The sequence below is a fragment of the Eublepharis macularius genome, chromosome 2 (assembly GCF_028583425.1).
Source record: "Eublepharis macularius isolate TG4126 chromosome 2, MPM_Emac_v1.0, whole genome shotgun sequence".
Lineage (NCBI taxonomy): Eukaryota > Metazoa > Chordata > Lepidosauria > Squamata > Eublepharidae > Eublepharis > Eublepharis macularius.
The window spans coordinates 151,220,557-151,363,114 of NC_072791.1; the positions used below are offsets into that span (position 1 = coordinate 151,220,557).

Below are 142,558 nucleotides of genomic sequence, written 5' to 3' on the forward strand. Positions count from 1 at the left end.
ATGGCCACACCTGACTGAATAAACTACCAAGCCCTCCCATAAAATAGCCCTTGCTGCCTGAAGGCCTTAGGCTAAGCTATTGCTACTGGAAATACTCCCTCCCAAGTAAGTGTAAACGGGGAGTGGGGGGGGGGGGAGGAAAAGCCTAGATGGGGCCAGGGGGCTATCAGCATCCATCCTGCTTGGCCTGTAACAACAGTGTATGAAGCAATCCTCCCCTCAGATGGCTGTGATTCACCCCTGCAGCCTACAGCAAAGCCCTTGCCAGTGTTGCTGGAAAACGGGGGAGGGGGGAGCCTAGGTAGGTCAGAGGCCTACAGGGGCTGGGCCTCACTCTGCTTTAGCCCTCCAGACTTATAGACAACAGGCCCCAAATGTAAATAAGAAAAAGTCTTTGTCAAACCAGTGAGCCTGGTGCTGGGCCCTGGCTCTCATCCTGGAGTTTGAAGGTAGCAAGCGGGGAAATAGCACATTTTCTCCAAGGCAGTAGGCCTTCAGTAAGGCCAGCCTCGGACGAGCTCAGCTGAGAGAGCTTGAAGGGTGCTCCACTCAGGCTGAGCACAAGGCATGAATGAGACACTGAGGGGTGGAGCAGCCCTATAAGGCCTCTTGCTTCACTCCGTCCAGCATTCCCATATGGCTAGGAAAGCATAGCTGCCGCCTCCTCCCTCATGGAGGCAAATTGCAGCCCCCAGCCAAAGTATCTGTTGCTGCTGGCTGGGAGTACCGTATAAGCTCCGCCCTACAGCAGAACAGCAGTAGTCTGCAATACGATTATCATTCCTCTTGAAGAATTCACTGTTGAATAATTACCTGGAATAAGAAGGAACTACTATCATAATAATGAAGAACAGAATGAATACCACTTACCTCAGTGATTATCTACGCCAGTTTGGTGTAGTGGTTAAGAGCGTGGGACTCTAATCTGGAGAGCCGAGTTTGATACCCCACTCCTCCACTTGAAGCCAGCTGGGTGATCTTGGGCTAGTTACAGCTCTCTGGAGTTCTCTCAGCCCCACAGGGGCTCACAGGGTGTTTGTTGTAGGGATAATAATGACATACTTTGTAAACCGCTCTGAGTGGACATTAAGTTGTCCTGAAGGACGGTATATAAATCGAATGTATCATCATCATCATCATCATTATTATTTTATCTTTAAGGACATTTTTTACCAATTGGATCTTTGGACTTTGTGCAAAATAGGAATAGCCCTTGCTTCTCCCCTTGGTTTCTCTTGTTTACAGCTATTGGCTGGTCTTCTCTGATGTCACAGTGGGCCTCTGGCTATCAGCAACTTAGCTGCTGTAGGCCCTCAGAAGAGCTGGTTAACCTTGTGATGTGTGTGGTGTGTGTCCCCGCTAGGGATCTTAAAAGCTAAATTCTAACGTCTGGTAGTATTCTATATAATGTTTAACTTCATCTCTGGCATGATGTTATGGTTTTTGAACTGTACTTTGAAGGTAAAGAATTCTTGAAACAGGCTTTTCTGAGCAAAGGACATAGAAGACTATCTGTTTCTATAGTAGAATATGATGAATTATTACATTCAGACCTATAGGGTTTTCTGTACCCCTGGCTATGAAAGGTATTATGGGCAAAACCACATGGTTTCCTGTTTGTGATGGAAGGGAAGATACGAATTCTCACTTGAAGAGTGACCAGCTCTTACACATTTGGTAACAGCTAAGAACCATTTGAGAACATGATCTCTCTTTCCAATGAGAGATCAGAAGTGACAAGATAAGAAGCAAACAAACAGTTTAAAAACAGTTCAAAGTGCTTTGGAAGCTACAGTTACCAGTTCTGGGAATAGGCCATTAAAACTAACTCCAGCTTTCTGAGCTATTTCCTGGTACAACATTTCACTTTTTGACAATACTTTTTCCATTATAAAGATAACAGCAAGGAGTTTGGTTCTTTTTCTTGACGAAGTACTGAATGGCAGCATGTTTTGGCAAGCCAGAATTTCTAACCCTCAAGTGCCAGGTGGTTCTGGTTTTCAAAAGCTCATGCAGTAAAATTAGTTAGCCTTCAGGGTTCTACAGGACTCTGCTGCCTTTGCTATTTTTTTCCATTTGAAACTGTGTCCACATTTTCTTTCATTTCTGCAATCTAAAAACATAGATTGTTTTGGAACCTTTCACATTTTTCCACGTGGTTTCTGATAATCCAGCATCTCTGTGATTATTGCTGATCTGTTCTCATACATACACCCATTGGGAAAAGTTACATTGGTATTAGTTATTCAGCTTATTCTTTCCAGATTTTGAGAGGCTTTTGCAGTTCAGTAATTGAAATGATTGCCCCTTCTGTTGCTTCTCTGTTTCTCACCAACTGTGTCTACCTAGGCAAGTACAGATCAAAAAGAATGGTTTTAAACTGGGACAGTAAAACTTGAAAATAAATCTTTCAATTTCAGTGAACATTTCATCAGTGAAAGAATACTCATATGAATGGGTGCAGGAGTATTATATATGACCTACTAGAAGGGACTAGAAAGTAATTGAAGTCCACTGTACCACTTCAGAATATAGATGCCACTTTTTAATGTCCCCTCTTGTAAATATTATCTGAAAATAAAAGGTCCTAACACACCATGGAGAAAGATTGTGTTTCAGTCTGCTTCCTGCTTTGCTAGTTTCCTACTTGCGTGGATATTTCTTCTTAGAGGAAAATTCCAAACTACATTTTCTTAGTGGCAATAAGAAGTGATAGAGTCCATTTTTTGACATTTTGCTGCATATGCAGATCAGACCTCCACTAATACCAAGCATGGGTTAGGTCCATTTGGCATTTTTACTGAACTGCTGGAACTCAGGTATACTCAAAACACCCCAACACATCCCTTCTTCTCTTGTGTATTGCAGAAAAAAGATAATTGGGAGTGGATTAGGTGCCTTTTAGAAAAGCTTGTCTACTAGTACTAATTTTCTCTTGAAGGTACTAGCTGCTAACTAGAAGTTAACCCAGCACATGATTATGGAAAGCAGGAATCAACATTTCCAACCCAATCAGTATGTGCCCTGGTTCCTCAGTGTCATGAACTGAAAAGAATAACATTACACAACCAGAGAGACACTACACACTTTGATCCTGTGGTAGCTCTGTGAAAGAACTGTGACATCAGAGAAGATCAGCCAATAGCTGTAAACAAGAAAGGAAAACCAAGAGGAGAAGCAAGGGTGAAAGAAAAAGGAGAGCATACAAGACCATCAGGAACCAAGGCTGCTTGGTGCTCCCAAGTGATGAGGCTTATATGATCCTAGGAGCAGATGGTGAGGAGAAACATTTTAGACCTCAGCATGAAAAAAGCCTTTCCCCCCTGAATCCAGCAATGGGGAGAGAGTATGTGCTTATGACTAACAATAAAGTACTACTCTTAAATATTTGTGCAAAGCAAAATTGCTATCAAAATCATGAATTCCTGTAGTGTGCGTCATCCTGTTAGACATAAGGAATGATTATTTGAGGCAAAATGAGAAGTCAACAGTTTAAAATCACAGTTCAGCTTTTTTCACAGTCCAAGGTGTGGGAACATGCGTGTGAAATTAAGGGAGGAGGCACACAAAGCAGAGAGGGAAAGTGCTTGCAGTAACAGGACAGAAGTGGTCTGTTAAACAGTAGTTGCCGGTCCCTGCTGCAAATAATGGCAGCTCTGTATTTAAAAAACAGCTCCTGTACTGGTTCCATGGATGTGTAAGACTGCAAAAATGAGCAGCCATTATGTTTTATGGCACTTGGGTTTGAGAATGAAGATCTTACTACAGTTTAAAAGACACAGTTCTTTGTGAAAGAGGCTTCTGGGGAAGAAAATGCTTAGACACCAACCTGAGACCATGGCTTAGAGATAGTTTGCTTTGCATGTAGAATGTCTCAGGTTCAGTCCCTGACATCTCCAGGTTGAAAGGGTAGTATGTAACATGACCATGAAGAGCCACTGCCAGTCAGAATAAAACTTGATAGACCAGTGATCATGTGTTTAACCTGGAAGTATGGTTGGGTTGTGAATCAGAACTCTGTTGGTTCAAATCCCACTACAGCCATGAGCTTAGCAGGTGGCCCTGGGTAAGCCACTCCTGTCAGCCTCAGCTGTATTGTGGGGATAATAATATTGACTTTGTTCACCACTCTCAGTGGGCACTAATCTGTCCAGAAGAATGGCATATAAGCACACTATTATTAGTTGTAGTAGTAGTAGAAGTAATAGTAGTGTCCTGACCTGGACAGCCTAGTTGAGCCTGATCTGGTCAGATCTCAGCTGCTAAGCAGGGTTGGCCTTGGTTAGTAATTGGATGGGAAACTGCCAATGAAGACCAGGATTGCAGAAGCAGGCAATGCCAAATCACCTCTGATAGTCTTTCGCCATGAAAACCCCACTAGGGGGTTGCCATAAGCAGGGCCGGCGCCTGTTTCTGGCACCTGAGGCAGCTTCAGGGGTGTTGATGGCATGCGCTTTGTGCACGTGCGCACCCCAGCACACAGGTGGTCTCCCAGCCCTCCCGTTCAGTTGCCCAACACTGCCCTTGCCACCTGCTGTGCCTGGCCCGCAGCTGTGTGGTGGTGGTGGTGGTGGTGGCGGCGGCGGCAGCAGCACAGAACAACCGCGGGAGGGCTGGGAGGCTGCCCCACGCTGCTGCCGCCAACACACGCTCCTGGCTGGGTGCAGCAGCTGCGGTCCAGGCGCGGTAGGCGGCCAGGGTGGCACACGTGCATCCTCTCTCCAGCTCAGTTGCTCCGCGCGCCGCCCCGGCCGCCTGCTGCGCCTGGACCGCAGCTGTGTGCTGGCAGCAGTGGCAGCAGCAGCACAGAGCTCCTGGCTGGGCGCAGCAGCACAGGCCAATTGAGGTCTGTGCCCCCCCCCCAGCACCTTAGCGCTCAAGGCGGCTGCCAGCCCGGCTTCAATGGGTGCGCCGGCCCTGGCCATAAGTCAGCTATAACTTGATGGGCACCACACACAGAGTAGTAGCAGTATTAAAAGATAGCAATTACAGCTCCCTTCCCATCTGGATTGCACTGTTAGTAATTTTTTGCCTTAGACACCCCTATAGCCAGTGGACAATTTTGGTGCTCAAGGCCATCTTGGATAACAATTATGAGGTCACTATATAACAAGCATTGTGATGGAGTCTCAAGAATTTAGTGAATGTGAGCCCAGAGCAAAAGTTCAGGGTGAGGTCCAAAATCACTGCTTCTCCCTCCTGGGGCCAAGTAAGGGATGGCTGTTGCCCTGAATAAGGCCCATGGGAGCTGCTACTGCCACTGGAAGCTGGCTGCCCAAGCTGCAGATGAAGTGGATGCAAGTGGCAGCAGCTATAGAAGTTTGCTGTTTTTTCAGGCTATGGCTTGTTGAGGGCCCCCTCAGTGTAGGGCTTGGGGCAGCTGCCCTGGTTATTCATTGGTTAAGAGCACACCTAACTCTGGCCATTTTACTTCTAGCATGTCGTTCCGGCCTTGAAGCAATTTATATAAGAAAAGTCATTTTACCTCATATTCATCTCCAGGTAAGTAAAGTTATCTATCTGTAGCAATATATAGTCAGTTCTAGGGAGTACAGATTCCTGATTTTGTAGCCATATAATTCTTTGCCTGCCTTGAGGCAATAACATATATATTCCTAAAAGAGGGCCAAGATTTAGTTTGACACATCCAAAGAAGCTAATTCCTCAGCCTCTTTGGTATCTTGGATCTGTGGAGGATCACTCTTAACATTACTGTGCTGTCCTTTATGTTTAACCTAGGGCCACATCCTTGAATTGGGTCTTGCTTCTCAGGGCTTTGAGTGCTTGACTAAAGGGTACATATGACAAACTATGCAAAACCAGTTTACTGACCTTTTTTCAAATATTTATTTAAAGACTTTCCTGCAGAAAAACCAAGCTATGCTAATTCAATTAGTTTTGGGTTTCCCATTGACCAAAGTCCAGGGGTGGAAATGTTAATGCTAATTACAACCAAAAGTAAAGCTTTGAGTCAGCTAGGGCTGATTGTGATGACTGAACAGCAAGTGTTAGCACCCCATGTGTGAACAGGGCTGCACCTGCACAGATCTTTCACTACCACTGGAACTTTCATGTCCCTCCATCAGCTGAACTTCAACGGTAAATTGAGTCAATTCATACATTTAGGAGCAAGCCATGTTAACAGAAATGAAATTATGCGCTTGTAATTCAAGTCTACCTTGTACTCTCCACACGTACTGTTTAGGGTCCCTAGACCATCTGGAAAGATGCTGATCAAGTTTTACTATGTAAACTATTAACTCATACTATGTCCATATTGAAAAGGTAACTGTAGTATTTTCTACTGGCTGAAATTTCTGTAGGTTCCACTATCTCTTGTTATCTTTTGGTTTGCATGCCTGAGTAACTATGCATCTAGACATACATACTTATGGAAGTGAGAAGTATGCCTCTCTGTAAGATACAAAGGCTTTTATTTAAATGTGCATTAGTAATCTAATTTCTTGCATCTGACAAAGTGGGCTCTTATTCACAGAAGTTTGTGAGAGTAAAAACCTGTTCATATTTGATGTGCCACAAAACACTTGGGTTTTTTTTCTGCAATAGGTTAACATAGCTATCCCTCCGGTATTGATGTTCTCCCTGAAGATTTTAGCCTTCACTTATCTACACAGGGCAATTATTAGTGACAATACAATTTGTATTTACATTCCTACATGTGCAAATGTAGGTCATTTTTCCTGAATAAACTTTTAATTTAACAATATTTCCATAATATATCTTGGAGATTGAGAAACTACAGGCGAAACCGTTATAAATACCATACATTATGGTTCTGAGTTACTTGGGAATGCATTACATGGCTTTTTAAAAAAAGGAAAGTAAACATTCAGACTGGAAAATCCCAGGACACGAGACTATCTAATTAGTGCTAACCACATATTTTTAGTTAAAAGTTAGAAACTAGCTCTCTGCACATGCATCTGATATGTAGATATACAAAAGTACAAAAAAAACCACACACCTTAATTCACATAGGAAAACATTTAAGAGGGTAGGAAGAAGGAGCTGTCCAATTCATGAGTCTGAGCCTGGCTACATCCTGTACTTGGCACAAATATAAATGCCAACCATACTTACTGTGTGAGCAGAAACTTGCCTAATATTGTAGCACTAGCATTCCAAATGCCTCAATCAGTTGATTAAAATATAGTCTATCTTGAGAAAAAGATTTCATAAATTTGCAACTGAACTACATAATAGTATTTGAAAAGTCAAATACCCGTAGGCCGACCTTTAGAGTATCTGAATGCTACATCATTTTTGGATTATAAGGAAATGTCTCTTTTTTGTTAACTGAAGCATTGTTTAGCAGATTACACTGACGGCTTGGATCCCCAATCCCCACCACCGTGGAAGCGGCCCATATGGTTTATCTTTCCCATTAGATATCCTTTAGTTACTCAAGCTGTACATTCAAGAGATATTTTCCTCTGTGACACCTGATGGACAGAATGCATGATCTTCATTTCATATTTAACGTAATAGGGGAAGGCGCCCTCTCTGCGGCGGTGCTGTCCCTAAACCAGCGGCCAGTTAGGCCTCCAAGCGGTCCTCGATTTGAGCGCCTACGGCAGTGTGTCGCCTCGGGCGGCACTTGAAGCCGAGCGATCTAAACTCGGCCTAGGCCAAGCGAGGTGCAAGTCCGCCCGCAGTCTCCAGGGGGCAGTATCGGGCGCAGAACTTGAGTGCATCGCAGGCTTCCGAACCCCCCCTTCCCCGCTTTTTTTTTTTTTTTTTTTGTTGCCCGGGCGCTGTTGCTTTAAGCTAGAGTCGGAGCGGGGAGAGGTGCGGTGCACCGTGGAGCTCTCGCGCGTGCAAAAGGGGAAAAACAAAGCGCAAGGGCAGGAGGAGGAGAAGGAAGGAAGGAAGTGTGAGCGCCTGGGATCCGCTCGCCGTGGCTTAGCATTGAATCGGTGCCTTGATATTGTCCCTCTTTGCCCGGGCTTCCTCCCACTTTTGCGGCATTGCTGTGGCTTTATCCCTTCCGAGCGTGGATCGCTCCCCCATAAGAAAGAACAGTACTGACAGATAAGGCAGCGATCGCGCTCAAGCTCCCTCCCCCCACTCGGATCTGCGTTGACAGGCAGCGAGCGCAACAGCCGCAACCCCCTCCGTCCCTCCCTGCACACACAGCCCCGGAGGAAGGGAAGCCAATCGCAGAGAGCAGGGGGGCGAAGCAGCAGCAGCCCAGAAATAAGGAAGGCTCGCTGCTTCTCTGCACAGGCATCATGTGGGTCTGTTTGTAAGCGGGGTGGGGGGGCCAGATCCCCTCTCCTTCCCTCCCCCACCCCATTCCCCCTTCAGCGTACTCGCACACACGCAAACCCCAACGAGGAAGAGGAGGCGAGGTAGCCGCGGAGGCCGCGGGAATAATAAGAGAATTGATTGTGAAAAAGGAAAGCAGAAGAAATATTTCCTGGCAAGATGGCCGACTTGGAGGCTGTGCTCGCTGATGTGAGCTACTTGATGGCTATGGAGAAAAGTAAATCAACTCCAGCAGCCAGAGCCAGCAAGAAGATCGTACTACCTGAGCCGAGGTGAGGCGGGGGGCAGGTGCGGGGCGCGGCGGGAGAGGCGACTGGGTTGGGTGAATGCGTGTGCCTGTGTTGAAAGAGATCCAGCTCCCCTCAGCTCCTACAGAAGGCATCTCGAGCCCCCAGAGGCACATGGGTGGGGGTCCCCTCAAGCAGCATCTTTGCGTGTGTGCGGTTGTGTTATCACAGTGGGCACGAGGATGGCTGGTTATCAGGGCGCCCCGACTCTGCTTCCTGACTCCTCACTCGGCCCGGATCGCTGGCTATTATTTCCTTCACTCCTTGCAGCAGCACCCTGGTGCTTCCAGTCATAGAGGAGCACCCCCTCCCGCTCAGTTCCCTCAGCTTGACGTCACAGCCCCCCCCCTCTCTCTATGTGCGATTGTTAACCTCCCGCAGAGAGAGAAACCAGGGTATCAGTCTCTATGGGCCTAGAGCATGCTCCCCCCCCCAACCATCCTGCATCTGTGCTACTGTATGCTATGAAGAGCCACCATGGCATAGATCCCTGTTCTGGTAGTGCCCTGGAGTCATTCTCGTGATGCCCTAATCACTGTCTCGATACAGTCTCCCTCTTTCAGTATTCCCTGCGCAGAGTATGGCCCATTCACAAGCACATAGAACAATCTTGCATAGCACTTAAGGTACAAAGCAAGGAGGGGGGAAGAGGAGACATCTATCAGTATCCGGTGATGCAGATTGGCATTTCAACTGCAAGTAGCACTAAGGCCCTCATTCACCTTGTGGCTGCTGTGAACTCTAATGAGCACAGGAGCTGCACACCCAACAGTGCAAGTCATTGTAAATGCAATGTGTGGCCATTGAAGCACAGCTTTTCGTAAGGTAAAGAAGGGAAAATGCATTTAGGCAGGGGCCCTGTTTAAGGAAAGGATCTTTACTACTCCAGAGACACAGAAGAGTGTCAGGCCGCTATCAGATCTCTCCCCTGCTCATCCAATTGGGACAGATGGCCACACTTTAATTAACTCTGCTTCCTAGTAAGCATGCAATAGTTACCAAGGGCAACAGGGTTGGACCTAACAGGTATCATACACTGTCAACAAGTGGGCAAAAGCAGGCCTCTTCTCCCTTTCCATGTGGCCTGTCATACTTTTCCCCCTTCCAGCCTTAGATCCTACCAGTTGAAGAAGTCTGGTCCGGCAGACTCTCCCATTACACCACCCCATAGAAGGGAGGCTGAGGGAGATCAAAAGGACCTGTGGGGCAAGCCCTGAAAGCTGCCAATTCACAGCCTGAAGCAAATTTGTCACCATGATAGAAGCTGAAAATCCCAGCAGTCTTTGTGCTCTTCACATGAATGTTGTTTGAATATGCAAGTACCCAGGTGAGGACTTTGCACAAAGTCCCATGGCCTTTGGAGAGATGGAGGTAGCAGAATGGGTTAGCTACATAACCAATTTGCTTCACTTGCTCTTTATTTCAAGGGCAGCCCCCATTGTCTAAGTCACTGTTTTAGGACTGCAGTATAATCATATTTGTCCTTCCTCATTGTGGTTCTAGTTTGCTTTCCCCCATCTCTTACGCGATGCCTAAACCTGACAGAGTTGCTGCTGTGTATTGTCGAAGGCTTTCACGGCCGGAGAACAATGGTTGTTGTGGATTTTCCGGACTGTATAGCCGTGGTCTTGGCGTTGTAGTTCTTGTAGTTCCTAGGAACTACAACGCCAAGACCATGGCTATACAGCCCGGAAAATCCACAACAACCATTGCTGCTGTGTGTTTGTTTGGCTTGATCTTGCCCATAGCCCAAAAGGATGTCTTTGAGATTTGCTTGTGAAAGATGGATCACTGACAGCAACTGCTTTACTTTCCAGGGGTCATATGGTCAGCAGGGGAAGCAAGGCTAGAAGATTACTAGCAGTAGTTCTAAACTGGTGGTACAGATACCACTAGTAGGCTGCAGGGTTTTCATAACAATTGCTAAAGTTCACTCTCCCTCAATCCCCATGTCCACCTGAAAGAATGATGTGCTATCTCCTGCTACCTTCCATGGATTATGCCTTTTGGTATGCTAGTTGTAACCCTGGACACTTAACCTTTCTCATAGTGCCACATTCCCCCTGCCATCCATAAGTGTCTTTTGTGTGCCATGTTCTGCCAGCCTTACCTGCCAGGGATTAACTATTGTGCTTCTGCAATGTTTTATATCTTTAAAGCTTACTATAAATGATAAATCCAACAACAGGAGGCCTGTACTTTTTGTTTCTATCCGTTTCTTTGATAAGAGTGATTGGTGGGATGTAAGAGATGACAAACTGAGAAGTACTGGACTAAGGAATAAGAGGTCTGCAGTGAGGTCTTGTCCCAGTAGAGGGCTTTCTGAGGAGCAGAAATAGACACATCAGCTTGAATGGCGAGGATACCACATGGGTGTCAGGGATGACTGTGGGAGTGGGTTGGTTTGGGTCCAGATTCAGAATATCTGAAGCAGATACTGCAGGCAAATTCTTCCTATTTGTTATGGGGAATTTAGACATGCTGATTCTGCCCATCTTCCCCTGGGAACCATTGTGGTTTTAACGCCAGCCAGCAGAAAAAGAGAAAATGGTCAAAATTGGTATGACTTGAGGGGGGCTATGATGGCTGAAGGAAATTTGAGTTCCCTTAATAAGAGCACATAAAACTGCCAGACTAATAAGCAAAGACCATCCCATATCTCATGAGCAACGAAAATACATTGGAGGAGACCAGTAATGAGCAGAACTGTATGCACAAAAATACAAATAGGCAAAGTAAGTATGTTTGCATATATTTTGGGTTTTGCATAGTTTGTTCTGCCTCTCATCATGGGAAGAGCAATGCAATACATCAGCCTCACCAGCCAGTAGTCCTCCATCCATATCCTTACACCCCCCCCCCTCAAAATTGCACGTTTTTACATATATGCACAGTTTTTATTGTTTAATGGAAAGACAGCTTTGTGAGGATGCTGGTTTTGTTTGCTCATACTAATTTCTATGCTCTCATGGTGGATCTTGCCACAGACAAAGCCTTGCTCATGAGGCTACAGCATAGCTGTTCTTGAAGACAAGACTGCTTACTCTCAGGCACATCGGCAAGTAGATAGGCTTATGGAAATGACATGCTGCATGGCCCCAGCACTCACTGTCTTTCATGAGCATTGCTTCATGGGCAGTTCCTGTTTTTCACCTGTATCTCAGAATTTAGGGGAATTTGCCAAAAGAGCTTTCCTGAAGCCAGGGTGAGGACTGCAGATTTGCTAGGTGATCTGGTGAAAATGCACATGCAAGGCCATCTCTAGGACTGGGACTAATGAAAGAACCATGTTTTTGAACAGAAGGAACATCATCACAAAAGCTGCATGGGGGAGGGGACGCTAAACTGAGTAACAGCGATCTTCCTTTATTTCTGTTACATTTGTTACTCTTAAGGAATTCAAAGGCAGCATTTTAACTTCGTAGTCAGGCAAGGATTTGAATTGGGGCCTCTGCATCCGGCTTAATGTTCTAGTCCATGCACCACATTGATGCTGTGTATTAAAGATTGGGATTTGGAGGCTCTGTCGATGTAGGCATTGCAGGAGGCAAGAGGGAGAACAGAACTCAAAACTGATGCTCATCAGAACCACATACCCTGCCCTCTGCCAAAAGATCCAAGATTTGTGCAGAACAGAAACATGGGTCAGGAAAGGAAGCTCTCCATAATTCCTATTATGGAGCTCTCTCTGAATGTGCTTCCTGCCCTTGCAGCGTTCTGACTGGCTCCTTTATGTGGTGCAGCAGTGGTTTTTCTCCTTGTCCCTCCCACCCAGACAGAGTGCGGCATCAAAGAGCCGTGTGCATGTGTGTGTCTGTTACTGTCAGGAAATGGTGTCACCTGTGGGGGATAGACCAGTTAGATGCGCCTTAACATAAGCAACTGCAGCACAGAACATGAGAAAAAACAACCCACGTCTCGACTTCAGTAGTTCCGGCTGCAGTCCCGGTCCTTTGTTTACAGGCTCTTTCTAACCTCCCTCTGTGTATATCAGAGCCAAAGTTGCCTGACATTTATGACAGGGCAGAATCCGTTGGGGAAGGGAAGAGAGACTTATAAACTGGTCAGTGTACTACAAATGGTTGTTGGTTGTCCTGGTAAGGAATTGAGCTGTTTTCTCTGTGTTTGTTTCCTTTTTCTTTGCTTGCCTATGAAGCCAGACAGCCAGTGTCCCCCAAAGTACTAGAGCCAAGCTCTCTAGGCTTCCAGTTCACAAGAGCTTTTTTTTTAAAAAAAGAAGAACAGAAGGGCCATCCAACTCTGTGCTCTCTCCTCTGATGCCCAAGGATGCTTGCAAGCAACTTCCACTTCCTGCCCAATGGCCTTCCAGCAAACAAGAACATTGTCAACAGCTGGCTGATTATTTTTAGTAGTAACTGCCTTTCATTAAGTATCTGTGCTAGAAGAGCTTGAGAGTGCCAGCATCCTAGATTGCCCTCCTCTGTATGTAGTACTGTACTTTACCAAGCAGAAAACTGAGGCAAGAATTAAGGAGCTACAATTTCCTTAAACTTTCAGAATCTAATCCCCCCCCACACACACACACAATCAAGCCGCACTTACCCTTCTAACTTCTGCAATCAGAAGGACATGCACAGTTGTTAAGAGCTAATAAGACAACCAAACTAGCCCATGCGATTTTTTTTACTATTGTGCTTGAGCCTATCTGCATCTTATGACTACTAACCTTTTAAATATATAGAATAGATTCTTGCTTACCACCGATGACCAAATAAGCTTTTCCCATTTGTGCTTCTTTGACATGGATGAATTCTCTTGACATTAGAAGACCTATCTGGATCAGGCCTTTGCCCTGCTGTTACTGCTTGTGACTTGCCTACCTGACCAGGATACTGTGAGGATTCCCACAGCATGATTATTAAGACCTTTTGTACGCAAGATGCTTTATATAATAATATTAATACTGGACGCCCCCCAAAGATGGTTGTCATGGATACATTGGAGATATATATTATCCCAGTCCCATAACAGCACCAGAAATGCAGCCAGCCATCCTTCCTCCATCGAATAATCCTGTCTTTTCCTTCTATAAGAGAAATAACTGGTTTTTTTACTACCCCCCCCCCCCCCGGCAGAAAACTACTCAGACCTTATTAGTAGATTGCAGAACTGAAATTGTTGTCACTTTCACCCCCATTTTACAGCCTAGACTAAGCAGTGAAGTATGGAACACTTGCCCCCTAGCTTTCTAGTGAGAATGCAATTGCCTTTGTAGGCCAAGGCTACAGCCTTCTTTGTATTTCAGCCTGTATTTAAAGCAGAACAAGGGCCTGTCTGAACATTCAGGAAAAAGTGGTGAAGCTCTTTTTGTCTGTTCCTCTTCAGGCTGCAAGTGAGAGATGTTGCAGGTTTGAATGCCCCCTTGCATATAGAAAACTAGCATGTTATATCAAGGTAAAGAGCTGCCTCTCGAACATGCTCATTTTGTATGTGAAGGGATTTCCTCCCCCAAAGCCAAACAATTAAAAAAAAGCTTTGCCACTCAATTCTGACAGTTGTATAACTGGCCCCAAGGGGTTTTTCGCATGGCTGTTTCTATCACTAACAGTAGGGAAAGCACATAATATCAGAGAGACCAGCTAGCACAATAGGTTGCTGCACCAGCTACGGCTTATGTGCCACATTTACTGCATCATCCGCACTGATCCCTATGGCTGTTCCAACTAGCAAGAATCAGCATGAGGAGCTGCAGGGTGTGAAGTGTGCATGTCAGAAATGCTGACTCCACACAGTTGCACAGATCTGGAGGGCACCCTGATTACCATCAATCACGCTTGCATGGAGGGAAGCCCTTTTAAGTAAATATGGCTCAAGTCAAGCTGCTGGAAAGTCCAAAAATAATCCATTGCATTTAGTGTGATTTCCAAGTTAATATGGTTAGAATTCAGGCAAGTGAATGCTAAGACATTTTGGAGAAGCTTTTCAGAAGCAAAATACACTCTGAAAAGCCCGGTTGCCTTTGGGGAGAACACTAAAACGTTTCTCCATAGAGGCTGTGTAATGTGCACGCATTGCTTCTTATGTTAATGTCTGTTAGGAAAGTCCAGTGATAGTCCATCTTAGAAAGAGGGCAGATGCTTTCAAGACGGAGCCCCCCAATCCTTTGTAATACATTAACCCAGCATGAAACTTTTAACTGTTAGCACATCTACTGCATTTTATAAGCAACCAACTTGAAATGCTGTCAACTCATCTCTCAGATTGATTGATGTACTTTTGGATCCCTGAAAAGGCAAATTTATTCCCTACCAAGAGTACTCTTGCCTATCTTTTTGCTTAGCATGTTGGGTCTTTCATTATCATTTTCCATCCTCAGATAAACAAATATTACATTTACCAGAACGGATGGATTCAAGACAGCAGCCCTAAGACTCCACATACTAGTCCCCTTACCTCTCAAGCCTAGGAGAGTACCCATTTACCCTTAACCAGCCACACACTTTTGTGCTGAAGAAGAAAGGCCAGTATTGTTCATAGACTTTTTCATGGGCTTCTATTGCAAACCTCCCAGACAGATTAAATTCTAGCTGACCTCTCCCTTCTATAAGGGTAACAAGCCACCGTTCACACCCCTACTGGGCTGAGAGGCTGCCTTTCTTCCTGCTCCTGGGTCCAAATAGATTCTTCTCTAAAGGGCTAGTTGCTCATAAACCATGAATTAAACTGATGGTACCCAGTGCTGGAGCCCACTCGTCTATCTCTAGGATAAGAAGTCTCATTATCATGCCTTCCACTGAGATATTGTTTATGTTGATTCTCTAAGGGAATAATCTGCAGAGCCAAAGAAGTGCTTCCTTGCTAACCCACTTATATGCCTTCTCTCTTGGCAGCATCCGCAGTGTTATGCAGAAATACTTGGAAGACCGGGGTGAGGTGACCTTTGACAAGATATTTTCTCAGAAGATTGGTGAGTAAGGGAACCTTTCACACAGACCATCAGTGAATAAGCTTTCTTTTGGGTGGCCAATGCAAGAGGCAAGAGTTCCTTTGCCTTTAATAGGAGAGGGATTTCTGCAAGGTGCAGCTTGTCCTGTTGTAGTACTGCAGCAAAAAGAAAAGATATGCCAGCTAAACATTTCTAAAAAGAAAAGGAAAAAAGGGAGTCCTCTCTGCCTTTGCATCCCAGGCTGGTGGTGTAATGTTCCCAAGGAGATAACAGAGAACTGTGCAAATGAATTAGGGAAGGGGAAAATTGCTGAAGTTCATGCAGACACTCTACTTCCTCTTTGTGTGTGCTGCAGTGGTTCCTGTTCGATCTTCCATTGTTAGTTCGGGGGATTAGGATACGTGTCTCACTTGAGGGATATTGGAAGCAGGGGTGGTGGTGCTGAAGAGCCTGGTTTGATTGTGGGTTGTATGTATTCTCCCTCTAGAGCTTCCATTTCCACAGACCCTTAGTGGGCTCCTATGCACCAAAAGTAAGATGTTCCTGGGTGGATTTTCCCCCATTGCTGTAGTCATGGTAGTCTAGCAGCTGCACTTGTTAGAATTTCCCCTTCTATCTAATTGCTTGATTGAAAAGCATTTTTACTCTGCCTCCCCGTATTAATGTCTCCAAGATGGTTTTATGTAACTCTTGGAGATGCAGAGGCCTGTCCAACGTTTCCTCTATAAGTTGGGGATGTCAGCAATTTTTTTTGGTAGAGTTCCTGTACATGAGGGGGGAAAGAATTGAGCAAGTGAAGCTTTTTCTCATGTATCAAATCAAGGGGAGGCTGTCTACTGAATTGTTAAAGGCAGCAGAGCCTGGCCAGGGGAGGACCTGTCTCTAGTAGACAGTGGAACAATGTTGGGTATTTGTTATGATGGCTACTGGGATCACATATCTTGAGTGGAGTTCACGTTAGGGAGGGAGTAATGGCTAAGGGCTGATTAGGTGACATTGGACTGTTGTCCGCACAGAGCCTATAATTTGCTTGCAGTGCTGTTTCCCCCTTTCTGTTACTATATCCCGCCCCAACAGGAAATGCTGTTGCTTCCTTCTACACCCACAGCCTGTTGTGGTTTCCGCATGAGATACCCCGCTTTCATGCCCCCCCCCCTCCCCGTATGTTCCCTTCTGTCTTCCTGGTTGCTTTCCCAGCTGCCTCTGTGCCTCTGCCTCTCTCACCTGGGAATGGTGCATACCTAGCCTGGGAAAAGACTTTAAGATCAGGAACCATTTAGCCACAAGCTGGAGTGGGTGTTGATCAGCACTTATTTCAGGCAAGGAGGGAGGGCAGAAGCTGGTATATGCATGAGAAGTCAGTGTATGCTCCCCAGGTGTGGGAAGCAGAACCCTTTCCACTGCCCCTTTATGATTGCGATAACTGGTATTGGTGAGACTCATATCTGCATTGTACACATTTGTTTTACATTGCGTACATTTTAAAATCACTGGAGGCAGCCTCACCCATTTTGAAATTTGCAGTAAAGTTGCATTTACTTCTGTATACTTTTATGTATGTGATAGGGAACTGTTATCAGTTCTGTGTTAAGGTCTAGAAGTAGGGTTCCTTAGGTTTTTCCATAGAAGTGCCTTTAACAGAATTTTGTAATATGACCCTTTGATGAGTCATGATTGGCTTTTAAGACTAACCAATTTTATTATAGCATAAGCTTTCGAGAATCAAGTTCTCTTCGTCAGATGCCTGATCAAAACATCAGGCATCTGACGAAGAGAACTTGATTCTCGAAAGCTTATGCTATAATAAAATTGGTTAGTCTTAAAGGTGCTACTGGACTCTTTTTGATTTTGCTACTACAGACTAACACGGCTAACTCCTCTGGATGATTGGCTTTAACAGGGAACCTAATAACTTAGGCCACTGGGTGCAATATGGCTGCCTCCATGTTTTTACCAGCCCTGTTGCTATGCTTTTTTAACAGCAGAAATGCAGGAGGTGAAGCTTCACCTGGCATAGAGGCCAAATGGTGGGAAATGTTTCTCCATCGTAATTCCTGCATATTGGGTATCAGGAGAAAAAAAATGAAACAAACTTAGTGAGGAATTTATGGAGGAATCTTCAGCAGACTCTTTTGTGCAGCTTACAAAACTAAAATTGCCCTTGTAGGATTAAAACAGATTTTACAGGTGCCTGTTAGGAATCTCAGTTTTCTTTGTCTAACTTTCACGGCTACACAGTTAAATTAGATTACAACAGTTGCTAATTTGTATACGCACCAGAGCTCTTTGCCTTTAATAGTGGTGTAATAGTGTAATAAGTGATGCTTTCATCAACACATGCATGATGTTTAAAAAAGCTTTGCGCTGGTTGATTTCTTTATCTTATGCTGCTGTTAAAGATATAGAGCTTATGCCTATAAATATAAAATGTGTTAATGTCCACTGGTTCAGATGATATTTTCAAAAAGATTTGACACATTGATGGAAGATGAATGCCAGCTATTTCTGGTAATAGAATACTTCTGGATATCAGATTCTGAAGCACCTGAGTACCAAATATGTATATGTGGGTAGACATCATCATTATATTCTTCTTTTAGGGTTGTCAGGGTGCAATGTAAAGAAGTTGCATATGCCTTTAAAGACATAACAAATGAACTGGGAGACAGTGCAGTTGCAGTTTTTCCTGTCTTGTTTTTCCATTGGTCCCTTTCTTTACCTCCCTGCTCTGGCTGTTTGAAATCAAAACTAGAGCCGTGTTTACTGAGACAGAAAAAGGGACCAGGAGAGGAACAGAGTGGAAGAAACTGTAGCTGCATAGTCTTCTTCTTCAGTACTTATAAAGGTATATGTGTGCAGCACATCAAGGATATGGCTTGGCAACCCTATTGTCTAGTGTCCCTGATAGGGACAAGGCAACTGATTGGTCAGTCTTGGACACCAAGTGGTAGAACTGGACTAGAAAGACAAGTCTTCTGTTCTGATGACGGTGACAACACAATAGATTACCAGTGTTTTTAGCATGATCTCCTGTATCAGAAAAACTGCCTTTGCAGATTTTAAGGAATGACATATAATATCAGGACTTTCCAGGAACTGCTGGTTTCTGATTAGGACAGTTGGCTGATTTGGAGGAGGGTGCATCAGTCCCTAACTGATGTCAATTGTATGTATTTTTAGGGTACCTGCTATTCCGAGACTTCTGCCTAAATCAGGTGGAGGAAGCCAAGCCACTGGTGGAATTCTATGAAGAGGTGAGGATATGTGTGTGTGTGTGTGTGTGTGTGTGAGAGAGAGAGAGAGAGAGAGCATAAGAGTACATGCGTGAGTGCCATCCATCTATCCCAAGTCCTCCATTGTAGTCATACCAGGATTGCCTTCTTTGCGCTGGAACTGAGAAGGCTGAATTCCCTCATATCCTGTGGGTAAAAGGCATTTAAGGATGAGGAGATGATCTTTGAGAATCCCTTTCCAATAGAGAGGAGGCCTGTTCTAGAAGGGGTGATAATAGACCTGGCTTACAACTGCCTTGCACAGTGGGTACATCTTGCTTATTAGGATTGCTAGACTGCAATTTAGTGGTTCCAACTGTACCTTTAAATTCTTGACAGCACTGGAAGATGAGGTAATTGTGAGCCCTCCTTTCCAGTTTTCCTCCTGGTGTTTTTGTCCCTTAAGTCCTGCATATTACAGTAGTTGAGGGAGAAGCCAACTAACAGGACTGAGGGTGAGAGAAGATTCAGTTACCCTTTTTCCCAGTTCGAGGGGGATGGTAAAAATACAGGGAGAATTTCTGGATTTTGACCTAATAACTCAAGTTACTATGTAGAGTGTGGTTGCCTGTCAGAATCCTGGAAGACCTTGCCTTTTAGAGACAGGATGTGTAGAAAAAATAATAATTGGGCAAAATTCTATACGGAAACAACCAGAGGCCTGAAAAGTTTGCAATGTTCTATTTTCCTTACTTTGTAACACTCTACATATATTGTTCATTTTTGTCTGAATTCTAAAATAAAAACAGATTTAAAGCAAGAAAAAATAAGCTCTTGCTTTGTAGCTTCTGTGCATTGCACTCTGTAATCTCTTGTTCCAGTCCCTTTGACTTTGCTTTCACATTGTCCCCACACATGCCTTTTCCACATGGCAACGCATTCCTGTGGAAGCCCTAGTGTTGATGCAGCTGCCGATGCAGCACAGTGGCAACAGGGCTTCCAGATGGCAGCTTTCCCTGCATTTCCCCTACTCCAGTCCCCATGGCACCCCCGCATGCTGTAGGGATTGATGCAGAGACTGATGTAGGGAAAATGATTGTGGACTGGAAAACATCCAGACTTTCCTATCCACATGGCAACCAGCCCAGCTTTGCTAAGATTTCCCCCAAAACATCACAACAAAGCAGATTTGGGAAAGATTGCAGACAAGTAGAAGAAAATCCAGGTGGTGCATGGAAGCACCACAATGCTATGGGCAGATGCAGGGGGACACTTCCCAGCAGCATCAAACCTGGAGCAAATCACCCCTGTGGAAATGAGTACAGTCCATGCTGGAATCTGCTTCTCCTCCCACCCCTGGCAAAAAAGTTTGCAAACAAAACATGATTTTAAAAACTTACTCCAAATACTGCCTTTCAGTTATTTGGTTCACGTCATGGTTGTAAGAAGATGCAGGTTACTGAAACCTGTTGCCTCGCATCTCTGATGTGGCTTTGCCTATTCCTTCCAGATCAAGAAGTATGAGAAGATGGATTCTGAGGAGGATCGTGCAATTAAGAGCCGCCAGATCTTTGACATGTATATCATGAAGGAGCTGCTGTCCTGCTCTCATGTGAGTGTCCCAAATACTTTGCTGTCCCCAGGAGAGTCTGAAAAGCCCTTAGGACTTGCATAACAAGGGTGCTCCATAATTAACTTGAATACGATCCCTGATACTACAAGGTTTTCCAAGCTGATGAAGAGGAATTGGTCGACTATGGAAGAGTCTGTGGCTCCATGGCAGAGTACATACTTTGTATGCAAGAAGCCCCTGACTCGGTCCCTGGCACCTTCCACTTAAAATAACTCAGGTAGCTGATGTTGAAAACATCTTTCTCTATCTAGACCCTGAAGAGCTGCTGCCAGTCCAAATAGACAGCTGTTCTAGATGAACTAAAATTCTGATTCACTCTCAGACCGCCTCCTACGTTCATACCATATATGTGGTATTGTATGTTCTTACATGGGTTAAGTATTTTCTGTGGTCCACTATATGTCACAGTGTTTAGGAATGCTAAACCTTTCATGTCCACTCATTCCCCTACCATTAAGAGCTAATGGGTTTGTTTCCTGTTTGGGCCTTACTTTTGAGCAATTGTAGGCAGCCACCTAGAGTATCATCTCGGGGGAAGCCGTGAGTTTCCACTGGTGAAAAATGTGGAGGGAGGTCCCATTTGACTATCCAAAAAGGCTGTGCTGGGGATTATGGGCCCGGCATGGACATAAGCCATCTGGTACAGGAGCAGTAATAAGGAGGAAAATTGGGTGGAAACGCTGACTGGATACAACCTAGTATTTTCCTCAGTAGTAGATAGAAAGTTCTTTTCTCCAGCCTTTTGGGTGCAGAAAAGAATAATATACTATTCAATATTTGCCTGTGGTCAGCCGCTTCCTACCCTTCCAGCTTTTAAGCCAGATTCAGATTTGTGACTCGGCTTTGATTTCTGTGGGTGGATTGGCTTTTAATACCCCTAGCAAAACCCCAGTCATAGCAAAATTGGATCTGGATATCACCCCCACGGTATCTCCCCAGCTCAATGCTGTTATCATAAATAAATACAGTGATTTTTCCCCCACATGGAAGGCAGGAAACACCCAGATTAAAGGGGAACCATCCACATGAAGTCGTACTCAGTCCAAGGCATGACTTATTACATTCCTGCTGCTTTCTGCCTTAAATGGGAGGAAAAATGAGCCTGCTTTTCTCCAGTTTAAAGGGGGAATCTGGCAAGTGGCTGCAAATGAAGTGTCTGCATGGACACTCCCTCATTTGCCACTGTTAGGAGGGTGTGGAGCTAGGTTCCCTTTTCAGAATGGCAGCACTAAACTCCATGCCCTCTCAGTCCATTGCAGGGAGCTTTTCCCCTTTCCTTACTGAGCTGTCTTGTAGAACTGCAGTGTGGCTCAATAGGGGAAGTGAGAGGAAAGGGGCGGTAGTTTAGGGCTGGGGGGTGGCATGTCTCTACATGATCACTCTTACTCACATAGGGCCACAGGAGATGGGTGGGTGCATGGACAGCCAGATGGATTCACCAAAGAGCGCACTGGATTTGGGGGTGGGGGGACACATACAAGCTTGTTTGTATGTCTCTTGCTGCTGTTGCTGCCACCATGTGGAAGCCAACTGTGAGAAGAGTCAGAGAGCTTTGCATCCAGGTTCTTTAACTTCTGTGTCCCCTCATAGCCATTCTCCAAGACTGCCACAGAGTATGTGCAGAGCCGCCTCAGCAAGAAGCAAGTACCACCTGATCTGTTCCAGGTATGTCCCCCTTAATAGATTGGGACTGAATTCAAACATGCTGCTCGAAAGCATGTTTTGGCCCTTCTGCCACTTTCGGGATGAATATGTGAAAAACAGAAAAGCTGTTCTAAAAGTATTTACAATCTCATTTCAGCTTCCCTGGGCTTTATCAATGCACATATAATTTTGGTCTAGATAATTGTAAACATGTAAGAGCCCCATGGTGCAGAGTGATAAGCTGCAGTACTGCAGCCCAAGCTCTGCTCATGACCTAAGTTCAATCCTGGCGGAAGCCAGGTTCAAGTAGCCGACTCAAGGTTGACTCAGCCTTCCATCCTTCCGAAGTCGGTAAAATGAGTACCCAGTTTCCTGGGGGTAAAGTGTAGATGACTGGGGAAGGCAATGGCAAACCACCCTGTAAGAAGTCTTCCAAGAAAGCATCGTGATGTGGCATCCCCCCATGGGTCAGTGATGACTCGGTGCTTGCACAGGGGACTACCCTTACCTTTTTTTAATTGTGTGCATGCAGTCCAGAATCTCATTTGGCCTAGTGCCAACAAGACTAGCATGTGTGGGACAAACCATTACTTGGGTCAGAGATAAGCATGGTATGACAGAGATAAACATTTCACTGCAACGTGTGCAGTGCCAGGGGGCTTGCTAAGTATTCTCAGGTTTGCAGAGGTCATGCTGGTGGGAAACAGAACCAGTGAATGGAAGGATGAATGGAATATGTTCTTGGCGTACATCTCTTGCTTGTTCACTCCTCTGACAGCCATACATTGAAGAGATTTGTCAATGCCTCCGTGGAGATATTTTCCAGAGATACTTTGAGAGGTGAGTGGACTTTATGTGGTGTGTGTTTATGATTTCATGACAAAATCTTTGGCAAAGGATATCCAGTGGGAGAAATTGCTGGAGTAATTCTTAATGTGTTTATCTGGAGGAATAACTGAAAAAAGGAATGATGCATCTAAGAGTGATATGAAGGGTAAACTTTACTTCATTGTGGAATAACTGTGAATGGGAGACTTCTCTAAAGGGAGGAGAATGGGCCATTACCTTTAAAGCTGCAAAATTATTTAGGAGTAAGCCCCATTGAATGCAATGGGATTTACTCCTGGGTAAATATCCATAGGCTCACTCTGTAAGGCAGCAGTGCTGTGTACCCTTACTTAGATTCAAGTCCTGTTGAACTCAGTGGGACTTGTGTTGGGATGAAACTAGGTGTAACATGGGAAACTGCTGATCAGGATCTCCCAGGGAATTTATTTTTTAAAAAATTAAACTTGATTGGGGCCAGAGCACCAGAACAGTTTAACTCTTTTCTTCCTGTACCATTCCCCCCATCTAAGTCTCCTCCCCCTGCCCCAGCTGCTGTCAGTTCCATGGGGGTGGGGGGTAAACAGGTACAGCTGATGGGAGAATTGCATTTGGGGGGGGTGGCGTATCTCTGTATGTCCCCTTCCATAAGCATCATTCCATTCAGGAATATTTGTGGAGTCTCCGTAATAGAGGTTACTAGGCTTGAGGAGTCTCGATAAAGGAATTGGAGTGAAAGGGTGTGTGTGTGTCTTTTAGAGGAATGATGTGCTCATTGGCGATAATTGTCACTGAGTCTTTATTTGTTCTCTTCTTTTCCTTTTCCCCATTCTCTTCTAGTGACAAGTTCACACGGTTCTGTCAGTGGAAGAATGTAGAGCTGAATATCCATGTGAGTGCCTAGGGGGTGGGAGAGCATTCCTGAGAGTTGCAGTGATAAAGCAAGAGCTGTCAAAGGACACTAAGCATAGAACTGCCTCCGGCCATGTTGTTGTTGTTGTATGCCAGAGTGTTATAGGATCTACAGAGTACTAGTCGTGCAGGGGGAAACTACTCCTTGTATCAGCAAGCTTTCACAGTTGTTGTAGCCACAAGGAGGAGGGATGATTATTGTTTTAAACTTGTAGAGCAATGTGTTTTTAGGATTGCACTAGTGTAAACGAAATAGGGTATTTGAAAGTTCCGTATTGATCTGAGAAGTAAAGCAAACCAAGTCCAGTGCCCAGTACCCTAGAACAAACATTTCCAATCCACACATAACATAAGATGCTCTTGAGTCAGGATCTAAAATCAGACTGAAATAACCTCCCAAACAGCCATCCTAGGGGGTGAAGGAAGAATATGTGGAAAGCCATTCAGATCTGTGAGTAGTGTGTCCCTGAAAGCTTAAGAATATCATGTGTGTTGCTGCTGCGATGTTACAGGGGCAATATGGCACTCAAAGCATGCTAACATTCTTGTTTCTCCCTTCTGTCCCCTCCCTTCTGTCCCCTCCCGCCTTCTCAATGAACCCAGCTGACCATGAATGACTTCAGTGTCCATCGCATCATTGGGCGTGGCGGCTTTGGCGAGGTCTATGGCTGCCGGAAAGCAGACACAGGAAAAATGTAATGTTTGGCATTGCTTTGAGGGTGCTATGAGAGCAAACTTTAGGCTATTAATTTTAATACTTAGTTTCTGCTGTTTAGGTTACAATTAAGTTTGAACATCTGAGTTCAAACCACAGTTGCCCTCCTCACTGATGATAGTGGTGATTCTGTGGTCTTGGTTAGAGCAGTGGCACAGTAGAAGACAGTGGCCATTTTCACACGTCTTTAAAATAGAAGGCTGCTGGCTTCCTTGTGCGATTTTTGACGCCATCTGATTACAAAACGCCACGAAAGCGCCATCATCACTGCCTGCCTCCATACGGATGGTGTAAAAAATCACGTAAGGAAGCCACAGCCTTCTGTGTGTATTGCGACATACGAAAACGGCCAGTGTCTTGTTTGGGGACCTCAGAGCTCCCTCTGCCATGCCTCTTTTCTTACAGATAGCTGGCATGACAGCAGTAAAAAAGTCAATAGGAGGGGGCTTGATGGAACTGCCCTCCTCCCTCAACTGTGGCTGGGCTACTCTGTGTTGGTCTGGCTTTGCTAACAGTGTTTTCCTGCTAATGGGCTCACTGGCACATGCCACAAGAGGAATCAGTGGAGCTGCATCTAAATGAACATTATTATTTTTTACCCATATATAGGGAGGAGGTCTGAGAGAGTGTACTGAGTACATACTTTTAATTGTTTCTTAGCTTTACATCCCCAGAATTGTTGAGAAGATGAGATAATTGTGCACTGAAAAGTAATGTAATGTAGAAATGAAAATATCCTGAGAAGTTTGCAGTGGCCATGATGGCAGTGGGAAACTGTGATGTGCCGCTCTGCCCCTCGCCTCAACTCCATGGCCAGTCTTGTTGCTCCTCAGTAGGGTGAATGGAAGCTCGCAGCAGTCTGGTCCCAACTGGTTCAAGCTGCACCCAAGCATCCCAAAGTCGTTTCTCAACTTGCCCCCAATTCCAGGGAAACCCATAGCAGTGTCTACACTGAAATCAGAGTCCTCCAAGCAGTGTATGAAGAGCTCAGGGGAGCAGTCACTATTTTTTGTAGAATCACAGTCTAATCCTATGCAGTTATTCCCTTCTAAGCACATAGCACTCTGCATAAGACTGAATGGTGGTCAGTAATCTCAGAATTGACTTCAGTTTCCAACCTTTAGCCAGAAAAAAGTCTTCTCTAATTGTGGTAAACCAAAAAAGACTTTACTGAGGCTAAGAAAGAGAATTGGACAGGTTATGAGGGAGATAATAACATAGCTGCATGAAAGGCAAAATATAAACATAGTTTGAGCCTACAAGGTACAATAAGTACCTTCTGGTATCTCAGCCCTGAAAGCAGCCCGAGGCCTCTCTTTTATGGTAAAGATGCCACCTGTGCCAGTTGAGAGGACCCCAGTTTTCTATTATAAAACCTCTCTACAGTTTCTCCTCTGTGGGTGTCAATATAGTTCTTTGCTCTGCTTTAGGGGGGGGGAACCTCCCCCCCCTTCCAGCTTCTGTACTGCCTGGGCCAATAAAATGCAACATGAACCTCTGGCAGTTTTTTCTTCCTTTAACACGCTGAGTGTTAATTGGAAGAGGAGTTTATGAGATAAGAGAGTCTGGTTTAATCTAATCCTTGGCAAGCTTAGCCATTATTGTTTGAGGTGCTATGGACATGTATGGGAAGGCATCCCAGGAACAGCCCCCCTCAAAAAAACCCATTGAAGTGTTTGTAGAAATGTGGCATGGTTTAAAATTCTAATAGCATGCTTGAAAATTATGATCAGAAAGTGCAAGGCCAAAGGATATCTATATGGGGTTCCTTGGGAGCCACATTCTGGAAAAGTGCATAGAGGGGTATCAGTAGGGATTATTCCCTTGGTACTGGCAAGGACATTACAACAGGCTTGTTTCCTTTTCTTGTTCCTGCCAGGTATGCTATGAAGTGTCTGGATAAGAAGAGAATAAAGATGAAACAAGGGGAGACACTGGCCCTAAATGAGCGCATTATGCTGTCTCTTGTCAGCACCGGGGTGAGCTCGCCTATCCTAGCAGTATAGTGCACGAGCCCTAAATCTTCCAAGTAGCATACCCTTCTGCTGGGGAGGAGGAGGCTTGTGGCCTGTGTACGGAGGGAAATGCTTGACGGCATGTGGCGTGCTTTAGCTAAGGCTGTCATGTGGTGGTGTAAACACAGCAGGTATTCTGATGAGCATGCTGCTCATTATCAGAGGGATATAACATTTACAGGAGATGGTGTAGAGCATGTGGCTGGGAGTGTGATGTCTGCAGTAAACTAGCAGCAGGGCTGGGATATGTGTAGGCTGCGCAGTGTGTATTGTGCACGTGAAAGGGGAAGAGAGACATGGCAATGTGTGCTGTAGCAGAAGGAGAGCATGAGACAGAAATGGATTGCACAGAGGAAAGAGGGGGAGGAGAGGGGAGGAGAGTGGCTTTGTGTACCAGATGCATAAAGGGAGTCTGGAAGCCCACTGCTGGTCTTCATGTGTGTGTCCAGGAGGCAGAAAGGCTGTGTGATGGCTGTGTAGGAGCTGGATCAAAACCCACTATAGAAGGCAGTGAAGGGTAGATGGAAGACTCAGCAGCGAGGCAGCAGACAGGGTCCCACAGGATTACCAGTTCCATGTATATATGCTTGAAGGAGAGCATGGTGGCTGGCAAGCATGTGCAAGGGATGACTCTGAAAGTTCAGGATGTGCAGCAGGGAAGCAAGAATGCAAGTATCTTAAGGACATGAGCAGTGATGTGTGTGACATAGAAGAGAAAAATAATTCACATTAATGTTCTTGCATACTTAGTGGATTTTTTTTTTTGCCTTTTCCTGTTGTGACTTTGTCCCTCGTGTCTCTGCCAGGATTGCCCCTTCATCGTGTGCATGTCGTATGCCTTCCAAACACCTGACAAGCTCAGCTTCATCCTGGACCTCATGAATGGTGAGAGCCAGAACCCTGCCTGCCTGTAGGAGCCCTTTCTCCACCTCCTCCCCCTTGTGTACCTTTCCAAAGAATCCCCTGGCTGCTGCAGGACCCTGCCTCTCTGCTCCATAACTGATAGTGGCCAGGATGTATGCATCATATGGTGTTCTGCTTTGTTCCCTGCAGGGGGCGACCTACATTATCACCTTTCCCAGCATGGAGTCTTCTCTGAGACTGAGATGCGTTTCTATGCAGCAGAGATAATTCTGGGGCTGGAACACATGCACAATCGCTTTGTGGTGTATCGTGACCTCAAGGTAAGCATATGTACCTTCTCCAACCCACCCCAACAGCTGCATTGTGCTCCATCCCCATAATCCCAGGCCTGCCTTTCCACAAAGGGAAGCATTGGTGTCTTCTGCATTGGGGTGTTCAATTCTACCCTTCTACCCACTTCTACACCATATGTTTATGAGTTGCTCTGAGTTCAGTGTGAGTGCCTCTATATACAGCTGCACCACTCACAGTTTAGAAGCTGGAATTATGCTGTCCTCCATGACTCATTTAGGGAGCAGTATGCATCTTCAGGAGACCAATTATGTCTTCTGCTTCAGAAAACAGCAGTTTCAGGTTTGAAGAACCAAGCTCTCACTATTTTACTGAGGAAACAGAACCTATACTTACTTTCTCCTTTAAAGAAAAAAGGTGTCCTGGATTATTTAACCATTCGTTACCTGCTTTTTGTTGTTGCTCGATATCATGTGGGAAGGGACATCCCTTGGTGGCTTATTTTGTTTATCATTACCTCAGTATATCCTCTCTACAACTGAGTCCACTCACTGCAGGAACTAAACTCTCAATTTTGGAACTACTCCCTCAGTTTCTTCACAGAAGCCTACCCTTGTTTTCCATGCAACATAGTCTGCCTGCAGAAAGCCAAAGTATTTTGCTGCAATGCAAAATCCTATGATAGAGAAGGCTTGGGGTAGGCTGTAAAGCAGGTCCTCTTCTTCCCCACTCTGTGTGTGTGTTACCTATCACAACGTTCTCCCCTCCCTATAACTTTTGTTCATTGTCCCCCCCGTCTATGTAGCCAGCCAATATCTTGCTGGATGAGTTTGGGCATGTTCGTATCTCAGACCTGGGTCTTGCCTGTGATTTCTCCAAGAAGAAACCTCATGCCAGTGTGTGAGTATCCAAACGGAATCCATTCCTCCAGCCAGCAAATCAGTTCTTTACTGACCCACCCAGACCTATCAGTGCTCCCCAGCCTTGACAGATAGAGCTTACTGAATGCAGGGAGAATCTTCCCCTCAAATCTTCAGCTGTAATATGGGCTAGTGGAAGTTCACTGAGTACCAGATTCTCTAGCATATGTTTGTTTCCATACACAGTTAGGAATGAGATTGATTCAGCTAGGCCATGTCCAGGTTCAGGCCTCCATATGTTGAATATTCCATACATAGCTCCTATGCAAATGTGACATCCCAAAGCCCAGGTGTGGAGCACACTAAGCCACTGTGATGCACACCAACTCCTACTGTAAATAGAACTGAATTCTATGTATAGGGTGTCTGAGTTTTTTTCTCAATGAAGAGTGAGCATTTGTAGTGGTGACTACTCCATTGGGAGATAATGGAATTGCAGAGAGTAGCGCCCCCCACCCCCCAGTTTCCAGTTGATATCACTTCCATTAAAACTTCATAGGGTGGAAGTTTCTATAGGTCCTTCTTGTAATTAAAATTGGAAGAATTAATTAGATTCCAGTTCTAGTTAAAAGCCACATGTGCTCCCAAATTCTCAAGTGCAAATCCATTCCATGTTAATTTTTTGTCACATTTCTATGATTTTTTAAAAATCTCATTTATTTACAAGATTGTTACCCCACCTTTCTGCCTTCATAGGGCCACCCAGGTGGATAACAAATTAACATCTCATCTTAAAAACCATTAAAACCAGTACACAAATACATCAATTTAAAGCCAGAGCTTAAAATGAATGCAAAAAATAAAAAAACAGTTAAAAATGGGGAAGGAGGTTGTGTTGATGCTTTATGCTGGTAATGTGTGATGCTTCCAGGTAATGTGTTTTCCCTGCCAATTTGTTTATACTGCGTCTTTACAGGGGCACGCATGGGTACATGGCACCAGAGGTTCTGCAGAAAGGTGTGGCCTATGATAGCAGTGCTGACTGGTTCTCTCTAGGCTGCATGCTCTTCAAACTACTGAGAGGGTAAGTGGATATGATGGGAATGGGGAAGCGCCTGAAACAGAGCAAGGGTCATAGATGGTAGTGGGGAAGAGGTATGACTGGCAGTTGAAGAGGATGTGGGTGGGGCACAATGGAGTGGTTGGCATTTCTGGAACAAGGATGTAAGAAGAAAAAGAGGAAGATGGATTTTAAGATGGGGTGAGGTTAGAGGGAGTGTGCTTTGACACTTTCTTCTTACCTCAGACATAGTCCCTTTCGGCAACACAAGACTAAAGACAAACATGAGATCGACCGTATGACACTCACCATGGTAAGTGGTCTTTATATCTTAACCTCAGTTGGTGGTTCTGAATCTACCCAGTGTGGAACTTGCCCCCTCCCATTTATTTGGGTCTCAAAAACCTCGGATTTTTTCTGCCCCTCCCCATCCTCACTTGGACGCTTTTCTCTTTAGTTCACAGATGTTTCCATGCTGCTGTTACATACATACACATACATACTTGACAACTCTTTGTAGACTCATTTTGATAAGTTGTTGTTTCTCACCACCAACCCACTTCTGAAGCATTTTGACATAATATTACCTTCCACTGAATCTCTATCATTCTACTTCCACAGTCTCAGGATATTTGATCTGGGTCATCCCTAGTTCTGTGCATTTCAGTGCTCTCTACCATTAGATTCTCTTGAATGGTATGGAGTGTGCATGCATATATGAAAAGAGACACATGTTTCCAGTGGTCTGATAGAAGTGATGCTATAAAGTTGCCTTAAGAGCATGAATAGAGCGAGGAATCTTCTATTTTTAGTGCTGTATACAGAACAACAAAGGAATTCCCTTCCCCAGAGAATTTATGGAGACAGTAAACAGAAGCAGTTCAACCCAGCGATGAGTAGTTGGCAGGGAAAGTTATTCAAGTGCTGCCAAGGTGTCCAAGACTCTCAGGACAGATGTGCATTCCAAAGGATGTGGTTGGAGTCTGTTGTTTGGCATGTGATCATTTCTGTCCATTTGTGTTCTCTGCTCCTTAATACAACTAGTTTCTTCTCATGGCTTATTGATGAATGTCACACAATTTGTTAGTCTGTCTTTCAGATATACCTTTAATATTTTCTCTCTAGCCCAGTTTACAGAAGTGACCTCAAGAGGCCAATCTTGTGGACAGAAGCCGCATGTTTTACTGTAGCAGCTGAAGATTCTAACAGGTGCCATAGGCAACCAGAGAGGCCAATAGTATCCCTTTGTCAGCACTGTCACCTGTCCACCTGCTCATCCTCTGATAGCTCAGTCCATTCTTAAAACAGCAGAGAAAAATATTTACTGGGATGCAATAACTTTTCTTGTGCCTCTTCACTGCTGCAAAAATCAATGTGCAGTGAGATAGTGAGTAGGTAAGAGGCAGCAGTTTGGAAATGTTATTGCTGCATTGGAAAACTCCCAGTTTATTTCTTCCCGTTCAAGGATTTGTACTACTATATATTTTTCTGGATTGGGTTTTTTAGCTTTAGATGGTCATTGTGGTGGGCAGGTGAAAGTTCTGACCACCATAGTTCAGGCTGGCCACACAAGACTGTTCTGTCTTGTGTGAGGCATTCTACCTGGAGCTGGGTGCTGCCTGAGATTATTGAATGAGGAACTGACTCCAACGAAGAGGGCTGCAGAGAATTTTATCAGATATTTGTCCCACTCCTTCAGTCTCTTCCACTAGCAGTTACCTTGGAGTTATGATTTGCAGGTTTTCCCTGGTAGCAACTATTCAATGTGATTCCTGGAATTCTGAAAGGAGTAGTCTTCTTGTCACCATGGCCAAACCATTTTTGGGTGTACAGAAACCAGCTCTTTCCCACTGCTGCCATGTATGCAGTGGCAGTATGACATGATCTTCTTTCTCCCTAAGTAAAGGTTCCATTACAGTGTACATCTGCTAAATTGTTTTTTGCAAGTGGGAAATAGTTTTAAATGTGACAGTGTCTCTCACAGGACAGAGATTTAACTTTGACATGGGAAACTTGGGTTCAAATTCGGTTGCAGCCTCAACTAGGCTTACTATCCTTGGGCAAGTTCCATATTCCCAGGTTCCTCTGTCTATCCAGTGGTATAGCAAATGTGGCTCTTCTTTTAAAAAAAAAAGAAAATCAAACCAATAAGTTATGTTGGAGGGATAGCTGGGATGCCAGGTTAACCAGTATGTGAAGGGAATGGCAAGCAAAGATTTCTATGGGACTAAAGGGCTTCTTAGAGATATTTTTACAGAAAGAGAAATGATAGGGGTGAACAGTTGCCAGTAATCCAAATGTAAAAGATGCGAACTTAATGCCAGTGTGCTAAAACAATCATGCAGGGTGAACTTGGTTATATTTATTACTTATTGTGAAATCTTGTCTGTGCCACTTCCTACTGAAGAACTTGGAACAAGTAGTATTTGGGCTCCAGAAATTTTATGTATTGTTGTGTCAATTATCAGCAGGGCTCATTTCGAGGGGGAACATACAGGAACACAGTTCCAGTAGTTCCCCAAAGAGGTCACATGTCATGTGGCCCCGCCCGGATTGGGGCTGAAATGGCCTCAATCAGGCCTCTGACAGATGGTGGATCACTCTCCCACTCAGCAGCGTCCCGATCCTGACTATTTTGGGCCCCTTTTCAGCCATTTTCAGCCCCTTTTGCCATTTTGGGCCCAATTTCGGCCCTGAATGGCCAGGATTGGGTCCAAAACAGCCAGGATAGGTGATGTCAGGGGGTGTGGCATATGCAAATCAGTTATACCAATGACACACTTCTGGTGATGGCAAGGGGTGTGGCATATGCTAATGAGCTGTGCTAATGAGTTCCTCCAGCTCTTTTTCTACGAAATGACCCATGATTATCAGTAATGCTAAGTTGTATAAAGATCCAGAGGAGTTAGCCGTGTTAGTCTGTAGTAGCAAAATCAAAAAGAGTCCAGTAGCACCTTTAAGACTAACCAATTTTATTGCAGCATAAGCTTGATTCTCGAAAGCTTATGCTGCAATAAAATTGGTTAGTCTTAAAGGTGTTACTGGATTCTTTTTGATTTTGCTAAGTTGTATAGTTTCTGTTAGCTGTTATGATCTATACTTAATGGATTTGTCTAACAGTCTTTTTAAAAGTTTGGCCACTGTTATATCCTGTATCAGAATTTATACTTTCATAAATTAGCTGCAGTGTATGTAAAACGCTTTTGCTTGTGTCCAGCCTATTACCAATCACTTCCTTTTGGTGACCCTGACATCAGAGACAGAGAAAAGCCTCTCTTTATCCACTCTCTCCTAACCGCCAAAACATCTTTCTTAGATTAGTTTATGCCGTTTGGGTGGTTTTTGAGGACTGCTTCTTCTAGAAAGCCATGGCTTTCATTTTTCTTCCAGGCTAATCAGTAGAGCTCCTGTATTACACTAGATTTCTTGAGGGTATAAGTTCCCTCCTACAGTCCTTTCCTTGTACTCAGTACAGCTGGATAATTCAGGCAGCAAAAGGGAAGAGTGAGACAATTCCCTTTATCATGATAGGCTCCAGTTGTGCATCAGCTGCCATACTGTTTTGAGAGGCTTTTAGAGAAATCATGATGAAGCAGAGGAAAGTGGGAGGGAGGGATGGTGTAGAGGAGGGCAGCTTTGGATGTTTGCAACAAACTGCTGCCACTGTGATGCAAGTTATAGAGAAAATGTAACCATGCTTGTACACTGTCTGTTGGAGATAAGGGGTGTTGGCTGACCTCTCCACAGTAAGTGTGCACTTGTGGATGTTTGTTGGCTGGGCATGATAGCAATTAAAAAAACCACTTTCCCCTGCTGACAATGATTGAGGATGCTTTTAGTCCTGTGCCTCTCATCTACCTCTTCCTGGGATTGTTATTGCATGGCTATCATACACAAGTATTCTGCAACCTTTTCTGTGGAACCTCCTTTGAGCTCGAGGAACAGGGATTCTTGTCCCTTCTGGCAGCCTGAATGAATAAATGCTCTCATTTGCTCAGCACAGCCTATACCCAGAAGACAGAATTGCTGGAATAAAGCTCCTAGGCTCAAGGAATTCTCCATATAGCCTCCTGACAGGATCTCTGTAGTTTCCTAGAACATCCTGCACTTGTTTTTAGGTGGTGTTGCCTGTTCTCCCTTCTTCCACCTTTCCCAGTTCTCTTCTTCTAACCCTCCTCTGTTAATTCCCACAGGCTGTGGAGCTGCCGGATTCCTTTACACCCGAGCTACGCTCCCTGTTGGAAGGGTTGCTTCAAAGAGATGTCAATCGTCGCCTGGGTTGTATGGGCCGTGGGTGAGTGCCACTATAGGGGAGCTAGCTGGCTGGGTTGTAGGAGAGAGTGCCTGAATGGGCTATGGTTTTACAGTAATCCCATACAAGAAACGGCTGAATACATGGGAGGTGGTTTAGATTTGAGCTGTTTTGGCCACTCCTCATTTTAGAAAAAAGATCTGGAAAAATTACTGTAGTTACCACAACAAAAGGCAGCTTTAAAACATGTCTGCACTCGATTTCTTGCTGATATTGTACACTAATATAATGGGATCTATTCAGATTCTGCCATTTTTCTGTGCGGAAGGGACTTCTGAAAAACACATCCTCCAGAGTTCTGCTGTTAGTTTAGCTTTCCCTGGCTTCACACTTGCCCTATTCCTCAGATTCAAAATTGAGCCACAATCTGATGACCTTGGATCAGAGATTTGAGAGAAAAAGACTGTGTACGTGTACTTCAGCAACATATGCTTCCTTATGGCTGTGTGTTTTCCATGTATTGTCTACTCATCATAGAACCTTAGATAGGATGTGGAATGTAGAGAATTGTAGTTTTCATTTGTTTAAAATAAATCAGCTTTTGGTCATTAATACTTGCAGGGGATCTCCTTAAGCAACGTGCAGTCATAAAAGCCAGAGAGGGACTGTATGGTATTTCCAGGGCCTGTTAAGGGCATGAAAATCTCCCTCATGCCTCCCTGACCCAGCTCCCCTCTATCTTTACCCATCACTGTTTCATTTTTTGTTAGAAAATTCAAAAATTGGTTTGAATAAAGAAGACAACTTCAAATTAGAAATTAACTATTCATACATGCCAGTTGCCATTACTTTCTGAAACACCCTAGTACTTTTTTTTAATGAGGGGTGGCCAAAATAGTCCAAATCCAAGTACTAGGGAGGGGCTGTGGCTCAGTGGCAGAGCCTCTGCTTTGCATGCAGAAGGTCTGAGGTTGAACCTTCAGCATCTCCAATTAAAAAGGACTAGGCTCTGGGATCTGAAAGGCTTCTGCCTGAGACCTTGGAGAGCTGCTGACAGTCTGAGCAGACAATAGTGACCTTGATGGACCCCAAGTGGGAATCCAAAGTGGCTTACATAATTCTCCATGTTATCTTTACAGCAATCATGTGAGGTAGGTTAGGCTGATTGTGAATGAGTGACCCATGGTCACCCAGCAAACTTCCATGGCAGAGTCAGGATTTGAACCTGGGTCTCTCAGATTCTAATATGACACTGAATCTCTCTCTCAGTAGGAACAAGCCTTCTTTGTTCAATTTATGTGTCAGATGAAGGAGTTCCTTTGCCTAAGCAAGTTCATGCTATGCTGAGGCACTTAGCTTTTCAGAAATGCTGCACTGATTTTGCAGTGACACAATTCCATGCTGAGACAAAGTTCTGTGCTAAGAAAAGTTCTTGTCTGTAACTCGCATAAATTATGCAAATTGAGCAGATTTTTCATAATCTTCTTTTGTTCTTCAGGGTTTTGTAAAACTATTTTTGCATCATTTCGTTTGGTTTTAGAAGTCCATGAGGAAAGAAAAGGAGCTATTTACTTGAAACTCCACCCCACGCTCTGGAAATTTTAGTCACTTCTCTGGTTTGCTTTATTTTAAATGATAGCTGGGTTTCTCAGCTGAGTTTTGCACCCAGTACCACATATTCTGCACTTTTTCTGCATCTCTGGGATCATTGCACACAAATGGTTGTACATTTAGGATGCTACAAATATTTGTTAGCTGCAACAAAATAAAGCTGCTATTCTTCCAGAGGTGTACCAAGCTAAGTTAATACAGAAGGAAGAGTCTGGTAGGTTCAACAGTGATTTCTTCAAGCTAAATCTCAATGTGTTTTGAACTTTAAAAAGTAGTTGCACAACAGAAAGCACAGGCAGGCATTCTAGTTGTGTTTGCTATTCACGATGGAGCAGTTACTTCCAAGCTTGTCATCCCCTAGATAATTCAGTGATGAAAGGAGAGTTCCTTATTGTCTGTTACTACCTTTTCAACAGGGCGGCTGAGGTAAAGGAGAGTTCTTTCTTCAAGGGCCTAGACTGGCAGATGGTTTTCCTACAGAAAGTGAGTATGGATCTCTAGATTGCATGGAAAATGTGGGACTCTGTTTTATTGCAAAATATGCCAATAGACAGGTTGGTGAAAAAAACAGTGACAATCTAGTAACAGCTTTATATGGCAAAAGAAAAAAAAAACAAGAATTAAAGTTTGAAAAGAGCAGAAGAGATGCATGTCCTGAGTGCTTAATTAGATTTGGGGGGATTTAAAAAAAATTAATTAACAAAAAAGTCATAGCAGATTATATAGATTTTTGTGCTAATTGTTTGAGGTACTGTAAAGGTTTTCCTGTAAATATATTACTGTGGGTCAAAGGCAGGGAAGTAATTTTTCGAGTTCCATCCTAATTGTTTTACTTTCACCATGCGGTAGATGTCACTGGACTCTTTGCCCAGATCATTCACCAACACCATCAGTAGAGTCTGATATCAAATGAGCAAGAATGATCATCTTAGTTCTTTTCAAAGTTGGAAAATGTGTGTAGTTAACAAGTTTAAATCTTAGTTAGAAAATAATGTTATAATTCATATAATTCAAGAAAAGACGGGTGACCTTAAACCACCTTTTTAATATTTGCAAATCTAGCATTTCCTATTAATATGGTTTAAAATGGGGGAGTGGAAGTAATGTATATTTTAAAGCAGTGACATACTGTGTCTAAAATTAATCAAGTTTTGTGAAGATTGTATTCATTGTTTGGGGACATGCCCAAGAGCAACATCTTTTTGGTTGGAAACTATGAATTCAGTTTGGGTGAATCTACATTTGGACCACAGATTCTTTTTATTGACTTCCATAAAAGGCAAAGAGTCTAGGGGCAAAGAACAACTTTTATTCTGCAAGATAGTAGCTGCCAGAGTAGTGTATACTGAGTTCTGGAGATGTAACAAAATTCCCAGTATGATTAAGTAGCATTTGAAATTGTGGGATTTAGCCAAAATAAACTACATCTCCTGGTATATATGGGTTTAGGAGGGAAACAACTCCCTCCAAACATCCAAATCTGAAGAAAACTGGAAATGGTTTAGAGATTTTTAGAGTGCTAAAAAAGCAGCCCATTTACCCTTATATAAATTTATTGGTTATAGTTCAAGGTATTAGCGATTAATTGGCAATAGAGCTAATAATCTTTTTTACACTTCTTATGTATATGTTAAATGCTACAGTGTCTTTTTGTTTTTCTAATGTATCTCAGGGGTATTTAAATTTTTAATCTTCACTGAACTATTTTGCTTATTTTCTCAAATATTTTTGCATATCTTGTTATCTTTGTCATTTTTGTATTAACCTTACTAGTGTTACCATTTACTATTAATATTTCTTTGTGTTTCTCTTTTTATTAATATCTAAGGCATACCTATGGAGCTATTTTTCTTTTTTGTATTTTGATCAACAAGATTTTTTTAAAATACTGAGAGCCGGTGTGTTGTGGGTAGTGGTTAGAGTATTGGACTAGGATCTGGGAGACCCAGTTTTGAATCCCCGTTCTGCCATGGAAGTTTACTGAGTGATGTTGGGCCAGTCACACTTTCTCAGCATAACCTACCTCACAGGGTTGTTGTGAGGGTAAAAAGAAGGAAAGGAGAATTATGTAAACCACCTTGGGTCCCCATTGCAGAGAAATGCTAGGTATAAATGAAGTAAATAAATAAATTACGCAGTGGGAGGAAGGAGGAAACTGGAGGGGAGAATAATAATAATAATAATAATAATAGATTTATATACTGCCTTTCAGGACAACTTAATACCATATTCAGAGTGGTTTAAAAAGTCAATGTCATTATTATCCCCACAAACAGACACCCTGTAAGGTAGGTGAGGCTGAGAGAACTCTGAGAGAGCTGTGACTGATCCAAGGTCACCCACCTGGCTTCAAGCGGAGGAGTGGGGGATCAAATCCAGTTATCCAGATTAGAGTCCTACCACTCCTAACCACTACACCAAACTGGGTGGGACAGCTCTCTTCTGTCCTTCTGAACTGCAACTTTTCCTCCCAATCTATCTTCACAGTACCCACCACCCTTGATCCCACCCCGCGGGGAAGTGAATGCAGCTGATGCTTTTGACATTGGTTCCTTTGATGAAGAGGATACAAAAGGAATCAAGGTATGGAGGGGATGACCCCACTGGGTCAAGCTAAGATGCCTCTAATCTAGCATTTTGCTAACCAGCCAGATACCCCTGAGAAGCATGCAAGGAAGACATGATGATCTATTTAGTGTGATAAACAGCCATTCTTTCTTATTTGCTTCTAGCAAATGCTACTTAGCAATATATTGCCTCTGAACACAGAGGTTCAGTTTATTACAGTTAATAGCAACTGATAGACCTATCCCTTCAAGGATTTGTTTAATTATTAGAACTAGTTAAGATAGTAGCCATCATCACATTTCATTGCAATGTAGTTCATAATAAATATGTATTGAACAAAGATTTAGGCTTTGGCTAAAGCTGTCCTTATTTGTGGGAAGAACATAGCTGTATGATTACTATGACCCTTTGATCTTCTGCCTCCTGTTAGGACCTTCCACACACAAGCCAGGAACCTTGACTATCACTATCTGTTCCCTGTTATAGAATCAAGATGAGGGGTTTCAGGAAGTAATCCTCAGTTCTAGAAACCTGCTTGCATATAATGAGTGCCTGGGGATTGCTGTGCTAGCTCAGATCCAAAGCCCCTTCTGGCCCAGCTTTGACTCTGGGCCACCAGGTGCCTCAAAGAAAATCAAAAGTAAGACATAGTAGCAGCAACCACCTCATTTGCTAGCTGCAGTTGAAGAGAGCCTAACGTAAGAAAATGGTGGTGTGTTTGTGTTAGCTAAATTTCATGTGAAGGACATAATGGGTAACACAGATGAACTTGAGGAATGGGGAAAGGGAGATGGTAATTGGATGTGAGGTGCTCAAGAGTAAGTATGAGAATATATATGTAGAAGACATGAGGTAGGCAGTTGTGGGGAAACCATGAGGGTTGGGGTTTAGAGTGTCTAAAAGAGGTTGTGTAGGCTTCGTGAATGATGGAATGTAGAAGAAAGAGGGGCAGAGCTGGTGCAAACGACTTGATAGTACTGTATTTAAAATGGAGGTGAGAAGTGGTAGGACTGTCCCCAACACTCCACAGTAACTTCACTTGCCTCTCTTCTCAGCTACTGGATAGTGACCAGGAGCTCTATCGTAACTTTCCGCTCACCATCTCAGAGCGTTGGCAACAGGAGGTGACAGAGACTGTTTTTGACACAGTCAATGCAGAGACTGACAAACTGGAGGCCCGCAAAAGAGCAAAGAACAAGCAGCTGGGCCACGAGGAAGGTGAGCCCCACTCTTGAGAGGCTAAATTTCCCTTGGAACCTTTACTCAGGATAACTGTGCTCCCTTGCTCAGAGCATCTTCTCTCATCGCTCAGTTCTGCCTCTTACAACTCTCACTATCTATGGGGCAGTAGAAAAGAGCAAGAGTCAAGTAGCACCTATAAGACTAACCAGATTTGTGGTACGGTATGAGCTTTCGTGAATCACAGCTCACTTCTTCAGATACAGCTAGAATGTGAGTCCATCTGTCCTTATATCTTGGAGAGTGGAATGATTACAGAAACCGAATAATAGCCAGTGAATGGCAATAGCAGGTGTGATTGGATAGGGTGGGGTATGTCGAGGGGTAGTGAGTGTGGAGAAATCAGCACTAGTAATGAAACAGGAAACCTAGGTCTCGATTCAGTCCAGGTGGATGCATTGTTTTGAGCTTTGTTATCAGTTGCAGTTCAGCAGTCCAATCACGTCTGCCATTGTCATTTACAATCACTCCTGCTATTGTCATACACAAGCCATATGATAATAGCCGGTGAATGGCAATAGCAGGCGTGATTGGATGGGTTGGGGTATGCAGAGGGGTAGTGGGTGTGGAGAAATCAGCATTGGTAATGAGACAGGAATTCTAGGTCTCGATTCAGTCCAGGTGGATGCAGTTTTAGCTTCACTATGAGGTGCAGTTCAGCAGTCCAATCATGCCTGTTATTGTCATTCACCAGCTATTATCATTTGGCTTCTGTAATCACTCCACTCTCCAAGATATAAGGAAAGATATATCACATTCTAGCTGTATCTGAAGAAATGAGCTGTGATTCATGAAAGCTCATACCCTACCACAAATTTGGTTAGTCTTATTCTCTGTTTGTTGTACACTGTCCATAACACTGTATTTCTGCTATTCTGTACAGATTATGCCCTAGGCAAAGACTGCATCATGCATGGCTATATGTCAAAACTGGGGAACCCTTTCCTTACTCAGTGGCAGAGGAGATACTTCTACCTCTTCCCAAACCGGTTGGAGTGGCGTGGAGAAGGAGAATCCCCGGTAAGAGAAGAATTTTATGTTAGTATGAGGGAAGGGAGAATGGGCATGTTGAGCATAAAGAGAGGGCTTGCCCTGCATGTGCCCAGTTTGGCATGTGGGTGAATTCTCCATCCTTGGAAGATGGGCAGAGGATGCAGAATGAATATTTTAACTGCATGTTGGAAATGGGGTATGCTCTCTTTCTGTCACTCCACTGGTTCTTTGCATCCATCCTATAACAGCAATCTTTGCTCACCATGGAAGAGATCCAGTCAGTGGAGGAGACGCAGATAAAGGATCGAAAGTGTATTCTACTGAAGATCCGGGGAGGCAAGCAATTTGTCCTGCAGTGTGATGTGAGTTTTTCTTCCAGTCTGAAGAGTCCAGAGATAATCAAAACCTTATCTGACCCAGTAAAAAACCTCATGGTGTTCCTATAGGCAAAGGAACTAGGGGATCTTCCTTAATCTATTGAAAAAGTGATTTATTCAGTTAAGGTCAGTTCACAGTTTAGTGGATTACCTTTGCCTCGAAATGATAAATTCTTTTACCAAAGTTTTTTTTTTTTGCTCTATAGTCAGGTAGGAAGGCAGTATTGTAGGGAGGGGGTCTCAGATGCTTCGCTAATGAGTTAGGGACCATAGACTTCACCACTATGTTTCCTTACATATTATCTGTTGCTTTGAATATGTACTTCTATATACTACCTGTGCTTCATGTTGTCTAATGTCAGTCCTAGAACTGATTATGTTCTGTTTCAGCAATTCTTCAACTCCGTATTGGATCCTTGCTAATACTATTACTTTGTAAACTTGTTTTTATTTATCCCATGACATTGTTTATGGAAATGTCCTTGACACCGTATGGAAATGTCCTTGTTACTGATTGTACTAATCTCACACTATGTAATCCGCCTTGAGTCGCAGTGAGAAAGGTGGCCCATCAATAACATAAACAAATAAAATAAATAAATACTCAGAATAACCTGCATATTGGGAAGCAAGGAGCTGTGAGGATACAATAACAGGTTTCTGCTGATCACTTAAAAGTTTTGTCAGAATTTCCTCTGGCTTCTGAGAATTTGGCTTTCAGCTGCATGTTTTCAAGCTTCACTACAAACTAAGGACAAGGGCAAGATACTACTAAGGGAAAGGTAATACTGTGTGACTTGTGAATTTCAAAGGGAGTGTTAATGACATAACATTCGATTTATATACCGTCCTTCAGGACAACTTAATGCCCGCTCAGAGCGGCTTACAAAGTATGTTATCATCATCCTCACAACAAACACCCTGTGAGGTGGGTGGGGCTGAGAGAGCTCCAGAGAGCCATGACTAGCCCAAGGTCACCCAGCTGGCTTCAAGTGGAGGAGTGGGGAATCAAACCTGGCTCTCCAGATTAGAGTCCCACGCTCTTAACCACTACGCCAAACTGGCATGTTGTTAGACTCCTCTTTTGGAATCAGAGTGCTTAACTTTGGCCAGAGTGTGCTCAAGATGTTTACGAAATACGTTTTTAAATCCCCATATTGTACAGCCTGTTAGCATTCATTTTATGACTTCTCCATGAGGGGCTGCTTGCAAATAGAGGTTGCGGAAAGAGCCATTCCAGTCAGAGTAGGTAGTTCTGAGCTAAATGGACCAATGGTTTGACTCTGATCCGCCTTGTCTCAGTGAGAAAGATGGATTATAAATAATGTAAATAAAATAAATACATAAATAAATAAGATACGTAGTAGGTGCTCATATAGAAACCCTATTGGTAGAGAGTAGATATAAGCAGGAAGGCATTGAAACTGAAGTCATGAGTTGAAGAGATTCACAGAGGACAGCAGTGAAGACAATTGTTTGTCTTTAAGGCCATCTAGTCCTGGCAACATGCTGAGGATGTAGAAGGGAGATCTTTAAGCCTCATTTGAGAAAACTGCAGCCACAGTGAAGACTTTTTTAGGAGTTCTGCATAGTTAACTTATCACCTCTTAAGCGGTTGGGGGCATGAACTCTAGGAAAGCTCTGGCCCTGGTTGGTGACTATTTCTTAAAAGAGTGCCATATTTTGAATTAAGCAAGGGCCAAGACCAGCAGTCATTGGCTCCACACACTTTCACCCCCTCCTCCATGAGCCCAGATAGATGCAAAATGTTCTTTAACCTGCTCTGTCCCAGTGCAAACAACAGAGGCTTTGGCTGCTTCCTTTCTTGATTGCACAGTTTAGATTTGACTACTACACGCATGCCATTGCGTAGGCACTTGAGAGTAAGCACTTGACGTACGTAAGTAAAGAATTCCAGTAATTTGCCATTAAGGTAAATCACAGCAGTGCTTTAACTAACTACTCTGCTACATCCCTGTTGATACAGAGAAAGCATGTAAACTGAATAAGATGCTCCTTGGGATTGGCAGCTGTACAGGAAACTCCAGGAAGCCTGCTCTATATCCCTACTTTGTAGGAAGAATGTATTGGTGCCAGAGGGCACCATTGGGAAACCATGCTTTTTTAACTCAGGGATGTTGTCCAGGGTGCTCCAGGAAGGGGCCAAGTCTCCCATCACTTGCAGTCTAGTGCATGGTTTTGATGTGACAATATGCTGACGAGGCTGGAATATCCTCCCCTGCTCCAACCAAGGGCTGTGCTATTGCCTTGACATAAGTCTTCTCTGCACTTCCTTACTGCCTTTCCCTGCAGAGCGACCCGGAGCTGGTGCAGTGGAAGAAGGAGCTGCGTGAGGCATACAAGGAAGCCCAGCAGCTGTTGCAGAGGGTGCCCAAGATGAAACACAAGCCGCGCTCTCCGGTGGTGGAGCTGAGCAAGGTCCCACTGATCCAGCGCAGCAGCAGCAGCACCAATGGCCTCTGACCTTCCTCGACTTCCCCTCCCATCCTTAATTTATTCGGCTGGGTTTGTCCACCGTTCCCATCCTCTCTACTGTCTCTCTTTTTGCTGATTGTTGTGATGTCCGCCCCAGCCCCTTGGGGTATTGTAGTGAGGGGATGGGGGCATCCAAAAAGTGAGGGACAAGCTTTTCCCTGTCTCCCGCCCCTCCCCTCTTCTAAAGAACGTAGGGATTGATACCTATTTCAAGGGGAAAGAACCCAATTGGTAAGGGTCAACACATCCCTTACTTAAGGAAGCCTGGGATTTAAGGCTCTACGTTTTAAATAGGACCAATGAAGGAGAAAGTTATGGAGTGTGCTGTGTATCTTGAACACTCCCTGCTTCCTCCCTGTGGTGCCAAACATGTGCTAGTATTTGAGGAGCATCAGAAGGCCTGGTACTTCAGGCTTTGCTCCCCATGGGGTTTTTTGGGGGTGCGCATCCTCTGAAACCAGTCCCCTTATACTAGTAAGGATGGAAAAAAATCTAAACGACAATCTGAATACCAGCCCCTTTTATCTTCCAGATCCAAGCTCTGACAAGAGTTGCACAGCTGATTCCCGCGTTAAGGGTGCTCTGGTTCTGGCAGGGAAAGCTAGAGAAAGCATGTTTTTCACTGCTACTGCCCCTTGCTGAGAGTACTAATTGATCAGCCATTGTGCCATAACCATCTGTTTCAGGGTTTGCTGGGTTTCCACTCTAGGAGGGTGGTAAGGTTGCCTTGAAGCTATTATTACAATAGAAGGATTTGCTAACAGATGAAGGCTTACCCCATTCTCTTCCCTTCCCTGTGTTCCTGAGTCCATTCCTTAATCCTTACTTGCATCTTCTCATCCCATTAGTTGCCATTCCAAATCGGAGAGGCTGTTGTCACTGCAGCCTTACAATCATGATTCCTCTGCTTATGGTATCCCAGGCTTGAACAGGTATTATCTGTCAATTGTGCCAAATTTCACAATAATTTCTATCCCCATCCAGGTGGCCCAGCGGAGCACCTGCAAAGTCCTATTCCCTGTCACCCCAGGCCATATCTGGACCAAATTCTCTGCATTTGACTGTCCCAGACTGTGCTATTGCCTCTGATTCTTCTCCTTGGAGTAAGATAAGAACTGTCTTTGCTCTGCTGTCTCCACTGCCAAACGTATTCTGCTTTGCTGTGGAAAGGAGAAGGAGCAGCAGAGTTATGCCAAAAGAGATTCTGAACTGCCTGTCCTCTGCTTGGGGCCTGTCTGGAGTGGGGCTGGAGTGGAGGAGGCAGTAGCTGGAAGCTCAGCCTGAATGAGGCCCTGTGCCAACTTGAGTATCTGAAGGACTCTGTAAATATTTCTGTGCCAAGGGGCCAGGCTGGGTTTGAAAAACTTGGTTTGCTTTTCCCTTCCTTTCCAGTATCCACTGTATTAATAATTTCCCTCCCTCGCAGCAGTGTTATGATTTCTCCTACAGGCTGGGGAGAAATCTCAGGTTAAGCCTGTGCCCCCTCCTCTTCCACTTGTGGTTAACAGGGGGGTGGGGTATGGGTCAATGGCTTTTGGTAGGGGATCAGGTTCTCTCCCTCTGGTCTCATGGCCCACATGCATGCGATTGCCTCCGATGCATGCCTCCCCTCCCTGATGATGAACTCTGCCTGTTCTTCCACCTGACTTCAATTTTCCTTCCAGGGTGATTAGCCCCAGAAGGAGAGAGGTGGAATGGAGCCCCTTTCCTTGCAATGTCTGTAAATATTGATCTCTGGTTTGTCTCTCTGGGTTATTATTATGGATTTTTTGCCGATTTTGAATGTGATTTTAATGAGTGGGTTAAAAAAGATTGTTTTTATAATAAAAAAATTCAAAACCCACAAGACTAGGACCTAAAGGCTCTTCTGTGCCCCTCAGAATGCAGAGAACATGACACTAGCATAGATTTGGACTTTTAAATGAGTATCTTATCCAAACCGATTCAACCTGCCTAGTACTGTCTACTCTGGCTAGCAGTAGTTCTCCATGGTCTTGGGAAAAGTTCTTTCCCATCCCTGCTGCCTGAGCTATGGACCCTTTATGGTTCCTTTTTGTATCATTCTTTTCCGGGGAAAGAATGGATCATCCATCTAGGAGTCTGCTGGAAGAAGTGTGTGCAAATAAACACAGGCATGTATATAAATAAGTATTTGCATTACTGTCAGGTTGATGGGAAAGGGGGTGGGAATAAAGATGTGGATAGGAAGCATTCAGCTGCATATTTGTGGAGCATGTCTTGAAGAATCTATAGAGCTAAAGTCCTGACTTTATGTAGCAGATGCCACCCTGGGAAGCATCTTTACCCACTGGCACTAATGCCAATGTTACAGACGACAGTTTCCCACAGCTGTCAGGAAGGAGGCTTTGTGGCCACTAGAGTAGAGGAGACTGCTAATGGGAGGAGACCAAGGTGGGTTTGGCAGAATGACAGGGACGTAGTCTTCAAGCCTGTGCAGCTACAGGAAAGAAAGGAACATTCGGAAGTAAACCAGAGTATTTAGACGCCCTTTGATGCTGTTATTCCCCTGTGTCTCAGAGTTGTGAAATCATGCAAAGAGACTTCCTGCTGCCATGGAGAAGTGGATCTTTAAGCCTCATTTGAGAAAACTGCAGCCACAGTGGTGTAACTCTGTTCATGTACAATAATCGGCTGCAAAAAAGTTGTGTGAACTGAGTTCTACTCCACATCCTTTACACTGTTGCAGAGGATCCTGTAAACATGCCCCAACCACCAATGCTAGTTGTGTCTCAGCATCTTCTGTGATGCCAGTGTGATGTATTGGTTAGAGTGCTGGACTAGGATCTGGGATACCTAGATTCAAATCTCCATACTGCTATGATGCTTCCTGTATAATCTTGATGCAATCATACCCACTGTCTAACCTACCACAAAGAGTTGCTATGAAGATAAAATGGGGAAGAGAGATCCATGACTGCTTCACTGAGCTCACTGGAGGTAGGACAGAATAAAAATGCACTTGACAGACAAAATATTCTGGCAAAAAAGTCTTGATTCACGCAAGTACTTCAGTGCTCGTTGAACTACGTGAGCAGAGTTGTGCTTCAGCATTCTCTAACACTGAATGGACCTTATGTGTATGTTGCATACACTGCAACATTTTAGAATGGGAGCATTTTTGGGATTATATGTTGTTCCACTGTCAACTTGCTAGGTACTCATCCCAGAATTACTATCTTCAGGAAATGTAAGACTTTCCATTGGGACTATTTCTTGTGCTGAAGGGTAAGTTATGGCCCCTAAAAATATAGAGATGAAAAAATGAGTAAAGCAGAAGTATAGCTTGAATGCATCATAGTAAACAAACAATTGAGGTTCATCACATAACCCTGAAAGGAGAAACCACTAATATTTAATTTTTCTAGAGGAAGTCCCTCTTACTACTGCCAAAAAAAACCCCACCTTAAACAAACATATTTCAATTTCAGCAATGGAGAGGGAGAGAGCTCCTCAGTCATGGAGAACTGAATGCCTACTTCTTGTTTATGGAGGCACAAGAATGGGGAGGGCAGACACAGTCCCCATACGCTTTCATTCCTACTTACTACCTCTATAGTGGGGGACTTCAACCAAATCCAAATGCCTCATTCTGTTCCCCTATCTGTTCAGGCAACTCTGTTATGGGGCTTCATTCCAAGTAGGAACTCGTCTGTCTACTCATCCTTCGATATAACCACCACATCCCAACAAATATTTTATACTGTCTACATGGGACAAACAGGACATATCTACACAAAAGAATAAACTGATATAAATGTGATTTTAAAAAATGGCAACATTCACCAATCAGTGGGGGAACATTTCAGTCTCCTAGAACAGCCTATTGCTGATTTCAGTCACAACACAAAACATTTCCAAGGGGGCTCCAGCATAAAATTGCTGAACTAGAATTTATCCACAAAATTTAACTTACTCAATTTTAAGTTAGCACTGTACATTTAGTTTCTGATACAGGTGTCTAATTAGCATAGTATGGCATAGCTAGATATCACCACTCACTTCAGTTATAAATACTTCCTTTTCATTTTGTATGTTTGGGCTCTACTAATTTCTACCCCTGACATTTTATGGCCTCACATTTATATATTTTTTCTGTACCTATGAGGCAGGCAATGGCAAACCACCTCTGTTTGCCTTGAAAACCCAACTGGGTTGCAATTTGAGGCCATTTTCCACCACCTAATGTAAATCTGCCAACTGAGCATAACACTTTGGACCACATGGGCTGTAGTCCACAAAATATTATGGCATAGCCTTTAAAGAGCTAGTAGATTTGTTTTTGATACATAAAACAGTATATATTGATAGATCTATACAAAGTGGCATAGCGAGGCACAAGCAGAATTCAAAACTGGTCCTGGTAACTTGGTAGAGATGTAGGAAAGGAAAGGGTTATTGCCATTTATCCCCCTTTGATAGGGCTATAGTTTTAACAGCTGCAATTTTGGGCAGAAATTTAGCAGTATATTGTCAAAATTTAGCAGGTTCAGCGTAGAGGGAATGACAGCAATGTTTTAGTGGAATTTCCACCCATCGTGCAGCTCTAGTCTTAAGTACAGACGTCCTTCCCTGTCAAAAATGGAGAGAAATACACTACTTGAAAATATAGTTCAGGATATAGGATGGGGAAGGAGAAGCCTATTTCACAATTTACCAAGGTAACAACAGGACGTCTGGCCAACCTGCCCTGTATACAAAAGTAGGCATTCCTCCCTCCTCATTCCTCCCTCTTCACTTCCTGTGCTACATTTTTCTGGGCCTGGTCACTGCCTTGTTTACTAAATGCTTCTCTAAAGAGAAAGCTGCTTTGGTACAGGTTAACCAGGTGCCAAACTCCCCATCCCTTCAAACCAGAAATGCATCAGTCAGCTGTCTTTGCATCCCAATAGCCCCTCCCTGTTGGCCCGACAAGGCCTAAAGTGGCTGACACTGGAGAGTTGGCCATAGCTAGGGAGCTGCCCTTTTCAAATGCCACTGAACAAGCCTAAGGACAAAGCACTGGGCTGTGATCAATTATTGTTACATTTAAGGAGCTCCCCCCTTTAATTTTGGCTTGAAAGACACAAACACAATATAACACACTGAGTGTGGCACTCGCTGGGAAAGAATATCGCTCTGCACACGTGCAGAGGCAGTCCTTCCTTCACATATTCGAGCTGAACCCTGACAACCTAAACACAGCCAGGGCTACGGCCAGGATCTAACGAACCCCACCACCACCATCCCATCCCCATTTTTGTCGCCAGCTTTCCGCGAGAAATTTCCGAAGGGGCAATAAAAAGGGCCTGAGTAAGAAAGCTCTAAACCCCTGCCTGCCGACCCGGCCAAGCGCCCTCTCTCTCCCGCCAAACCCCTCTGGGGGTCGCAAGCCAAAAAGGAGACCATGTGCACGCCCCTGGCCCTCTGAAGCCCCCAGTCACAAAGCGGGCTGCAAAGGGCCGCCTTGCTGCTCCGCTACCTCCCGCTGCCGGTGGTGACGCAAGGGCTGCTGTCTCCCTGGACTGTGGCCCTCTCGCGTGGGCCGAAGCCACAGCCAGGCCGGGGGAAAGTGCAGGGGTTGGGCCAGGTTTCCGCACCCCCGCCGCTGTCTCCTCCCTGCGCCCCGCAGGCCCGCCCCTTCTTCCCAGCCCGCAGCTTTCTGGCTTCGTCGGCCTCGGGACCCGCAGCGAGCCCCGGCCAGGCCGCGCGCGCCCCTCCCTGCCTGCCTCTCCTCCCGGGAGCACATCCGCCGCCGCTACCGCCGTAGCGGGCCCAGCGCGGAGCCGAGCAGGAGGGGAGCCGCTTGCTCTGCTACCGCCACCCGGAAAGGCCTCGACTAGAGAAGGGATCGGAGCAGAGACCCGGCCGGGCGCGGGGACATGGTGACGGGATGGCCCGCATCGCAGACGCCTTTCCTCTGCACCTGCTCGTCTGGCACAACCGGCACCAGGCGCTGGACAGCGAGCTGCGCAAGGGACAGGTACGGGGGGAGGGGGAATCCACAAATGCCCCCACCATCACCCCCTGCCCCTCATCCCGGCCCACCCCATAGCCTCACACATCTGGAGTTCCAGATGTGAAAGAGAGGTAGGGTGTGGGATTCTTCCCAGATGATCCTAAGCCTTTGCTTCTCCCTCTGCTGTTTTTGGAATGGGAAAAGAGCAAGGTGTCAGACACAGGCGTGAACCCTAACATGACTACTTCTAACCCTGCATCCTATTGAACCCCACCTCTTCCAGCAGAACCCCTACACCCACAGGCATGCTTGCATTGCTGTGAGAACTGCTCAAGGGACCTCCCCTGACCCCAACCGGCATGGCTCCATCATTCTTTTCTCCTAGCTTCATCATACTCCTAATCCCACGTCTCCATTCTTTTTCATGTAGCTCTCATTTCTCCTCTCAGCCCAAGCCAACCAGTGGTTGGAGAACAATTGTGCAGATAGATGAACAGTGTGAGTCTTTCAGTCTGGGAATCCCCAACCCCGTTCTTTGTCGGACTTGGCAGCAGAAGCTTCATAGAAAATAGCATTCCTCCTCTGAGTCCATCTGCTCGGAATCCCACAGCCCAGCACATATTCAGCTTTGATTCTGTAGCATCCATAACCAAAATTGGGCACATGAAGGCAAGCCACCTCAAAGATTCAAGTCCCAAATGGTTTTGAAGGAACACTAATAGTGGTAATAACCATAAGATCCTCTGATATTAGGGCCTGGCTTTCCCTCTCCAATGGTGGCTTATTCAGAGTACAGAGTGCACTGGCTCCCACCATTTTGGAAAAGGGCAAAAAAAAATCTTTAAAGATTAATGCACATGTACACATCAAGCATGATTTTTTAAAAAAAGATGTTTAAGTCTCTTGGCACTAACAGAGGAGCACAAAAAAGGGTCTCAGAATTCACCCCAGGCGCACCTGTATAGAATAATATTGAGCACTATGCAGGCACCTATATTGTGGCACAGTAGAGACAGATAAATACTGGAGACAGGCTGGCCATTGGCTGCTGATTGAACAGTACATTTTAAATGTTGTGTCTTTGTTCTCCTGCCTGGACACAGAAGTTAGAGAACAGAGATATCAGAATCTGAAGCCTGACTGGGAGAATACTGACCTCTACTTCTGCCAACTGATTCTGAACTGAGTAAGAAATCGGGATCGGGCTGAGTAGGTTAAAGAGCAGGTGGCTTTAGAGGAATTTTCCCCTTTTCCTTTCTAAGGAGCAATTAATTGGGGGTGAATCTTGGAGGCAAAGAAATTTAGGTGGGGATATGTGACAGTAATGTGCCTATTGGAGGCTCAGATGAAACCTATAGCTTTGCCTCTCAGCATGGAGGTTCCATGTAGCCCACATGGCTGATAACTGTTGATCGCTCCACCCTTTAAGAATCTGTCTAATCCTTTTAAAAAGTCATGTAAACTTGTTGCCATCATCACTATACCTTGCAGGAGTGAGTTCTATATATTAAGGCTGTATTGTATGTGCTGCATTTCTTTACCAACTGCCTGAATCTGTTTTCCTTTTATCTCTACAAACTGGAGGGATCTGGAGATGGGATGGAAGGGACAGGGACATAGCAATTCAGTGTGGTATATGATAGCATAAGACATACTTAGGTACCCTACAGATCACATGTAGGAAAGAGGAGACTGGGCTGTTCAGCCCAGCATAGTTACTGGAAAAGACTGGAAACTAGCAATCCATTCGTCTGTAACAAGGATTCCTTCATCCAATATTTGTGACAGTCTCACTTTCCATAGCACAAGGAAGGTTCCTATGATAGCAGCATGAGTTATTGTAATTATCCACCCTTTAAATTATTTTTCACTGATTTTTTTCTTAAATGTTTTAGTTTAGAGAATGTGTGGTCAATCATTACCGCACTTGAGTGTTCCCTTTCTCCAAGTAAAAATAAATCATATAATTTTGCAGCACAGAAAGGTCAATTTTGCCCCCATCCCTACTATAATGTAGGGACAAAAGAATTGCTGAGGAAAGCCATCTCTTGTAAATGATCCCAGAAGAAACTAATATTGCTGTAGTAAGTGAAGGTTTTTTTCTAGAAACTACCTGAGTTCCAAGACCCAATAATAACAAGTTGAAATGGATTCTGGATCCAAATGTCAGTGTGCTTCAGCTTCTAGAAGCTGGTGGATATATTACATTACAACCCACTGTGAGATCAATCTGTCAGATATGTGGAATCTGTTCTAAACCCCTTATATTCTTAAAAAATAGGAACTGCAGTATCTGGAAACAGTGCTGGGTGAACGGTCACCTTTAGCAAGAAATAACAGTAATATTTGTATCCCCATTCATAGAGCAGAGTTCAGGCATAAAAGGCAGGTTTCAGGGCTGAACTTCACCTCATAGTATTTATTTATTTATTTATTTATTATATTACATTACGTTACGTTTCTAGACCGCCCTCCCTGTCATAATGGGCTCAGCCCCAGTCCTGCCTTTCCCTCAAGGAAAGTGTCAGCCAGATGTTTAATCCTGTGCATTACACTTTGCAGCATGATGTCGAGATGTTGGACCCACGTGGCAGGACACCCCTGGAGCTGGCCGTGTCCCTGGGGAACCTGGAGTCTGCACGGGTGCTGCTGCGACACAGTGCCAATGTGGGCCGGGAGAATGCCCATGGCTGGACAAGTATGGAAGCTTTGTGATGGTACAGCACAGGCAATGCATGTAGAGGCCCCCAGCTTCAACCTCTGGCTTCTCCATTTAAATGCTATCAGGATATATGGCTGTAAAAGACTTCTGCTTAAGGTTATGGAGAGAGACCGTTTGTCAGAGCAGACAGCACTGGACTCTAGGGAGGAAAGTTGTGGCGCAGAATAAGACAGCTCCTTATATCCTCAGCAGAAAGGAGAGCAGGAATATGGAAGGGGAGATTGTGAAAGTTGGGTGGGGAAGGCAGGTGTTGAGAAACATTTGAGACATCAGGGATGTGGTTGTGGGGAGTGTGCAATATGACTGACAGCCCTGGCTCCACAACACCTTTTTGTCATATATTCTATCCGTTTGGAAGATGGAACAATTATGCTTCCTTTCACTCCTAACTTTTGTTTGGGATACCTATCCTGATTTTACTAACAGGTTCTCAGAGCGCTGCTTTGTGTGGTTTGCATGGCAGATGTTTCTCCAGAAAGCAACAGTTAACAGGATACCTGTGCCCTTGACAATCAGACATGCCCTTTTGGCAGATCAATAGTCTGTCTCTGCTCCAACTAGTTTTGAGTGAGGATAGAAGAGACTCTGATTTGGACTTAAAAGGAGGAGATGGTGGGGACAGGGAGTGGTTCCAAGAAGCGAATATTGATAGTTTCTTTATGTCTTTTCATCTGTGCTTTAGTCCTGCAGGAGGCTGTGAGCACAGGAGACCCAGAGATGGTGCAGCTGGTACTCCAGTATCGTGATTACCAGCGTGCCACACAACGCCTAGCTGGCATCCCAGAGCTTCTCAACAAACTACGTAGAGTATGTGCTGTCATTTTCTAGCTGACTTTGCTCTCTGAGCATTTTCTATCTCCATTCTGTGTTCATCCACACAGGGATGTCCATCCTGGACTCCTGTCAGAAAACTTGGCAGAGGTTGAGAAGAAGAGAGGGAAAAGCCTTGCCAAAGACGTCTAGCTTAATATCTTATGGGAATCTTTCTCTCTCTGTCCTGAAGCTGTGGTTGCAGGTGCATGTTTTTGAAATGAACACTCAAGATTCTACTCCTACAAGATTCAGCAGTGAATCTCTCATTTCTCTCCCATATGTATGTATGGAATCATTGCATTTTCACTATCTGTTTTTCTCCAGTGCATGTTTCAAATTTGCAAAAACTTGTTATCCTTCCCATAGTCATTTGCTAATGAATAAAGGGGCTTGGAGGAGAATACATTTGAAAAATATACTTTTAAATTGACAGTAGTTACTCTGAATCCCAGGCTGTCTGTGCTGCCCTTTTAACTGTGGTTCCTAGGGGATACTTGAATTACTCCTGAGCTTTCTGGCAGCAACAATCTAATTTAACAATGAACTCCCATTGGAAGAGTGTAATGTTAGGGTTATGTCATGTGGTTGCACAAACACACTGTGTGTAGAGAGGAGAGATTTGCTGGTCCTGCCCTTTTTCTCATCTGTGTTGATCTGTCTCTTTTTGTGGTTTTCTGTCCCACCAGGCTCCTGATTTCTATGTGGAAATGAAATGGGAGTTTACTAGCTGGGGTAAGTCAGTGCGTGGAACTCCATCTTTGGGGAGTGAAGGGGAGAAGTTCATAAAAGCTAGAGTGGGTGACTGAAGATGACTGTCCAGGAGGGAATACTAAGCAGATGGGAACCACAGGACCTCAGGCAAGTGTGGTACTGACTGTATTGAACAGAACTTTCAACAAAATACAGTGAATAGAGATTAGGGCCAAGGAGCCCTCTTTGGCTCAGTTCCTATCCCTGGTGGATTCACAACTGGTGGAGGCCCAGACCAGGGCATTCTTTCGTTGAGAGCAGTTTCTGGCATTGGGTTTCGGCAGTTTTACCTTCTTTCCAGCCAGTTTAGTAGCCGACAGGAAGGTTAATCCTGGACAATGATTGCTGGTTTCAGATGGGAAGGTAAACTATCCGAAACAGGAGTTGTAAGCCAAGTAGCCCTCACTTACAGACCAGTTTTTGCCAGGCAACTGCTGGTTGCACACCACTGGCATAGCATGGGAACTTGGCCTACATTTGGGGAATACCGGGTGCCTTCACCATTTTCTTCAGTGAATGCAGTGGCTTTATCATGGAACAGACTCTGTCCCAGACACAGGCAATAGTTTTGGCCCAAGTGTTGAAAAAAAAATCATGTACTTGTGAAGATACTGGTGTACCAGCAAACAAAGGGAAGGAAGAGGATGGCTGTATTTGTCTAGGGACACTGGAAGCAAGCCAGGCCTAGTAGTGCTGCCAGTGCATTAGGAACTGACCTCAGTTTCTTTGGCAGAGAACTGGCTGTGTGTGTTCAGCATACTGGTCTGGGCTGCTGCATTTCAGCACAGGTACTTGGGGTTGCCGACTCCTGGTCTATCCAGTTGCATGAGACACATTACATCACTGTAGTGCTCCAGAGTTAAAGGGTTAATAGATGGATAGAATCCTAGCCAAATGGGGATGGAATAATCTTCAGCCATGAAACCCATTTCTTTTCTTTGGGCACATCCCTGTCTCTTGCTTGACCTTCCATCCACATTTGTTGCAAAGCTAAAATGCCTCCTTGGACAATGATGCAACCGTGGCAACTCAGAAAGAGTTTGGGGGCAATTTCAGTCCTCCTGCTCACTCTCTCCCCCCCTGCCCATCCCCAGTGCCCCTGGTCTCCAAGATGTGCCCAAGTGATGTATACCGGGTGTGGAAGCGAGGTGAAAACCTACGAGTTGACACTACTTTGCTGGGCTTTGAGCACATGACCTGGCAGCGGGGCCGGCGCAGCTACATCTTTAAAGGCGAAGGTCAGAAAAATCCCTTTTTGGAAGAAATCAGTGTGGGATTTGGGAGTTGTGGTGGTACTAATATTTCTGTGTTGCTTCCCCCCTTCCCTGCTGGCCAGAGGAGAATGCTGTGGTGATGGAGGTAGACCACGACAAGCAAGTTGTATACACTGAAACCTTGTCCCTAGCCTTGCACGAGCCTGAGCTGATGCTGGCTGCCATGCAGCCTTCAGAGGAGCATGTTGCCAGCCGGCTCACTTCACCCATCGTCTCAACCCACCTTGACACCAAGAACATTGCCTTTGAACGGTGAGCTGGAATGGGGGGGAAAGGCTGTGGGAATGTGTATAACCCTAATGGAAACACTTGGTGGTACTGGAAGCCCATGAATGAGCCAAAGATGGGAAGAAGGAAGTCTATCCTTGGTTAGCAACTAGTTTTACCAAAGGACCACTTTGGGAACATGGATCAAAAACCCCTCTGTCCTGCACCACTATTACCACAAATGCCATACCTACACTCTCTAGATCTTTTAAAGACGAGATTAAAGAAGGAATAAAGCTGGCTCGGGTTCTCCGTTTGTGTGCTTGTGTGCAAAAGCAGCATTTGAAGAAATCTGTGTCTTTAAGCTAGGGAAAGAAGCATCATATTTGAACCAGGGATTTGGTCATGCCTAACTTAGGGTCTCCTTTCTCTGCAGGAACAAATCTGGTATTTGGGGCTGGCGCTCAGAGAAAATGGAAAACATCAGTGGCTACGAAGCTAAGGTACAACTACCTGCCATTCTTACCTTTGTCGCTTGTGTTCATAGTTTCCCATTATTGATACCACAGCTCCATGGGGCAGGGGTGAGCCTGGTTTCCTGTAAGGCTCGTGTTCAATGGGATCATGTGACAATGGTGGACTTTGTGCTTCTCCAGGTCTACAGTGCCAGCAATGTGGAGCTTGTTACCAAAACCCGTACCGAGCACCTGTCAGACCAGGACAAAACGCGCAACAAGGGTAAAACATACATGAACCTCCTCTAGTTGTAATTCTTTGCTATTTCAACCAATGCCAACCCACACAGTGCAGATTATTTCCCTCCTCCCAACTCCCCTGGAGAGCTCCACTCACTTGTATGTTATGTTTTCTGGCAGTTGCTGCCCTCTGGCCTCAAGTGATTTGTCCTCATTAGTCATGGCATGGAATAAGGACTCCCTCCTGTTTCTCAAGGCTCTTTTTAGCCACCATTTGCAGCAGGCTTAGTTACTTCAGGCTAGAGAGTAAATGATGGGGGAAGTGGATGATTGTAAAGAATTTTGGGAAGAGGCCAAGTGGGGAGAGGGGTGTAAGAACAGCTATGTTAGCTACTAGGACCTGTTATCTACATCCAGTGTCAATCTAGAGATGGGAAGGGAAGACTCAGAGGCTTGAAACATCTTTTTAAGTTGAACCTTCAGGCGCATATTTTAAAAACAGCGACTCCCTTCTTACTCAGCCTTCTGAATCCTAGCACTAAGGAGCAAACAAGATGTTACTCAGACCTTCTATGATCAGATCTCCCCCACCCCAGTTTGTTTTTCTACTACAGAGCAACTGTGTTGCATTGCTAATTTGACTGTAAAGCCTCGTGAGGAAGGATTAACCCCTTGCTGCTAAACCATTTCCCTGATCTAAATTGCCCCTGAAACAATTTAGACTGGGGAAACTGCACTGGAGGAAAGGGTTTAACTCTCCTCTAAAACTGCACCCTCATCAAATGAGGACCAAGCTACACATTACATTTAACATATGATCACCCGAGAGACCTGAAGCTGGCAGCTGTAAGTTTTCCATGGGAACTCAGTTCTAAAGCATTGCAGGGGCTGGATTTGGACTGAGGCTGCAATGTGGGTGGAGGAGATGCTGCAATCTCTGCCCCCTCCCCCCCCACACACACACTTTTCCTGACCTCAAACGGCCCCAGAGCATTAATTGCCTGGGGGGGTGTTGTACATGCAAGCATTCAACACACAGTCACCTCTCCAGTGGGGCAAATAAACCCCCTGGGGCCATTTCAGGTCAGGAAAACAGAGCAGGGGGGCTGAAGACCTTCCTCCCCCTGGTTATTATATGTAATGTGGTTTCAGCATTGGCAACTGCACATGGCTGGCTTGGAGTAGAAAAAACAGAAAAGCAAAGCAGATGATCTGATTGTGGATATCCTGCATCACATTAAGTTTGGCCCTGAAGCAATCATGCTTCAGACTTACCCATGCATTGCACAGTAGGGTGAACCACCTCCCTTACTAATACTGTACCCACAAGGCAGTTAGTGCCATTACTAGCAAGTACCTAGCACCACTGACCAAACACATGCATGGGGAACTGTGCTCTCCTCCTGCTTTCTCTAGCTGCAGTAACCCATGAAAGCAACCGCTTCTGTCTTTGTGAGCGTTTATTGGTCAAGATACTGGCAGAGTGGAGGGGGGGGGCGCTTTTTTGCTTCCCATCTAGCTTGCACAGGAGGGTGGAAGGCCATCACAAGGGAACCATCAGTTTATTAAAGAGCAGCCAGTCTCGGTACGCTCACATTGCAGAGCATTTAATAGTCTGGCTGGCTATTTGGGCACATGTGGCTTCTCATCATGGTGCTGCTACAGTGAGGAGGAAAGCTGCCAACGTTGGCAACTGTTGCTTATTTATTAAAGTCCTATCCTACCTTTCTATTTCAACAGAAACCATCAAGTCAAACAAAACTGCTAACAAAAGCAGTCTTATAATAAGTCAAAGCAGGTCCTTGGAAGGGCCCTCCCTCCCCTTCTCGCACTGTGGCTGGTTCCCCAGGAAGTCCAAGAGCAGATGGGCCAGGCCCAGTGGTAATAAAGAAAGAGAAATGCCATTCCTTGGTGAATCTGGAAATCCTGGTTTAAACTTTTCCCCAAAACATAATCACTTAGCCCATGAGCTAAGGAGGTGGAGAGAAGACTTCCTTGGAAAGGAGAACTGGACTAATTCTCTTGAACCTCCTCTCCTCCCCTACAGGTTCCAAGACTCCCTTCCAGTCCTTCCTGGGAATTGCCCAGCAGCATGCTGCCCAGAATGGGGTGAGTGAGTGACGGGGTCAGATCCCATCCATACCTGGGGAGAGGGGCATTGTCCCAGCCTCACAAGTGAGCCTAGGTAAATGAGGAGGGCAGAGGGATGACAAGAAGATGGAGGGTGGGGAATGAGCTGGAACATGGATGAGGGACTATGGGTACATATAGGTGGTCTGTGATTCCCACTGTTGCAGGCCCCCGTGCTGCAGTCAGCTAGCCCCACCAACCCAACGGCTATTACCCCTGAGGAATACTTTGACCCCAACTTCAACTTGGAGTCTCGCAATATTGGTCGCCCAATTGAGATGTCCAGCAAAGTACAGAGGTGAGGTGTGCAGTGATGGGAGGGTGTATGGCAGGGACAAGGTGGAAGAAATGTAACCAGGAGTCAAGAAGTTTGCACACGATGCTCGCAAGACAGTCTGCAGAGAAATGAAATAAATAGAAAGGGGGAAATGAGAGCATTGTCCTGCACATTGCAGACTGATCTCCCTGTGCTAAGGTTTCTATGGTATTTGACACACTCCATATTTGCTAGGTTCAAGGCCACCCTATGGCTGTGCGAGGATCATCCCCTCTCCCTGGTGGAGCAGGTAACACCCATCATTGATCTGATGGCTATCAGCAATGCCCACTTTGCCAAGCTGCGTGACTTCATTACCCTCAAGTTACCTCCTGGCTTCCCTGTCAAAATAGGTGAGAGATGCAAGGCATAAGTGACTGTGGGTGGGATGGGAGAAAGAGGTCTAATTCTTGTAGAAGGAGCTTGAAGACACAGTGGCTTGAGACAGATCTGGAGAACCTGTTAGCAAGAATGAAGCTGGGGATGGAGGTGAAGGTGAAGGAGTAGGGTATTGTCAGCCTTTGTTAGGGGAAAAGGAAGATACCTTAGGAAGATCAGGTGGGGAAATGAAGGGACTTGAGAATAGTTTTGCCAGCATTTGTTTACTCCCCCCCCCCCCGTCCCTCATCCTTGCTTTCTTTTGTGTATTTTCCACCTAATTCTCAGAGATCCCCCTCTTCCATGTGCTGAATGCTCGGATCACTTTCAGTAACTTGTGTGGCTGTGATGAGCCCCTTAGCTCCGTACGGATCTGTTCTCCCACACCCACTCCAGGGAGCACTGAGGAGTTGAGTGCTGGAGCAGAAGCAGCCAACAACACCAAAGGTAAGATTCAAGGCAGGACTCTCAAAGCTATATCCCTTGTTTCCTTAAGCCTTCACTGATCTGAATTTTTGCAGAGGGCTGGGGGTGGGCAAGAGGATAGAGCTTTTGTGGCTAGGAAAAAAAGGTATCTCAAGGGTGGTACCAGCAACACCACCTTCCACCACCAGCAGTGAGGAAAAGAGGGATGAAAGTGGTACCTGAGATCCTCTTCCTGTGATGAAGAAAGCAGTTGCTGAGATACAGCCGTCTCTCCTCCTCCGACATCCCCATATTCAGAACAGTGATCAATATTTATCCTACATTCTACGTAAGCATGAACCCTCCTTTGACTGTCTCTCCTCCAGCCCAAATTTTGGGTAATGGATGGTTGGAGTCGTAGAAAGGACCTGTCCTAGTATATCCCAGTCACTATAAGGTGAATATCTGTGTACCTGCTTAGTCAAGTTGACTGATGGTGGGGAAGGACAATTAACTGCTAATAATTTTTTACTCCGTGGTTTTTTGCTTGGTGATCTTAATAATAAATCAGCTAAATGCCTGTGAGGAAAATAAGCTCTGCCAGCCTTTGTTTTAACTTAGACAACCCTGGGAAGACTTAAACCATTAGCTTCTTACCTTAAGGAACTGGGTATGGCAAACATTTTTAAGGGTCTCTATTATAGATGGGGAAACAAGGCACAGCTGAATCAACTGGTCTTTGTTGATATGGGGAATTGTGGAAATCGGGCCTCTCTCACCCCTGACCACCACACTAACCGTTATGTCTTTGTCCTTGGCCCCAGTGTATCCTTTTCCCTGTGAGGTGGACCCATCAGTATTTGAGGTGCCCCAGGGCTACACAATGTTGGGCGCAGGCCGTACAGAGCCCATGAGGGATGAAGATGATGACTTGCTTCAGTTTGCCATTCAGCAGAGCCTTCTGGATGCTGGCACAGAGACAGACCAGGTGAGAGCAGCAGCTCTACTATGTGGGGAAAACGGCAGATCCATTCAATTTTAGCAGATGAGCCCATCTGGTTCCTGGAATCAAAGCACAGGGTCTTCAGAGGGTGGCCGTTGCAGAGTGGCCAACCATGGCTATGTGGATACCAAGGGGAGGATGAATTCGGCTTCATAGCAAGCCAGCCTCCAGGTGGCGTTGGTCAGTGGAGCTTATTACTGTTTTTATTTATAGATGGCAGCAAATGCCTTACAGATCTTGATCTCACTTAGCTGTGCACCCTTGATTTTAGTATGCTGTTTCTTGCATGTCACATCAGGTCACTATATGGGAAGCTCTGACCAACACACGACCAGGATCCAATCCTCCATCTTATGATGAGGAACTGCAGCTGGAACGGTAAGTGTCTCCCTGGCAGCAAGGAGGTAGCATTGCAGACTCAATGAGCAGCAGGCTGTATATTCCATAGTCACAGAACATAGCCAGGAAAATGGTTGTTGGGGGTTTTCCGGGCTGTATTGCCGTGGTCTTGGCATTGTAGTTCCTGACGTTTCGCCAGCAGCTGTGGCTGGCATCTTCAGAGATGTAGCACCAAAAGACAGAGATCTCTCAGTGTCACAGTGTGGAAAAGATGTTGGCAGGTCATTTGTATCTACTCAGGAGGGGTGGGGTTGAGCTGAGTCATTCTGTAAGAGTTTCCCAGGGTGTGGAATGCTAATGGCGGGAGGCTTCACTGTAACCTGAGGAGGTTCTTTTGCATATGGATTGGTGCTTGATGTGCTAATCTTCTCTGCAGGGCTGTTGTCGGGTGTGGAGCGTTTTGTTGGCCTGGTGTTTTTCAGAACTGGAGCCCATGCTCTGTTCATTCTTAAGGTTTCTTCTTTCCTGTTGAAGTTTTGCTTATGCTTGTGAATTTCAATGGCTTCCCTGTGCAGTCTGACAAAGTAGTTGGAAGTGTTGTCCAGTATTTTGGTGTCCTGGAATAAGATACTGTGCCCTGTTTGAGTTAGGCTATGTTCAGCCACTGCTGATTTTTCAGGCTGTCCAAGTCTGCAGTGTCTTTCATGTTCTTTTATTCTTGTCTGGATGCTACGCTTTGTGGTCCCGATGTAAACTTGTCCACAGCTGCAGGGTATACGGTATACTCCTGCAGAGGTGAGGGGGTCTCTGCTGTCTTTTGCTGATCGTAGCATCTGTTGTATTTTTCGGGTGGGTCTGAATACTGCTTGAAGGTTATGCTTTTCCATAAGCTTTCCCATCTGATCAGTAATTCCTTTGATATATGGCAAAAACACTTTTCCTGTAGGTGACTGTTTTTCCTTGGTTGTTTGATTCATCCTGGGTTTGATTGCTCTTCGGATTTCATTTCTGGAGTAGCCATTTGCCTGAAGTGCGTGGTTTAGATGATTAATTTCCTCATTGAGAAAGCGCGGCTCACATATCCGTCTTGCACGATCCACTAATGTTTTCATTATGCCTCTTTTCTGTCGGGGGTGGTGATTGGAGTTTTTGTGTAAGTACCGATCAGTGTGAGTTGGTTTCCTGTAGACCTTGTGACCTAACTGAAAGTTTGCTTTGCGGATGACCAAGGTATCCAGGAATGAGAGTTTTCCCTCACTTTCTTTCTCCATTGTGAATTGTATGTTCAGGTGGATGTTGTTGAGATGATTCAAAAACTCCCTCAATTCTTCCTCCCCATGGCTCCATGGGGGAGGAAGAATTGAGGGAGTTTTTGAATCATCTCAACAACATCCACCTGAACATACAATTCACAATGGAGAAAGAAAGTGAGGGAAAACTCTCATTCCTGGATACCTTGGTCATCCGCAAAGCAAACTTTCAGTTAGGTCACAAGGTCTACAGGAAACCAACTCACACTGATCGGTACTTACACAAAAACTCCAATCACCACCCCCGACAGAAAAGAGGCATAATGAAAACATTAGTGGATCGTGCAAGACGGATATGTGAGCCGCGCTTTCTCAATGAGGAAATTAATCATCTAAACCACGCACTTCAGGCAAATGGCTACTCCAGAAATGAAATCCGAAGAGCAATCAAACCCAGGATGAATCAAACAACCAAGGAAAAACAGTCACCTACAGGAAAAGTGTTTTTGCCATATATCAAAGGAATTACTGATCAGATGGGAAAGCTTATGGAAAAGCATAACCTTCAAGCAGTATTCAGACCCACCCGAAAAATACAACAGATGCTACGATCAGCAAAAGACAGCAGAGACCCCCTCACCTCTGCAGGAGTATACCGTATACCCTGCAGCTGTGGACAAGTTTACATCGGGACCACAAAGCGTAGCATCCAGACAAGAATAAAAGAACATGAAAGACACTGCAGACTTGGACAGCCTGAAAAATCAGCAGTGGCTGAACATAGCCTAACTCAAACAGGGCACAGTATCTTATTCCAGGACACCAAAATACTGGACAACACTTCCAACTACTTTGTCAGACTGCACAGGGAAGCCATTGAAATTCACAAGCATAAGCAAAACTTCAACAGGAAAGAAGAAACCTTAAGAATGAACAGAGCATGGGCTCCAGTTCTGAAAAACACCAGGCCAACAAAACGCTCCACACCCGACAACAGCCCTGCAGAGAAGATTAGCACATCAAGCACCAATCCATATGCAAAAGAACCTCCTCAGGTTACAGTGAAGCCTCCCGCCATTAGCATTCCACACCCTGGGAAACTCTTACAGAATGACTCAGCTCAACCCCACCCCTCCTGAGTAGATACAAATGACCTGCCAACATCTTTTCCACACTGTGACACTGAGAGATCTCTGTCTTTTGGTGCTACACCTCTGAAGATGCCAGCCACAGCTGCTGGCGAAACGTCAGGAACTACAATGCCAAGACCACGGCAATACAGCCCGGAAAACCCCCAACAACCATCGTTCTCCGGCCGTGAAAGCCTTCGACAATACATAGCCAGGAAAGTTATGATGACAGAACTGAAGGGTGCACTGGGGAGGTATTAACTTGGCAAAACCTAAATATATATCTGATATGCTTAAGACAAGTGGCAGCTGAATCTTAAGCTCTTGATGTTAGTGCATCATTCATAGTGGTGAGGCGCCTGCATAGCTAGTCAGTACCCTATGCTCTTTCAGCAGAGAAGAAATGGCAACAGTAGTAGAGTTCTTAGTAATTCCACCAACACCCATCCACCCCCATATCAGCCAGGTGTAGGTGACACCTCCCCTCCCCCACACACACACACATCAGTGCCATGTATGGAAGCAAGAAGCCAGTACACAGTAATGCTTGCACACCTACCCCCATCCACCCTCAGAATGCAACACATAGGAAACACAATACTTTTCACTGGAGGGAAAACTTTGGCATGCCCAATAGGAGCCCTGTAATAACCACAGTTCTCAGAGCTCTAGGCATTTGAATCTTTACCTGCAACATGTGCTTTTTTGTCCAGCTAAGATTTTGCACCATCATACTCAGTCACTGAGGCTTTGTGCTGACTGGCTGCCCTAGAAACCACTCATTTAGCATTTTTCCATGTGGCCATCTCACATTCAGGAGGCTCATTACTACTATCTGCTGCTATTTGTTCCAACTAAACAACTCTTCTTCTCCATCTCAGCTCTCCATCACGTAGCCTGGGTGATTTATCACACATCAGCAGTGGTCAGGGGATTGTGAATACAGACGAGCCTGGCCATCCCCCATGTTGTTGCACAACTGTACACATAGCGGATGACATACACAGCTCTCGTGCAGTGTGCATCCATGACTGGAGGACAACTACAGTTAGAAACAAACATGTGTTAGCCATAGATCCTTACCTACCAAATCCCATTCCAATACTGTCCATGCATTTATTGAACAGTATCAGTATTGAAGGCAAGTCAGATTTATAGGGTTACAAATTCTGGTGGTCTAGCAAGGTGCCTGTTCCTTTGAAAGCTACATTTACAGGTAGCAGGATCACAAGTAATGGTAGGTACATTTGTGATGGTCAAGAATTCACTGCCAGCGTGGTGTAGTGGTTAGAGTGTAGAGTGGGGGTTTGAATCCCCACTGTGCTATGGAAGCTTGCTGGGTGATGTTGGGCCAGTTACACACTCTCAACCTAGCCTACCTCACAGAGTTGTTGTGATGATAACATGGAGGAGACAAGAATGATATAAGTTTTGGGGGGCCTCCACTGGAGGGGAAGGTAGAGTATATATGAAGTAACATAAATAAAAGTAAGTAGCTTGCAGTGGTACAAGAGCCAGGCTGGAACAAGAGAACTGGCAACCCTGCAGTAGAGCAGCTAGATGCACATTGGTCAGTCACTAATGGGCACATTGTAGCTTCAACAGTGGTTAGCATTGCTCCATGAACGGAGTCCATCCTGTCTTCTTTCCCAGTCAGAGAGCTACTTGAAAAAAGACACAAAGTCTTTGGTGAGTGATGCTTGCCAGCAACAAGAAACTTTAAGAGGGTTCCAGAATGCTGCACATGCTGTGAGCTACAGATTTGAGAGTGGCTCCACCTAAGTTCTCTTGAAGTTCCTATAACTCTGTCCCCTTCTGCTTGGGTATTGTCACATGGTGGGATTTACTAGTTGGGGGAGAAAGTTTAGTCACCAGGCCCATATTCACATATACCTGGGAGGAGAGTTGCATTGGAACTGTCTCTGCAATTTCTGTGGGAGCTACTGCATGGGACTGTGATCCTGCAAGGCAAAAGGGGTCATAAGTGTTTGGTCAGCTGTAGCAAAGGTTGGAGGGAAATGCTGTGCTTCCTGTTTCCTCCACATATCTGTGGGGTTATACTAGCATGATGTACTGACAATGAAGTGATGTTCTGCTGACATATCTCCAGGTGGTGTGGGACATTTCTGCATTGTGCATACTTAACTATGTGCCTCCTGTGTGGGAGACACTGCTAGCAAGTATTGAGGGATGGAGGACTGCTGAGGCAGCGCACAGCAGGTACTTGTTGACTGTGGAGGTTTGCATTTGCCGCAGAGTTTTAGATAGGGGATCTCTCTGCTCACTTGTGTGAGGTACATTGTCCTTGTCACAACATTTGGAGAGGTGTGGGGGGCAGGAAATTTTTTTACCTATAAGGGTTCTGAGAAAAGAAGCATTAACAGTATGCTGACAACATGTGTTGTCTTTTGAGCTGTTCATGTAAAGTGCTTCCTTTTTGTGCAAAGTGTCCTTTCCCTAGAGTTCCTATTATAAAAATATCCTGTGTATGTATGTGTTCTTAGTGTGTCTAGCATGTCTCTATAATGCATGCCCTGTCATCTGAGAAATGGGTATGATGGATGGAGTTTATATTGTACATAGGAGTGTTGTACTTAGGAAAGTTGTCATCAGCTGCAAACTCAGCAGTGCCATATCTCATGTATGAATGGATGTGATACACTCCCATTGCTTTTAGTGGAAGTATTTATATTGTGCCAACGTTTTCACCAGCATAACGTTACATCAGGGATGGGGCTTAGGATACCAACTAAATTCCACTTCCAGTATTCCTCCAGTGCTGCTCGTTACGCTGGTGAAGTGTTGGCAGCAGGCTGTATGTACCAGTGCATTTCCAAGATATATTGACAGCAGTTTACAGATTGGCCTCCAAACTGTATCTTTCATTTATTCATTTGAACTAGATTTTAAATGTCAGGTGCATAAGTACTGATTTAGGTCCTAAATCCTAGATGACTGTTTCATTCAAAACAGAGATATTATTTCTGTCCAACACAGCATTATCTGATGACACATTTCTCAAACATAAAAACCCTATTATTGGCAGTAGTACTGTTTAATGCAGCCTCATAATAGTAACTGAGAAGTCTCTAAATGAAGAAATTACAGTAATGTAGAAGTGGAAATGTGTCATTTTGAATTCTGTCTCAAGAGGAATGTTTGAAAAGAGCTTGGTTTTTCAGTTTCTAGGGAAGGAAGAGAGAGGATGGCAGGCCAGAGATAAATGTGGTACTAGAGCTTATCAAACAACTATATTTATAAAAGACTCCTTGAGGTTAGCATTTGTATGAGTGTGACACTATGAGACTAGAGTTCACACTTAAGTAACCTTAAAATATTCAGCTATCCAGGGAAACCTTTTGTTTATAACCAGTTTTATGTGTTAAACCTTATTCCAATCACCCTGATAATCATGTGACGAAAAAAAGCTGAATTCTGCAATCTGTATAATTATATATAATAAGACAGGCAGCTTGGAGATCAGCACAACCCAGCATTTTAAAAATAGAAATAGTGTTACAGGACCCCAGTTTAGATCGAGGCCATGCAAGAGAGGGAGGAAGTGGGGAGGGGGCTCTACCTCTGCAGTTTTGTCAATCAAAACCAACACATTATTGCTGCACTGTTAATCTCCTTTGAAGAGAAAAGAGGGGGCACTGTCTGAGTCTTAGAAATCACAGTGGTCCTGAGCTCTATTAATATGTATTGAATCTGCTTATAACCTAAAAAGGGCTCACAAAGTGACTATCAATAGTGATAAATTAACAGTAAAGCACAGTGAAATAACATTAAAATATATACAAGTAGAGATCACAAGATCAGAGGTGCAAACCGTAGCCACAGTTGGTCTCAGTTGTCTCTGAAAGCTCCCTTAGTTACTTCACCATCTTTCTAAGGGAAGGGAGTTCCAGTGGCAAAACACCAATACAAAGAAGTAACTGGTCTTAATCTTTGACACTTGCAAATGTACTCCCTGAACTATAAGCAGAACCTTGCCTAAAGATCTTCTGGCACAAACGGGAAAATATGGGGAAAAGTTCTTCCTTCAGATTGCTTGAGCCCAAACCATCTAGGATTTTAAAAGCACTTTGAACTGAGCCAAGAAAGAAACCAGTAACCAGCACAGCTCTTTAGGATGAACGTGATATAAACTCTTTATCTAGTCTACTGTTACCATGTGTGGTACAGGAGACATGTTTTTACCTATACACATAATTGTGTGAATGTTGCCCACTTCCCAGTGCAGCTCAAATTCACACTGGAATGACCTGAACATGTTGGAGGGACTTCCTTTCAACTACCTCTCACTTTAAAGGAGTTGCTGACTTAGGTTTTATAACCAGTTACAAAAATGATCCCAGTCTGGATTATGATACAGTCAAAAGGTATAACGAATCATTGACAGAATAAAGCTGTTCCTAGTACAAGTTTAGAAGAGGCTTTGAGGCCTTGAATTAGGTGGATTGAGAGGGGGTTTATTGAGGGAAACATTAGCACACTGAAGCAGTCAGAATAATATAATGTATACAGCAATAATACTTTAGTACTTGAGTGCCCATGTTGAGATTCCAATATTACAAATACCCACGCAAACTATGCAGTCTGTACTGCTCAGGAAAGGGGAAGCAAAAGGCCAAAGAAGTTGAGTGAGAGGGTAAAAGCAGAGACAATAATTTCCTTTCCAATCAAAGGTTCAGTTCCCAAGGCAAGGATAGAAACGTTCACAAAGTACATAAACCAAAGATTAATCCAGAGGCAGAGGGCACGATCCACATGAAGTTGAAGCAGAAAAAGCTTAAGATACTGCACAAACACAGATGATTTGGAGCAGATCAGAAGTACTTTGGGGTTGAATTTCTGGCTCCAGTTATAGGGCCAGAGGCTTTGAATTCCAAAATAAAAGATTTTCTCTCTGGAGTTAGATAGTGGGGACAGGGGCAGGTGAGATAACAGTCTACATTAAATCACTTTAGATTAAGAACCTCTCAGTAGGTACTGCTAATATAAGCTTTAGTGCTTTCTAAGGTTTAATAATTATTAAGGCAGGCAGATTCTTTGTACTTAAATACTCCAGATTGATTTTTAATGGTCTGATGGCTAGGTAAAGGGAGAGGTAAATAACATAAACAAATCAATAAAAACCTTGTGCCTTCAAAGTCCTGAAGGTGTATTGCAATCAAGCCTCCATTTTCAGGGAGCCTTTCTTTCTCCCCTCCATCTGGGAGAGAAAGTTGTCCAAGACCAGCTTTTCCCTGCCAGTCATATGAGTCCCATCTCCAAGACAAAAGCTAAGAGCCAGCAGAAAGATTAAACGATCGGGCATCACACCACCCTATCTTGATCTCATCATGTTCACTGGTGACAATGGCAGCCTCAGAGAGAAACAAGCCACCAGCTGAGAATCAAGCACTTCAAGTGATCCAATAACAACTTCAGGTTCAGAACCTGTGAGGTTCTGGATGATGCCATCCTGCATAATGCCATCCAAGACTGCCCTGACACCTCCTCTCTGGTCTACCCATTTACAACCCTGTTACCTGGCTTAAGCTTTACCTTATAGCCTTCATTCAGATAATCACTACCTCTAAATATTGATAGCTTCCTCTTCCTTACTGGAGTTTGATGAGAAGAAGGTACAAACAAATATCCCAAATCTTCACATGACATTTCTTTCCCCAGTCACTTCCTTTGCATTCAACCATGAGGGCATCTTCCTAGAACATTGCCACATGCTTTCTCTCTTGTGTTTTCCCACCAAAAATAATGGGAAGGCCTTTCTGGAGAACCAGGGCTTTTTTCAGCTGGAACGCGGTGGAACGGAGTTCTGGAACCTCTTGAAAATGGTCACATGGCTGGTGCCCCCACCCCCTGATCTCCAGACAGAGGGGAGTTTAGATTGCCTTCCGTGCCGCTGGAGCATGTTAAAAATTAGTTGGGTTGGGGTGTTCACCAGTAAAAGTCAAGTTTGGTGCACATATAATGAGACTCTCAGCCTAACCTACCTCACAGGCTTGTTGTGAGGATAAAATGGAAGAGAGGAGAACAGTGTTAGCCACTGGATGCCCACTGGAGAGAAAAGCAGGGCTGAAATAATTAAAAAAAACAAGGTACTGACATACTTACTACCAGGAGTTGGCACAGCTCCTGGCTCCCCTCCTCAGCCATCATGGTTGCAGCTGCTGTAGTGTCAAAGTGGTTTATCCTGTTGTCTGTGTCCACTCCAGTAAATACAAAATGTGATCATACATCAGATGAGTCTATTTTTTATACATGGAAAATATATTTTGTGCTCTTGATATGTTTTGTGCTATGTGAAGTGGATGGGTTTCCCCTGTAAGATTCCTGTCAGGGCTTTTCAATTGTGCAATTCTTAAAGAGATTTTAAATAGAAATAAGAAATAGCAATCTAAGATGATGGAAGGCAAGCAACCCTTCACCAGTTGTGTGTATTGGGAGAGGAATGACATAAACAAAATTGAGAAAATCGAAAGGGGGAGGTAAGTGCTTTAGCATGGGATAGCAACCCTAGAAGTGAAATCTCTGATTATGAATCAGATGTATGTTTATGTAAATGTAGGCAAATGGAAAGAAAATGTGAGTACACTGCACACACTCCCACGGCTTGCCCAGACACTAGATGTTGTTAAATGTGGTTTGCAGATACTCCTTGCTAATGCTATGTCTCTGTAAACTTGTATTCATCTACGCTATGACACTGTTTATGGAAATGTCCTTGACACTGTATGGAGATGCCTACCCTTGTCCTTGCTACTGATTGTACTGATCTCACACTATGTAATCCCCCTTGAGTCTCAGTGAGAAAGGCGGACTATAAATGACATAAATAATAAAAAAGTACCTCCAGATCCATTGGCCACCCACTTGATAATACCTATTTTTCTTCCCCTTCTTTCCCCCACGCAGGGCTATCCAGGAAAGCATGTTCCTTCAATCTGGGCCAGGCCTGGGCACAGTGGAGATGGGAGGTGGCAATGGTGCTCCTCTTCCTTCTGAGGGCAGCCCAGCTCTCAGCACCAATGGTGGCAGCTCCTCTGCCTTGCCTCCCCCCTACCCCAGCTTCGACGAGCAGCTGCGTTTGGCCATGGAGCTGTCATCACGGGAGCAGGAAGAACGGGAACGCCAGCGTCGAGAGGAAGATGAGGAGCTGCAACGCATACTCCAGCTCTCGCTGACGGAGAAGTAGCATCCCAACCTGCCAGCAAAGGGCCCCTCACTTCCCTCAAGCCTCGCAGCACCCAGCCTACCAGTCCTTGCTCTCATTGTATTTTTAACCTCTGGTGGGGTGGGGGTGGGTTCCATACTTTGTCCCTTCCCCATTGGGGTTGGGCTGGATGCGAGAAGACAGCACCTTCTGCATTTCTTGGGACTCACTCAGTTCCACTCTGGTATTATTTCCTGTAAGAATTTTAAAAATTGCTTTATATCTTCATCTCTCACTGAGGAAAGTGTTTTATACAGCATGGGGCGGAGGAAGGGAGAAGGAGTAGCAAGTAGGAATGGAGGAGGTGCAAGAAGTTGAGGAAATTTCGTCACCTTGGTATGAGTGTCTGGTTTTCCAAGACTGGTAGAAACATGCTGCTGTCTCTAACCTTGCAAGGGTTTTGGCCTGTTGAGGACAGAGCCTAGTTGGGAAACTGGCAATATAGGGAATTGAAGGCCTGGAGCTTGATGCATTGACGTTTGCAGTGAGATCTGAAGCCAGGCTGCAGAGTGATGAATAATTTTTATTCCTGCATTTTTTTCTTCCTCATCATGAGCTGCTCCCCACCCCCACCTGTGTCTTTAATTTATTTTATTTATATCTCTGAAGGTAAATATGAGAGGGGGAGCAGGAGGTGTGTATTTTTTTTAACTGAACCCAGTGGGTCTAAAGGGAACAGCTGTGCCCACTCCTGAGTGGCTTTTTCCTGTCGTCTGGGGACCAGGCACGGGGTAGGGGGGTGCTCTGGGCAGCAGGAACTACTAAATAAAACTAAGAAACCAGCATTTCTCTTCTGTGGCGTTCTTCCCTTTCCTCAGTCTCGGGCTATTTGGTTGACATAACCAAATTTAACTGCCATGATTTCTTTTGTTGTTCAGATTACTGAACTAGCTGATTTGTATATTCAAAGCCAACTTGCAGTTTGAGCCGCAATTTAGCATTAGCACTGCTTAACTCTGGCAGGGACTTGAAATCTGCTCTGGTCATATCTTCAGCTCAGACCTACACAACACATTATCCATGGTTAATAATGCAGCCCACCAGCTACATATTGTGCCCTGCAGATGCCTGGCACTCCCACCCTTTGCAGGCACCTATGCAAGGACTCGAGGCCAGCATCAGCACATGGCAAAGTGAGGCAACTGCCAGGGCTCATGGATTCTGGTGGGGCCCACTGCTTTTGACTCCCTCCTCACACATTTCCTCTGATACCTGCACTCGCACCCTTCCACTGCGTGCTTGTGAGCGCTTTGTCACCTCTGCTGCCAGCTGCATATGCTGTTGCACTGCTGGAGAAAGGCATGTGGGTGGTGCACAAAGCATTAAAAAAATTGGTTTTATGGTTTTGTGACTTTTAATGTATTTTTAATGTTGTTAGCCGCCCTGAGCCCATCTGTGGGGAGGGTGAGGTATAAATCAAATCTAATTAATTAATTAATTAATTAACATTCTTGGTGGCCATGTCACTGGTACTCAAAGCTGCTCCTACCTCCCAGCACCATCGGGGAACAGGTGTGCAGGCAGAGTGGGCAGCTATGACTGCAGGTTGTGGGAGAGCTTGCAAGCGGGCAAAGGAAGGATTCAAAGGCAAGGGGGGGCAGGTGGGCAAGAAGGGGAGCCTAGTAATGGGCATGCAGGTCCACTCTCTTCCCAGGGGCCCCCAAAACCTGGAACTAGCCTGGCAAGGGCTGCTTGCTGTGGTACCCTACAAGGCCAGAGGACTGCATTTAGCTTGGGACATCTCAAACACTACAAGCCTGTTTTAGTTTTTTATTTGCTACCTTTCTAAAAAGTCTTCCTTCTGGGAGAGCAATGCAGTGGAGAGAAAAGATAGGCATAGATAAGAAAAGGAGATAAGAATAGTAAGACACTGAAGTCACAAATTCAGACATCCTCAACCATGTTACTCACTAGAAGCCTATAGTCAAAATAGCTGGTTCATTCAAATGATGTGAAATTTACCCAACACGTGCTCGTGCACACATACTTTTTGGTCCTCATCACCCTTTTCGGATAATTTGGACATAATGGTACAGTGACAGTCGAAGCAACAACTGGCAAAATTGCCTTGTCAGGATCTAGGTTCTAGACATAGCCATCCTACTGCCCCTTAGTCCACTCTCTTCCCTTCTCCCTTCCTGTGAACAGCACACAGCCTTCTTGTCTGTAGGCTCATTTAATTTTAGACCACTTCTACTTTCTCGTTTGTTTCTCCTCTCTTTGGTTTCGTCCTCATGATCTACTGTTTCTACAGGTTCCTGCTTTTTAGGACACTGCTCTCTTTGTCCCTCTTTCTTTAGCCATCCAGTTTCTTGACCATCCTCCCTCTTACTCTGTTGTCCCTGCCCCCTCAGCACAGAATTCTTCAAGTATTGTGACATTTCTTCAGAGACTCCTCTCTGATTAGCACTTTGCCTCAATTCTCCCTCTCCACTGATCTTTGCCTTTAGCTTTATTCCTCAATTCTTTTGTCAGATCCTCTTTCTTATGCTGTTGCCTACCCTTCAGACTTGGGGCTTTGAGTTTGACCCTCTGTCCCTTAATGTCCCAGCATCCTGGGACCTCTACCCAGAACTCAGCCATCCTCTTTATGAGGTTCAGATCCCGGTCATGCTAACAACTCTCTCCTACCATACAGAACCTGTGTGGAAAACTTTTTCCTTGAGCATCTGAAGATTCTGAACCATTGACATTTGCTCAGCTAAAAGGTTTCACAGCCATAGCTGCAATACAATATAGATTCCTGCAAAACATGTCTGCTACTATGCATATCTCCATCTAGTGTACATTTATAGAATTGTAACAAGTGTCCCTCCTCCGTCTTGCTTAATCTTCTGGATGGGGAAATGGAGGAACTAAGACATGACTGTTGTATGAGGAAACTGGCCATGTGATGGCCCAGTGTCAAGTAGGAGTTAAGCTGCCACTGAATGGCGGGCAGTAGGGTGGGGTGATGTTGCAGTTTGGCTGTGCTTATCTAACACAGCCTCTCCTACTGTTTGTATTCCCACACACTATAAAGTGTGTTCCTGGCCAGAGCTCAGCTCAGGCTATCAACACCCACTGTTGCTTTGGGTTCGGATTGTAAAGCCATGCTACAGATGATGCTGTAGCTCTACAATGTAGGATTGACTAGCTTGGGGGACTGAGGGGAAGAGTAGGGCCATCAACCTAGAAATCTGGTCTCTGACTTCCCAAGTAGAGGTGCAGGGATGCCACTCGTGCTTTTTACTCTCTTGGCAAGCATACCTTAGTTTTGGCCCATAGCAGGTGAACAAGCTGGGTAGAGGAAGAGTGGGAGGTACAATAGCTGTAGCCTTCCTCTTGAGCAAAGGGAGAAAGTGCAACACAAATCAAAACGCGGACCAAATCATTGCAGTGAGTGCAGGAAGAAACTTATATTGAGCAAAACCAATCACCTCAGTTAGCAGAGAAACTTTGGTAGTTTCTACTAAGCTCCCCACAATCTCTTGGAGGCTTAATACTAAGTAATTGCAGGAACTGTAGTGAGAAATGTGTTTAGTATTCTTCATTATACTTTCATTTTTAAAGACTTTCTCCTGACAAAGAGCTAATTACTCAAAATGCTTTGGGACAAAGCTACGTAACCCATTTGAGGTTCCCCCGTTTCACTGAACCCCTCTCCCCTGCTGCCAAACTTAATATCTCATAGTTTCAATTCTGATAGCCCACCTTTTCATTGGAAGAGAAATATTTGCCAAAAAATTCAATATGGTTTTCATTTGCTAAAAATATTTAGATTGGTATTTAAACATAGAAAAATTGAGAAACATGTATTGAAAGGGGGGAAAGGCTTGTTTAACAACAAAATTTAACTATAACCTGCTTGAAAATACACTGAATCATTTTTACTGACATCTCAGATGATCATTTATTACTTTTTTGTCATTCTGAAAAGATTTTTGAATAAGTAACCCAAACAACATTGTCCCAACTGCCCACTCTACCCTATCCACCCTAATAACATTATTTCTTCAAAAGATTTTTTAAAAATATGTTGGATGAAAATGCATCCTCATTTCCAATTTTACCCCAGGCAGATTTTTTTAGTTGCCAAAGACATCCAGTTATCAAGCCACTTAACCTAAATACCAATTACATGACCATTTGCTCAGCCTTACTTCCTACCACATTCTCCTCTGGCCTCCTATGTGTTCATGCCTAAACCTCTTCTCTAGATCCACCCTTACCAGTTTGAACAATAACCACCAACTTATTCCTGCTTTCCAGACCCAGTACTTTCCTACTGCCTGTCATCAGCTCTGAAGGGGAGTAGATGGCTGGCCTCATCTTCCTCTCAGCTCTGCTTGGGAGGGAGGAAGGCCTGGAACGAGAGCAGCCTGAAGGACAGACTTGGGCAGGGTGAGGAATGGGTACACCTGATCAAGACCTAAAGATCTAGGGGAACCAAGAACAATCCTGCTTAAGGATAAATTTATACAATCTTCTCTGTATCTATGGGATGTCCAAATCTTGTAAGATTTACTGGCGTCACTGTCAGACAAAAGCAGTGTTAAACAAGCAATATTCTGAGGTTAGTGCTGGCCCAGGCCCTCTCCCAGAGCAGAAATTCTAAAGCTATCTAGTACATATTTGTCCCACCCTTCCTCCAAGGAGTACAGAGTGTTCCCCATTCCTGCTTTACCTTATGATTAGGATAAGAGAGAGATGGAACCACAGTTAACCAGAAAGATTTCTGGCAGACAGGGTACTTGAACCCAAATCTACAAGGTCATAGTCTAACACTGTAATCTCTGCACCACAATGTGAGGTAGGTTAGGCTAAAAGTGTATCTGGCCCAAGAACAATTAGCAAGCTTTCAAGGCAGAGTAGCGATTCAAACCTAGATTCTACTCTGAAACGCTAACTGCTACACCACACTAAATCACTATGGTGTATAGCATCCCTAATCCCCTTGCATCCTCAAAACAACACAAGCCCTCAACATGATAGCAGGATCAGGCAAGAGTGCTCTGACCCTGCCTCCATGCAACCATGGGATTATGAGCATGGTACCTACAGGCAGAGGAAGTATCCACCCACCCCCCACGATTAGGGATGCTGTGCACTTGTGCCTGCTCCTGCTTCTCAAACATTCACTCAAGGCACAGAGGGGTTGTCTATAGAAGACTAGAATGAAACCCTTATCACCTACACTTTAAAGCATGTGTAAGTGAAATGTTTGTGTACTGTCTATACAAGTCTCTCAGGCTAGCTAATTCCACAGAGCTACAACTTAAAATGCCCTGCCCCAAATTCTAATGAATCATGCCTTTGGACTGGAAGAGACTTTGTACCAGAAACAGCAAGTAACTTCCTTATTGGAAATAACTTCTCGAGAAAGGCTAGCTGAAAAGGAGTGGGAAGGGGCCTGGAAAAACTTTCAGAGCTCTTCACAGAATAGAAAAGGTTCAATTCCACACACAAAAAGTGCATTTCTAGTATTCAGCTGAGAACTGCCATAGGCTGTGGATGTAAAGAGGCTTTAATTATGACTATGGTGAAACCCTTTGCATTGGAAAACATAGTGTAAATAAGTTACATTTTATACCAGAAGTGATGACTGCATTAGGACCGAGCCACTCAGTCAATTAGAGTTCCTAGATTTGAGCTACTGTATCCTGACAACCAATCCATACATTTTTGGATAGTGTTGTGAGGTAAACAGGGTCTCCTGCAGATGCCACCCTGCACATTGGTGAAATCAACAGCAGCCCATACATGGGTTTTCTCTGTGGTGGCCCCTACCCTGTGGAACAGCCTGCCTGAGGAAGTCAGGAGAGCCCCAACTCGCCTAGCTTTCCACAAATGATGCAAAACTGAATTATTCAAAAAGCCTTTTGTATTATAGGGAGGGGCTCTCAGATGCTTCACTAATGAGTTAAGGACCATAGACTTCACCACTATGTTGTCTTATGCACTACCTGATGTCTTAAATATGTGCTCCTATGAGCTACTTGTGCTTCTAATGTCAGCCCTAGAATTGCTTACATTCTGTTTCAGCATTTCTTCAACTCTGCATTGGATTCTTACTAATGCTATGTCTTTGTAAAATTATGTTTATTTATCTTATGGCATTGTTTATGGAAATGTCCTCAAAATTAAGTGTACTAATCTCAGACTATGTTATCCACCTTGAGTCCCAGTGAAAAAGGCGGACTATAAATAACATAAATAAACAAAAATAAAGGAGCAATCTGGAAACTAGGTGGCTGTGGGTGAAGAAGAGGAAGCTGATACTGCCCATTCCTAGAAAACTGGGCAGACTTAGCTATGAGAAGGGCTTGCCATCTGACCTTACAAAGAATTCACACCCTCCTGGAGAAGACTCCAAGGAGATCCCAATCCCATGTAAGAGAAACATTTTTATGTCCCTTATTTACTTCATTTATACTCCACCTTTCTCCTAAATGGGGACTCAAAGAGGCTTGCATCTCTCTCACCTTCTCAAGGCTAGGTAGGTAAGGCTGAGAGTATGTGACTGGCCCAAGGTTACCGAGCAAACTGCAATGGCAGAGTGTGAATTCAAGCAAGAGTCTTACAGATCCTAGTGCAACATTGCAAAGGCTGCACCACACTGGATGTACCTTTTCACCTTCCCCCAAATATTTTTCCTCTTCCCATCAAATATTACAGCCTGCCCCACCCCCATCCTAGAAAGGTTTCTTTTAATCTTTGTAAATGTTAAACTTTGTTTCAGCAAACATTCTAGCAAATGTTTAGTGCCCCCTGCCTCTCAAAAATCAAGGAGTTGCTCCTCAATCTTTCCCTCTGCACACCTGATTGGGGACAGTTGCTTGTGCTCAAAGCTCCTTCCTATTGGCATTGTTTGGTTTGTAATTTCAGCAGGGCAGATATCGCCACGTCTTTGGAGAGAGAGTTCACAACCTTGCCCAACCTCCAAAGGTTTGAAGATTCAAAAGCAGTCATTTTGCCTTTTCTTTGATCTTCAGGCTTGTGCTCTGGATTATACGGACTGATTTGTGGTAAACTTGTTGCAGGTTTGGTGGTAGAAAATACACTAGATCATTAACCAGGAGGAATCGTGCTGTTTTCCCATGCATTGATACTACACTTTGATCTACTACCTGCTGAGTCATTGTAGTAATAAAAAAGGTGTCATTCCCACCTGGGGCAGTTTTTTTTTGTTACACTCAGCATCAGCGCTGGCAGGTGAGATTTAAAATTTGCATACATAAAAATAAATTAGCATATTGTCCTCTCTTCCCTTGGTAATAATCAGGCCACCTGAAGCCTAAGGGGAGACGTTTCTCCACATGTTATAACAGCCCGGCCTGATATGAAAGAGTAAAATGTGGCTAATACTTTTTTCTGTGACAGAAATGAGAACCAGAGCTGTGATCAGCTTCTCCTCCTCTGCTCACAAAGTCTATCCAGCCCACAGAAGCGGCAAATTTGTGAAAACAGAGCTGGGAGGGGGGAGTCCCCGAGAACCCTCTGGTGTACTCTGTGTTCTCTCCTGCCTCTTCGTCGGGACAGAAACCGACCCCCACAGCAGGTGTTGAGGCTGAAGCCCCACGGCCCACTGGGAGGAAGGTGAATCAGAGGGACCTGTGGGCGGCGGCTGCCTGGGAAAGCGAGCACGCCAGTGGCTGCGGCCGCTTGTTGCTCCTCCTCCAGCCTTCCTATCTCAGCCGGGGGAACCCTTCTGCTTGTCTGGCCTGGTCCTTTTAGAGCCGCCCCCGAAGGACGTGCCGGGTTTGCCGTGTTCGGCAGCATCCCCGCGTTTCCTGCTCGAAGTGGGTGGCTGCCGGAGCAGAAAGTTTACGGCTGGCAGCTCCCACCTCGGGGTGTGTGGGAGGCTCGGCTCCTCTCCACCCCTTGCGGGCTGTCGGCAGCGGCTGGCTCCGAACGGCACGGTCTTCCCGGACTGGGACAGAGAGGAGAAGCAGCGATCCCTGCATGGCGCTGGTTACTGTCTGCCGATCTCCTTCGGGCAGCGGCCACTCTACGCCCACCGGCTGCAAGGTGAGTCCCCTTCTGGACCAGCTCCTGCGAGCCAGGATGAGATCCCTTCGGCTCTGAGCAGGGCTGTCCCGAAGGAACCCCGCCCTGATTCCCTTCGCTCTTCCTCGAGGGGCTCTTTCGGTCCCGTAGCCAGACGTGGTACCTCGGCGAGTATTTCCCTCGAATGCCAACGCCCTCTGGCTCCACCGCTGCATGCTGCGACTGAGGCAGGTTGTGCAGGGGGCCGCCTGCAGCTGTCCCCATTTTAGTGGAAGGAAGGATTGGCCGCCACCACTCCCCGCATCTCCCTGCAGAGGGCGCTGTCAGAATCAGGGCAGGAGAGGCGGCGGCAGGCAGTCTTGCGCAGTTTCCTCCGTCTTCCCAGTAGAGGGAGCTGCCTGCGGGAAGAAGCGTTGATAGGATGAGGGGTAAGAGAATTCTCCGTCCAATCTAGACTTTCCTCCTGGTGACAGCAGAGACTTGAATGTCCCAGTTCTGCTTCTTAAAGTAGATCAGTTACCCCTGGTTGCCTTTCATTCTGGCCCTGGGGGAGCGGGCGTTGTTTATGGTCTTGGGGAACAGAGATATTAAAATAAATAATATAGTGGAACCAGATTCCCATCTCTGTTAGCCTTTATGAATATAGATCCAGGGTAGTGGTTCTTGTAGTTATTCTGGATTATCTTTCCCAGCAGGTTGCAATGTGGGCATTATGCTGATTTATTCTTTGCTTTTGAGGGTTCACACACTGTGGGTTTCATCCAAGAAGTGGAGTAACCTGGGAGCTCTGGCTATTGGAAACTTGGCTATTTGAATGGAAATCCCTCCTCTCTGTAGCCTCCAGTGCAAGGGCCTAGCTGTGAAAGGACTATTCAGCTGCTTTTCCTGTGGACCTTTCCAACAGAACGTGGCTTGTTGTAGGCTTCCATAGGCTTCTCCACTCCTAACTCCTCCATGTAAGGAAAAAAAAATAGGAAAGCTGTCAGGAGTATGCCAGTGGCCAGTAGCCATTACTTCCTTGTGTCCACACGAATGTGCTGTTTGTTTAAACCAGTGTTGACAACTGAAGATGCTGTGACGGAGAACCAGGCAATAAAAAGGACTTGTCAGTAAATTTCACAACTTGACACTTCCTGCCAGTTTCTTGCACAGAGCTACATGGGCACAGACAATGCATCAAAAAAAATCCCTTGCTTAATGGTCTTAGACAAGCAAGAGTTCCCAAGCCACAGCACCGGCACTGAGATACACTCTGTATTCTTTAAACTGGGACACTCGGCACTTGAGTCAACACCCCAAGCTTTGCAGTAGGGACTGAAGGAACTTCAAGTGTAATTAGACACAGCGAGGAACTGGTAATTAGGAAGTGGTGGGAACATAGTTTATTTTTTTCTCCCATGCTTAAAAATGTCACAGGAAATAGTTAACGGGCTTGGAAATACAAAGATAAGGTTATGCAAGAGTTTGAATTCAAAGCTAGCTCAGGAGAATATTTGCAGTTGCAGAAGGAAGTCTACCATGGACTTTCTGTTCCCCCTGTAAATGAGCCAAAGTATTGGTTGAAGTTGCCCCATAGCTGAGTTGTTATGTAGCAGAGGTCTGCACAACTTGTGACCTACCAGGCCAACCAGCCATATATTATGACATGTTTTTTGGGGGGGGGGGCTTTCAGGACTTGCAAAAAAATAAGTTGTATGGACATGGTGTCCCCTAGCAAGAGCTAATGCAATGGGCAGGACTGAGCTGAGCAGCTCCTAGTTTAAATGTTGCTTCAGCTATAAACTTGTGAGGCATTTTTAAGCAATTCACTATGCTCCCATCATCAACCTCACCATCTTCAAAGTAGTGACATTAATACTGATCCACTACAGAGGCTTGCTGTAGAGAGTCTTATAGTACAATTCTATGCATGTTTACTCAGTGAGGTTTACTCCTAGAGGTAAGTGTGCATAGAATTGCACTGTCAGCCTCTGAAGTAGTTGGCTTTAGGCTATGAAAGCTTATGCTGAAATAAAATGGTGTTAATTTTTAAGGTGCCTCAACACTTTAAACAATGAATGCCACCCTAAACAGAACTGTACTCTTTGATTTAAGTGGAGTTAGATTACTGTGGATTTAAGTGGAGTTAAATTAGTGTTTAGGATTACACTGTAACATAGTTACCTTTCTGGAATTAGTAAAGTTGGTCATCTTTACACCCTGTGTTTTGCTTGAGAAATTGCTTCAGCTACTTTATCTAAGTAAAGAGCTATTAAAATAACATTTGGCAGTATCCCTTACCTGTGGGCAGAACCAACCTTAAAGGTATTTTCACACCTGAAATGAAAGTAAATAGGACAACCCTCTGTTGCAAACTGAAGCTGTCTCCTTAAATGACACAGAGATTCAGAATGGAGGTGGGAAAATGGTGCTTATCTTGAATCTACAATCTGCAGCTGTTTCATATTTCTCCTCTGTTAGGCCAGCCTTGATCTGATAATAAAATACTAAACTTTTCCATCTTTTCAGTTTTCCTTTCAGATATAGTTGAGGTATGCTATGTGTATTCTGTGCGTCTGGAGTCACTTCAGGCAAGCACCGGGTTTGGTTATCAGAGAATCTCTACTTTAACTTTAAAAACAAACAAACAAACTTCTAGCCTCTTTGGTTGTTGAAAAGAATTTTTAATTCAGAACCTGTGGGCATTGCTTAAGTCTTAGAAGTCAGAAGAAGTTTGCACAACTCTTTGAGCTTCAGTAGTCAGGCTAGGACCTTGCCCTTCTCCATAACTAGGAGACACAGAATAGATCATGCGTAATAAACACAAATGTGTAAATTTAGGCTGCACAGTTTGGCCCATAATGTACCTAGCCCTACATGGAAGGCCCATTGGTGTTAAGAATAATAGTTGGTTCTCCATTCTGAAGTTGTTCAGAACAGGAAAATTAAGTCATACTATGGCTTGTTCCATGGCAAAGCCAACCATGCGAAACCAGTTTGGGATTGCTCAAGAACACCTGGATTTCACTCTGTTCTGGTACAAAGGAGTCGCCATCAAGCTACTATGGAAATGCCTAAGCTGTCTGCTAGTTGGATCTAACCAGCAAAATGTGAACTTTTGCTAGCTAATAAGGATGTGAATATAACTAAAAAGAATGCTTCTTATGAAAAGAAGATACTTAATTTTTTCAAATATGCAAAAGGTGAATTGTTACGATATGATTGTATAATTTAGCATTTTATAATTTATATGCTATACCAGTGCACTAATATACATTATGACTTGGGCCTTTGGTCTAGACAAGGCTATTCATCATTAGAAGTAACCTCCGACCAAGGTAGATGCTTGCCTTGCAAGCAATTATTTCATTGCATTGAAGTGAGCTACCTTATCCCACTGGGAGGTCCTGGTGCAAACTGCTGAGTACAGAAAACTGTTCAGTGACGGCCATGGGCATGTGGAATCTAGTGTTTCTCTTAATCTGGAACACAAGATTTCTTCTCAGATGTGGAGGTAAGCATGACTAATCCATCTGGAATTCCCTTCCAGGATGAAGATCTTCCCAGGAAGAGACAGCTGCAACGACGGTGAGGAATTGTCCCTCATAATCCCTTCCTTTTTTTACATGCAAACAGGGCTCATTTCGAGGGGGAAGGCACAGAACGCATTTCCAGCAGTTCCCCAAAGAGGTCACATAGGTGGCCCCACCCACCTGACTCTCGGCCATTTGGGGCCCATTTCAGCCTGGATTGGTGCCAAAACGGCCTGGATTGGGCCTATGACGGGTGGTGGATCACTCTCCCGCTCATCAGTAGCCCAATCCTGACCATTTTGGGCCCCTTTTCAGCCATTTTCAGCCCCTTTTTGCCATTTTGGGCCCAATTTCGGCCCTGAATGGCCAGGATTGGGTCCAAAACAGCCAGAATAGGTGATGTCAGGGGGTGTGGCATATGCAAATCAGTTATACTAATGACACACTTCCGGTGATGGCAAGAGGCATGGCATATGCTAATGAGTTCCTCCAGCTCTTTTTCTACGAAATGACCCCTGCATACAAATATTTATTTATTGTATACATTTTTATCCCACCCTTCCTCCAGGGAGCTTAGGCTGGTGAACGTTATTCTCCCCATCTCTGTTTTATCTTAACAACAACTTTGTGAGGTAGGTTAGCCTGAGAATGAGCAATTGGCCTAAGGTCACACAATAAGTTTTCTCGATTTCCTACATCTTAGTTGAATACCTTATCAACTATACCATACTGGCTAAGCTATAAAAGGTTCTCCAGAACCAATTTCTGGACCTTTTCCTACACAATAAAAAAAATCACTTTTTAAAGAAAAGTTTGAGCCTTATACTCTCATTAGCAACAATTCGGCATCAGTAGAACAATATCCCATCTCTGTATGGAGTGCTGTGTGATTCAGCCAGGCTCCTGTTTGCAAAATAGGGCTGCTTAAGTGCTCCCTGACTGGATTTGTACTGTAAAGAAGTGTAGGTGTGGGGTGAAATGAAATGATGGGGCAGGGCAGAGTAGGAAGAGAGTAGCTTTATGGCTTTAAAAACTTTTAAAGCTAGCTCTGCATGAGTGTTTCAATACTAGAAAGGCTCACAGCCACCTACAATATGTTTTAAAATAACAACAATAGAGAAAATGAGAGTTCACAAAATAGTGTGGGCATTTGGCAGCAAAGAGTGAGATTTGTGTTATCTGTACTAAACATAAACTAATATCCAATCAGGAACTATGACACTCAAAATAAAATTCTAGGTAGCAGTCTTCACATAGCAATAACATGTTTTCCTGGGAAAGACTTGTATTTCCTAATTAAAAACAAAATTGAAGTCAGGGTTGCCAGCCTTCAGATGGGGGCTGGAAATTTCCCGGAATTACAGCTGATCTCCAGATTACAGAGAACAGATCACCTGGAGAAAATGGCTGCTTGGGTGGACTCTGTGGTATTACACCCTGCTGAGGTCCTCCTCAGGCTCCATCCTCAGATCTCTAGATGTTTCCCAGTGCAGAGTTGGCAACCCTAGGTGTATGGCTCCCTGGCCTAGAGCCCACTGCAGATGTATTTGACAAAGTGAGCTCTAGTTCATGAAAGCTTATTCTTCTGTAAGTCTGTTGGTTTTTAAGGTGCCACAAGGGTCCCTTCTGGTTTTGCTGCAACTAACTTACATGGTTATCCTGATTGAATTTTCTCAAATGCAAAATTTACTGCATCCATTTCTGAGAATGTATGATCTCTGCAACAGAAGTGCATGCTTGAAAGAAGACGTGCATAGCAAAAATGCAGGTTGCAGGTTTGTGGCACTGATTTTCCTTTTGTGCAGTTTTCTGGCTCTGTGCTCCAGAAATCCTCCCCCACCCCTCAAAAAAGACAGGGGAGGGGGAAAGTTCAACTGTATATTACATCAAGGGGAGTCAAACCCAGATATATATGCCAAACAGCAGCACACAAAACAATTTTGTTTGACAGCCAGGGCTGATACTGTGACCAAGGTAAGGCCCTGAGGTACTGACAGCACCATTGGAGCAAGAAGCATGGGAGAAGGCATCAGGTCTCTCTTCTGCTTCATATGTTCCCCGGAGGTTGCTTCGGTCAGCTAATAAGCACTTGCTGATGGTCCCTGGCCCCAGGGAGGTCCTCCTGGCCTCTACCAGAGCCAGGGCCTTTTCGGCCCTGGCTCCGACCTGGTGGAACTCTCTGTCTGAGGAAACTAGGGCCCAGCAGGATTTGTTATCTTTCCGCTGGGCCTGCAAGATGGAGATGTTCCGCCAGGCATTTGGTGGGGGCTAGGCTGTCCTCTCGCCAGCCATACCACTGAAAACTATCCATCACCCATGCAGGAGCTCATAAGTGTAGCTCAGGGCATGATGCAAGAGCCAAGCCCTGCGTCTAAAATGCTGTATTTTAATATTTATATCCACCAATTGAGAAATTTTAATTGTATATGGAGTAGTGTTTTAATGTTTTTTATAATGTTTTAATTGTTTTTAAACTTTATGTAAAAATTGGATGTTGTTACACCTCCCTGAGCCTGTCTGATGGGGAGGGTGGTTTAGAAATGTAATAAAATAAATAAAATAAATAAATATGATTTCTCTGATTCATATAGCTGTCACAGCCAGGTGTTAGACAAACCTCTGGAGCACTGGCAGTATCTCTAGGGTTCAGCTTGCCTCCAGTGTGTTGGGACAAATATAACCCTTGTCTTCCCCCCACCCTTGCTTTTCTTCACTGACACACCATCTTCTTCACAGAAAGGTGTTGGGGGGGGGGCGGCTGGCCCTTGGGAGAAAAGTTTTATTCTGTGTTGCATGCTAATGTGTGCAGCAGTGTCCCAATACTTTTAAACAAACAAAACTAGTGCTGCCTTTGGAGGGCAGGAGCGTGTTGAGGAGGAGGAATGTGTATAACCTTTCCCCCAGCTACTGGGTCTTTGCTCCAGTTTCCCCCCCCCCCACACACACACACACCCCTATTGTAATTTCTTGTCTCTGCCATGGGACTTAAAATGCTTTCAAAGGAAAAGAAAATATTTCCCCGCCTTTGGATTCTACAGTTCACCAGAATTAGAGCTGTTTCTCTGAGATGTTTATATTTAAAAGAGTGTCCTTCCACATTTTTGTGTGATCTACATTTTTCATCAAAAGAAACTGTTCCCCACTACTCTTATGAGTCTCAGGGATTTTCCACACAATGAGTATTTTTTTTGGCAAGATGTTGTTTATATAACTGCAGAAAAGGAAAATTTGGCAAGATGCTGTTATTTATTTATTTTAAAGAATTTTTGAGGGCCCTGTAGGGTCAAAGGGGAGGGTTATAAATGTAAAAAGTAAAAAAGTAAAAGTTTTAAAAGGTTTAAAAAATGGCTTTTAAAAAATTACATTGCAATTTTTAAAACACTTGTTTCATACTTAAATAGAGGAGTTTTACAGTGAAATCCTAAGCAGAGTTACTTAAGTCTAAATCCATTGATTTCACACAAGGGTTCTCTGTCTAACTACTTCAGATTCTGAGATTTATTTAATCCATAGCCTCTAAAAATTGTGGCTAGGAGGCTCTCCTTGCCCCCTAGAGCAAACCCCTTCTGGCACCCCCTCTCCTATCTTTTAACATTCTTTTATATATTTCCATGAATGATGAGATGGTACTGTATTGGTCTCCTGATTCCTCCCCCCCCCCCCACTTTTGCAGACACAGCTTCGTCATGGTCAAAGGAGCTGCTCTTCTTCTACAAGAAGAAGAAAAACTTGAGGCTCTGCAGGAGAGTCCAGCCCCTTCAGACCATAAACAGAGCGGGAATGCTGCAGGACAGCAGGAGCTGCACTTACAACAGCTGGTGGGGCTGCTACGGCCAGAAGATACCATCCGGCTGGTGAGATTATTAATGGGGAGCATGGAACAGCAGTGTGGGAAGGATGGAAACTGGAAATCAATTATGCCATGTACCTTTTTGGATAGCCCCAGTAGGTCTGGAACATCACTTCAGTATTTTGATTGTTTGATAGAGGAATGGGGTTCTGTGCCCTCTTCCTTCTCTTCCCATGCACATCCTCCAAGAATTGGGCCCTCACCCTTGACAACACAAATGGCTATATGTAAGGCCCCATACTTTGAGCAAATTCCCTTTCCTGGTTTAGCAATCCTGGCTAAACATTAAGGCAGAAAGGGGGCTAGCTTCTTGCCATGTTGGATTTGTTCTGTCAACAAAATGATCCTGTCTACTTGAGATGTTCCCCTTTGGAGTGCAAGAGACCAGTCAGCTCTTTCCCTTTATTTCAGTTTCTACTCCATTGGGCTCTGTCAGGAGTTACCAGCTCTGTTGCTTTGTTCCTGGCCGGCAGGTTCAGTTTGCAGTTACTGGGCAGGTTGAAACAGATGAAGGAACTGATGGAAACAGGAGGATTTGTTTTTTGTTTTTTAAGGAAGCAGCACTTCAGAAAATAGGGGTGTAAAGTGCTGGCCTAGTTCCCACTGAGGAGGTAAACTTGTTTGCTGTTTCAGAAAGCAGGCTGGGGTTCATGGGACTGAATGCTCTTTTATACAAAAATAGTTCCCTGAATAAAGAAAACAAAATGTCAAGGAGAAGAGTTTGGCTTGTTCTTCCTGTTGTACTAGTATTCTGTCATGTGAGCTGCAAGTGTTACAATCAAAGCAAAGATACTCTCTCAGTGAGAAGTTTTTCGTGATTCAGACCTCTTGTGGAGTCATCTGAGTATTATTCTCTGCCTGTGACCTGAATTAACCTTTCTGCTCCTCCTCAGTGTGAGTCCAACATCTGTATTGTCTCTTACTTGGCATTTTTAATCATCCCCCCACCTCCCAGTTCCAGGACTCTGCTTGGGAGGACATGGTTAAGGCCCCACTGTCTGTACATGGAGACTTGCGGGGAGGGGGGCATAGAGAGGGATTCCTCTCCTTTTGGAATGTGGCTTTCAGGCAGACGTTCATCCCAGAGCTGCAGCCATTTCCCCATTTATGGCCTGCGGGACTTTTGCTGTCTTGGGCATGTAGCCAGAACTTGCTGCTTTGCTCTCAGTGAGCCTGATTCCAGCTCTGGGGATGCTGTTGGGAAATTTCCAAGCTGGCTGAAGTAATTTTTTTTCTACAAAGTGAGTCACAGCTGGCTCTTAACTACCTGAAGCAATCCCTTAAGGCAGTAGTTTCTAGAGAATTCTAGTGCTGCTCAGAAGAATTTAGGATTTTATCAACAACCACATTAGTAATTTCAAAAGGGTAGCTGTTTTAGTCGCTTGTAGACAGGAATCAATTGGCACCTTTAAGACTAAGCAAGCTTATTTCACCATAAGCTTTCAGGAGGCTTCATCAGATGCCTATGGAATGGGAAATCATTTAGAGATTTTTATGATCAAAATAATAGAATGGGGGAGAAAGGAGAGGGGTTATAGTAGAGAGAAACCTGTTGTAAATCATTCTACTGTCACTCCTTCTGTAAAGAGACTGGAGGATGTGGTTTTTACTCATAATGAATGAATAGATAGATCAGAAGTCCCACGTGCTACAGATAAAGTATATTAAAATAGGATAAACATCTAACAAAGGAAGATGCAGTATAGGGCAGAAGAAAAATTAACTGACATTTGTAAAGGGTTACAACATAATAATAACGTGGTAAGAAGAACCAATTAATAATATATATAAATAGTGGCTCCTGTTGAGCTATTAGCATTTACAGTAAGTAAAGAAATCCATGTCTCTGTTTAAGCCAGGAGACAGTGTTTAATTTCTTGATGAGTTCTAATTCAGCCCTTTTGGATTGGATTCTCCCTTTGATTTTTGTTGTTCTTGTTGGAGAACAGCAACTTGCAGATCTAAAACAGTTTGTGTTTTAGATTACACTGTTCCTTCATCAATGGCTGAATGTTGCAATTTTTGATGTCATATTTCTGCCCATTTATTCTATTGTATAAGGACTGACCTGTTTGTAGATAATAGATAATAGAAGGGCATTTTTGGCATGTGATGGCATATGTTAAATTAGAAAATGAGCCCGAAATGGTATAGCTGATGTTATTAGGTCCTGTTTGCCCAAGTGTGTATAGGGACAATGGCTTGGATCCTGTGACATCATTCCTCTTGTGCTTCTCTCTGGCCACTGGGGAGGATTTCCTTCACTGTGCTACTTGCTTCCTCTGCTGCTAGCCCTTCTCTGTGCACAGGGGCTCTTTCAAAATCATTGATCTTGCACACATGGAAATGCTAGCAGCAAAAGTAAAAGTGAGTGCTCCAGCAGAGAAGTCCTCAACAACAGCTGGACAGAATATGAGCGGAATGATGTCACAGGATCCAAGACAAAGCTGGCATCTAGGTTTGTTACAGGGTTTGGTTCTGGGGTTTGTGTCTTTGTTAAGTAGTTGTTTTTTAGTGAGAAGCTGTTTTACATTGGGAGGAGAGGGATCTGTGAGGAAAAGCCTGCAACCCAAGAGAGTCTGAAGGTCACTGATGATATGTTGGGTTGGTTTGAGCTATGACCAGCTAATTGTGTTTTATTATCTGCTTTGGGCTTGTGTTGTAGCAGGCTGTTTAGTTAGGCTTAGTTGATCTGTTTCTTTACTTTATTAAGTGGGAATTGTAATCCTAGGTATGCTTGATGTAAATCCTTCTGATGAGAGTCCCTGTCTGAGGGATCACAGCAAATGTGATTGCAACACTATGTTTGACTGGAGACTATGGATTGTTTTATATGTTCTTGGTGGTAGCTGGAAGAATACAGATGTTTGGTGGTCAGTTGATTCAGTAATGGCAAAGAAGTTACCTTGAAAATTACTTGCTGTCCTTCTCCTGTAATGTGAGGAATGGAGAAATGAATAAATGTGGAGTCACAGAGGAGTGTTGGGTATGTCCTACAGTGAACTCTCAGTTCAGGCAGGGCAACAGTGAGTTCTTTCATGTTTGGCCAATGCCCTGCAAGAACTATGCGTGTACCCTAGAACATATCCCAGAATACTCAGCAAAGAACTGGTTTCCTGTGCTCCCTGAAGGCAGCAAGTATGAAAACAAGTGCCTTAAGGACATATTACCAGGCACACTTCTTTTCTAAGCTCCAGCCATGCAATGCAAATTGCATTCACTTATCACTACAGTCATTTTTACACATATGGCCGAAATTAGCTTTAGCTTAAACTGTAATGGCAATGCAAAATCTGCAATTACATTTAATTTCTCTTTCACTTTATGTCCCATGTTAGCACCATTCATAATGAAATTGGGGCTTACTGGTACTTTTCAGTGTGATGCAAAAATGGGGAATCTCACTATCAGACCTTTCCCTACCTGTTTGTTTGAGGACAAAATCTTACAAACCACATCTGTTCTCCCTCCAGCACTATTAACTGGCTTACACATGTGTAGTTTTAGAAAACTGTATTTTTAGACTTAAGTGTGAGGAAAATATAAAAAATGGGTTACAATGCAAGATAATGTAAGATTAATTAGAAGCTGTTTTCATTTCTGGATATTTTTCTTCAAATTCGCGGCTGGTTTTTTCATGCTAGAAACTGTGCAAGTGCCTGCACCTAAGAAATTAGATGCCTCCTGTAGTCAGGGCCTAACTGGAATGTGCCACTGTCATGCATAAGTATTACGTGTGTGGATATGTAGGTGAAACTAAAGGTCACTTGTTGTCCACAGGCTGTGAGGCTGGAGTCAGCTCGAATTAATAGAATCCGATACCTGCTGGTGGTGTCAGCATTGGAGATGGAGGGCAAGAGTGAGATGGTGCTGCTTGGAGTGGACTTTCCTGAAGAAGGGTGAGAGGGCAAATGAGGAGGAGGAATGGAGAAGGGGGAGGAGTAGAGGAGATGAGGTGAGGAAGTAGGGGATGAATCATGGAAGAAAACATAGTTTTGACTGTTTGGTAAGGAAAAGACTGTTTAAAATCTCACATTCCCAAACAGTGTAACTGATAGAACAATTCAAAAAAGTGGGTGTGGAGAAACATTGGGAAGAAGACAGATGCAAAAAGAAAATGCCCAAGGAGCTTGTGAGGTGGGATGGATAGACTTTTGGTAAAAGAGTAAATAACCCTGAGAGATTTATTTGGCTAAAAAAACCCACGATTTGCAGTGAGCTTTATGGCTTAGCTAATACTTGAAATGAGGCCTCCCAGTCAATCCACCCAGCACTCTTTACGGTATACCATTTAATTCTGTGCTGTTAGTGAGCTGGATGTTCCATGTCTTCCAGACATCTGTGAAGTTTCCCACCAGTATTTTCCTTTCCTTTGGTTAGGGCAAATTCCAGTCTTGGAGTTTGCCCTAGTGGGATACTATTCCAAGTGAAAGACAGTGCACTGCTGCTTATTCACATATGTAGGAGTAATAATAATATACAGTGTGATTTAGGTTCTATATTCATACACAGAAGGCATTAATTATAGGGACTGAGGTTGCTGTTTGAATGCTTCCAGTTCTTCCAACAGAAAGCTGCTGTCTGGACACCTCCACTAGTTGGGTTCAGCTCCCAGGCATGCAGCTTCTCAGCTTGCACTTCCTTTCCTTGGGATTCTGCCTCTGGTTACTCTGTTCTAATATGGTTGTTTGTGCCATTGTTGCATAACGGGTTCCAACTCTCAAGAAGCAGTTCTCTAATATAGGAAGCTTGCTGATCACAGATAATTCAGAAAGACTTACACTGCAATCCTATATAGATTTACACCTGGCTAAGTTTACTGAAGTCAATGGACTTCAACGGAGTAACTCTGCATAGGACTTTCCTAATAGTTTCACAAAGCAAAACATAAAGTACTAAAAGGCACAAAAGCTTGGCTTCCTGTTGCAGTGATAAAAGTGTACATCTAAGCAAGAAAGACCCTCAGTAGCTTGTATTTGTTTGCCTTATATCTTGCCTGCACCCACTGGGTCCTTACTTCCTCAGTATCCATATATAGATTCAGACTGCAGATTCTGTTTTTATAACCAATGCTGTGATCATTTCTTGGAAACAAGTGCTATTGAAATAATTTCAAGCAAAATCATTTAGAATTTGAGAACAAAGCCATTTTCTCTCTCTGTGAGAAGAGCCTATCTAAAACATATTTGCTCCTGAGAGTTGTTTTTTCCTGTCCTCTTAGGTATGAAATTTCCTTAATGTGCTTTGCTCCCTGGTCAAACGAGTTTGGCAACCCTTGACTGCATTCCCCACTACCTTTATTCCTGACATGCATGCCCTAGAAACCTTTGCTTATGTATTCAGTTAGGAGTTGCCACAGGACTCCCCAGTCAGTGGGCTGAACTGAAGATGTGTGTTCTCTTTAACCACAGTCTCAGTGAGAAAGGTGTACTATAAATAACTTAAATAAAATAAAAATAAGGTGCCATCCTCCAAGTACCTCTGTCACCAATACTTTACTTATTGCTGTCTCATAGTTATTGTTTCTTCCCTGAAATCAGATGCAGCATCACATGTTTGTTTGACTGTGCATTTGCAAGCACCAATCACTGTTTGCCAAGCTATTGCAAAAGCAGGTTGTGGGGAGAACACAGACAGGCATAAACATCTCTTAAACAAGCAGAGACTATAACCCCTTGGGGTGCTGTCTGATCTCTTCTGTTCTTCTTCCCCAGCTCAGCTGCCTGCACGCTGGGAATGGTGCTGCCACTCTGGAGTGACACCCAGGTCTTTCTTGATGGTGATGGGTAAGAGACTCTATTTAGGTCTCCCTACGCAATTCATACAACCCTCTGTAACAGTAATTCTTGTGAAAGCTTTATACCTCTGGAAGTAAGTTTGCTTTGCAACTAGACAAACAGCCTAGGATAGTGAGAGGTCATTTTGTGTGTGTACGCCCTAGTTTTTTTCCAGCCTTCACATATTTGTGCCAAGACTGAAGGACAATGAATAAGAGATGTCTCCTTGCCTAATCTTACTTAATAAATATATCCACAGAGAGAAGTGACATGAAGTTTATCCAGAATAGCTAAGAAGGGGATCTAAGGTTGTTTCTGGATTAAGTGGCCCCCTCCCTCCTGACTTTGTAGAAACCAGCATTTCTCCATTCTGTTTCCAAATAGCCTGTTTTACACCTGTTCATCCCAAAGGCCCAGTGTTACCTTCTGCTAAGTCTCATCCTGTCCTGCCATATGGTATGCTAATTAGGGCATGCATGGCCAGCCTGTCATTTGGTACTAAGGAGAGAAATCTCCAGTGGCACCCTTCCTCTCCAAGGAAAACATAATATTATTTAACAGCTGGCAGCTTGCCACCACTACTTGAGGCAACCTTCCTCAATTGATAGGGCTGGCCCCATTAGAACCACACTGCCTACAATTGTAAATGAAGTGAAAGTACCACACTCAAATGAACACGGCAGTCATCAGCTCTTGCAGCATATCCAAAGCAAGCTACAGGATATGATTTCCAGTGAACTGTGTCCAGGTTTCCCAGACCCAATTCACTTTTAACTGCATTTTAAAAGCCTGCAGAAGCCTAATTCTGCTCAGGGCTGGGGCATGAGGGAAGGAGGGGCTCCCTAGACTGTGACTAACTATAAGTTGTATCGACTGCTTGACCTCCAGTCCCCTCTGTATCTTGTGTCAGACTCTCACAAGCTGATTGTGAGAATAAAATAGAGGAGAAGATAACACTTTGGGCCCTCATTGGGGAGAAAGGTGCGAGGTAAATAAATAACTGAACTATATCTAAATATCCTAGATCTCCTTACAAGATAATAACCACCTATTAAGCCATAGGCACAAGCAAACAGATTTCAGGTATCCTCGTCCATACAGGGAAATACACACATGGACACATGAATAGGCCTTATACTGAGTCAGACCACGGTCTGTCAAGGTCAGTATTGTTTATTTGGATGGGTAGCAGCAGTTCACTCGGGTCTCCAGCAGAGGACTTTCACATCACCTATTACCTGATTGTTTTAACGAGAGATGCCAGGGATTGTACCAGGTAACTTCTGCATACAAAGCAGATTCTCTACCACTGAGCCCCTCCCCTCTCCTGAACTTCTGTCCATTGTACTATAACAACTTGGAAGGTCACAACCACATTTCAGTGGACTGCGGATGAACTCACAATGCAAGCTTCATCTATACTGCTCCATGCTAAGAAATACAAGCTGCTTTCCTATTTCCCTTCTAAAATTGCATAAATTGTCCTTAATGCTCTATGGCTCACTTTCCTAGCTCCCTTGCCCAAGGTAAAATCATGAATTACTGTATTAAAATCAAATGTTTCCTTGGCAATGGGGTGTCCAAAGGACCTGGCTGCCTCCTGTCAGGCAGGAGGTAGTACACTTGCAGTACATTCCTGAATTTCAGCTGGTCTGTCCCTACTACAGAAAACTTTCTGGTAAGAATAGAATATCTGTATGAATGCTCAAAATCTCTAGCATGATATGCAGAGAAAGATTCTCAGCATATTAACTTTAGCTGGTACAATCTGTTTTAGAGCTCCTAGATTAAGACTGCTTTTGCCATTGCACAAGGCGCCAACTTGACTTTTAGATCCTTGGGAAGAGGGGGAAAGCCCCATTTTTCTGTTTACAAATGGGATCTGGCATTAAGAAATATTTCAAGGCAGTTACACAACTGTTTCAATCGGGTCATTTCATAGAAAAAGAGCTGCAGGGACTCATTAGCATATGCCACGCCCCTTGACCAGGCCAAAATGGCCGGAATTCGGCTGCTGTCGGTTGGCGAGGGGAGAGTGTTCCCTCACCTGGTAGTGGCCCAATCAGGGCCATTTTGGCCCCAATCCAGGCCAAAAGGGGCTCAAAATGGCCATTTTGGGCACGTTTTGGCCTGGATCAGGCCCAAAATGGCCCAGCTTGGGTTGGTGCAAGGCAGGGGAGAGGTTCCCTGCCAGACACCAACCCAATCCTGGTGGTTTTGGCCCTGATCCTGGCTGAAACGGGCCCGAAATGGCCAAAAACGGGCCCGAAATGGCCACTGACCCGATCCCGGCCGTACCGGCCCCAATCTCAGTGGAAAAGGGGGCCAAAATGGCCAATTTGGGCCAGGATTGGGGCTGAAATGGCCGGAACCAGGCCATTTTTGCCTGTTTCAGCCCAGATTGGGACCAAAACTATCCGGATCACGTCAGTGCCGGGTGGGGGAGGATTCCCCCTTCTGGCACTGACCCGATCCGGAATATGTTGGCCCTGATCCGGGCTGAAATGGGCACAAAATGGCCCAAAACTGCCATTTTGGGCCCATTTCAGGGCCTAATCCAGACAGTTTCGGCCCAATCTGGACAGTTTCAGCCACAATCCAGGCCAAAACGGGCCCAAAATGGCCAAAAACTGTCCTTTGGGGCCCGTTTCAGGGCCTAAACGGCCGGGACCCGGGTTGGTGCCAGGCGGGGGAGGCTTCCCCCACCTGGCACCGACCTGATCTGGACAGTTTTGGCCCCGATCCAGGCTGTTTGGGCCACTATCTGGGCCATTTTGTCCATGATCCAGGCCGAATCAGGCCTAAAATGGCCAGAAATGGCCATTTTGGGCCCATTGTGGCCCGGATCAGGGCCTAAACAGCTGGGATTGGGTTGGTTCCTGGCAGGGGAGCGTTCCCCCACCCGGCACCAACACGATCCAGGCCATTTCGGCCCCAATCGAGGCCTAAACGGCCCAAAATTTTTCAAAGTCAGGTGGGCGGGGCCACCTGACTGTTTGGGAACTACCAGAACCGATGCGTTCCCCCTCCAAATGAGCCCTGGTTCCAATCCATATGTTCTTCTTTGCCCGTTTTATATACATTCTTCCTCTGTTTTTCTTGTAAAATCAACCACTCCCTTTCTGTTCCTCTAGGGGATTCAGTGTGACATCTGGGGGGCAGACACGTATCTTTAAGCCCATTTCTGTCCAGACTATGTGGTAAGCAAGACTGGTGGGTGAGTTGAGAAATGTTAAAGATATTGGTGGGAGAAGGAGAAGGGTTGGATATAGGTGCCGTTACAGTTTTTGAGGGAAGAGACATTTGTTGAACTTATCTGATGGCAGAGAATGTAACATTTCATGGGAGGAGCAAGGGAGAGAACTGAATGACAGGGGTTCCCTCTTTCAAATTCTCCTGTGCACATTTGTTATTATATTCCTAAGACAAGGCTCCTTTTGGGCCTGTAAAATATTACACAAGTGTTCAGTTCTGATTATATCTAAAAGAAGTTGTGGGTAGAGCAAACTTTGCAGGAAGCTTCTAGCCTTTGAATGTGGTAGTAGACATTTTGTGTATTTCAGTTGCTTGGTATTATTAATTATATCTGACTGTGTTTCTTCCTCTTTCATCTCGGCTCTCAGGTCAGCGCTGCAAGTGCTGCACAAGGCATGCAGTGAAGCAGTCTGCAACAATAATTTCCCAGGTGGCAGTGCATTGAGCTGGACTGAGTGGTACCAGAAGGCGGTGACTTCTGAGCAAAGTTGTATTAATGAGTGGCTGGCCATGTCTGACCTGGAGTCTGTGCGGCCCAGTTCTCCTGCAGTCTCCTCTGACCAGTCAGTGATGCTGTTTTTCCTTCCTTGGGACTGGTCATAGACTATATGGCATAGTCAGTAGGGCTCTGGTGGTTCTAAGGTGGAGTTCTTCACCATGCAGCAGTTCAAAGCATGGAGGTTTGGGGTGGCCTTGCTAGTTAGCCTACAGCCTTCTGTTTCCCCATGGGGTCCCTTGAGGATTAGAGAAGACAGTTTACAAGAACTGAACAGAAGATGCTGGTGAGATATATTGTTCAGAAAAGTTCCCCCCATGCCAATCTTGCTCCCACAGCATCATTTTTTTGGCTCCAAATTAATTAAGCCATTTTGGGGAAACGTAGAATTTCAGGACAGTATCAGATTTGTAATCCTGCTACCTTTGGAGAGAGTGATGATGAGCCATAGAGGGGAAACCCTGGTATGGTGGTGTCTGGGGCCGAGTCTGGTGGGCCGAGAGCTTTGCCGACCCTCCCGTCTCTGTGCCTCAGGCCGACAGCTCAGGAGATGACAGAGCGGATGATCCGGGCCAAGCTGCGTGAGGTGATGGCCACCACTGACCTGGAGAACATCACCTCCAAGGAGGTGGGATGTTGGGATAGGGGGGTGCTGGAAGAGGAGGTGATGGGGGTGTATGGCAAGGGGTGAAAAGCTGCTGAGGAAATGGAATTGTGTGTGTGTGTGTGAGAGAGAGAAGATGAAGTGTGGGAGCAATAAATATAAGCAGTGTTGAAAAGGTAGGGAATGAGAGAGATTTGGGGGACTGGGGTACCAGGGACATGCATGAGGTGAGGAATAAGTCCTGAGATAAAAGTGCATGATTAAAGAGCAGCAAGGCTATGGCATGACTTCAGATCTCACAAGCTTCCCCCTCTTCTCCCACAGATCCGCACAGAACTAGAGTGCCGGGTTGGTTGCCGCCTGGAGGACTACAAGGAATTCATTGATAATGAGATGCTGCTCATTATGGCTCAGATGGATCGACCATCCAGGATCTTTGACCATCTCTATCTGGTGAGAAAGTAAAATAGATACTCATGACACTTTGTGGTCATGCCCCAGCAGACCATAATCCCTTTCTCTTGACCTGTCTGAAACTCTCCCATGGCAAACAGATGTAAGTTTTGCTGCCACCTGGTGGACTTCAGGCTTTGCTTTTCTTCCATTGTCATGTGCTGAGCTTTCCTCCTGTTGTCCCTCAATGATCTATAGCCATTGTTGAGAGTATGGTAGAATTAACTGAGATTCTGTATTTCACATGAAGTTAAAAATAAAAGCAAGTAGCCCAGGCACAATGTTTTATTGCCTCTGCTTGTTCTTTGAGAGAGAACTTACAGAAATCTGCTTACAGAATGTATGAGAAAATGGGGCTAGGAATTGAGATCTAGCCCTAATAATAATGCTGAGTGCAGAAACAAAAGAGGTGATGTGTGTTAATATCTGGACTTGATGAATAAAATGAAAAACCTCCCGGACTCTGCCTCCCCCCACCTCCACATCCTAGTGTGATATGGAGTTATTTTCTGAACAGTCTACTTGTAGTGCAATAAATATACATTTGTCACTCTGTTGTGCACAGTCAACATGCATTCCCGCAAAACTGTGGGTGTTACATTTTGTAGGCACATAGAAAATGGAATACTTTCCTCACCACTTATCCATTGCCGGGTGGAATATGGTTCTGCAAGTATGACAGTTGCCTCCTGGACATTGTCTGAGAGGTGATTTATTCAGGCCTAAGATTGATTCTTTTTTTTAGGTGATTTTATACCCTGCCTTTCCACTTTTATGAAGAAAACAAGATAGCTTACAATCCTAAATTATAAATATATTAAGTTTGGTAATAAAAACTACAACATTGATCAAACCACCAGATATAAAGAAATAGCAACCTCCATAAAAAACAGCAATAGTACAAAATCAGTGCAAAGTTATGACTTCCCCAACATCAAAAGCCCTCTGGAACAAATAGTTCCAAGTATCTTATCAGAAGGCTGGGAGTGGGGAGGGAGCCAAGCAAGTTGCAGAATTATGATGAAAGTATTCTATTCAGCAACAACAGAGAGTCTCTCTTCATGAGACATCTTACTTGGGGACGCTGAAGTGTAGGTAGACACAATGTTAGCCGGGAAGCTTGTTTAATTTCACCTCTCTACAGAAGGGTTTGTTAATTTCATCCAAGCCTCCCCAAGGCTCTGTCAATTTCACCTTCCCTTTGGAGAGGCAAAGATGAAATTAACAAACCTTGTGAAGCGCAGTCTCCACTGGCTCTGTCTTTTTTAAACTATGCTTCCTGGCTAACATTGCATCTCCCCACATTTGAGCATTCCCATGTAAGATGTCTCGTGTGGAGAGACTCAAGAGAGAGCTCTGTCTTGGGTGCCTGCTAGTCACACCGGCTTACAGGGTAAGATCTCAGAACCTGAGCAGGTTCATATGGTCAGAGGAGAGGAAGTTTTTCACATATCTTGGTTCCTAGCAATTTAGGGCATTAGCTGGGACTAGAAACAAACTGAGGGCAAGAAAAATTGATGTAGCTCTGGTCATATACGATTATCATAGTTGGTCCTCTTTAGGACCCTTGCAGTTACATTTGAACTTACTGACATTATGGACATTCTTCAGAGGTAGCCCCATGAGAAACTTCATGTTAGTTATTAGTATGCCCCACCCCCACAAAAGTCAGCTGCCCGCCTGTCCCTACCCACACATCTAATTAGTAATTTATGTCCTAAAAGAATGACATAAGCAATTTGCATAGAACTCCTTGCCTGGTTGTTTGGAGAACATGCTTATTTACAAGAGGCAAGTGCCTATTTAGAAGTTTGCATGAATTACAAGCAGTTCAACATGCCCCATCTCTCCACACACTAGTGTGGTTTTTTCTTCTCAAACTGCAGCCCATTTCTTTTTCAAGTGGTGAGCAGCAGGTCATTCCTTTGCAGCAAACCTATCCTCCCCCCTCTCTCCATTACATGGGGACTAAACATGTGAGAGTAATTATGTGGACTGTCCCTCAACTGTAATTTGTCTAGTCAACAAAGCTCATGTCAAATTTATTCAGCATCATTCAATAAGTTTTTAGAGGTGTATTTTCTAAAGGTGGAGCCTTAGCAGTTTATGAATGCTGACTAATCTTTTATAGCTTAACTCTCTTTGGCTTTGAAATCAATGTGGTGGAAAATTTTGGAGTTTGGCTCTGAAAGACCCAGGCCCAAGCAGTATTCCATCTCGAAATTACAAGCAGCAGTTTAAAACACTCCAAAGCGGAGGGGTTTTTTTCTCTACTCTTCTTCAACCCCCTCCCTTTCTCTTTCCTTAACTTTTGGTTTTCCCTTATCTCCTTTTACAAAGCAGCCTGCTAAGGAATGTGTAACATTTGGCACACTATAAAGGATAGGAAAAAAAGCAAGGTCGTAGGCCTGAACTAAAAAGTCACGCATGCACACAAGCCATTACATTTCATTGCACATTTCTGCTGACTTCAGCAACGAATTCCTAAGACTGTCTTGCAGAGAAGGCTATAAGGTAAACACGTCTTTTTGGTCGCCCTGGATCAGGTCCATTAGCCAATGGGATCACTCCAGTAGTGACGTCACACAGCCCATTGGACCACTATATAAGAGGGTTACAAGCCACTGTAAGGTGCTCTGGACTCTGAACCTGGGAGTCTAGGGACGCCCGCTTGGAGCCTGGGACCAGACCACCAGAGTGTCCCAGCCAAGTAGCCAGGGAGGCTCTCCCCTTTAGGGAGCCTCGCTGCTGTACTTCAGCTTCAGCCCAGGGAATGCCCAGGTTTTTCTATAGTTGTCTTAGGTTTAAGTGTTAGAATATAAGTTGCCTGTATTCATTTAGTGTGTAAAGTGTTAAGTGATTTCTTAGGATTTTAGAAGTTAAGTTGTAAGCTGTAAGTTTGAATTGTATTCCATTTGTAGCAAACTGCTTTGTGTTTCATTATACTCTGCTTCAATAAACCCTTCTGCTTTAGCATTATATTGTGTAAGTGTTAAGTACCCTTAAAGGAGGGAGACAAAAGCTTACCCCCAAAACCAGGACGACTGGCTACGGAAAACCATAAGAACAAACCCCAAAAAAGAAAGAGCTAACCGGCAGGCTCCGGTCAGGGAGGGAGAGAGTGGGAGTCACAGGGGAAAGTACTGCAGGCAGGTCCCTGGGATCCCCCTGGCACCAGTCTCTCTCTCTCCATCAATGGTGGAAAGGAGCCATCTATAAAAATTCCCACCACAATCAACAGGTGGCACCCTTTAAACAAACAGTCCCCCTGCCCCCAAAAGGATAGGGCAAACCCCATAACTCTTTATCCACTTTGACTGACATACTCCCAGAGAGTGTTATGGGGAAATTAAGCCATGTTGTTTATTTTCATTTAAAATATTTATGCAGTGATCTGTCTTAGGAGGCACCCGAAGTACCTAATAGTTCATTAAATCATAATCAACTATATCCCAGCCAACATAAAATTAAGAAAATCATAATGCTCAGCAACAAGATTAAAAATAACAAACCCCACATCAGTATACAATTCTCAACACGCATCCTGTTCAAAAGTCCTCTGGAACAGAGACATTTCAACCTGTTTTCTGAATAGGAGGAGGGAAGGTGCCAGGTAGACTTCCCTGGCAAGAGAGATCCATAATGTAAGGTTCAATTCTGAAAATGCCTTATCCTTTGTGGCTACAAACCTTGTCTCAGAAGGAGATATAATATACAACAGGAAAACAACCTAAGAAAATGTGTAGTAAACTATTAGGAAGAACACTAATGAATAAATGATCTTGAATACATTATTTGGAATAAAACAGCTTAATTGGCTGGACGAAGTTACTCTTGTCCTATGCAAGCAAGAACAGGCCGTGTGGGACCACAATGTACGTCAAGATCTCCAAGGGGTGAGGGCTGGATGATGGCCAATGGACGAATATTTGTAAAAATACAAATGAGTGGCCACATTGATCCCCAATACTGTGCATCAACTGAAGCAGAGAAGCATACAACTATTCAAATTATGTTGATTTGACTAATGATCATCCCAATGACTAATGATTGTCCCTCCCCCTGACCCATACCTTTGCTGCATGAACTGGTACAATCCAAGGACTGTATGATATAATGCTGCTAAACATCTAACTCAATTCTGAGTTGCTCTCTAAGAGAAGTGTTTAATAAGCTAGAAAAGGATATAAGCATGTTTACTGATTGTTTACATATCATGAGATTGAACTATGTCTTGTGTTATTCTTTTCTGCTCCAGGGCTCTGAATGGAATGCAGCCAACTTTGAGGAGCTTCAAAGGAACAAGTATGTGGTCTGTGCAAAACACTGCCCAGTGTCAGTGTCAGCATCCCTGCGGAAGTTCCTTTGAGCTGTAATCTTTTAACTTTGGGATGATCATTAGTCATATCTCTTTATACAAATGTGTTGTCTAACCAGAAAAGATTTCTGCTGCAAGTTTTGATCCCACTCTGGGCTACTAGGCTACTGAGCAATACTTAGAATGTTAGTTGCTTGGGGAAACAGTAATAGAAATACACCCTCCATGTGAGGGTGTATTGGACCACCCAACCCGTTCTCTGCCTTGTCTTTTAGTGTCAGCCACATCCTCAATGTAACCCGTGAGATTGACAACTTCTTCCCAGAGCATTTCATGTACATGAATGTGCGGCTCTATGATGAAGAGACAGCACAGCTGCTGCCGCACTGGAAGGAAACCTACAGCTTCGTTTCAGCTGTCCGGTGAGAAGTGGGCATGGGGATGGTGTGGGTGGGTGGCTAGGTGTGAATGCAGCTATAACATTTGTGTACTGTAAAGGGGTTCATCATTTCCATTGCCCCAGTCTCACAATGGCAATACTTGCATGGACACTTCTGAATGCCATCTCATCTCCCACCAAATGTACTCAAAGCACTTAGGGCTGTACAAGCAGATTCAGATACACAGGCTTGGGAGCCATGTATGTATGTATTAGTGATTAGGCACAATTGTCAAATGTGCTGGAGCCAGTCATTCAGGTATCTGAATCCAGTAACCTTTCCTGCTGGGGTCCCTTGTTTGGTGTTACCATCACTGCTGGGAGCAGTGCCTGGGAGTGTCTTGTCTTTCCTACCTGGGGTTGGCTCCTGAACACAGAGCCCATTTGGTATAGTGGTTAAGAGTGTGAGACTCTAATCTGGAGACCTGGGTTTGATTCCCCACTCCTTCACTTGAAGCCAGCTGGGTGACTTTGGGTCAGTCAGAGCTCTCTCAGCCCCACCTACTTCACAAGGTGATTATTGTTGTGGGGATAATAATAATATATTTGTAAACTGCTCTGAGTGGGCATTAAGTTGTCCTGAAGGCAGTATATAAATCGAATGTTGTTGTTGTTGTTAACAATCAACCTTCTCTTCAGGGTAAGAGTAGGCATTGTTTGTTCCTCCAGCTGTTATCAGACAGTGTAGCCTCATGTAATGTTTCTCATCTGCGAATTTTTCCCTGCAGGGCACAAGGCTTGCGAGTGCTGGTGCACTGCAAGATGGGCGTGAGTCGCTCTGCCTCTACAGTGATTGCCTACATTATGAAGGAGTATGGCTGGTCACTGGAACGAGCTCTCTGCCACGTACGTGAGCGGCGTCCAATCGTTCATCCTAATCCAGGCTTCATGAGACAACTGGAGCTTTACCAGGGTATCCTGGATGCCAGGTAACTTCAGGGGAAGGGCAGCAAGGGCAGGGCATGGTGTTCTGTGGCCAGTGCATATATGAGTGGACCAATGAGGTCTGCAACTGCCCAATCTTGTCAGCCCACCAGGAGGCACTGCCTTAACACCCATTCAGAATTTGGGCTTGTTGCATGCAAATATGTAAAAGGGTAGCCTGAATGGCCCCTTTTTAAATGGAAAAGCAGTTTCAGTAGAGAGGATTTGCAATCAGAGAAAAGGTGGGGTTGTTTTAACCCATCTCCTTCTCTCCCATGAACCTCCAAATACCTGTCTGCAATGGAGAACATGTGTTTGAAGCACTAAATGTAGAAAAGTGATGGAGGTTGATAGTATACTGGGAGCAAGAAAAAGGGGAGCAAAACAAGCATTAAGCATCCCTACCCCATCTGTTGCCCTGGTTCATTCACTCTCTCTGAAGTGTTTGGGGCGTTTTTAGTCAAACAGTACCTCGGACTACCATTGCGCACATTTGCATGTAAGGTGCAGTTTGAGCTGGAGGAACCCCAGATAATGTGGATAGTGGCTTTTGTTTAAACTGCACCTAAAAATTGTAATGGTTTTTCTTAGGTTTATTTCACTGTATGTATCTTACATTACATTTTAACCTATAAAGGCTTTCACGGCTTGGGACTAGGGAAGCTGAAGGGCCAGCTGGGCACTGGATTCCCCATCTCAGGCCCTCTTCCTGTTTCCTGCCTCCTGAAATGAGGTGAATAGTCACAAAGGAAAAGGCCTGTTAAGCAACTCCCTGGTGCTTTGCCAAACTTCTTTCTGTACTGGGCTGAGACTTGGGAGATTTATACATGATTTGTTTGTCCCAACCTGGATGCTATTGGGAATTGGATTTTTTTCCTGCTTCCCCACAGCCAGGGCCCATGCCTGTCCTGAAAAACCAGTCCTGAAAAACACCAGACTAACAAAATACTCTACATCTTACAATAGCCCTGCAGATAAGATTAGCATATCAACCACCAATCCATATGCAAAAGAACCTCCTCAGGATACAGTGAAGCTTCCCCCCATTAGCATTGCACACCCTGGGAAACTCTTACAGGATGACTCAGCCCAAACCCACCTTCCTGAGTAGATATAAATTACCAGCTAACATCTTCTCCACACATTGACACTGAGAGATCTCTGTCTTTCGGTGCTACACCTCTGAAGATGCCAGTCACAGCTGCTGGTGAAACATCAGGAACTACAATGCCAAGACCACGGCCATACAGCCCGGAAAATCTACCACAACGAACGTTCTCTAGCCGTGAAAGCCTTCAACAATGTATGTTTTTTAATTATTTGTATTAAGCTGTTTTATTGTGATTTGTATTATATTTTTGTATTGGTTCTTAAACTGTTGTAGTTATGAACCACTTCAAGATCTAAATTGAAGAGAACCTTATTTGTTCCCACTTGTTTTTAGTTAATTTGGTTGGTTGATTTCCCCTGCTGGGTATTTTGTTATTTCAGTTGTCTGCTCTGTACTTTAAGCTGATGCTGCTGTTGGATTTGCTTTTAATGATTTTAGCTGTTTTTTCTTGATGTGTTGTTGCTGGTTGTTTGTAAGTTCGTGTCATTAGTCTGTTCTTAGTACTGTTGAATTGTTACTCCACCCCCACCCCCAGTGCATATTTAACAATAATATTTTATGGCTCAATCTTAAGAGAGCTCTTTTTGGAAACTGATAAGTACTGTGATTTTGGTCCAGATCTTCAGGATTCCTTGCAAACTTGAAATAACAGATCAGTAACAGGCATTTAAAAAATAAAATTATTTTCTGTTACAACACAATACATCACTTTCATTTTATGTGTTTGTGTAGCCGACATAGCAGCCTATGGGAACAAAAGGTGGAGGATGCACAGTCAGAAGGATCTTCAGATATAAGTGATGCCAGCAGTGATCCTTCCGGAAGCCCAGGCTATGAGACAATAAGCTCAGAAGAAGAACCAGAAGAGACAGTGACAAGCCCCCAGTATTGCTTTCGACCTCTGCGGGAACCTCCAGAAGAACCCAGCTGGCCTGTAGACCCACTTGATGACACCCAACATAGTCTTCTGGAGACAGAAGAACCTGGGGCTTCAGATGACTCCGGGGCTGAGGAAGTGCGAAGACACCTGGCTACAGTGAGAGTATCAGCGCAGTCAGTCCAGCCCCGACGAGAGCGTATTAACCTCTATGCAGTCATGCGCAGCATCAGTGAGATGGATAGTCCAGAACACATCCCTGAGCCAGAGTGTACCACAGAAGAAGAGGTAAAGGTATCTCTGTGTGATGGCATGCATCTAAACAAGTCATGATGGAGGGTAGGGTAAGGAAAAATAAGACGTGGGGCGGGGGGGAAATGGGAATGTACAAATAGATGCTAAGCAGAGTTGAGGGGGGAGGTACAGGGTCATGAACTTGAGATGGAATGGTGGGGGTAGGATGAAGGGAAATCCTATGTAGTTGTTGGTACTTAGTATGTCTACCTCCTCCTTCTTTCAACAGGTATTTCTTCATTCTGAGAGGAAAACCCCTGCCACTTCTGAGTCATCCCCCTCAAATGAAAATAAATTGCGATCAACAACAGTCTCTACAGCAAAACAGGGAATACTGGAAAGAGAACGAGCTCCGTGTCACAAGCCCGGGCGCCATGGTCGTAAGGCTCCTAAGGGCCATTCGCAGCTGTGCAAGCAGCTGTCATACCATCCAGCAAAAGGCAGAGTGCGTAAAGCTGTCAGGCGCATGGAAGGCCCTATCCCATTCTGCCGCAAGCCCCCTTTACAGCACCGCCTCTCTGTGGCCCAGCTGGCTGATGCTGCCCTGGTGGTGAGCCGAGCCAAGGAGTTTGAGGGACCCACAAATCCTGAAAGCCCTGCTGAGCTCCAGTCGCCTTCTCTACTACAAGAGCCCCAAGCTGGTGAAGACAATGTCCTCAAGCCTGTGCCTACTTCTCAATCCCGGCGGATGGTGCGCCAGGCCAGTATAGACATGGATCCGAGCTCAGGGTGAAGACTTGCCTCTGCTTTCCTCCCTATATAATGTTGTTAAGTAGAGTGATTCATGGAGCCCAGAAGCCAAACAGAGGATTGTTCCACGGTGTGAGGTCTTCTTTCCTCTGCCTTGAAGCTATAGCCTCATATTGTCCTAGGAGCCAGTATCTGCCTAAGAGAAGGACAGCAGGGAGGAAAGGAAATCAGCCTACCAGAAGATCACAGCCACCTTGCAAAGCCGCCTCCACATTGTTCCATGGATAATGGGCCAGAAAAGAACCATTGCTGGGGGGCGGGGGAGGGGGGGCGGCTCACTCTGTCCACTTGTTTCAGGCCTCATTGAACATTGCACAGCTCCACATTAGGTGCCAAGTTCTGCGATACAGGCCACTTTTTATTGTTCTTTCAGTTTGCTGTAATGCCACAGAGCACTTCTTTGTGGAGCAGCGCTAAAGTAGTAGCCTCTCACTGTGATCCACTGGGGAAGAAACTGTCCCTGCTCATTTTTGCACACACAGCTACTGTGCCAATGCCAGCTTCACTCAACCTGAGAATAAACTCAGTTTTCCACTTGCAGGAGCTCTGGTCTCATCCTTTCCTCCAAACTGTGTTCTGAGTCGCATGAACAGATCCATCAAAGAGAAGTCCACTGTTCCTTGGGACTCAATATTTTTCCCACGTGCAGGGTTGCAAGAAAAGGGACCTAATCATAAATGGGGCCACTGCTTGCTTTTCCTCTGTGGGTGAAAACAACATGACTGCTTAAGGTAGCAATCAGTGTTGAAACAGATTCTTATACAATAGTCTTCCAATAGACTGTCCTATATTTAACTGTATGCAGCTTCCAACAGCACAGTAAGTTGAACCTCGTTGTACTTACAAGTCAGTGTATGAAAAGGGTTCGCTCCAGGGCCACTTCACCTCCCAAACCATGTATAGGGGATGCCAGAAGGTAGGAGGCTTGCCCCTCTTAATAACAACAACAACAACAACATTCAATTTATATACTACCCTTCAGGATGACAACACCCACTCAGAGTGGTTTGCAAAGTATGTTATTATTATCCCCACAACAAAACACCCTGTGAAGTGGGTGAGGCTGAGAGAGCTCTGAGAGAGCTGTGACTGACCCAAGGTCACCCAGCTGGCTTCAAGTGGAGGAGAGGAATCAAACCCAGTTCTCCAGATTAGAGTCCCGCACTCTTAACCATTACACCAAACTGGCTCTTGTCAGCTCCAACGCTGCAGAGACTTTTGGATGCCCCTTGGAGTTGCAGCAGCACAAGGCAGGGAGAGAGTGCACCTCCTCCCTGCTAGTTCCACTGTTGCCTAAAGCTAATAGGGGCATGCAGGAACAGCCCCCCACCTCCAAAACATGCCATCTTGGTGCTGGGGCAGTAGCAGCATGCGGGGGCGGGGCAAGCAGGAAGTACCTCTTCTTATACCATGCTCCTCCCCCTTGGAACCATAAGTGAGTTGAGCCTGGTACTGACTGGCTTTTCACGTGGTTAGAGCAGTTTATTCTGTTAAGCAAGAACAATGTGAGACATAATCTGTTAGGCTTCTCCCATATATTTCTAGGACTGGTCACTCCACGTCAAAATTAGACCTTAACTAATACATGAAGGAGAGTACCAATTCATAGATTGCTTGATAGACCCTATGAGTCCAGCACTATCACAGCAGGTTCCTACATTTCTAGATAGAACATACTTGTTTCTGATTAGTTAGGAGAGCAGGAAGCAAGACCTACTTCCAACTCTCTTTTTATTTCCTTATGCCATTGATTAGGCTTACCCTGATATCTCAAAGAGGAAGGCGGGTAGAAGGCCCCTAGTTCCCACTAGTAGAGCTGTTCAGGTCCTAGGAAGGGCTGTGAGAAGGACCTGAGGAAGAGTAGAAGCTGAGTCAAAGGGAAGCAGGATTTTTTTTAAAAAAGCAACACAAGGAAAGCCAAAAGTTTAAGGGCAGGAAAACAGAGTGAATGGGCTAAGAGGAGAACTGTGTATGGCTGGAAATGACAGAAGTGAAGAACACTTCCATTCATTTGAAATAACTAGTCACATCTTTGGCTTCAAGCAATAATTTTTTTTTAAGCCTCAATGAACTCCTCATACCATAGTTGTAAACAGTAATCTGCAGTGTTGAGATTTTTTTTTGCCAATTCCAGCCAGGATTCTGCAGACCTTAGGCCATCAATCCTGTTTATGGCTGGGTAAAAAGTCAGAGTCAGCCAGCAGTAAATGCTTGGCTGGAGCTCCCTGAAGATCTTGATGACAAAAATTGTTATTCTAGGAGAACTACCAGAAAGCAAGATAAGAATCTCTCTATTTTTGGTAAATGTATAAAGGAAAGGTTAAAGAGACAATTTTTAAAAGAGTAATTAAACATTTCATTTAACTAAATCCAATAACCCTGACTCTTACTGCCACCCCCAGTTGGTTTTGGAGAAGACAACTTTGAGTAGAGAAGGCTGGGGTGTTGGAGGGGGCAATTTGGGATCAGTAAAGCAGTGGGTGGGGAAAGGATTGTGACATGTTCCTTCACTACTCCAGTCAAAATCAGGGTCATTCCCAAACAATTAACAGTTAACTACTTTATATTAATAAAGGCCACTGAACTAGCCCAGAAGAAAAGTGATGTTGACAAGCTCCTTGGGGACCTCTCCTGTATATTCTTAGCAGAATTGTCTACCCTGTTGAATGTTTCAGGCGTATTTATTTACAATATTTCTGTGCCACCTTTCCACCCAATTCAGGGCCTCCAAGGTGGCAAACATTTCAAAAATTAAAATACATATATATGTACGTTTGTATATATGTATATGTATGTGTGTGTATATGTGTGTGTGTGTATACATACATACACATACATGTGTGTGTGTACATATTTCAAAACAAAGCAAATACATACAAACAGGGAGGAGGGCTAATAACAGTTATTGGTGAAGCACCAAACAAAACAGAAAAGACAGAGGTGGAAGACAGAGGTGAGAGACAGACAAGTCGTTGGGGGGCAGGGTCCAAAGTTTCAGCACCATGACCAAGAAGGCCCTTTCTCAGGTTGCTACTTGTCTAGCCTCAGATGACAGAGGCCCCAAAAACAGGACATCTGAAGGTGGTTAGGTAGGTTCATATAGAATCATAGGGTTGGAAGGTACCTCTAGGGTTATCTAGTCCAACCCCCTGCACAATGCAGGAAATTTACAACTACCTCCCCTCCCCACACCCCCAGTAACCCCTGCTCCATACCCAGAAGATGGCAAAACACAGTCAGGATCCCTAGCCAAACTGGCCTGGGGAAAATTGCTACCTGACCCCAAGGTGGCAATCGACGTTACCCTGGGCATGTAAGAAGGAGCCACGAGAACTAAGGGCATGTTTAGATTCTGACATATACTAATATGGGGGGGGGGGTATCACAATCAATGTGGGGCACCTGTGGGAAAAGTAACTCGTGCTGACTTCCAGTCACTTCAACACATGGCTATGTGCATCCCCCAATATGCACCAAATCCATCATTTTGCTCCAATTCAATAGCAATTGTTTGGACTAAAAAAAATGTTATTCCACCATTCTCCACACAGCACTGGTTATCTACAAAGGGCAGCTGCTTGGGACAGCACAGTGAGGAGACCACCAACATATTACAGGGCCTTGGATTGCTCCAGGCTGAATCTGGAAATGGAATGCTTCAGTACATGGAAAAATACTGCCAGGAAACAAGTTGACATTGGCAGCTTAACGTATAATCTTCTAGACTTACGCTTTTTGCCCTAGAGTCCCTAGTCTCTAATACAAGGGTAGAGATGGGTACAACTGATTAAATGATATAGCAAAACCACCATTCACATGCTTAGGAATACCTCTTCTGTTCTCCCTACTCACCCCATTATACAGAGAAAACAGCCTTATCTCAGAATACAGGGAGAAGGCTGCATGGTTGGCTGTGATGAGCAGAATAGCGTTCATGTTACCTTGTAAAGAAGCTTTTGTAAAATGGAAGATCCTCTTTCCCTTTTCAAGCTGCTGATGTGCCACAAATGACTAATGCAAGTGTATGTGTAATGCAAGTGTAGATGGTTTCATTTTAGTTGTTACCACCCTCGCTTTCTCAAAGAACTCAGGGTGGTGTACATGGAATGATCAAATCGTTACCATTTTCACAACCCTATAAAGAAGATTGGATGGACAGCTAGTCAGTGACAGGCTGTCTTAGCTGATGTAAACTGCACGGTGCTGATCTTCTAAAATCCAACTAGATTCTGAAACAGATTCTGAAGCCTAATGCTGACAAGTTCTATCTCAAGTGAAACACATGCATAAAATTTGTTCCTCTCTATTTCCAAGTAACCTGGCTACTTAGCTCTAATTGCCATGAGTAAACTATAAGCAAAGTTGATTCTGTATTTCTTTACATTTCTTGTGTAGTGCAGGTGTATGGAAGAATGCTTTCTGGACTTGGCAAAAACCTATTAGAGGTGTACATAGGGTTGCCAGTCTCCAGATGGTGGCTGGAGATCTTCTGGAATTACTACTGATCTCCAGACCACAAAGATCAGTTCCCCTGGAGAAAATGGCTACTTTGGAGGGTGGAATCTATGGCATTAGACCCCATTGAGGCCCTTCTCCTCCCCGAACTCCACTCTTTCCAGGCTCCACCACCAAAATTCCAGGAATTTCCCAACTTGGACCTGGCAACTTTTGGTGTACATGCAATTTGTTCAAGCCCAGGACTGACACTGGCCATTCAAATAAGCTTCTGGCTACAAACCTGGTTCCTAACACTTGCTCAACATAATATTCTTCCAGGGCTGATCACCAATAGATTGTGAAGGGACAGTACAATATTTTTTATTGTTAAAAAGAATAATAATCATTTCTGTAGCAGTTTTCAAGGTATCAAATACTTTACAAGTATTACCTTGTATATTTACAATACCCCCTTTGGAGGATTATGAAAACAGCAAGGGACTATAAAAGAGAGTTGTGGTGCCAAATAGTCATTTAAAATATGCCTTCCATCTCAATTCCCGGCAGCTGACATCCTTTCATCTCCCCAGGAGGAAGGAACACAGAGCAGAGAAGGGAATATGGAGGAGAGTGTTCTCAAGTGGTGATCTGAACTGACTTTCTAGCCTGTTCTTCTTTGGTTCCCATTTTGCTGAGCTAATGGGGACATGCATATTTATTAAAGATAAACATTTTGTCATTATTGTAGCACTTTTAAAGAAATCTTTTTTAACTTGGAAAAATTAAAGTTTTGAGGAAACATAGAGGCACACACTTTTCAACTTGGAATATATATATATTAGTTTGTTTGAAGCTTTAACAGCAGTGTTGAAATTAACGATTTCTATGCCCAAACCAGGCCTTTAATTCTAGCTTTCTCCCTGGAAATGACCCCCTACATGCACTATCAGTGCAATCCTCTGGAGAGTTACTGCAGTCTAAATCCATTGACTTCAATAGGCATAAACTGGAGTAACTCATCATAGGCTTGCACTGTCTATGTGTTAAGATAATGGCTGCTTAAATATCAAGCTGTGACTGCTCAGGTAGACTGTTCTTGATTAGAAGGTCTTTTGCAGAAAACCTGCTGGTATCTTCTGTCCAGTCAGCAGCAATGCCCAGAGTCACACACCTCTGATTTTCTCCCCTACCACCAGCAGAATTTGATGGCTAAATGTGGTGGGATCCCAATGTGGCTCCCTTTGGAGCTGTGGTCAAAAAGTAGAGTAGGTATATATTAATTAAAGTAAGTCCCATCCAATGTAATAAAGCTTACTCCCAACAGACCCAGTGGTGGTGTAGTACTTGAAATGCTGGACAAGTAAGATTGCACCAAAGGCATTATATTGCCTCCATGCTTAATGGGTCCAGCATTTCAGTATCATCTAGATAAGAGGACCATAGACTATTAGGAGGAGTCATACTGTCTTGCTGCCCTAGAGCTTTTAAGGTAAAAGACAGTTTCTGTCTTGGACCTAGCCTTGCTTGTCCTGATTTAGCAATTTTCCAGCCATGCACAGAATATTCTGCACACACACACATCCATGTATAATCCTGCAGCACATGCAGAAAAGAGATTTGCTTAACTGCTTTCTGTACATTATAGCTTATGCAGGATTTTGTTGCATGCTGAAGAGCAAAATTTCCCAAGCAGAGGGGAAGAACAGAGGGGAAGATCCACGCTTCTGCTTTTGAGCCAACACAACTCAGGCAATCTACGCAACCCTGGTCTCACCAATTTATGGGAGTACACTTCCAAAATTCTGATCTGGTTGCTTACTAACCTCTCACATCTTGTATGTGCAGAACTACTCATATGAAAGAGTTTGCCTTTATATTTTGAAATTATCTAGGACAAAATGAGTCTTCACATCTTGAAATGTTTTTCACTAAAAGCTTTACAAATTGGAAAGTGTTTCATTTCAAGCATTGTGCTAAAAACAAATAGAGGGTAGTTCTGTTAGTCTGCAGCAGCAAAAAGTGAAAAAGGAGTGCTGTGGCACATTAAGCACTAACTGATTTACTGAAGCATAGGTTTTTAGGCTACAGCCTCATCATACGCCTGAAGTAAAATCTCACTCTGCAGGGATGCACATAAAGGGTGGAAATTGGAAGCGACTCTTGAGTGCAAAGGCCAGGAAATGCAAGAGATATAACCAGTGATATTTCTATGCAAAACTCAAAATATGTAAAATAAGCAGCAACCATTCACAATTGCTGTAATTTAACACGATTGCACAATCTTGTCTGTTTAAATCCTGATTAATTAAATCTGCCAATAAATTCTAGTGCAGCAATTTCTCACTAGTCTCTCTCAGTTTGAAATTAACTATCACTACTTTAATCAAGAAATGTATGATATGATATAAAACAATTGTAGTTTTATGAGTGTGCAACAATTGCAGAGGTGTAGTTGTGTTAGTTGCTTACAGTAAAAATAAACAGGAGTGCTATGGCACTTTAGAGACTATCAAAAAAATTCTAGCATCTATGTTTGTGGACAAGCACCTAGTTTATCAGATGCCTTTGCAAAAAACATACCTTCCTGAATAGTTCTGAAGTTTTGCTGTGCATATATGTGCTCACAAAGAGTTATCTTTCTCACTGTATAGGGGAAATTTGGACGTTATGCAGTAAATAGGGCTTTGGTTTTAGTTAGACTAGATGACTTTTATATAACCTAACTTTGTCTCTAAAAGCAATCTAAAAAGATATATTTTATTTTTATGTAACAGTTTATTTGTTATGCCCTCGTTGAGAAATACATTGAAAAGCTATTAGTAAAACGAACTGTTATGTAATCATAAAGTAAGCTGGTCCAAACATGCATGTTGATTTTTCTGCAGTCAAGGGATGGCAACAAAATAAGTGTTTTCTGACTTTATTGAAATACACAGCAAAATGAATATTGCATTTCACGTAATATACAACGTTTCTCCCTATGATGACACATTCACACATGCTTACGCGAGAGACATCAAGAGATGAGTGAACAAGATTTTTAGGCTGTGCTAAAATTAACATCCAGAAGAGAGCAAGTACAATTTTGCAACAAAAACAGGCAAAACATCGCCAGAACTAAAACTCCTCCTATAAATCCTGTCGCCCTGATTTCAACGGAACCATAAGAAAGACAGTAGAAAAGAAAAACTACACTTACCGGCATCCTTTTAGTCGCGCCTGCGCCTGAAACTAGTGTGCTGCGGTGCACTTTGGAATCTGTAGTCCTATTTTCTCGTTCCCATGGCTTCGCCGCCATCTTATGTTTTACCGATAGACAAGTCAACTGCTTAATCCTGCGATGAAGTTTGGATGCCGGAAACAAGTCAAACGCAACTACAACTACCACTATGCTTCACAGCCAGACAGCTAACTGGGGCGCCTGCGCAAAAAGCTTTATCCTTGTTGCTATGGGAGCCTGGAGCGGGACTGGTGACGGGAGTTGGATAGGCTCTGCTTTCCTTTTGGTCTTCCGTGGTAGCGGAGGCGACGTCTAAGGAACAAAAGCTACTCCTGGTGGCAGTGGCCTCAGCGGTGGCATCTTGTTGCCACGGTGTCGCCGGCACTGCCTCCGGTCTGCTAGAGATGCCCCAGAAGGAAGGATGAGGTGACGGGGCCTGAGCCTGAAATGATGAAGATGATGTCGCGCCCCCAGATCATCCACAGTGGCCATTTTATGGTGTCGGAGCCACACGCCGACCCTGACCCGGATCCCGACTCCGAGGCGGCGCTGAGCCTGAGAGGCCAGGCTGCTCCAGGACTCCCGGGGCCAGTGAAAAAGAGCGGCCCTGGGTTAGCTACTGCCGGAGAGGCCGATGGCGGGGCCCCGAATGGCTGTGGGACCACCTACGACTTCGACACGGTGAACGAGGGCACGTGCCGGACCTACCGCTACGGGCCGCGAAGCAGCGGCGCTCTCAACATCGACGTCTCCCTCGCTAAGCTCTTTGAGTGCATGACGCTCGCCTACAGGTGAGGTGGCCGCGAAGGGAAGGGGGAAGCAGACAGGCAGATGAGCCTAGGCGAGCCAGACGAGCAGGCTGAGAAAAAATACGTCTAGCAAACGGCACCCAGCAGCTTAGGATGCATGCAGGTCCAGCTGCGTTTGGAAGCGCCCAGGAGTGCCGATGTGTATTTGCTGAGAAAGTTGCAGAAGAACCAGCTGGTGTGCCAGAGTTTTATGTACTCGGGTACCATTAAGCAAAAATACTGCTTGCCAAACTGTCCTGCTCTCTTTAGGTATTTCCCACGAGTGTAAAGCCGGTTTAGAGTTTACAGTGGTTGTAATGTAAATTTTATTTAAGCTGCTAATCTTTCCTAGTGTTTGGAATCTCCCATTAAAAACCTTCAGTTCACAAGCAGTCTTAGAGCTAGCATAAGCGTATCTTGGTTTTAGTAGAGAAGCTTGTGTAGCATTTTCAGTGTTGACACAATTGGCAGGAACTTGTCCTGCCTGAATTGGACAGAAATCACAGGCATTCTGTCAGGCCTACGCTCTTACTTGGCTCTTCATCCTTGTAACTGTTGTCTTCTTCCATGGTTAGCAGGTTAGAAATATAACCACACCTAGAAATGGGGGAACAGCATCCACAAGTGGAAGTATCTTAGACTTTGGACTTGTGATGTACTTGCCAAGGAGAAAAAAAATAGGCCACCGCTCTGTTATCAGACCATGTGGTGTTACCATGTCCTTCTGCTTAGATCTTATCTTTGTCCTCTGTAAATTCCCCTGTAGCAGATCAGTTGCTTTAGGCTTCAGTATATTTGAAACTGCCTGGCCTGTTCTGTAAACCCTACTCAAGTCAGATCCCTTTGTGTGAAAGAGAAAGAATTTTTTTAAAACCAATATCAGATTCCTTTTGTATATTGGGAGAGTAGTTGTCATGAGCGTGCTTTTCAAGTAGCAGCAGTCTTATGCACACACTCGCCTCTTGTTATTATAGAAATAAAACATTACAGAGATGCAAGAATGGAGTATAAAAAAATCAATGCAACTGTCAGTTTCCAAAAGTTATTGCTTTTCTGTAGGAGAATGATTTAGACTACATAAAGTCTTTCTGTAGTGTGTTTTAGAGACGGCTATTAATAAGGAATTGTTACCAGGCATGTATTATTTCTGTCCATGCTTCCCTTTGTCATCTTAATGCACTTCTTGTGTAAGTGTAGGAACTCTTGTGAACAGTTTGAATGATTAGGATAAGGAAAGGCATGATCTAGTTTTAATTATTATTTGCCCCACATTTATAATTTTGTTGGGAATGAAGACATGCTCTCTAAAGTTTTGAAATTGGTTGTTTGTATCTTTTTCGGTTTTCAACATTCCTATGAAACTATTGAGCAATCAATTAAGTGGACCAGTGAGATTATGCAATTTTCTTCCATGGAGTTTTTTAAAGAGGGGCTGGGTAGACAACTTTTTATAATGCTTTAAATTATCATGACAGGGATTGGACTAGATCAGGGAGGGAATCCTGCAGTTTGCCAGTCACAAGATTTCCTGATTGAAATAATAGTATTTAACATACATATAATTGTGTGTGAGTAAGTGCAAAGCACTTCATGTAAAGTAGGCTGGTATTATTATCTCCATATTTCACATGGAGGTTGAGGCTGAGAAAGAATGGTTTGCTCAAGGCCACTTCATTGCACAGATGAAATTTGAACTGGGGACTTTGCAAGTCATAGCTTTGTCTTTTACTAAAATCCTTAAAACACTTTACTATGAATGAACCTTGTTAAATAGACCTTTATGGTATTGTTCTCTTTGTCACTATGCTACTTTGGTCAGGCTGCTTCTTAGGCTTTTGAGAATCCCAGTTTATTTTCTTTCTTGTTTTTCGAAGTACTTTCTGATCCCATGGTTGCAGAGATACATTTGAATATGAGAGTTTTTAAATCTATCCTGAATGTCAAACAATCTCTCATCTTCTGTACTAAATGTCCAGAGAAGTTCTTTCCTTCTCTGTGAAAAACTGAGATGAGAATTGCCAGAGTGGAACAGCCCATGTTTGCTTTAACTAGTATCTTCAGCTCTTGGATTTAGGAGCTCTGGCTTAAGTAATGGTTTGTTCCATTGAAAATTATATCCTGACTCCAAACAATTAGAGGTTTTCCACACAGTCAAAGCGTATCACAACATTTTGTGTGTCCGCTTCCCAACCCATATAACTGCAGCAAAATAAATACCTTATGCCAACTTTACACATGACAGCGAACAACCTATCCCTCCACTATATCTTCCCACACATGTTGAGAATCTTAATGTTGTGGCCCTGTCAAGAAACAATTTTCAGCATCCTCTGTTGCATCTAATTGTCAAACAATTGGCTGTCATAAAACTGTCCTTCCATTGTTCTAATTCCTTGTTGTTTAATAGGAGTAAAGGAATGGCAGTGGCAGAAGATTTCAGCTTGGGAAGGTAAAGCTGGCCCCAGCTCCAGATTAAAATTTGAGGTGTTTGTTTATAGTTTCTGGTGTCCTTTCCTCCCCCGAAAGAGTTCAGACAGCTATTGAGACGGAGGACACAAGATTGCAATTTGTCCCTCTTTGTTTTCTGTACAACTGCCCAGTGAAGCTGCTGCCAGGTTTAGTTACAGGGCAGAGAGTGCAAGGAAGCGGTCAGCCATGTACTCCATTTCATTTGGCATTTGGATTGTCATGCCGGATGTCTGTACACATCCACACGATCCTCAGAAGGGCAAGGATGTCAACTTATATTGCGGTTGGCTAAAGAGCCAGAGCCAGCTGCCAGTGCTAGTTTGTATTCCAGTAAAACAAAATTCTAGTGGCAATTTAAAGGCAAATAGCATTCATTTCAATATGAGCTTTTGTGGATCACAGCCGACTTTGTCATATATCTGATTAAGTGGGCTGCAGTTAGTCTTTAAGGTGCCACTAGATTAATCCTGTGCAAAGCTGTTTGTCCAGCACACACTGACTTTTTACAACTGAGTTCTACAACATTAACACATGAGGCCCACAGGAAAGAACCCTGTGGTAAAAGAGTGGGAGTGCTTCCAGATTCTGCCACCCAACACCTAGGTTGCTTGTATTCTGTAATAATGTCTACATGAGGATCCATGGACAATCTGGTATTGGCACATATCTTTTTCTCCCTAAGATTATTATAATTTTATTGGCTTTTTAAAAATAGAAATATAAGTAACAATAAATGGCTCACATAACCAAACTCAGTAGAGGAAAATGTGATAAAAGCCCTCCTGTAATGCTTAAAAGCAAGGTTTTATCTTTTGTTCTTGTGGAGGTACTTCAGAAAAACAAGAAGGAAGATAGTTTACACAATGAGCCAGATTATTCAACGAATAGAACTTTTGTGCATTACACAACTACTTCTTGTTATGGTCTCTGTGGTTTCCTTACCCTTATAGCCCTGCTCACATCTGTCTCTCCCTCCCCTCCAGCACAAAACTACGTTTGCCTTAAAATGCAAACTTTGGGGGAACCTTCAATATTAGATTCAAATTCAGGCATACAAATTGTGTCTGTGCAAAACTGGGGCATATATTTTAATGTCTTGTGTGTTTTAGTTCATTGCCTAATCCAACTTTTCTTTGAAAACCAGTATTACAAGAACTTCTTTTCTTTCTCATTTGTAGTGGGAAAATTGTCTCTCCCAAGTGGAAAACCTTCAAGGGGCTGAAACTGCTACAGCGTGACAAGATTCGGCTCAATAACGCCATCTGGAGGGCCTGGTATCTGCAGTGTGAGTAGCTGGGAACAGGGTGAAGCAAGAGCTTGGGTTTACTCACAGTTCATATGGGAGTTTTCAAAGGGGGTCTGCTTTTCCTATAAAGTTGTAAATATTCTCTGTGACCATTTCAGCAAGGGAGACTACTTAATACAGAACTACGAATTTCCCGCAAAACTTCACATTGACAAGGTCGCTTATGTAATTGCTTATGGATTTACAACTGTTGAATGCTTTGGTGGATGCTGGGGTTGGCTTATCTTGGGGCTTCTTTCTAACCATTTATCATTTCTACATTTTTTTAATATACATTCAACTGCATAATTCTCTCATTCTGGACACAGATGTGGAGAAGAGACAAAACCCTGTGTGCAGTTTTGTAACTCCACTGGAATTCAATGATGTAGAAGACCATCGGAAGCCAGAGGTGAGCGATGCTTACTTTTGGTCTTAGTGGTCATCAGTCAACTCTTTGTCCCTTTGTATGTGACCCCCTTGCTTCCCTCTTACTTTGAAGGCTGTCATTATGGAGGGAAGGTACTGGAAACGGCAAATTGGAGTTGTTATTAGGGAGTATCACAAGTGGAGGACATTCATCCCCAAGCGGAGGACATTCTTCCATACCAGGGTATGTTATTTCTCCAGCAAGATGTACTGTACTCCTTATAGCCCCTGTCAACATTTTACACCTAGGCGGACTTCACAGTTGATTATTGAAGAGAGGTCTTGTAGCCCCATTCAAAGAGCACATGAGTGATCTTTGCAAGTCAGTATTTCTCTAGATTCTTCTTGTCATACCGGACCATGGTAGACTGGAACTGGTAGTTACAAGAAGGCCTAATATTAGAATTACCAGTAGATTATCCTTTTGTCTGACATTTGCCAGGTGCCTTGGCCCTCAGACCATCCTCCTCAGCTATTGTAATTAATTTTCTTTCTCTAATGCATATGTATGTTGATCACCCAGCCATCCTTTCTGATAACTGTTGCCTGTGCTGGCTCAATGAACCCCCATTATGTTTGGAAGGGCTGGCCGTGGCTGTTCTTCTGCTTAGAACAGTAAATACATCACCATCTGAACTTATTTCTCTTTGTTAATTATAATTAATTCTGTCTCTTTTGTTTTAGGCCCTAAAGAAGATAAATAAACCTGTTTATGACTCCACTCAGGTGCTGTTCTTATTTCATTCCGGCCTTTTCTGAAATAAGATTCCCCTTCCCATTTGATGGAGGCTGGAATTGAAGTAGCTTGGAGGCTCTTGCCACTCAGTATTCTTTCTCTTCATTTAAGTTTGCCCAGAATTATGCTGGAGTTAACAGCTTTTTCTCCCTGTTGTAAACAGGAAGTAGCTGATGATATTTCAGGGGTCCAGCAGTACAATGAAATGGCTGATGGATGCCCCATGGATCTTGACCCTTTGCATGATCTGGATGCTCTTCTGGACACCATCTTCTCCAGCAGAAATCCTTATGGTGGCCCCAACCTACGTGGCTTTGGTGAGAGGACTTCTTTGTGTCTGTTCCATCCAACTCATGACTCAGTTGCTATCTACCAAGAAACCTATTTTAATTCTTTAGTTCTACTCCAAAGATCTATAGTGGGTCTCACCTCTTAATGCAAGGCTAGTATGTATACATGAGACCTGGTCCTGGGTTGTGTGGTGAAAGACAATGCCTTGCTCTGGATAAGACAGACCTGTGCATAATTTCTCTTCCTATTTTGTGCCTTCAGGCCACCAGGGCAATGCTGACATGATCCAACCCACCCTGACTCAGCTGCACCCCATATTTGGAGAAGAATTCATGGATACCTTGGATCCTATTCAAGGTAACATAACAGAATGCATTGTATTTTTATGGCTAAGTTAAGCTTGGTGATTGGGTGGTTCTGCTCACAGAGGGAATATATTTGTCCTTAAAACACTTTGACTGGCTTTTTAGATTTGTATTGCACAGAGTTTTTGGTTCTTCCACTCTGTTCAGCATGAAGCCTTTTTTCCCATCCCATGGAGCTTTCCTCCAAAAGAAGTGGCTTATCCTCCAGCAGTATAGTCAGTTATGTCAGAGATTAGGCTCTTTAAGATGGAGGAAGGCTGCAGACTTTGCTGAATGGAATGGTAGAATGCAAGCTGCTATTTTAAGTGCGTACTCATGTTCTGTACATGTATCACATTTGTATTCCAAAAAGAAAGGTACATCCTGCAAGGAGCTTCTGATAAGCTGCAGTCTTTGCAGCATGCGTTTATATGGGGAAATGCATTTTGCAGCTGTAATATAGTATCCCTTAAATTCCTGGCAACTGTGATTAGAAAGCAAACTAAGAGAGTAATAGGTATATCATCAAGTCTCAGAATTATTTTTTTAATCTTGCTTATTTTCAGAAAAGCCACAGGTGAAGAAATTGTGGGTTTAGAAAATAAGCCTAAGGTTCTTTTTATTTTGAAAGGACAGCTTGTGATCTTGAGAATTAGCAATTATCAGAGCCCTGGCTGGAAGATGCAGCTGGTGAAAGCAGACTACTCCTGTTTTCCAGCCTGCCATTGATTCTAGTCCACACAAGGCCAGAATAGAAATGTTGCCGAACAAACATTCTCTTATGCTTGATCTCTGCCAGTCTGCAGACAAATTAAAATACACTAAAGTACTCAACATCCTCTTCTTAACATTTCATATGTTTGTTTGTAACGGTTTTCGTTGCTGGATCTTGAAAAATGAAAACTGAAGTCTTGATTTAACTGATAATTGCTTTAAAAACATCCTACTATTATTAGCTACCGGCAGCCTGACTAGCTCTCCCTCTATCTGTCATGGTCTCCAGTGGGTCAGCTCTGCTTCCTGTGTTATTTCTTCTGACTCCTTCAAGCTCCTCTTATCTATTCCAACAGCTAGGAAAGGTAACTAAAATAGTTTCTGTTTCTCCCCTTCCCCAGAGCACATCCTGAAACTTAAATGCTATCACAGCTGTCCACTCTGCAGAACTGCACCTTGCTGAGATTTTTGTGAATATAGATAGGAGATTAGGAAAGTTATGAGTCAGAGTGGAAGAGTTTATGTAAGAACCTGTTGTCTCTTTGGCCAACTTCCTCATGTTCAGCCAGAGGCTGTCATGTTTTAAGATGGGGATGAGAGAAGGGATGAGATATAGATATTTTTTATTAAATCTGCTTTTTCCCCAAGTCTTTGTCAGGCTGTTAGACATAAGTTTTATATTGAAGGGTTGTAATGGCGCACTGAAGGCTGAGGATGGGGTGGGAATGCGAGTCACAATTTAAATCATCTTGAAACAGCAAACTTTAAATATGGGATGCTTAAAATTACTTAATGTATTAATCTTAACTGAATGGTACTTTAAATTCCAAGTGCTTATGTAGGCCCTATATTCCAGGGTCATCATGGAATTATATTTAATTCACAGCAAGGAGTAGACATGGGCATGATCCAAAAAAAAATACTGATCAAGCTGTTCGTGGATCCACGCTGGTGACGAGTCCAGCTCACTGATTCACTCTGATCAAGTCCCATTTCTGATCTGGGATTGGAGGGGCGCCCCCCCCACACACTTAGAGCAGATGGGGAAAAAAGTTTTTAACCCGGCGATGAGCTGCCTCCCCTCAGTGAGGGGACGTTTTCTCACACACACACACATGCACGCACTTAGAGCAGCGGGGGGGGGGGGAGCTTTTAACCTGGCGACGAGCCACCTCCCCTCAGGGAGGGGATGTTTTCTCTCACACACACACATGCACACACTTTGAGCAGAGGGGGGGGAGTTTTTAACCCGGAGTTTTCTCACACATGTATGCACACACTTAGAGCAGAGGGGGGGAAAGTTTTTAACCTGTCCCTGCCTCTCCAAATAGAGAGAGAGAGACACCCCATGAACAAGTTTCAGCCAGCTTTTAAAAAAAAGCAGGGATAGAATCCTCCATCTCATCCAATGTTAAAAGCAAGCAGCCAGTCTTCCAAAAGCATATTTTAAACAGGAAGAAAGTAAAACCAGGATCCACACAGGTCCTCGCGGATCCTATGGTTTTTTAAATAGGAAAAACACAAATGAAACATCAAATCACATACCAACTTCTTGCAAAAAGCAGGCACTGGGCTGAGAAGCCAGGAGGAGAGAGATATCTCTTTTCAGTTAACTCTTTCAGCACTGAACGAACTCAGGAGAGGAGCGCAAAACAGCTTGATAGCTGCTCTCAAAGCAAGGGTTTTTTGAAAGAGTTAACACTGAGAAGAGCTTTTCCTCGCTAGGGGAAATATTATCAAGTTTCAAACAGAGCTCAGGCATTCCCCTGCCTCCGTTGCCAGGGGAACAGATTGACCAAACTTTTTTTTTTGTTACTTTGGAAACATAAATCCTAACTAATGGCAATAGTAATGTTTCATCTACTGACCTGGTAGGTAACCTAAGTGGCCTCTAAACAGCTGAAGACATGACAATGGTATAATATGTGCAGTTTTCTATTTAAAAATGTATATATTTCCTCTGCAGAGTCCTGCTCTAGGAAGCTTTAAAAGTAAAAATAAATGCAATAAAATAATTTTAAAAATCCTTCACAAGTAAAACATGAGAGAAGAGATTAGGATTTCAGACGAGATCACAGTACAGTGTAGGATTGGGGAATGTCATCCAGCTATACCTTATTGAGCTTTCTTTGGCCACTTTATCTCGTCCTTGTGATTATTTAATTTTTTAAATTATTAAAAAAATATATTTAAAAAAGAGGTTAGCAGTTAAACAGGACTCTAGTGTTATGAATTCCTCAAGAGCACACACTTAAGAAAAAAAAAACCTACAATGTAAAAATGTGCCTTTGACATTTGTGAAGCTATGTCTTTAGCATGACATGCCACCAGCTCTGTCCAGGGGAGAGTAATTTACTCTTTGTGATTTCGTAGAAGGGCATAAAACTAGGGTAAGATTTGAAACTGCATTGGGAAAGGAGTATAGAGGAAATAGCTATTCATAACTGCTTTAATTACTAAAATGGGATTTCCAGAGGTCTACCTTCCCACAAATAATTTCCTCCAACCTAGAATGAGACCTCTACTGCCAAGCAGGTAGGTAGATGCTGTGATTACTGTACATACCCAGAATATTTTTTTCACCTGTTGGTATTCTTGGCATTCAGTTCAGGTTTTATCCTTAGATCAGATCTTCCAAAATATCTCATTTTTCCTATAGTGAATGGAGCTTCAGACTGGATGGATATTATGGTCTCTCTGTACTTTGGAATTCCGAATTGGAGTACTGTACTTGTTTTCTGTGGCAATATGTCCTGTGGTTTAAACCAGGTTGAACATTATGCCCCTTTAGTCCTTTAGCCTAATTCCTGATTTTGATGGAGGTGAGGATATGGACTTGATAGTGACTATTCATGGGTAAGGAAAAGGCATTCTGCACATTTTTAGAAGCACGCATTCTTTCACACATGCAAGTTGCAGCAAGGCAGCTTACAGTTAATGATTTGAACAGATACCAGCCTGACTGAAACTGGGCACCACCATCCTATTGTCCAATCTGCTTCTGAGGCAAATTCCTTACAGCAAGCAGAGGACACACTTCAAAAATAGTATAGACAAGTGGGGGACCCACAAAGACTTGTGGGGGGAAGCTCATTTTCCCTCCTCCCAACATGTCCTCTTTTTCTGCCCTGCCCCCATAGCCTCTCTTTTCCTGCTTCCTTTTCTCCTTCTCATTTAACTGGGCCTAGTTAAATGGTGAGGAACCTACAAGGACATGCAGGGGTACTTCACTTTTCTCTATATCCCCCCCACCCCCGTCGTCATCTTTGCAGCTTCCATAAGCTCACCTTTCCCTGCATCCTTTTCTCCTTCAAACCCACTAAACAACTTACCTTTGATCTGCCCCTCATCTTCATCTATTTTTATTAATTTACTTCATTTATATATTTCCTTTCTCCACAATGGAGACCCATAGAAACCTACATCAATCTCCTTGCCTCCATATTATCCTCACAACACCCCTGAGAGGTAGGTTAGGCTGAGAGTGTATGACTGGCTCAAAGTCACACACTCTCAGTAAGTGACTTTCCCCAGCAGAGTAATGTTTCAAACATAGGATCTCACAGATCCTATTCTGAAATGCTCACCTATACACTGCACTGGCTTTTGTGGGGGGTGGGGGAGCTGCTCTTGAACAGTAACAAGCTGCTGGGCCTGGGTGAGCCATGCAAGTCATGTGGTATCAAGTCACCCAGTGGTTGCTGCTGGGCCTGGTCCCATTTAGTCCTCTCTCAAAGGCCACAACAGCCTTGAAAAAAGCTTTGCTTCCCTGCTTGTTTTTCTGACAGAAACCAAGCCTGAAATACTGACTAATAATTGCCTAGCAATGGCCACTGAGGGTGTCTGGTTAAAGCTACAGGCGTTCTTTTTATCTTTTTTTTAGATTTCAGATTTTTCTGCAAACCTGGGGCATTTTTCAGGTGCAAACGTCTCTCCTGTCCATTTATGGCTCCATTCTCCGGATTTAAGTATCATCAGTTCAGGGCCACTTGACTTATTAGTATATAAGTAGAAAAGAGCAAGAGTCCAGTAGCACCTATAAGACTAACAAAATTTGTGGTAGGGTATGAGCTTTCATGAGCCACAGCTTACTTCTTCAGATACAGCTAGAATGTCCTTATGGACTCACATTCTAGCTGTATCTGAAGAAGCGAGCTGTGGGTCATGAAAGCTCATACCCTACCACAAATTTTGTTAGTCTCATAGGTGCTACTGAATTCTTGCTCTTTTCTACTACAAACAAACTAACACAGCTACCCATTTTGACCTATCTTAGTATGTAAGATTTCACAGATTTTCTGTGTAGAGCTCTCAGAAGAAAGAAAGAAAGAAACAAGAAAGAAAGGGATGAAAGATTATGGAATAGGGCAGATGAGAGTGAAATCTGTCAGTAAGGGGTTGACTGACAAATTGTTTGCGTGGTTTCCCCTTATTCAGAGAGGGGACATAGTGTATTTCTGAGGAGGTTCCCCCCCCTCCCGCCCCATGTCCCTCTGTAGTGATGGTCCTGCTCTTTGTATCCTTCAAGCTATGAAACTTTGCTGCTGTATTGTCGAAGGCTTTCACGGCCGGAGAACGATGGTTGTTGTGGGTTTTCCGGGCTGTATTGCCGTGGTCTTGGCATTGTAGTTCCTGACGTTTCGCCAGCAGCTGTGGCTGGCATCTTCAGAGGTGTAGCGCCAAAAGACAGAGATCTCTCAGTGTCACAGTGACACAGCCTCTGTGACACTGAGAGATCTCTGTCTTTTGGCGCTACACCTCTGAAGACGCCAGCCACAGCTGCTGGCGAAACGTCAGGAACTACAATGCCAAGACCACGGCAATACAGCCCGGAAAACCCACAACAACCATCAAACTTTGCTGCTGCTTTCTTTTCACAGACTTCATCACTTCTGGTCGTCCTCAGCCTCCTGAACAGGTAAGAGACAGCAATTTATCTAATACTAGTGTTCCAACTCTTGGCCTTCTCCCTCTGAGGCGGAGGACATCTTGATGGGTGATTCCCACCCTCTAGTCAGGGAGGCAGTAACAAGTTTTCTACTTCCTGTCTTCCTAGTGGGAGTCACCTTTTCTTTCAGCCTCAACATTCCGGCCTCAACAGGGAGAGCGGCTTCATCTGTGCACCGCCTTGCCTTTCAACTGTTTTTCTTCCTTTCCTTTGCTTTTACCTTTCAGAACCTGATTCTTGCCTTGTTTACTCCTTTCTGCTCTACCTCCTTGCTATTCTCTTTCTCCCTGCGCACCTGCTAGAAGGCTTGCAGGGGAAGCTTTCTCGTTCCTTCCTTCGGCTGTGGCAGCCATTTCACAGCAAGACAGAATCATGGACCAGCAGAACATGCTCTTCCATCACAACAGGATTCCTCTCCAAGGAGAGTTGGAAGCCCCCCCTCACTGCTGCTTCCTGGCAACAACCCCAGAGACAGTGGGGCAAACCATGAGGAAGCCGCAGCTGTGGCCACTCATATCACAAAGAGACCAGAAGTGCAAAAGGCGCTATTCCTCCCTGGGCAAAGGAAACACGGCAGCCATTTCTTGCCTTGTAAATGAGCGCAACATTGCCAACCAGCTGGGAGGCAGCTATGGAGTGGATTTCTCCACATCCTTAAGCCAATCTAATGGTGTAAGACCCGGTGCGGGGCAGCCAAGCCAGTCTGAGATTCAACAATCATTCGTGCCTCCAGACCCCATGGCGAACAAAGGAGAGCTACTCGTGAATAATGTGATGGGATCGGGACCCGTGGTAGTACCTCAGGAATTCCTAAATGTCATTAGACAGATTATTTTTTAAAAAAACAACAAAAAAGCTAGCTTATCTTACCTCAGAAAGCCATGGCAGCCATTTCTGGCCTTGCCAATGCTGGCAACCTTGCCAACAGATCAGGAGGTGGCTGGAGAGTTTCCCACATCCAAAGCAATCAATAGGTGCATGACTCAGCAAGAGCACCAAATAGCAATGGCCCCAGGGCCCAGTGCTGCTGATGGTCTACTTGTGAGTAAAGCAATTGGGTCAGGCACTGCCCAGTTGCCCGATTCCCCAATTTCCTAAACTTGATTACATAAACTGAGACTGCCAATTTTTGTCAGAGTGCTAAAGGAAGAGACTAGACATGGGCACGAATGGAAAAAAAACACGAACAAGCTGTTCGTTGTTCATTGCCATCCACGAACAATGAACAGTAACAAAAATGACCCTGTTCACAAACATGTTTGTTGTTCGTGACCCTTTAAAGATCCCTTTAAACTGGCAGGTGGCAGGGGGGATTCCCCCACTGCCTCCAGCTAGCTGATAGTTTAAAGGGCCCTTTCCTGCCACGTGCAAGGGGCAGGGCCCTTTAAACACCCACAAACTGACCTTCCCAATGTCCAATACCCACCACATTTGCAGGGGATATAGTCTTCACTGTCCTCTGAAGACCCCCAAGTTTCAGAGAGATTGCACCCCGGGAAAGGCATGATGCATGGGTCCCCCCCCCCCTTTGCTGTCATTTTCTCTTCACAGTGGCAAAAAGGGGACTCTCTGCTGGAAGTACTTTGAAGGGTTAAAGCCAGAAGGAAAGCCAGAAGGAGTTCAAACAGAGTTCAGTCCCTGCCTTCGGTTGCCAAGGGAATTGATTGCAGGTGCCAGACTGTCTGGCTTGACTACTGGCAACAAAGGAGGCTTGCAACAACCACTTGTTCGTTTAGAATGGGGTCTCATGAACGGCTTGTTCGCGAACAGACGAACGGGCTGTTGGTGGGTTTTTTCCATTTGTAATGCTGTTCGTGCCCATGTCTAGAAGAGACAGGTCTTCCTCTGGTCCTTCCTCTAGGCCTTCCACCCCCACAAACAGGGAACTGTGGAAGAGACCATTTCTTACAAAGGGAATCCTCGCAAGCCCTCTGAGGCAGCTAGAAAGGAAACTTATACCAGAAAAAGAAAGAGAAACTGAAACTTATGCAGATAGTGAAGTTTTTTCTCCCTGTTGGTTCCATATATGCCTACACACCCTTTTTTCTTCCAGGGAATGGGGCCTGCCCTCCCCAAGGTTCTCAATCTCTTTTAATCAGCACAGAGTAACTTTATTCTGTAGAAACAAAGAAAAGAGCACAAGGCCTAGCATGCCTTTAGAGGCCTAGCAGGCCTTCAGCCAGCTTATGTAGACATAAGTAAACCCTGGACTGGAGTAGAACTGCTCCAGTTTTTAGTATCCTGGGACCAACATAAAACATGAAACAGACTCCACAGCATTACAATTACCCGTGCTGAGAGAGTTCTTGCTGCAATTGTGTTCATCCTGTCTCTGGAATCTTTCCTGTATGACACCATTTTAAACAAGAGACAGTTTGGTACTATGGCTGGAGAGTTGGGCTGGGATCTACGAGATCCAGATTTGTATGCCATTCTCCTTGGGAGACCTGCCTGCGGCCTTGGGCCTGTTGCATTCTCTAGGCTTGGCTTACCTTTGGGTTTGTTGTGCAGCTAGAATGGAAAAATGTGAAATGTTGTATACACCTTGGAGTCCCCACTGGGGCTGAAAGCTGGGGTTTAGATAAACACAGTCATCTTTATACTCAGAAAGGTGCCCTGGGGCAAGAAGTCCTTGATGAACAAACTTTCATTGAATTGGCTACTGGCAGGGCCTCTGCTGTAACCCATAGCAGCTTAGTTCCAGTGATCATTATTATTGTTGAGAATCTACAGATTAAATCGCACCTCATCTCTATTTCACTCTCTGTAGACAGCAAATGCTATAAACTGTTAGTGTATGAGAGAACCAGAATTCTCTGTTGCAATTTTTCCTTTAAGCTACTGATGAACAGGTCATTATGATCTCTCTGCCATCCCCTTGAAGCGAGCATGAAACATGTTTAACCCTATCCTAGGGCATAAAGGGTATGGGCCAAAGTGCTTTGAACTGAGACCATTGATCATCTCTAATAGCAGACTGCATCCTTGTAGGAAAAGATAAAAGCCCAGTGGCTCCCTAAGAACTACCATTTATTTGCTATGTGTTTTTGTGAGTTCAGTTTACTTTTTCAGATATCTGTGTGTTTCATAGTGACTGTTGCAGTGATTTTACAGAGACTCTGAATTCTTCAGTCCAAATAGATAGCACTCTTGTTACAAGTAAGTGCATCCCTTCTTTCTCATGCTTCCACTCCCTCAGGACAAGAGGAAAAAGAGTGTACAACATATTCTTCGCAGTGTCAAAAAGAATGGAGATTGGAGGGTGAAACTAGACTTAAAATATTCAACAAGTTCATAAAACTTAGGCATCTCAGTTTGGAGACAATGAGATCCATCACAGAATCCCTACCAATGGAGGGCCCATAGCACAGTGGCAGATCATCTGCCTTGCATACAGAAGGACCCAGGTTCAGATCCTGGCATCAGTTGTTCATGGATCTCAGGGCCGACCTACACCAAAGGAGAACCTTACTGTACTAGATCTAATGGAAGCAAATCTCCACATTCCGATCTTGTCCAGGCACCGAAGACTCCTCCATTTCTGCGCAACAGGGCTCCATCTACAGTTCAGAGTACTTCCATTTGGCCTCTCTAGGGCACCAGGAGCCTTCACAAAGAATTTGATCAACCCAGTGTAAAGCTAAGGGAGGAAAAGCATTAATCTACACACTTACCTGGATGAATTGCTGATCAGGTTAAGCTCTGCATGCCTACAAGCTTACAGTTACTGATCAACTTACAGAGAAGTTCTTTATAATCCAAACAGTGACTAGAACATCTGGAAGCCCTATTAGAACAACACACAATTGTTTGTTCCTAATTGAAGCAGTAGCAAAGAAGAGAAAGGAGATGTCACAAAGGATCATCAAGGCCAGGTATTTATTGATAACATTTGCGAAACTGATGGGTCTACTGATTCCAAGTATCAACACCATCCAGTGAGGTCAACTACATATAAGACCCTTACAGTCTTCTGAGACCCTTCCAACTACAAATTATGAACAAGAAAGGTCTTTCCATTCAGTTCCCCCGCACAGTAAAAATAAATAAATAAATAAAAATTTTAAAGCCTCATATGGTGGATAACTATGACCAGCCTTCTGCAAGGAAAGCAACACTGCATTCCAGTAGTGGAACAGGTTCCACAGACACCAGCCTGTCTGGATGGGGAGCTGCACTAGAAGATTGACCAGTGCAAGGTCGATAGTCCAGCAGTGAGATGAGACCCTTTGTCAACCTACTGGAGCTTTGAGCAATTTATCTAGCCCTACTACACTTCAGACCACAAATACTAGATGAACACATTCTAATCAGAACAAGCAGCATGTCGACCAATTTCACCAGGTGCTTCCATCTCGAGGCCAAAGTAACCAATGTGTTGACATCACAGTGGCCAAGCATTCTGCTGTTTGCCTTCCAACCACTCCGATTCTCCTGAAGCCAATCAGGAAGATAAGGGAACAAAAACAAACAAAAAAGTAGAAATCATATTGGTAGCACCCTACTGCCCTCAGCTCCCACAGCTCTCTGCTCTTCAACAGCTGTCAACACTTCCACCACTGACTTCTCCAATATCTCTGGATATGCTCCAGCAATGCCAAGTTCCGCATCCACACCTGGAATAGCTACATTTAATTGCATGGAGAGTGAGCGAGACTCTCTCAGCTAGGTTATTCTCAAGAAGTAACCAGCATGTGACTGGCCTCTAGGAGACAGTCCACTAACAGGGTATGTAATGCATCATAAAAAGCCTTCACAGGAGATGCAAAAGAAAAGGGTTAATGTCATGAAACCCAAAACCAGATCCATTCCATACTTCCTACAGGTTGGTCATGCAAGCGGTCTCAGAGCCTCAATCTTAAGATGTCAGGTCACAGTCTTAACAACAGTATTGCCACGGTACTAGAGTTTGAGTCTGTCCAGACACCTCACGTATGTAGCTTCCTCTAGTGTGATACTCTGAAGGATCCGCCACAGGTTCACCAATTTCTGACTTGTTAAAATGCATAGAGTTCTGTATGCTGTTAACGGACACCCCTTCGAGAGCCTGTCAAGGAAATTTCTCTTATGTGCTTGAGGACTTGTTTCTCTCCGCCATTACATCTGCAAGAAGGGTATTGGAAACCGGTACCCTGTTAATTAGCTTGAGCTTACACAAGAACAAAGTGGTCCTGAGAACAGATCCTACCTTCATACCAAAAGTGATCTCTCCCACAGATCACTGGAATTATGTCTACTATCAGTTGACCATATACTTTTCATCCCAAAGAAGAAATGTGGCATACTCTGGACATATTCTAAAAACATTTCTTTATAGAACGGAGCAAATCTGGAAAACAGCTTCCTTATTTATCTCTATATCCTCACCGAATAAAGGAACGAGGATGTCTAAATTGGCCATTAGCAGTAGCTTCAAGGCATGCATTATCGAAGCACACAAAATTCAAAAACTAGACATACCAGCTATGATTACTACTCACTCAATACGAAGTGCCGCAACCAGTGCAGCATTTGCCAGACATGCTACAGGTAAGAGCTTTGCAAGGCAGCCACTTGGTCGCCTGTATATACCTTTGTTAAACACTATAAGCTGAACATTTACGACTCAGCTGATGCAGCGTTTGGCAGAAGAGTATTACAACATATTTTATGACCAGATGACAATGACCCACCCAGAAAATAGGGACACTGCTCTGAAAGGTCCCATCAAGATGTCCTCTGCCTCAGAGGGAGAACGGATCATTGGATACTCACCGTGAAGGGCCCTTCTCCTCTGAGGAAAGGAGGACATCTTACCCCTCCCAAAGTCATTGTCTTTTCACTCTCTTCTGCCTGACATATTTACTTCCTGTCCTGATGTCTCCCCTTAACATGTTTTTCACCTTTCTCATTATTCAATTCTAGAGTGTCGTATTCATAATTATGACACTATAACTGCTTTCGGAGTTGCCAAAAATGAAAGAAAGGGTGACTCTCACTAGGAAGACAGGAAGTAGAAAATTTGTTCCTGCCTTCCTGACTAGAGGATGGGAATCACCCATCCAGATGTCCTCCTTTCCTCAGAGGAGAAGGACCCTTCACAGTAAGTATCCAATGATCTGTTCTCTACATGGTGCAAGTACTGGTCAGTGCCTGCTTTTTGAGTCTGAATTGCCTGCTTGGTATCACAAAGGACTGGGCAATAGGAGCTCTTCAAGTGGTGACTGAGAATGGTTTGATTATGTGTGATGATACCTAATGCCGTCTCCTCCAGGTATATTCAAGCCTAGACTGTGCTTTGCTTGTCTAAAGAACTGTGCCTGACTTGCTTCCTCTTTCCCCACTGCAGACTCCCACACTACGAACAGATGCTGCTGCCTTGCATCAGTGTCACCCAGATGTGTCTCCTGTTGCCACTGACCTCAAGGAAATCTCACTACCTGGAGGCTCTTTCATACCCATTCCCATCTCCCCGGACGTGGAGCCACTTGAACCTCTGAATGGACAGCAAACTTTCCTGCCACTCTTCCCCATTTCCCCAGTGAGGATCAGTCCCCCACCTGCTCCTTCAATCATGCATATCCAACCTCAAACCACCCTGGTCTTCTCTGTCATCACACACACAGGGGCAGAAAAATCCTCACTATCTTCATCCACATCTGCAGGCACCTTTGCCATGCCTACTGCTGCTCCCTCAGCAAAGGGCAGAAGGGGCAGACAGCTACAACGGATTGCGCCAGCACCTTCTAGTCATCAGGTGGCACCTCCCAATGCCTCCCTCACCTGCCTGCTTGCATCTGGTATGTTCTTTCCAGGAGAGCCTCTCAGTTTAAAAGGAGCAGCTGAACTGGGAGAGTGCTTATATGGATGTTAAACGGGTATGGTTTGGGGGCAGTGAGGTTTCCCATATCAATTTCCTGTAGGCTTATTTCAGTTTTCTTGTTTCCAGATTTAGAATTGTTGCCTGCTGAGCTAGCTGGTCTCTGGTAGCCTTGGAGAAGATTAGGGAGGTTTAGTTTTTTGACTTTTGGAATGTCAATAAGAAAAGTTTCAAGCAAATTCATGCAATAATAAGGAATTTAATTTTATACTTATGGATCAAGCTGCTTTCCAGTATTTATAGCTATGGTAAATCTTGAAAACTATCTGTAACTTGATCTTTCATGCACTGAATAGCAATACCTGTATTACCTTTAGTAGATATGGGTTCTGTCTACAGAGACCAAGGCTGCTATCCTAAGGATGCTTCCTGGCAGTAAGTTCCTCTGAATAGCATGGGACTTACTTCTCAGTAGACCTGCTTAAGATTTCTCCCTGAGAAACGTGTATATATACAGTGTTTTGTATTGACTGATAGTGTATGTTGATATATCCTCATACAAAGGGTGTCTTTGCAGTATCATGACCAGCAACCTCTCCTGAAGAACAGATTGTGCCATAGAATAACAATTCAGTTTGCCACAGGTTTCAGAGCTATTCACATTCTAATTTAAATTTAACGCCACAATCCAGCTAGCACCTTTATGTACATGTACATATTGTGAGATTTTTGCAGCTTAAGTCTGATGCATGAGACACATTGAACTATCTTAATAAAACCTAACTTGGAATGTTAATGTTGGTCCAAATGCATCATGGTTAAACAAAAATCCTTAAATCACTGGTTGAAGTAAAATGAAAACTTGTTAGGATGCAAAGCTTATTTTTTAAATTATAAATAACTTTTTACATTTAAAAAAAGTCTTTAGCTTGCTTACACAAGAAGCAGTCTCAAGGTTATCAGAAACCATACAGAATATGCTGCTTCATAGTTCATTTGAGGGGAGGGGATCTGTAGACAGCTTATTTTAACAGAAACATCATGAAATGAGAAGATAGACTTCCAAAACTTTATTCTCTAGCCCCTTTCTGTACTATTGAAGATGCAGAAGCCCTGAAATGGCAATGGTAAGTGGGCAGAGGAGTGGTTGCAAGGTTGGAACAGAGTGATGTACGCATGAATTATAGAAGCGATTATGTGTGGAGAAACCAGACATTCTGGATATGTGTTAGAAGAGATCTTTGTGTCTCTGAGGGAAAAGATTTCATCAACTGCTGCATAAGGTAAGATGCCACTTGTTTCATCTCGTGGCTTAGGATATATTTTCAGTTATTGTGGGTGGCATTTAATATTTAATAGCAGGAAAGGCTTCTTGGTTGATGAATTAACTCATACTAGTTCTGCTGTATTCCAAAACCTAGGTTAGTGAAGGAGCAGCTATATCAGACCAAAATGGTTGCCTTACATGGCTCTTCAGTAACCAGGCTTTGTACTGCATCTGGGGAAGGAATAGTGACTCAGAAAGCAAAAGGAACTCTCATTTTTTTTATCTCCAGGTCCAGCACCACTGCCCCTCACACCAGTCATTAATTCTGTACAGGTGAGAGAACTTCTGCCTCTACACACACCATTGTTTTCCATGTTCTTATCTGGCTGTTCTCTCACTCATATTTATCTTGGTTGTTGGGGGTTTTCCGGGCTGTCTTGCCGTGGTCTTGGCATTGTAGTTCCTGACGTTTCGCCAGCAGCCTTCGACAATACATCATATTTATCTTGTTCCACAGGTTTGTGGAACCCCAGAACTCCCTGCTAATGTTGTGTTGAGTTCAGTATCTGGGCCAGAGAAGTCTCTACCTGCTGCTGCTGCAGCCTCCCCTAATATCGGTAAGAAGGCTGGGGAGGGTGTGTGGCTACATAGCGCCCTTCCTTACAAATATCCACCCTAATTGGGTTTGTCCATATACTGTGCTAAGGGGAAAGATGTGTTCTTTAAAGAGAGCCCACCTCTCCCAGAATTCTTGGGCTTCTTTTCAGGTGCCAAACCCAAGGAAGAGGCTGAAGAGAAGACTTTCTGCAACCCACAAGAAATGTCCAAGCGTTGCACTGCCAAGGTAATGGGGAATACATAAACCATAATGCGAAATATTGGAGCAAGTGGAGCAGATGAGCAGCCAGGAATCTGATGCTGTCTGAAATCCTGTGACTTGATTGGCAATTGCAGGGAAGCCGCAGATCCATTTTTGCCTCTTCAGACTACACCCGGCGTATGGTCATCAGCGCTGGCTTCAACACTCTTGCCAGTCTAGTGCTGCCAGGATCTGATCAGACCAGCACAAAGGTACATGTTGTCCTCTTTTTTTACTGAATGGAGAATGACTCCTTTCTTGGCACTGGCTCTGTGGCTGTGCCAGGCCTGTTCTTGCTCTGTTTGCTTTTCTGCCCTTCTCTTACATCATCACTCTGCCCCCAGTTTAGCAAAGCAATGCTTCTGCAGAAGAGTGTGTCATATGTGGGACGACTGCAGCAAGAGCACCGACAAGCTCGAGCAACAGTAGAAAGATTGCGCAGTGAAATTGAAGAGCTGAGCACAGCCATTGAGTGAGTTGTGGAGTGACATGTCAGGATCATCATCCCCTGAAGTAGGGCAGCTGTCACAGGTCTTGGCTACCTGCTGGGCCTACTGCTGCTTCCCCCCGCCCCCCAGCAGAGAGGTGCAAGCAGCAATGACAAGAGCACAAATAAGGAGTGGGCAGTGAGTGTACAAGTGGGGGAGTGGTGAAGCAGTGGACCAGGGAGGGGGGCAGGTGTGTGAGTACCATGGGAGAGGACGGGGCCCAAAACCTGAAGCCAGACCTATGGCCTAAAGGTGTTGAGGTTTGTCACGAGAAGACAGCTAATATGGATGGGTTGTCTGGCTTGTTTTTTCCCTACAGTGAGTTCCAGCAGCAACTTCCTCCCAGTGGAGTTCCTGTTTTACCACCGCAATCAGATCAGGCCTCTCAGCTCTATGAAGCCTATGTGCGCCAGCGCACCTCACAGGATTGGCGCTTCTGGCTTGTATCCACTGGTAGCTGGGGACAGAGCAACTAGGCAGAATGGGGTTGTTAATGTGCAGCAAAGTTTGCAGGGCTTGATGCTGCAAAAATGCCCGGATGAGTCACTAAACAGTGGGTGTGGGGCGGGAGACTTGGCTGCATAGGCTCCTTAACTCCTTTCAACCTGCAGTTTAGTGTGGTGATCAAGCCACTGTTTGAGAGCTACATCCGGACAGTGAGCACAGGCAGCATCAAGGAATTCTGCCAGTCAGTGTTGAGTTGGTTGGAACAACACTGCACCCTGCCCATCTTGCGTCCTGGTATGTTTCAAGGATTTTTTTTCTTACTGTTAGGAATGTTTCTTCTGCTCCAAAATCTAAGAAACTGCTTTTCTCTCATTTTAAGTGTGATCTCTCATTTTAAGTATAGGTGTCCTGTGTGTCTCTTGTCAGTAATTGAGGAACAGAGAGAAAGCAAGAACCAAAATTGCAGTATATCAATGCTATAGCTGGATGGAGCTTGGAATTCTTGACACCCCCCCCCCCCCCGTTCTTTGATCAGCCCTACTGTTTCCCAACACTTTAAGTCTTTGATCCCTTGCATGTCTTGCATCCAAGGTTCTTGGGTTCCCAGGAATGCCTAGGATGTGACTCTGGAATGCTGGGCTGTATAATGTTTTAAAGAGTCTGCCAGATATTCTCAAATAGCTTCTCTGTTCGTGATGCCTGCTCGAGATTCATCAGTATCTTCTCTCTCTCTATGCAGCTATCTCTGGCTCCCTCCTGCAGCTTAGCAAGATTACATCCATACTGACTCAGCCAGCCCGGTTGCCTGAACAAGCTCTGCATGCAGCCTCTTGTCCTCCTCTCTGCAAGGGCAACAGCTAGAATAAAGACTGGGTCCTGTTATACAGCTTCATGCAGCCCCTGACGCTACTGCCAATAGCAGGGGCTCTAACTCAGGAATTCATCTGTCATTCAAACAGGAGCACTAGCTTTTGTGACTATATTGGGGCTAAGAATTCCAAAGAACAGAATCTCTGGGGATTCATGTTGGTGCTGGCCACCTAACTCCCTCTTTGACAGAACAAAGAGTGGACTTGAGACTTCTGGTGGGGGTTGCAGAGGCACAAGGAAACGCACAGATCCACATGTTCCAATTAATCCCTGAGCAGAGGAGGGGGTACCAAACACTGCTTTAGTCCTTGGTTTGAGGTAGGCTACAAGGAGGTTGGCATGGTTTCCATTTTTTAAAAAAAAAATTCCACCAGAGGGCAGTGATGTTCTTTGTACAAAGTCTCTCAGTGTCTTTAAGGTACAACTGGATTTTATTTTGTCAGTATTACCCAGGGATTTAGATGACTCAATGCTGTATTCCTCAGTGAATTCGGAAGTTTGTAGCTCACTGTTCCTATTCTCATGACTTGGGCAAATCTCCTATGCTATATGCTAGTAGCAAACTTTACCTATGCAAGCACATTCACGTACACTATTCTAGACGCAGATGATCAGTTTTCCCTATCTTTCACTCCAGAAATACTGTGTAAAGCTGAATAAACCAGAAATCCAGTGGTACCTTAAAAACTAACATTTGTAGGGCTGTGTAGGGTTGTGCTTTTTGTGTGTGTGCATCTGCTGGATATCCCAATGAAGGATGGAATCCACTTTCTAGCACAAAATTCACCATCTTGAGAATCTCTGCTTTCAGGGTGGTTTGTAACTGAAATGAAAAGCTTGAAAAACATGAGCAGTGCTTTCATAAAATGGAGCTACCTAGGAGTTTTAATGAGCTAGCACTTTAGTCTATTATTTCTCACGGTTACTATTTACCAACTTTACTGCCTCCAGCCATGTGTTCCTTCAGTGACTTTTTTTTTTATATAAAAAGCTGTAATTTTTTCACTTGCTCTTAAATTATTCGTCTCAGAACTTGGATTATACTGATGTAGAATTTGAAGTTTGTTAGGGCTGAACACAACAGTGTTGACTGCAGATGTACCTTGGGTGTATAGTTCTATTGTGCAGTTTTTGTAGACTTCCTGCTACTGTTAGAACCCTCTGACACTTAATGGTGTGTAGTGGGGGTCTGGGGAAAATACCATTTACACCAGCACTTATCCATGCCCTAGTCCATGCTACTGTGTCCATATGAAAATAGCAGGAGCCTATCTGTATACTTCTGTTCAACTACAATAGAAAGGTGTGCCCATCTCCCAAACTAGAGTTTGTTGGAGTTGATGCCTGCTGGGAAAGAAGGTAACATAACCATACTGTTTCCCACTGCTCCTTAGTGGATAGAGAGAACTTTTTCTGCCATAGGGGCACCCAAAGAAGTTGATGGGCAATATATTCAGGATAAATAACTTCTTTACTTAACAAGTAACTAAATTGTGAAATTTAGCATAGATGGCTTTAAAAGAGAATTAGATAGATTCATGGAGGAAAGGTCCATCATGGGCTAACCATGGTAACTAAAGGGAAACTCCACATTCAGAGGCAATAACCCTTTGAATACCAGTAGTAGGCAGCAACATCAGGGGAAGACCTTGGCCTCAGTACCATTTTTAGTGGCCTTCTAGGGTGACTGGCCACTGTGTGAAACAGGATGCTGGACCAGATGAATTAATGGCCTGATCCAGCACGGCTGTTCTTGTGTTCTTAGAGAATCTCCTGAATTCTTAGTTGTGTTTTTCTGGTGATGCCTTAGTTGCAAAAATGCTCATCCATGTACTCCCCCACCCCATCCCACCGGACCTGTGCTTGGCATATAGCAGGGAAACTTATCAAAGCTGTGGGAAGTAGTTTTCTTGCAGTCACTAAATTGTGAAACTGTGCACCCATGGCACCTCTATGTGGGGAGGGGGAGACAAATGTGGGGGGAGTTTGAGGGAAAGATCAACCAATTCTCTCTTTCCTCCTGGGATTCTGCTCCTTGAGATTTGTGAATTTCAATAGAGAACATTGTAGCCAACTCTCAGTGGAATGGAGCCGGGGTAATCCAGTCATCCCTACTTGTTTTTTAAGACTTCAGCACAAAGCTGAAAACAAGTCACCTTCATACCTTTCCGGGAAGTTACTTTTCTGTGTAGAGTGCTATGAAACTCTCCTGGCCTGTGTGTATGCAGATATTCTTGTATGTTCACATACACACACTCTTTTATATACAGATGTGTGGAGAAATCCATCTATTTAGGAAGCTACATAGATGAATTAGTGTCTTTCAAATCCTTGAGTGCTTTTGTTGAGTTTAATTATTTCTGCATTATAATATAGGCACAGGTACATCCATAATTATATTATCATAGGTAGGAATGCAGAAATGAAATAACCAGCCTATATTTTTCCCATTGTCCCCTTCATGCCAGGAATGGGCAACCTGTTGATGCCCTTGGAAAGCACTGATACACTAAAGCCATTGCAAATCCACATTTTTATCTGCTTTAGGCCTGGTAAGATACAGCTGTCCTTGTTGCGATATCAGCTGGTTCAGCCCACTTGTATTCCCTTTGCTCATGTATGGAGGTGATGCTACTGGTATTTTTAGAATTTTGAATTAGCCAAAGATAGCATTATATTCATGCATATTACTAGTAGCCATGTATGGCACAGTTGGTCTGTTTGCTCTTTGAAACGCTGCCAGGAATGGGGAGATTTGCTGCAAGACAGCTTGGTGAACCATATTGCCTATCCTGGCAGTAATTATTGATGGCACTTCAGCTTCCAGTCTTATTGGATTTCCCCCAGTTGTCCAGTTTGGTGTAGTGGTTAAGAGCGCGGGACTCTAATCTGGAGAGCCAGGTTTGATTCCCCTCTCCTCCACTTGAAGCCAGCTGGGTGACCTTGGGCTAGTCATGGCTCTCTGGAGCTCTCTCAGCCCCACCCACCTCACAGGGTGTTTTGTTGTGGGGATAATAATAATATACTTTGTAAACTGCTCTGAGTGGGCATTAAGTTGTCCTGAAGGGCGGTATATAAATCGAATGTTGTTACTATCCAAGTTTCTTATTTTTCCAAATTAAAAGCACATGAATATTTGTGGATATTTCCTACTTAAGTATTTAATGAATGTTTTCGGTTCTCACATGTTTCAATTCCATTTTGTAATTATAAAGTTTGTAATTTTGTTTGTTCCAAAAATGTATTTGAATAATCTCTCAGTTGTTCACTGACAGTGAATTCATTCTTCTAGTCTTCCTTTTCCCCATTTGTACTGCTGTTCAGGTAGGTACAAATGGGGAACCATCAACTTTTCTCCAGGGGGGGGGGCTGTATACCACGATTTTTATTTTGTATTGCTGCTCCTGCGGATTTTAAACAACAAATTTTGTACTGGTTATACAAAATGATGACTCTTACAGCTTTTGGCTCTCAGACTTTACTATTATTATGCTTTGATAGTTAACAATTATGTTGTCAGTTATGCCAGCCATTGCTTAAAGGTTCAGCAAGCCAGCACTTTCCATGCTTTAAAAGGTACAAATTACGTGGTAAAGCTGTACCCTGTATGATGCCAACAATAGGCTCTTGACTTCTTGTGTCTCATCAACTGCAAATTCTTAGCTATGTCAGAACATGTTTCAATGTGAAGTTAAACAAGATTGTGCCCCAAACTCCATTTTAAGGGATTAACTACTCTTATAGTAAAATCCTAAACAGAGTTAATGGGTTTAGGCTGGAGTAACTCTGTTTAGGATTTCACTGTTAAGACTCACTCCTAAGAAAATGTTGCTACTGACCACAAAAGGAATTCAGGTATCATAACATTTCTGTGTCTCTATTAGGTGCACGAGTGGTGAAGCGACGTATGATTCTACTTTGTATTATGGCACTGGGCCCTTAATAAGCACAAGGAAACATTTAATCTGTGCCATTTTAAACCAGGGGAAGGTCATGCATACATAGTTAGTAGCAGTATATTCAAACAGCAATGCGATTTGGAAAGAAGCAGATAGTTGTGCGTATGTAAGATTTCTGAATAACTCTTCAGTATACATTTTGTTTTAGGGAATCCACTCCTATCTTCAATGTTGTTAGTCAGCAGTAGATCATAGTATAGCAGTATGCCAGATTGTGATTTACCAGCTAATCCGTAAATGTTCAAATATATGCCAGATTTCTAGGAACAGCAGTTCTTGTGTATGTCCCTAATCTTGTCCATTCTTTATGAAGTGTTTCACATATACCCTACATATACAGGGGACCAGATTAAGTACTATGAATTCCTTGGCTAGATTTATAATTAGTTACACAGTAGACATGCGTGCCAGCAGAAAACATGGTTGTTAACATGTATGGGATTCTTTCTGTTATCCATTTATATGCACAGTGTCATATTAGCAGAATGGAAGATCAGGGATTGGCCATATTCTGCACTCCCAGCAAATACCCCCGTTTTGTGTAGAACGCAAAATCATGATGGGGTATATCTGTGCTGCTGAGGCAGAACTGCTGAATGTGCTGGAAAAGTAGATTTCCTGGTCATTGCCACACATCAGAGTCTGCTAGGATAAATGAAGAGGATACTCTGAAAGTACCTGCTGAAATAAAAATCAATCATAGTTAAGAATGTTAGGTGTATCATTGGAAAAACCAATAGGAAAACAAAAACAGGTTTTGGAAAGTGTCTCCCTCTTCTCCCCCAGGCCTTATCATGACATGGTGCCAAATCTAGGAAATCCCAAAATTGTTCTGAGAGATTAACCATCCTGGTTTTCAGGGGTCACACCAGGCTTGCCAAAAGTACTTCTGTCAGGTCTAGCAAGAGGTACTACCTAATTCAGGTAATGTTTTAAGAAATCCCTGATCAATGAAGCACCTGTCTAGTGTGCTATGCTGTTTTTTGCATATTGTGAAAGGGTTAAGGGTGCAAGAGATCCCTCTCACACTTAGTGCTGTTTAGAGTTTACTCTTTCCAAGTTTGTCAGGTGGGGATGTTAAGACAAAAATTTGGATAAAAGTCATATCCCTGATACAGAGGTCAGTCGAGTTGAAATTCCAATCTGATTTTGATGAATGTCTTTAAACAGTATAATCTTAAATTTATCAGATTGTACTGACTAAAGCCACCCTTGATGATGGATTCAGTTAATAGAGCTCTGGATACTTTTTGGTGGGAAAGGGTTTTTTTTTACTCGTTTAATGTCCACCCTTCTTGAGAGACTCAAGATTACAAAACTTAAAACACCAGTATAATTAAAATAGTATAGTATGTGCTATAAAGCTACCTAATATTTTTCACAGACATTAAAACAACTCTATTCCCTTTTATAAAATGCTTTTAAACAGCAGTTTAAAAGAGCAGTTACCCTCCAAAGTGTCTTCACGTTCATTAATGAAACAAACGGTTCCCTGGAAAGAGAAAGAAAAGTGGCACATACTCAAGATTTTTTTGGTAGCCACTTTGCTATGAAAAAATGGAATTGTGAATGAATGAATGGTTTATATGATAAGGCATGCACGTGGGGAGTCCTAGGTTTTATGGAGCTTCTGTGGGTACAGTGCCTTCAAGCTGCTCCTCAGTTAGCTGAGGTCTCAGTGTTCCAAGTGGAGTGTTCTTGGGGAAAGCTTTTAAGTTTGAACAAGTTGACATCAACTACAGTAACACGCATATTTAATATCTATGCATGTATGCAAGAGAGTTCACTCACCCTTTCCAGCTGTTTTAATTCTGGGAACTGGTATATTCTGGGAAGTACATATGACTGACCAGATCTGACCTCCATCTATAGTGAAGAATGGGAACCAAAGACTGCTAAAGACTGCATGATCAAAGCTGGAAATAAGGTCTGGGGATTTCTCAGTCCTGTTGTGGACAGTGTAACTTGCCACAATCCATAAAATCAGTTCACTGCCTTCAGAGCTACTGCCTTCAGTAGGACAAAGGACAAGGTGGAAAGACCCACTAACGATGCTACAGCATACCTCAACACCTGCCTCTCTCACTGAAATGAGAAGTATGGAAGTCAGGGAACATGGAGACAATGAAATCTGCAATTTACCAGCATTTATAGCGTAGGGTAAAGAAAGGGTAGTGGCCTTTGAAGAAATGGGAAAATGAGATTTAGCTGTGTAGATTGCAAAGAGGGGGCAAGAAGTCGGCTATTTTGGCATCTCATAATGGAAAGTAAGCTGTTTCATAGGGATGCAGGGCTTAGCAGGGAGGTGACGAACAGGATTTAAGGGTCTGGGTTGCTGCTTGAGGGGTTTTTTTGGGCAAACGGTGTGAAAAGGAAACATAGGTTGTTTTTCTGAAAAACTTGGTTCGGCCACCAAGTATCTTGACAAGTGGATGTCTGGTGATTAGAACCTGGAGGCCTTGCAATATTCTAATGTTCAGATTTCAGTTTAGATCTCCCAGTGCCACTTGTAATATACACTCATCTATCCACCACTGACCTTGCAATAAAATGGCACAGCATTTGGTAGTGTACTGGAAGACATATGGCATGAGGGGGATAAATTTGCTCCGATGAATCTTGGGCCTAGCCATGGTTTTTCTTAAGGGGGGGGGCGGGGAGTGGCATTTTCAGCTTGCAGTATTTCTTTGGATAAATCTCAGATCATCTTAAGTTTATGGAAGGTGTCCTAAAGTACTCATCCCAAAGCTGGGAAGCAAGTCAGCAACTGGTACTGGAATCCCAGTTTGCTACAGAATGCATGGTTTTCTTGACCTGTAGCTGCTAATATGTATGACAAAATTAAGCCTGGTGAGACGTGGACCTGTCAGTCCTATTCATATTTCTGTAATGAAGCATTCTTTGAAATTCACAATACCACTTCAAGTCCTATTCATACTGCTCTTAATTCTTTAAGCACAGCAAGTTGGCACAAATCAATCACTGCTTTTACTTGGCACACACTACTTCCATGCTGTCTGTCTTAACAAGCTTTTATTATTGTATCCATGAGACAACAGCAATTTCTAGGAAAGAGCCCAGGCTTTCTGCAGGCAGGTTGGGGTCAGAATGCTGTTTCCAGGTGCCAGCTGGTAGGCCTTCAGGAACTCCTCAGCAACTTCCCAGGGCCCTTTTCTTGTACAAAAGACTATTTGCATTATAGGAATGAAGAAATTGTTCATTTGGCAACCACATCAAAGCAGCAGGGGCTCCTCAGCTTGAGGTATCACCAGTTGTTCTTCTCAGAGTGAGTATTCATGCCACAAACTGCAAGGGAGGCATTCAGAACATGGTTATTCTGTGAGGAATCCAAATTTGGCATCTTAGTTGCCCTCTGTGCTTCTATGCCAAACAGCTGGACTGGACTAGGCTCCCTCCAGCGCCACAATGGCGGCACCCCAGCAGACACAATTTTACGGTCCACTTAAGCACATGATCTGTCTGGAGGCGTAGCATCCCACGGCTCTCAACTTTCAAGGCTAGTGAGCTCTTGGCCCACAGGAAGGAGGAGACAAGGAAAACAACAACAAAGAAGAGCAAAAAAAAAAAGGAAAGCAACTAGAAAATAGAAGTTATTTATTCCCATCCACAATTTGATAAAGACTGTAGCATCAAAAATTTCCAGTGCTGACTCCACTCGTGCAGCCTGGCACTCTTTGGTGTATAATAGTGAGGAAATTAAGAAATCATAGATCTGACCAGTGCCTGGAAAGATCTTTGGAATCATTCCTGTTAGCTACTCTGAGCTCTTTAAAAGATAAGGACAATAATGCATGCAGTTGGATTCTAATATAAGCCTTAAAAGGGAAATTGCAAAGCCTCAGTGCTCAATTACATTCTAAATGGGGCTCTAGTGAATGCGCTGACAGGAAGTTCAGCA

The 142,558-nt window shown here is 44.1% G+C and overlaps 5 protein-coding genes across 8 annotated transcripts in view; 4 read left to right on the forward strand and 1 right to left on the reverse strand.

The window, feature by feature from the left end:
- The first annotated feature begins 7,797 nt into the window (after positions 1-7,797).
- GRK2 (G protein-coupled receptor kinase 2) lies at positions 7,798-44,884 on the forward strand. Its single transcript, XM_054971204.1, has 21 exons — positions 7,798-8,561; positions 15,428-15,504; positions 18,664-18,737; positions 20,206-20,307; positions 21,919-21,993; positions 22,751-22,812; positions 23,638-23,689; positions 24,313-24,404; positions 26,304-26,403; positions 27,246-27,324; positions 27,493-27,623; positions 28,400-28,494; positions 29,431-29,538; positions 29,761-29,827; positions 33,708-33,808; positions 35,794-35,860; positions 37,865-37,960; positions 39,001-39,163; positions 40,068-40,204; positions 40,426-40,539; positions 42,868-44,884. Exons 1-21 carry the CDS (start codon positions 8,449-8,451, stop codon positions 43,036-43,038), a joined length of 2,076 nt encoding a protein of 691 aa, XP_054827179.1. The 5' UTR covers positions 7,798-8,448; the 3' UTR covers positions 43,039-44,884.
- A 3,745-nt stretch (positions 44,885-48,629) lies between these two features.
- ANKRD13D (ankyrin repeat domain 13D) lies at positions 48,630-70,423 on the forward strand. Of its 2 annotated transcripts, XM_054971956.1 has the most exons (15): positions 48,630-49,030; positions 51,569-51,704; positions 52,411-52,535; positions 53,228-53,273; positions 54,386-54,529; positions 54,628-54,817; positions 55,209-55,275; positions 55,429-55,510; positions 57,515-57,576; positions 57,765-57,895; positions 58,109-58,266; positions 58,580-58,738; positions 59,521-59,684; positions 59,998-60,077; positions 69,343-70,423. In XM_054971956.1, the coding sequence occupies exons 1-15, from the start codon at positions 48,941-48,943 to the stop codon at positions 69,620-69,622; spliced, it is 1,914 nt and encodes a 637-aa protein (XP_054827931.1). In that variant the 5' UTR covers positions 48,630-48,940; the 3' UTR covers positions 69,623-70,423. The 2 variants fall into 2 exon arrangements, with proteins under 2 accessions (XP_054827931.1, XP_054827932.1); XM_054971957.1 differs by lacking the exons at positions 48,630-49,030; positions 51,569-51,704; positions 52,411-52,535 and adding an exon at positions 52,558-52,821.
- A 6,934-nt stretch (positions 70,424-77,357) lies between these two features.
- On the forward strand, positions 77,358-104,827 carry SSH3 (slingshot protein phosphatase 3). Its single transcript, XM_054972116.1, has 14 exons — positions 77,358-77,650; positions 81,159-81,196; positions 84,815-84,995; positions 88,772-88,890; positions 90,706-90,777; positions 93,903-93,968; positions 94,392-94,586; positions 95,054-95,147; positions 95,448-95,576; positions 99,835-99,881; positions 100,170-100,316; positions 101,062-101,262; positions 103,101-103,533; positions 103,769-104,827. Exons 1-14 carry the CDS (start codon positions 77,585-77,587, stop codon positions 104,270-104,272), a joined length of 2,292 nt encoding a protein of 763 aa, XP_054828091.1. The 5' UTR covers positions 77,358-77,584; the 3' UTR covers positions 104,273-104,827.
- Positions 104,828-112,043: 7,216 nt separating this feature from the next.
- Positions 112,044-137,818, forward strand: LOC129323756 (MLX-interacting protein-like). Of its 3 annotated transcripts, none has more exons than XM_054970419.1 (17): positions 112,044-112,737; positions 116,382-116,488; positions 116,818-116,900; positions 116,991-117,101; positions 117,602-117,643; positions 117,817-117,970; positions 118,206-118,301; positions 123,883-123,920; positions 130,279-130,729; positions 132,306-132,349; positions 132,534-132,633; positions 132,784-132,860; positions 132,965-133,087; positions 133,220-133,347; positions 133,683-133,806; positions 133,975-134,104; positions 134,550-137,818. In XM_054970419.1, exons 1-17 carry the CDS (start codon positions 112,394-112,396, stop codon positions 134,669-134,671), a joined length of 2,274 nt encoding a protein of 757 aa, XP_054826394.1. In that variant the 5' UTR covers positions 112,044-112,393; the 3' UTR covers positions 134,672-137,818. The 3 variants fall into 3 exon arrangements, with proteins under 3 accessions (XP_054826394.1, XP_054826395.1, XP_054826396.1); XM_054970420.1 differs by having other exon boundaries at positions 132,971-133,087; XM_054970421.1 differs by lacking the exon at positions 117,602-117,643.
- Positions 137,819-141,653: 3,835 nt separating this feature from the next.
- The window catches only part of POLD4 (DNA polymerase delta 4, accessory subunit), a 4,540-nt gene continuing 3,635 nt past the window's right edge, over positions 141,654-142,558 (reverse strand). Inside the window, exon 5 of the mRNA XM_054971912.1 lies at positions 141,654-141,945. Within this exon, the coding sequence (XP_054827887.1) occupies positions 141,921-141,945 (25 nt within the window). The 3' untranslated portion in view covers positions 141,654-141,920. The remainder of the gene's footprint in view (positions 141,946-142,558) is intronic.

Excerpts from the sequence above, each read along its gene's own strand:
- GRK2 (XM_054971204.1), top strand. The coding sequence starts at position 8,449 with ATGGCCGACTTGGAGGCTGTGCTCGCTGATGTGAGCTACTTGATGGCT. Across the intron at positions 22,813-23,637 it reads TTCCAGAGATACTTTGAGAG|TGACAAGTTCACACGGTTCT; the intron begins GTGAGTGGACTT and ends ATTCTCTTCTAG. Across the intron at positions 40,540-42,867 it reads AATTTGTCCTGCAGTGTGAT|AGCGACCCGGAGCTGGTGCA; the intron begins GTGAGTTTTTCT and ends CTTTCCCTGCAG.
- ANKRD13D (XM_054971956.1), top strand. The coding sequence starts at position 48,941 with ATGGCCCGCATCGCAGACGCCTTTCCTCTGCACCTGCTCGTCTGGCAC. Across the intron at positions 52,536-53,227 it reads TTCTCAACAAACTACGTAGA|GCTCCTGATTTCTATGTGGA; the intron begins GTATGTGCTGTC and ends CTGTCCCACCAG. Across the intron at positions 54,530-54,627 it reads CTACATCTTTAAAGGCGAAG|AGGAGAATGCTGTGGTGATG; the intron begins GTCAGAAAAATC and ends CCTGCTGGCCAG.
- SSH3 (XM_054972116.1), top strand. The coding sequence starts at position 77,585 with ATGGCGCTGGTTACTGTCTGCCGATCTCCTTCGGGCAGCGGCCACTCT. Across the intron at positions 100,317-101,061 it reads AGCTTCGTTTCAGCTGTCCG|GGCACAAGGCTTGCGAGTGC; the intron begins GTGAGAAGTGGG and ends TTTTCCCTGCAG. Across the intron at positions 103,534-103,768 it reads AGTGTACCACAGAAGAAGAG|GTATTTCTTCATTCTGAGAG; the intron begins GTAAAGGTATCT and ends TTCTTTCAACAG.
- LOC129323756 (XM_054970419.1), top strand. The coding sequence starts at position 112,394 with ATGATGAAGATGATGTCGCGCCCCCAGATCATCCACAGTGGCCATTTT. Across the intron at positions 117,971-118,205 it reads CCCCAACCTACGTGGCTTTG|GCCACCAGGGCAATGCTGAC; the intron begins GTGAGAGGACTT and ends TTGTGCCTTCAG. Across the intron at positions 132,861-132,964 it reads CCAAGCGTTGCACTGCCAAG|TTGCAGGGAAGCCGCAGATC; the intron begins GTAATGGGGAAT and ends CTTGATTGGCAA.